The sequence below is a fragment of the Cervus canadensis genome, chromosome 7, assembly GCF_019320065.1.
Source record: "Cervus canadensis isolate Bull #8, Minnesota chromosome 7, ASM1932006v1, whole genome shotgun sequence".
NCBI classification, from domain to species: domain Eukaryota; kingdom Metazoa; phylum Chordata; class Mammalia; order Artiodactyla; family Cervidae; genus Cervus; species Cervus canadensis.
This window is the reverse complement of record NC_057392.1, coordinates 59,648,360-59,751,803: the sequence shown is the minus strand read 5'-3', so window position 1 is coordinate 59,751,803 and position 103,444 is coordinate 59,648,360. Positions and strand designations below refer to the sequence as shown.

At 39.9% G+C, this 103,444-nt stretch overlaps 2 protein-coding genes across 7 annotated transcripts; both read right to left on the bottom strand.

Moving 5' to 3' along the window:
* Positions 1 to 691: 691 nt before the first annotated feature.
* MCCC1 (methylcrotonyl-CoA carboxylase subunit 1) lies at positions 692 to 59,333 on the bottom strand. 5 transcript variants are annotated; one of them, XM_043473621.1, is made up of 19 exons: positions 59,125 to 59,333; positions 52,335 to 52,381; positions 51,565 to 51,701; positions 49,129 to 49,224; positions 36,680 to 36,801; positions 36,091 to 36,238; positions 35,884 to 36,005; positions 32,118 to 32,229; positions 29,247 to 29,328; positions 27,413 to 27,540; positions 24,456 to 24,639; positions 21,227 to 21,336; positions 19,566 to 19,782; positions 17,161 to 17,247; positions 10,514 to 10,563; positions 7,402 to 7,539; positions 3,623 to 3,730; positions 1,552 to 1,623; positions 692 to 1,058 (listed from the first exon to the last, which is right to left on the bottom strand). In XM_043473621.1, the coding sequence occupies exons 1-19, from the start codon at positions 59,211 to 59,213 to the stop codon at positions 930 to 932; spliced, it is 2,178 nt and encodes a 725-aa protein (XP_043329556.1). In that variant the 5' UTR covers positions 59,214 to 59,333; the 3' UTR covers positions 692 to 929. The 5 variants fall into 5 exon arrangements, with proteins under 5 accessions (XP_043329556.1, XP_043329558.1, XP_043329559.1 ...); XM_043473623.1 differs by lacking the exon at positions 51,565 to 51,701 and having other exon boundaries at positions 59,125 to 59,265; XM_043473624.1 differs by lacking the exons at positions 51,565 to 51,701; positions 52,335 to 52,381 and having other exon boundaries at positions 59,125 to 59,256.
* Positions 59,334 to 71,076: 11,743 nt separating this feature from the next.
* On the bottom strand, positions 71,077 to 103,063 carry LAMP3 (lysosomal associated membrane protein 3). 2 transcript variants are annotated; one of them, XM_043473620.1, is made up of 6 exons: positions 102,873 to 103,042; positions 95,612 to 96,354; positions 94,305 to 94,433; positions 84,607 to 84,664; positions 83,039 to 83,209; positions 71,077 to 72,885 (listed from the first exon to the last, which is right to left on the bottom strand). In XM_043473620.1, exons 1-6 carry the CDS (start codon positions 102,919 to 102,921, stop codon positions 72,752 to 72,754), a joined length of 1,284 nt encoding a protein of 427 aa, XP_043329555.1. In that variant the 5' UTR covers positions 102,922 to 103,042; the 3' UTR covers positions 71,077 to 72,751. The 2 variants fall into 2 exon arrangements, with proteins under 2 accessions (XP_043329555.1, XP_043329554.1); XM_043473619.1 differs by lacking the exon at positions 71,077 to 72,885 and adding an exon at positions 80,332 to 81,157 and having other exon boundaries at positions 102,873 to 103,063.
* Positions 103,064 to 103,444: the final 381 nt, after the last annotated feature.

Sequence of the window (103,444 nt, the reverse complement as noted above, 5' to 3'; positions counted from 1 at the left end):
TTTCCAAATTTAGTATCTAGTACCTTTCTCACCATTCTCTTGACAATGGAATTACTTAATTTTGGATCTGATTGTTTTCCACATGACGTTTCACATGATTATCTTATTTTCCCAATTAGGTCATCAGCATTTTAAAGTACAAAGACCATATTTTAAAATTTCATTGTAGTCTCTACAACATTTAATGCAGTCTCATCTGTGCAGCAAGAACTCAATTCAACAAATATTTAACACTTCAGAAGATACCTGAAAATGCAGAGGCTTGAAAGTGTGTTTCTAGAAAAATTATATTCTAGCATACAATTTAAATATTATATATACGTGCATAAAATACATATACACAAAAGCTTAAGTGTGTCTATATACATTTGTACAAGCTTAGCAAGTACAATAAAGGCAAAGTGGTCTGGATAGAAACTTTCCAATCACAAAAACAAGAAACAAATAACAACCAAGCCTTTAAACTGCCTAAGAAGTTACTCTTTGGCAAAAAACTCTTAGGTTGAGTTTAGTGCTATGGCATCTGTCTCTGAAATATGTTAATATTCATTTTTCTCATGACTGTGATCGGGAGATAACTCATTCAGTTATGTGACCTTTTCTCTCTCAGTTCTCTTTTCATCAAGTTGCTGCACACCTGCCTAAAAACAATACATGGTAAAATATTTGAGGCAGAAACAAACCATACTGTCTCCCAATTTTAAAAGTATACTTTAATTTTATTAGTATGAAATATTTTGAGAGAATTTATTGTATTTGTGACCCAAGTACATGATTTTTAAACATGAAAGGGTTTTAAGTAGAATCATACAATCATTTAGTAAAAGTGCTAGTCGTCAGATCCCGAGAAAAGCAGGAAGGCACTTTCTCTTTTTGGTGTGGATACTGTACTGAGCATGTTGCTTAACTGGCTGTTTATTTGATGGAGTTTAATCTGCTTCCCTTTTGTCAGAGTCTTCCTCCTCGAACTCGACTAACTGAGCGTGTCTGTTCGCCTGAGAACCTTCTCCGTAGAATACCTTCTTGATCGTGCCATCCTTTGGTGCCTTTATGGTATGCTGTAGAGACACAAGGCATGACGGACAATGGCTGTGATACTAACGAGGGTTGAGCACACACCAAGTCAAGACACAGGAAGAGTGAAAAATGAAGTCAGCTGCTTTGATGTTTCGTCATGTATCAATGCTTCCTGACCTTTCTCACATCACAGCACACTGAGAAAATAAAAACATGTTTATGGTGCACTTGGGGGTTGAGAGGAGTCATTACCTTGATACACCTGTAAACCGTTCAAGGTCAGTAATTGGGAAGCTCTGGATTAGCTAGTAATTCTCAGCCCAAGCTTCACAGTAGACTCTCAGCTGGGAAGCTTTTAAAAACTACTGATCCTTGGGCTCCCCTACAGGAAACCCCAAATCAACTGGGCTGGGGAAGGACTTTTTTCCCCCTGATATTTAAAATGGTCTTAACTTACAAAATAAAACAAAAGAAAAATTGGGACTGATAGCTCCCAAAGTTTACTTGGCAAGTGAACCCATGAATTTCACTTACTTCCATCTTCATGGCAATCATAACCATCAGAGAGTCTCCAGCTTTTACTCTGTCTCCAGCTTTCACAAACACCTAGAGATTCAGAGTGACAGGTTAATATTTAAAAACACAGAGGTCCTTTGTGATGGTCCACATGTGGTCTGAAAACCAGGTAAATTATACACCTGATTTGTGGTGCACAGAGTTGGTATATAAACGTACAGAGAAGTATGTGTCTATGTGCTTGTCTTGTCCGCCTTTTTTTTTTTCCCTTTTTAAGAGATTGAAGGTTTGTGGCAACTTCATCAAGCCAAGACTATGGGTGCCATTTTCCCAATAGCATTTGCTCACTTTGTGCCTCAGTGTCACATTTTGGTAATTCTTGCAATATTTCAATATTCCTCCACCAGTAAAAAGATTATAACTTACTGAGATCAGTGATGATGGTTAGCATTTCTCAGCAATAAAGATTTTTAAAAAATTTTTATTTTATATTGGCGTATAGTTGATTTACAATGTTGTGTTAGTTTCAGGTGTGTAGCAAAGTGATTCAGTTACACATATATCTAAGTATTTTTTAATTACGGTATGTACATTGTTTTTTTTTCTAGACATGATGCTATCGCACACTTGACACACTACAGTGTAATCATAACTTTTATATGCACCGGGAAACCAAGAAATTCATGTGACTTGCTGTACTGTACTTGGTGGTAGCTGCTGCTGCTGCTAAGTCGCTTCAGTCGTGTCCAACTCTGTGCAACCCCACAGATGGCAGTTCATCAGGCTCCCCTATCTCTGGGATTCTCCAGGCAAGAACACTGGAGTGGGTTGCCATTTCCTTCTCCAATGCATGAAAGTGAAAAGTGAAAGTGAAGTTGCTCAGTCGTGTCCGACTCTTAGCGACCCCATGGACTGAAGCCCACCGGGCTCCTCCGTCCATGGGATTTTCCAGGCAAGAGTACTGGAGTCGGGTGCCATCGCCTTCTCCGGTACTTGGTGGTAGGGAGCCTCACAAGTAGAGATACTGCAGTATCTCTACAGTGTGCCTGTACTGCACTTAAATGTCTGCATGATAGGCAGAGTGCAGGGTCTTGCCTGGCTTTCTAGTTTTTAGGTTGTTAAAAGAATTAAACTGAAAAAAAAAAAAAAGAATTAAACTGGTTGGCAACCCAGAAAAAAAATCTCTATTTTCCTTTTTTCAAGTATAAATGAAATCATATATACCATATGGTTTTACTATCTTCTTGGTTAACATGGTTTTAAGTAGTTTTTAGAAACATCATACAGTAGAATTAGGTTCTGAAGTCAATGTGTTCAGGCAAAATTGTGAAAAATGAGAAACACGTCTCAAAGCCCCAAGATCACCCAATGTTGAATGATAGTTTAGTAGCATTCAATGAAATCAACAATCTGGGTTTAGGCCAGTTATGGGGGAAAAACTTTTTTAATCGTAAAACCTGTGTAGGGATGCCCACATTACGAGAGGCCTGTCGGGAACTGAGACTGAATGAGTGAAAGGCAAGTGCAAGTTCCCCAGTCCACTGCCCTTCTGGGGTGAACATTTCCAGACAGGAGTAGTAGGTGATATTATTCACACTACTTAAGTAGTTGTTTTCTTCTTCTATTTGTTGGTCCCAAGGATTTTTATGACTTAAATGCAGTTGAGGGGACTCTATTGTATGCAAGTATATAAAAGGAGACTACTGATCTACCACCACTGGAAGTCATTATTAGTATGGATCTTATATCTGAATATATACCAAACATTCTTCACCAATACCTTTCAAATTTGGGATAATGCTTGGTGAATGTTCCATTTTAGTCAACTGAAGACAACCTGGGTTATTTGTACTTTGGTGGAAATTCCCACTTCAAAGAAAAGTGCTTATCATAAATTAGGTAAATTTATGATTCACTGATGACTGTAATATAGAACTTGAATCTTTGATAGATCTTCTTGTTTTCTTGAAATGGATGCTTTCCAATGAGCAAGATTTAGAGAGGGGGAAAAGGATATATACAACAAAGCTCAACAAAGACATTTATTGGGACTTACTGGACATCATTCTACATACATTCACGTCAATACCTTTTCAATAGTTCCAGTCATAGGAGCTATAGCACCCCCTTGGGTTTCTCCCGAGCTTGCTGAAGACAAGTATCGGGGGACTGGAATGCCAATCTGAATACTTCCATCCTATAAACAGAAATTATATTTACAGGATATATATAGGATATATATTTATAACATAAATTAGAAATGAAGTTAAGATCTTATCACTGTAGTTTGATGAATAGACCTGAGGTGATGATTATTTTCAAGCTATTTGTTAAATATTAGTCATATTTAATACCAGGGTTCCAACTAGCTTTGTGAAAGTGAAAGTCGCTCAGTCATGTCCAAATCTTTGCAACCCTCCATGGAATTATCCAGGCCAGAATACTGGAGTGGGTACCCTTTCCCTTCTCCAGAGGATCTTCCCAAGACAGGGATCAAACCCAGGTCTCCCACATTGTAGGCAGATTCTTTACCAGCTGAGCCACAAGGGAAGCCCAAGAATACTGGAGCAGGTAGCCTATCCCTTCTCTAGCAGATCTTCCTGACCCAGGAATTAAACGGGGATCTCCTGCATTGCAGGCAGATTCTTTACCAACTGAGCTCTTAAGCAAATTACTAAACCCCTTTCAGTCTTGATTTCCACTATAAAGAAGTAATGGCATATATACCACAGAGGGGATTAAAAGAATTAAGTACATAACTGTTGGTAAAAGACAGCCACTGATTACAAGCCAGCTTTAGTAGCATCTCCACTCTCAGGTCCTTAGTCTAAGCCAGGAATTATTCGTAAGAATTATATATAAAATGTCCTTGATGGTCTCAATAACGTTATGAGGTGGGTATTGTTACTTATTCCTGTTTATAAATGGGAGAACTGAAACCTAGAGAGTTTAACTTGCTCAAGGTCAAGCAGATGCTGGTAGGGCCAGAATGTGAAACCAAACAGATTCACACTTCAAAACTCATCAGTTCAATTCAGTTCAGTCACTCAGTCATGTCCGACTCTTTGAGACCCCATGGACAGCAGCATGCCAGGCCTCCCTGCCCATCACCAACTCCTGGAGTTTACTCAAGCTGATGTCCATTGAGTCGGTGATGCCATCCAAACATCTCATCCTCTGTCGTCCCCTTCTCCTCCTGCCTTCAATCTTTCCCAGCATCAAGGTCTTTTCCAATGAGTCACCTCTTTGCATCAGGTGGCCAAAGTATTGGAGCTTCAGCTTCAGAATCAGTCCTTCCAATGAATATTCAGGACTGACTCCCTTTAGGATGGACTGGTTGGATCTCCTTGCAGTCCAGGGGACTCTCAAGAGTCTTCTCCAACACCACAGTTCAAAAGCATCAATTCTTCGGCGCTCAGCTTTCTTTACCGTCCAACTCTCACATCCATACATAACTACTGGAAAAACCATACCCTTGACTAGATGGACCTTTGTTGGCAAAGTAATGTCTCTGCTTCTTATATGCTGTCTAGGTTGGTCATAACTTTTCTTCCAAGGAGCAAGCATCTTTTAATTTCATGGCTGCAATCACCATCTGCAGTGATTTTGGAGCCCAAAAAATAAGTCTGCCACTGTTTCCATTGTTTCACCATCTATCTGCCTTGAAGTGATGGGACTAGATGCCATGATCCTAGTTTTCTGAATGTTGAACTTTAAGCCAACGTTTTCACTCTCCTCTTTCACTTTCATCGAGAGGCTCTTTAAAAAAAAAACAACAACAAACAGACCAAAAAAAGAGGCTCTTTAGTTCTGCTTCACTTTCTGCCATAAGGATGGTGTCATCTGCCTGTCTGAGGTTATTGATATTTGTCCCGGCAATCTTGATTCCAGCTTGTGCTTCATCCAGCCCAGCATTTCTCATAATGTACTCTGCATATAAGTTAAATAAGCAGGATGACAATATACAGCCTTGACGTACTCTTTTTCCTATTAGGAACCAGTCTGTTGTTACATGTCCAGTTCTAACTATTGCTTCCTGACCTGCATACAGATTTCTCAGGAGGCAGGTCAGGTGGTCTGGTACTCCCATCTCTTTAAGAATTTCCACAGTTTATTGTGATCCACACAGTCAAAGGCTTTGGCGTAGTCAATAAAGCAGAAGTAGGTGTTTATTTTGAACTCTCTTGCTTTTTTGATGATCCAATGGGTGTTGGCAATTTGATCTCTGGTTCCTCTGACTTTTCTAAATCCAGCTTGAACATCTGGAAGTTCACAGATCACGTTCTGTTGAAGCCTGACTTGGAGAATTTTGAGCATCACTTTGCTAGCGTGTGAGATGAGTGCAATTGTGTGGTAGTTTGAGCATTCTTTGGCATTGCCTCTGTTTGGTACTGGAATGAAAACTGACCTTTTCCAGTCCTGTGGCCACTGCTGAGTTTTCCAAATTTGCTGGCATATTGAGTGCGACACTTTCACAGCATCATCTTTTAGGATTTGAAATAGCTCAGCTGGAATTCCATCACCTCCACTAGCTTTGTTCGTAGTGATGCTTCCTAAGGCCCACCTGACTTCACACTCCAGGATGTCTGGCTCTAGATGAGTGATCACACCATCACGGTTATCTGGGTCATGAAGATCTTTTTTGTATAATTCTTCTGTGTATTCTTGCCACCTCTTCTTAATATTTTCTGCTTCTGTGAGGTCCATACCATATCTGTCCTTTATCATGCCCATCTTTGCATGAAATATTCCCTTGGTATCTCTAATTTTCTTGAAGAGATCTCTAGTCTTCCCATTCCGTTGTTTTCCTCTATTTCTTTGCATTGATTGCTGAGGAAGGCTTTCTTATCTCTCCTTGCTATTCTTTGGAACTCTGCATTCAAATAGGTATATCTTTCCTTTTCTCCTTTGCTTTTTGCTTCTCTTCTTTTCACAGCTATTTGTAAGGCTTCCTCAGACAACCATTTTGCCTTTTTGCATTTCTTTTTCTTGGGGATGTTCTTGATCACTGCCTCCTGTACAATGTCACTAACCAGAACTCATGCTCTTCACCAATCCACTCTACTGCCTCTGCCATTATACTGTTATAGCACATAGACTATGGAAAGCAATGCCTGGCAAAATGAGATCATCCTTGACTCCAAATATACAGTTTAATTACTGGAATACTGAAGGCATCTCATCACAAAGTACTCAGTCTGGAAGGTGGTTCTCAAGTGTGAGAACCTCTGAAGAGGTCACAGGAAATTTGATAATCCACTGCCTTTCTTCACCCATGCAGAACGCCAAGGTCTCCTAACAAGCTCCTAATCATATCCATGCCAAGCCTACCTCAACCATCCTTCAACTGCCAAGAGACCACCACTAACCCACATCCACCTCCCCTGTAAGGAACATCTGGTCCACAGACTCCTCCCACAATGGTCACCTCCTCCCAAGTCTCCATGATTCCCAGTGCCAGGAGGACAGTGGTTGGGGGAAGTGTTTAGGGTATTTGAGAATTAAAGCAAGAAATGGATATGTGTCTGTCAGTGAGAATCTGTGAGAACAAATGGGGTGAATGGAGAAATAGGGAGGTAGAAATGTGACAAAGATTCAGACTGAAAGGGAGATAGACAAAAAGTCACAGCAGTGAGAAAAGGACAGGATGTGTTGTTCGCCCTCATACCCCTGACTGCACTGTGTGGCATGTAGGATCTCTGACTAGAGATTAAAACCATGCCCCCTGCATTGGAAGCACAGAGTCTTAACCACTGGACTGCCAGGGAAGTTCCAAAACAGGATCTTTCTAATTTCTCAGTGGAATACTTCTGGTCAAGCAATTTTCTCCCAAACTCCAATAGTATTATTATAAAACAAAGACATTACCATGGAAAATAGGTAAATAGTGTTTTCCAGGATAATTAGCTTAGTTTTACTAGCAACTCCATTAACAGAAGATTTCAGATAAGTGCAGTCTCCCTCACTGCAAAGATCACCAAGGACATGGAAAGTTTTATCTTCAATCTGAAAAAACAGAAAATTAAGATCCTTAAAGTAAATGAACAACCTTAGAGAATTAAAATCAAAATCAATTCTTTACTGTTAATAGTTTCAAAAGGAAATAGGTAAAAACATTTTTTTAAATCATGCAGGAAATTTCCTAAGATTCATAAACAAAATAGTCTAGAAAGAAACAGCAGTAAGATAATTAAAAGAAAAAAAGTTATGTAACATATCTATAGTAGCACCATAATGCTACAGATAAAGGTTCCTTTAAGAATAGTAATAAGAAAGTGAAATAGAAATACGAATTAAAGTAAGAAAAATTATTAAAATTCAGTTGAGTATATTATATGTTAATACTCATTTCTGAGTATCCAAAGTCAAATTGAGTTTTACTGTGCAAAAGTTAGTGATGAATAAAGCCAGAATCTCATAATTAGATTGATTTCTTTTATCTCATCAACATGGAGATTGAATTTATGGGTTTTCAGTTATGATTTAAGAAGATAAGTTAGCTGGAGATTGAGCACAGTTTTCTTACTCTGAGAGACAGAGTACCAAAGAACAGATTTCACACTTAATCTTTTCAAGGTAGCTGACAAAAGGACATGAAATCATGCTGTTCTAAAGGATGTTTTCTCATTTATATACACAAGAAAAAATTTCCCTTATACACATAAAATTCATTTAAATCTTCTTTATTTTTCAATTCCCCTGTTAGAATCAGTCCTGTGGCTATTCTTTTCAAATATATTATACAGGTTAAAGTGAAATAGGTCACACTGCAGTATTTATACATGGTTCTCATCTATCCTAAGTTAAATATGACATTTCACTCTGCTTTGCAACCTACTAAGACAGCCATTTGAATGTCTGTGGAATACTCAGGATATAAAGGTTAGATTGGGAACAGTTTTGTTTAAAGACTTATAGAAGTGCATTCTAAATTTGTTAAGGTAGTTCCACGAGCAGATCAGAACAAATCTGCAATTTACTTTACCATTTACCAAGGGATAAGAAGGGGTCCCTAAACCAGAGGTACCAATACGAATTTCAACTCATATACTTAAGTAGATTTCCCATCATTTGTCTGAATCACAGAGAAGAGAAATCAATGTGTCTCAAAGTGTTGGGGAATCTAAAGAGCATCATCGATAAATTCATTTTGCTGGATTTGAAATCTTTTAGCTCATAGGAACAATGATTTATTCTATTCTCTGAATTTTATACTTACTATAGGAATTTGGTTGAGTTCTCACACTGGTTTTCAATCCTTTTGGCATTTTATTTTGCCAATGTAATGGATTTTTAAAAATCAAGGTCTATCACAAAAATTTTTACTAAAGAGCCTCAAAGTATGACCTGTGGATCCCCTGGGGTCCTCCAAGCCCTTTAAGGAGTTCCACAAAGTCAAACAATTTCTTAATAACATAATATTGTCTTTTTTATACCCTCATTCTCTTACAAGTATATAGTGGAATTTTCTAGAGATTGTAGGACACATGATAATGATATTACTCTGATGGCTAATGGAATGTGTGCTTGGTGATAATCTTTTCTCAGTTTATCCTGCAACTCAACAACAAAAACCCAGCCAGATTTTTTTAGAAAGGCAAATAACTTGAATAGATATTTCTCTAAAGAAGATAAACAAATAGGCAATTAGCACATGAAAAGATGCTTAACATCATTAGTCATTATGGAAATACAAATCAAAACTAAAGTAAGATACTACTTCTATACCTTAGGGTTTTTTGTTTTTAATAAAAACAACAACAAAACAAAGTAGCTAGAATATAAGTGTTGGCAAGGAAGGATGTGGAGAAATTGGATTTTTTGTGCACTGCTGATGGGAATGTAAAATGGTATGGACACTATGGAAGAGTATGGTAGTTCCCCCCAAAATTAAAAAGAGAATTACCATATGATACAGGAATTCTACTTCTTTGGGTACATGCCTAAAAGAATTGAAAACAGGGTCTCAAAGAGATATATGTATACAGATGTTCACAGAAGCATTATTTAGAATAGGCAAAACCTGGAGGCAACCCAAGTGTCCACTATTCATCTATGTAATTAGATTGGATAAACAGTGTGATACATATATACAATGGAATATTATTCAGGCTTAAAAAGAAAGGGAATTTGGATGGATACTACAACAATGGAAGGGCCTCAAAGACATTATGCTAAGTGAAATTAGCTAGTTACAAAAGGAGTAAATGCTGAATGATTCCACTTATATGAGGTACCTAGAGCAGTTCAATCTGCAGAGACAAAGTAGAATGGTGATTGCCAGGGCCCAGGAGGGGTGGGTGGAGAAGGGGGAGTGGACTCTTTTACTGTTTAATTGGTCCATAATTTCAGTTCTGCAGGAGAACAGTTCTGCAGATGGATGGTGGTGATGATTGCACAACAATGTGAATGTATTTAATGCCATTAAATTGTATGCATAAAAATGGTTAAAATAACAAATACATATTATGTACATTTTAAAAACATTCATTAAAACAATAACAAATTTTTTTCTCAGTGTAATTTTCTAAATAGTAAATATTACTAGGTGTAACTAATACAAACAAAAACTCTTTGGGGAATCTCAATAACTTTTAAGAGTGTACAGAGGTCTTGAGACCAAACATTTGAGAACTGTTGCTTTAGATATAAATACATTCCCATAATTTAGGGGCTTTTTAGGTGTCTTATTCAAATATTATTATCATTATTTTATTTTTATTTTTATTTTTTTTATCATTATTTTTTTAACCAAGTATTTATTCTTAAGGAAATTACAGCCAAACTGAGTAAATAATCAGAAACTGTATAGGGGATAATTTTTCCAAATTGGTCTGAAATAAAAGCTCATGACATTCTCCTAACTATAGTTATAATAATCAATGGCTTCAAAGAAAGTAGAGAGTGGAAACATACTCTACTCAGTATGAGAGAAATCAGATTCAGCTCTGAGCTGTAGAATAAAACCAAGGAGGCTTACCTGCATGCTATATGATCCATCACGGTTATATGTTACAGCTATGGCTACATCTTTATGGAAAAAGTGGGGAAATTGAAGAAAAGTTAGAAGACATTCATTTATTCAGTAACTGAGGTTCTGAAAACCTCACTTTCAAACTAAGGAAAACTAGTTTTTAGGGATATCAACATCTTTTAACGCCCTGACAATAAAGTTAAAAAAAATTAAAAAATCAGACAGGTTTCAATAAAGGTGAATTGCAAACTTTTCTTGTTTAAAACTGAAGTTTTAACTCTTTTACAGTTACAGGATATTTCAGATATTTCCCCCTCAACAAGAAAGGCTGTAGTGTCATAGTAGAAAACGTAATTAATTGGGAAAGAGAAGTTCTGGCTTAAGGCCCAAATCTGCCATCCATGGTATCATCATCTCTGTGATCCTAAGACATTTTAAAATCCTGCTTTTCTTAAAAGTTATATATGACAAACTCACAGCAAACATTATCCTCAATGGTGAAAAATTGAAAGCATTTCCCCTAAAGTCAGGAACAAGACAAGGGTGCCCACTCTCACCACTACTATTCAACATAGTTTTGGAAGTTTTGGCCACAGCAATCAGAGCAGAAAAGGAAATAAAAGGAATCCAGACTGGAAAAGAAGAAGTAAAGCTCTCCCTGTTTGCAGATGACACGATCCTCTACATAGAAAACCCTAAAGACTCTACCAGAAAATTACTAGAGCTAATCAATGAATATAGTAAAGTTGCAGGATATAAAATTAACACACAGAAATCCCTTGCATTCCTATACACTAACAATGAGAAAACAGAAAGAGAAATTAAGGAAACAATTCCATTCACCATTGCAATGAAAAGAATAAAATACTTAGGAATATATCTACCTAAAGAAACAAAAGACCTATATATAAAAAAACTATAAAACACTGGTGAAAGAAATCAAAGAGGACACAAATAGATGGAGAAATATATCATGTTCATGGATTGGAAGAATCAATATAGTGAAAATGAGTATACTACCCAAAGCCATCTATAGATTCAATGCAATCCCTATCAAGCTACCAACAGTATTTTTCACAGAACTAGAACAAATAATTTCACAATTTGTACCTCAAATAGCCAAAGTAATCTTGAGAAAGAAAAATGGAACTGGAGGAAATCAATCTGCCTGACTTTAGGCTATACTACAAAGCTACAGTCATCAAGACAGTATGATACTGGCACAAAGACAGAAATATAGATCAATGGAACAAAATAGAAAGCCCAGAGATAAATCCATGCACCTATGGACACCTTATCTTTGACAAAGGAGGCAAGAATATACAATGGAGAAAAGACAATCTCTTTAACAAGTGGTGCTGGGAAAACTGGTCAACCACTTGTAAAAGAACGAAACTAGAACACTATAAACAAAAATAAACTCAAAATGGATTAAAGATCTAAACGTAAGACCAGAAACTATAAAACTCCTAGAGGAAAACATAGGCAAAACACTCTCTGACATAAATCACAGCAGGATCCTCTATGACCCACCTCCGACAGTAATGGAAATAAAAGCAAAAATAAACAAATGGGACCTAATTAAACTTGAAAGCTTTTGCACAACGAAGGAAACTATAAGCAAAGTGAAAAGACAGCCTTCAGAATGGGAGAAAACAGCAAACAAAGCAACTGACAATGAATTAATCTCAAAAATATACAAGCAACCCCTGCAGCTCAATTCCAGAAAAAAAAAATGACCCAATCAAAAAATAGGCCAAAGAACTAAACAGACATTTCTCCAAAGAAGACATACAGATGGCTAACAAACACATGAAAAGATGCTCAACATCACTCATTATCAGAGAAATGCAAATCAAAACCACAATGAGGTACCATCTCACGCCGGTCAGAATGGCTGCTATCCAAAAATCTACAAACAATAAATGCTGGAGAGGGTGTGGTGAAAGGGGAACCCTCTTACACTGTTGGTGGGAATGCAAACTAGTACAGCCACTATGGAGAACAGTATGGAGATTCCTTAAAACACTGGAAACAGAACTGCCATATGACCCAGCAATCCCACTCCTGGGCATACACACCAAGGAAACCAGAATTGAAAGAGACACGTATACCCCAATGTTCATCGCAGTACTGTTTATAATAGCCAGGACATGGAAGCAACCTAGATGTCCATCAGCAGACAAATGAATAAGAAAGCTGTGGTACATATACATAATGGAGTATTACTCAGCCATTAAAAAGAATACATTTGAATCAGTTCTAATGAGGTGGATGAAACTGGAGTCTATTATACAGAGTGAAGTAAGCCAGAAAGAAAAACACCAATACAGTATACTAATGCATATATATGGAATTTAGAAAGATGGTAGTGATAACCCTATATTCGAGACAGCAAAAGAGACATAGATGTACAGAACAGTCTTTTGGACTGTGGGAGAAGGTGAGGGTGGGATGATCTGAGAGAATAGCATTGAAACATGTATATTATCATATATGAAACAGATCGCCAGTCCAGGTTTGATTCATGAGACAGGGTGCTCAGGGCTGGTGCACTGGGATGATCAAGAGGGATGGGATGGGGAGGGAAGTGGGAGGGGGGTTCAGGATGGGGAATACATGTGAACCCATGGCTGATTCAAGTCAATGTATGGCAAAAGTCACTACAATACTGTAAAGTAATTAGCCTCCAATTAAAATAAATAAAATAAAATAAAATCCTGCTTTTCTGGTCCATTCTGATCCATTAACTGGGTATGAGAATGTAAATGATTGAATGAATGTGAAAGCACTTTATGAACTGTAACAGACTATAGAAATATAACGCAAAATGTACTTATATCATTATGTGACTAGAGAATAGGTTAAAGACTACCCTAGGACATGGAAACTTTGTGGGGTAGAGCATGCAGACCAAAGTCATTTCACCTACACCTGACACATTAACCAGCATTCTGAGGCTCCCAGCTCAAATCTGTTTCCAGCCTTGACCTTCCTACTCCAGAACTCTGGTTAGTCATTCCCAGCAGGATCCTCCACTGGCATCTTAAAGTAAACCTAGTGGGGCCAACAAGTCATCTCCCCCTTCCTCCTGCCTTCCCTCCTGACCTGTGAACTCCATGACTGACACCATTTTTCTCATCATCCAGGTTTATAACCTGTCATTCTTGCCTTATCCTCCTCCTTCGCTTTTCACCTCCAATAGTCACCAAAAAGCTGCCAAGTTCATCCCCCTGAAGACTTGTCCTTTACATTTCTTCCTGTCCATTCCCATCACTCTACTCTAATTCAGGCCCATGGCTTCTGGCCTGGCTGACTTAGAAGGGCCTCCCTCCCTAAATTTCCTGCTTCCTGTCTCAACCGTTCCAGCTGATGTGGCCCAGCATGGCCCCCCAACACTCAAAGTACTTGGCCTGTTATGGAAGGCACCAAACTCCCAGCCTTATTACCCACCATTCTTCTATATAGCCCTGTGTTACAAACAAATGGGAAAATGGGCCAATTCATATTCTCCACATGTGCCTCTGGCCTTCTCCACAATTGTGCATCTTTGCTAATGTGCCTCCTTCCCACTTTGCTGGTCCCCAGCCACACCACCTGAGGCTCCATCTGTCATTCACATCATACTCACAGTCCTTGGGAAAAGTCTGTTTAGGTGGAACAAATCCTCTCTCCTGTGAGTATTTAGACTTCTGCATATAAAGTGCCATTATGATTCTCCCCTCATCCAATTTTACATGACAGTGATTTTTCTCTTTATCAGTTGTTTTTTAAAATTGCAAAAAATATTCACAAAAGTTAAATACTGAGGTATATAAAAAGTGAAAGTCCCCTTTACTGCCCAGATGTACTATTAAACACTTTATTGTGTGAATCCTTGTAGACCTTTTTGAATGCATAAACTTATATTTTTCTTTTATAAAAATAAGATATTGCTATACATATTGTTCAGCAACCAGTTTTTAAAAATTAACATGTGACATACATATCTACTTTGCTCTTTCCATAGTAATGAAGAGATAATTTAATAGTAATGATTTTGATGGTGATAGCTACTGTTGACTGCTTGCTCTAGGTCATTCAACGAGCTAAAATGCTTTTATATGTGTTGTCTCATTTAATATACACAACAACCCAAGGAAGCAACTGCCATGAGTATCTCCACTTACAGCTGTGGACACTAGATGCTTAGAGATTGTGACTTTCCAAGGGTCACAGACAAGAGGGGAGCAGAATTCAACCCATAGAATCTGATTCCTGGGCCTGCCGGAATCATCCTGCAGCACTACACCATCCATATTGTCAACATATATAACTTCTCCTTTGCCAAATGGTAAATGTCTTAACATCTTTTTTTACTTCTTTACATTACTCAGAATATTTTGTGTTTTCAAAAACTTTGTACTGAGTGTATGAATGAATGAAAGTTTACCTCCCTATATCTTATCAATATCTTTAAACTTTCTTAAGAGAAAATATATCCAATTACACCAGATCAGTTTTCTTTTAATTTATAAGATATGAAAAGTGTTTAACTGACAGGAATGCCAAAAGAATCATAGTCAAGACATTGCTAGGAAAACTATTTTATACATTATAGAGTAACCAAATTTGTTCCTCTCTCCTCTTGATACTTCTTAACCCCACAAGAGAACCTTAAATATCCTCTTGTAAATTTAATATGTGTTTAATATCCTCTTATATAATTATATAAGGTATATAAATTTAGCATGGTGCAGTGTTAGGTAAGCACATGCACCCTAGAGTGTGGGTTCAAATTCTGGCTCCACCAATTAATTTTAGTGTGACTTCCAGAAAACTATTAATCTCTCTAAGCTTTGGTTCCCAATTTATAAAGTTGACACTAATAATAACATTGACCTCACTGGCCTATTCTGAAAGTGCAAATGAAATAATCCATGGAAAGTGCTTAACAAAGGGCCTGATCTATATCAAACACTCAATAAATCTTAGCTACTATTATTGAGGGTAGGGCAGGGTTCTGTGAAACACGGCCATAATAACAAAGGAAGATTATTTTTCAAACTTTAAATATTTAAAATGCTGGGTTGTTCTTACTGAGAAGCTGGTTCTCCTTTAGATTCACAAATGCTTTTGGGCCCTTAGACTTCCTGTTTGGAACATTCTCTTACTCAACCATGGTCACTACTGATTAGCATATATAAGAGACTCAGCATAACAGTTCTGAAAGCTGTTATATTCAGACCTGGATTATCATTGAAAAATACTACAAAAAGGATGTAGTGAACATAGCTCATAATGATTTCTCAATTATATATTTATTTTAAAATTGAAATGCAATGTAATTCAAAATACTGCTTAGTAAAAATTCACACCAAGTAATACCATTGGCTCATATGAGTTATAATCACACATGTGATTTTTCTGTTTAATTCAGGTTGAAGAGGCCACTGAAACTTTGCTGCTGATGCCTATGTCCAGCACAGGGGAGTCTAGGGTAAGATACTTCCAGATTTTGCTGTTTTTTAGGATGAAATGAATAACTACAACAGCATAAAATGGATAGGTTAACCACTCACAGAAGGCTACTTTATAAGGGATCTTTGCAAATGTTCTTTCCATGTAGTCAGTGCAAATAGGGCAATGACCATCTAGGTTCAGAATGAAAAAATGCCTAAAGAGCTACTTATTAATGAGTGACTGGTATCTACCCAGAGTTGAGGGAAACAAAACCCTATTCTGTCCAGGGAGGAGGGTGCTGTGATGATCTGTTCTACTTGGTAGGCACATTCTGACAGTGGAGCTCCTGCAGTTCAATGAACCTCACACTCAAGCCCTCCCAGCTCTGGCTCTGCACCCCTCTGACTTCCCAGGTGAACTGTCCTGAAACAAAAGAGATATAGCCAGTTGTTGTCACAGGATTCTGGTTCCTCTGGAATACTGTTCCAGCCATAAGTTTACAAACCACCTTCTAGCTTAAGTGTCATCTCTTCCAGACTACAGTTACAATAAATCAGACCCCATCCTGGGCCCATCAATTAGTTGGCAATCAAAAATCAATTTTCTACTGGAAAAGTGGTGGAAACAGCACAGGGGTGAAGGCCAAAAAGACTGGGTGTCAGTCTTGGCTCTGCTACTTAATAGCCTTGAGTAACTGCACCTCCCCTGTCTCGGTTTCATCAGCAATAAGTGGGTCTAACAGTGACTCCCCCTCGTTAATGCTGCCTGGTGAGCGGTGGGGTGGGCAATCCTCCTTCCCTAGAGGAGTTTTGGTTATTTTCTTCTTTAAAAGTCATACACACTCACAGAAGAAAAATGGCAGAGCCATGAAAGTACAAAGAAGAGGAGGGAAAGAAGTGCCTCAAATCCCAGCATCCAATGGTAATCTCACTAATGCTTTGTATATTTCATTTCATTTTCCTATGTATGTTTTATGACCTATTTTTAAAATATTTACCAAGTATAGAACACGTGTGAAAAAGAAAACAAATATCATTAACTCTACCACCCAGAGCCAATCAATTGTATTATTTTGGCATGCTTTCTTCTAATGTTTAGGCTAGGGATCTTTAAAAATGTAATTGATCATGGCCAGGCTGAATTCTTTTTTTTCCAGTAAATGTGATGTATTTCTATGAAGCACATTTCTTTTTTAATAAAACATTACTTACTGTTTTTACCATCCCTAAGAGTCATGTTTCTAGAGTAACAGATATTCAGTCTTCTTCCACTGCTGGATGCAAAAGGAGAGTATTGATCTAGAAAAAATTTAAAATTCAACAACAAATTTATGAACATCAAGCCTACTAACAAAAGAAAACATAAAACAGAGGTCCGATACTGACAGCTCAAATATGCTTTCTTTATTCTATGCAATGCTTTAAATTTAGACACTTTTATTCACATCTCAGGAAATTTTACATGAAAAAAATCCCAGTTTCTCTTGAAAAATCAGAATATTTACAACCTCAACTTTCCACCTGTGGCAGCATAAACTGCACAGTGGTCACAAGTTTGACAGGGCAAATGCATTCCAGGTCACCCTAATCCTCACTACTCACTAGTTTTCTTTCACCTGGCCTCTTCTGCTCTTCTCTGTTACTGGTCTTCCCCTAGAGACTTGTGTGTTCACACTCTGTTAGACAGTCTCCAGGAGCTACGGAGTAGCTAAATTGAAGCAATTTATTCTGCAACTCCTCTCTGGGCTGCTTATAAATTTTAATTTAAAAAGGAAAGTGAGGGTAAGAGGACACTCCATTCTAAAAAAGCTAAGTCCAGGCTTAGGAATACCAGATGGGGTACAGGTAGATGAATTTATTTAATGTAAAAGGACAAAATGAGGACAGAGAACAAATCTCCAAATATAGCTGTATATTTTAACCTTTCAATATAACTTAAAATTTTACTTATTAATTTATTTATGGCTGTGCTGGGTCTTTATTGCTGTGTGGGCTTTTCTCGTAGTGGAGAGCAGGGGCTACTCTCTAGTTGCGGTGGGCGGGCTTCTCATTGTAGTGGCTTCTCTTGTAGAACACAGGGCTCTAGGGTGCAGAGGCTTCAGTAGTTGCAACATATGGGCTTAGGAGCTGCGGCTGCCAGGCTCTAGAGCACAGGCTCAATAGCGGTGGTGCACAGGTTTAGTTGTTTCACAGCCTGTGGGATCTTCTTGGACCAAGGATTGAAACTGCATCTCCTGAATTGGCAGGCAGGTTCTTTACCACTCAGCCACCAGGGGAGCCCTCAATATCACTTTCTTGAATGAATCTAGAAATTAAAGATCCCAATAATAGGATCCTATAATAATATAACAATCCTAATAATAATGAAGGGATAAATGGATTCAGGTGTTTTTTTTCTTTTTCCTGTTTGCTTCAAAGATTAGAGGTAGCCTGAGGAAATATTATGAAGCAAATGTGGGAGAGCTCAGATTTTGCTTAACCAAGTGGGAAGAACTTCTTAATGGAGAAGTGACTTAAACTGTAATTAACTAATGAATTTTCATCATGAATTTCCAGCTTCCTGAGGTGTTAGGAAGATGCTGGGCAACAATTCAGTGGGAACGCTGATGCAGGGATGCACACATATGGCAGCTAGGATGAATTTCTGTCATAGTCCCAGATCCTATGATATGCTCAGATTCTATGATATGATGAAACACCTAGGTCTCTAGCTAGTCAGAAATCTCATCTCAGAATAGAAAAAGAGAGGAATGGGACTTCCCTGGTGGTCTAGTGGTTCAGAATCTGCCTTGCAATGCAAGATACTCAAGTTTGATCCCTGGTCAGGGAACAAAGATCCCACACACCGCAGAGCAACTAGGTCCAATTGTGGCAACTATTGAGCCCACACACTCTGGAGCCTGTGTGCCACAACTAGAGAGTCCGTGTACCACAATGAAAGAGCCCATGTGCCACAACTAAAACCTGACTCAGCCAAATAAATAAATAATTAAATATTTTTTAAAAAGAGAGAGCAGAACTAACTTAATCAATTATGGGTAACTTAAGGGACTCTGAGCATCTCCAGCGCTCTCTTGTCTCTAGGACCAAGAAAGCTGCTGCAGGTATGGAGGATACAACAGAGCAGGGAGTGGTCAATAAAAGAAGTTGGAAGGAAATAAAAAGTGAATTAGAAAAAACAAAACAAAAAGAAGTTGTAAGGGATATCAGCATGAGATGTGGGGAGAACTAGTGTTTTCTTGAAAATAAGTCCATGTCTACGTTGTTTAGGTGACAGGTTAAGTTACACTGAATGGGTTAAAGCATGCTGTTGGGTGCATCCATATTATGTAAAGAGCTCTACTTGATACTAAAAAACACTTTAGCAGAGGATGGTGTCAATCACTGAAGGAAGAAAAGGGAGGCAGGAGTGGCAACAAAAGAAAGAAAACCGGGAGTTTCTGGTTGCCTAGTGGTTAGGATTCTGGACTTTCACTGCTGTGGCCTGGGTTCAATCCCTGGCTGGAGAATTGAGATCCCATTAGCCATGAGGCATGGCCAAAAAAAAAAAAAAATGCATGTTCAATGATTGTTCATAAAATTTTGCTAAGCAGAAGAAATAGAAAAATATTCCATACCTTGTGTCTGAATTTTGAAAACATCAGACACAGCCTTCTCCTTGAGGATGAGGCCCAGAGCTGCCTGGCATAAAAACTCCTTGGCTGTGTTCTTCCGGTCAGGCAACAGTTCTTTGCGGTGTTGAGGGATGAAATCAGTGTGCACGTTCCCAGCTTCAAATTCCGGGTGGCCAGACAGGCTAATGAGGAAGTCAATGTTGGTATGCAGTCCAACAATCTAGGGAGGGAAAAAATGTGATGTCCCCAGTGAGTGGAGAAAACAACACACTCAGGAAAACATTTCTATGGCATCAGCTCCTTCTACTAAGTATTTTCGACCATGACTAACTCTCAGGAAAAATAAAACAAATTCATTTCACCATCATTAAGCATTTGCACTTCACATTACATTAATTTACTATGACAAACAGGATGTAGGAAATGGTGTTGGGGAGGTAGTGTGGAGATGTTTAATTGACTTAGGTTAGGAGAGCAAGTAAACATTAAGAAACTTAAATGAGATTTACATGCAAGATACTGAAGACTTGCTTCTCAGAACACTCCCATGAACGAGGAAGACTGCAGACAGAACAGGATTGCTACACACGGGAGGGGTAGGATTATATGACCCAAAAAGAGCTTCTTCTGAACACTAAAATTCAACTTGTACACACTGATATAAAAATAAGAAAAGGTATAGAATTAACCCAAATCCACCCAATAAATGGGATCTGAGACAAAACCAGCTGTCTGAGCTCTTAGGTTCATTCATTCATTTTCTCATTCATCCATTTATTTAATAGCCATTTACTGAGAGCCTTTTAGGTGCCAGGCTCTGACCCCAGTACTGGGGACACAGTGAGGAACAGAACAAAGTCCTTGCCATCACAAAGCTTACATCAAGGGACAAATAACAATATCTATAAATAAATATCTAATATAATGTCAGATGATATGAAGAAAAATAAGGCTGGCTAAAGGAACAGAGAGCAGCAAAGGGTCCTGTGGGGAGGTCTGGGAAGGACTCTAAGGATCACAGTGAGCAGGGCTGAGGGCGGTGAGGAGGGAATCACGGGGGGCAAGAAAATTCTGGAGGGAGAAAGGGAACATGTGGCTCCATGCTGGGTGTGTCAAAGGAGTCACAAGGAGGCCAGTGTGGGTGGAGCCACAGAAACTGAAGGTTTGATCAAATTCACAAAATATAGTAACTTGAATATCATGGGTTAATAAGAAATCCTTCTATGACACTAAATCAGTATGGTATAGGACTTAATTGCACCAAGGCAATGCATAGCTACAGAAAAGCAACAAACACTTTCAAATGGATAAAACTGAACATAATTATTTTCCTTGGCGGAAAATAACATCAGAGGATTGGCACACTTGTGTTGCTGGCCTTATCTACAGGTTGAATAGAAATTTCACATCGAATCCCATGAGGTTAACACTGATGCTAATAGTTTTAGTCCTGCAATCTTTCCTTTCTAGTTGAAATCAAGAAGTCTTTAAACTTTATTCTGACCCATGGGAAATCCTCCCATGTGAAATAATTTTGTTGTGACATATGGGTAATTGGTGGAAATAAGTTGACAAGGACAAAGGTCGACCAGTCGTAACGGACACGCTTGGCTGTAGAGATCCAGAGATCATCAGGGTCACTAACACAGCCCCAGCACACTCACATTGTACTGCCGAAGGCTGTACTTCAGTTTCGTCAAGGCTGCCTGGCGATCAGCAGCCCACACAACCAGCTTTGCAATCATGGGGTCGTAATGCACTGAAACTTCATCTCCTGAAGTTGAAAAACCACAGAAACTAAAGTTAAAACTTAAAAGAGAGAAAATATGATAAGCAAGACATTCTCCTGGGGCTTTCTGTACATTTCACACTTAATCCTCATGACAGATAGCATTACCACCACTTTATTCACGAGGAGCTGAGGCTCAAAGGGATTTAAAAACAGAAGTTGAAGGAGGGTATGGCTATCCAAGAGCACCATGCCCCAAAAGAGTTATCCCATGACACACAGGCTGGTTTCCCCATCCTAACTTCTTCTGAATCTTCTTTTCCCTTCTTATTTTGGAAGTCAGTGAAAACCCTCATATCACAATCACTTCTGTCCTTGGCGTTTCCTTGCCTCCAGCCCCTCAGTTTCCTCATCAGAAAAATAAAGAAAATAATTCCTCTATTCTATATGCTTGCTGGGAGGATTGACAATCAAGTGCCAAATGCCATACCTGGCAGAGCTGATAAACAGCAGCTATCATTACTGTGTCAGAGTCTCAGAGAACAAGAAACTGAACTATGCACATCTCACTGGTTAGAAATGGTCCAAGTCAAAAGGATGAGGTATATTACAAAGAATACTATTCAGAGACGTTTTTGTGATTTTGGCAGATCACTTGACCCCTCTGAATCCTAGAGTCTTCATCTATACAATCAAGAGGTTAGATTACACTCCCTTATCCACCCATCCATCCATCCACCAACACATACGAAACACCTTCTAGGCCTCAGTTTGAGCAAAGCCCTGCAAATATAACATAAAAGACCTAGTTCCTCTTGTAAGACTCCTAGTCTAATGGAGAAATTAGACAAGGAGCAAGAGATCGTCACGAGATGATATAAAGGGGGAATGCCAAGGAATACACAAGGGGACACAAAAGAGGGTTGGGGAAAGCTTCCTGCACTCGATTATCCTTCCCAGTGTCAGGATGAATCAGGGAGTCTGTCTGAGAATTATATCTGTTATCCTTTGAGCACTTTTATTAAATTATACGGCAAGCTTTGCTTGCCTTAAATTCCTTTTCTTTCCTATTACAAGTTCCCTCTTCTCTCTGAAGTTTCACTGATATGCTAAAAAATTTACTGACTACCAAACTTGCTGTAGGTTATCTAGAGCTCTCAAAATGCTGCCAGTTTATTGTTGTAGTTATTGTTCAGTCACTAAGTCATATCTGACTCTGCAACCCCATTGATTGCAGCATGCCAGGCTTCCCTGTCCTTCACTATCTCCTGGAGGTTGCTCAGACCCATGTCCATTGAGTTGGTGATGCCATCCAACAATCTCATCCTCTGACACCCCTTTCTCCTCCTGCCCTCAATCTTTCCCAGTATCACAGTCTTTTCCAATGAGTTGGCTCCTTGCATTAGGTGCCCAAAGTATTGCAGCTTCAGCATCAGTCCTTCCAATGAATATTAAGGGTTGATTTCCTTTAGGATTGATTGGTTTGATCTCCTCACTGTCCAAAGGACTCTCAAGGGTCTTCACCACCATAATTTGAATGCATCAATTCTTTGGCACTCAGCCTTCTTTACGATCCAACTCTGACATCCATACATGAATACTGGAAAGACCACAGCTTTGACTAATATGGACTTTTGTCAGCAAAGTGATGTCTCTGCTTTTTAAAATGCTGTCTAGATTTGTCATAGCTTTCCTTCCAAAGAGCAAGTGTCTTTTAATTTCATGGCTACAGTCACCATCTGCAGTGATTTTGGAGCCCCCCAAAATAAAATCTGTCACTGTTTCCACTTTTTTCCCCAACTATTTGCCATAAAGTGATGGGACCAGTTGCCATGATCTTTGTTTTTTGAATGCTGAGTTTTAAGCCATTTTTTAATTCTCTGCTTTCACCCTCATCAAGAGGCTCTCTAGTTCCTCTCCACTTTCTGCCATTAGAGGGGTAGCACCTGCAATTTATTGTTAAGAAGTCCTAATTCCTCGTTTTGGCTTTCTAGACCCTATACGATTTGCTCTTATTCTATATCTCCAGCCACATCTCCAATTACTCACCACCCTGAATCCTCTTCTCCAGCCACATATTCTCTCAGTTCTTCAAACACACCTTTTGTTAAATCCTGTTTTCTTCACTTTTCTGTATGCTTTTAAATATGCCTCTTCAAATTCACTCTACACTTCCTCTTAGAAACATGTCCCGATTACACCAGCCTAACATAACTGCTATTCCTGAGAATTTCTATATTTTATCACGCACCATCTGTATAACTTCTCTGGCAACTAAAGTTAAGGTGGCAATAGATGGTAGTGGCTCAGATCATAGACCCTGGAGCCAGAATGCCTGAGTCTAAATCTTGGCTCCAATGGTGACCTTGGAGAAGTCACTTCTCTGTGCCCTGGTTTCCCCATCTGGAAAATGGAGGTGATCATAGGGTAGTAAAGGAGCCCATGTAGAAAAAACACCTACAACAGTACCTGTACATAGTAAGTGCTAAATAACTGTTATGACCATGGTTATTAATCATATGCGAACTGTACTAGCTCTTGCATTGTTATTTTTTAACTTTTTAAAATTACTGCTTAGCTTGCACTAGGTTTATTAATTTTTCAGTTTGACTTTTAGTACCTTGAAGGCAGAGTGCCTTGGGCGGAGCAGATATCAGTCACCTTAAATTATATTTGGAACTAGGCAAAATAAAAATATAAAACAATACCAGAAAAATATTTGTTGCTTAGGTTTGACTAAGTGCTGCTGCATTTCAAAAAAGACTGCAGTACTGCTTAAAAATACTAGTTCTTCTTTTTTAAAAAAAATAAATATGTTTAGCCATCTGTTTTATTTTTATTTTTTATTTTATTCTTCATAATCAGCTGCAATGGGTCTTAGTTGCAGTATGCAGGATCTAGTTCTCCAACCAGGGATCAAACCCCAGTCCCCTGCATTGGGAACTTAAAGTCTTAGCCACTGGACCACCAGGGAAGCCCCAATACTAGTTATTCTTTAAAAATGACTATTCCAAAAGGAAAAGATTACTGAGAAATCAAAGAAATCCTTCATTTTGAAAACATACTAGATACATCCATAAGACACAGGAAAAGACTCTACCCAAAACCAATAATGTACCAAAAAATTTTAACCACTGAGACTTTGTCCTTTAATTTCACTTTACCTTGCCGTACTCCAGTTTCGATCCTAGTGGTAAGGTCTGCTCGAGGGGTGGAGAGATGCACTAGTGGTCCGGCCCCCGGCATGAAGTTATTGTTAGGATCTTCTGCATATATTCTAGCTTCAAAGGCATGGCCCCGCAGAGTTATTTCTTCCTGGCTCAAAGGAATCTTCTCTCCTGCTGCAATCTGGTAAAAGAAGAGTATGTGCTTCTCATGAAAATCCACCTGATAGCAGCTATGAGACTGCATAAATGGTCTTGCCTTTTTCTACGTAAAGTGGACATTTGGACTTTATAATGAAACCAATTAAAAACTCTTATTTTGTCCACCCACTTGGGTATTAAGCAAAAGCAAAAATAGATTAAAAAACAGATGCAGCCTGGAAATATTGCATTAATTACAATGGGTCTCTACAATTTTTAAATAGAGAAAACAGGCAAACTGATGACTAAGTTATAAATATCAGTATCAGTGCTTTATCAATATAATGAAAACTAAAATTTCTTACTGGCAAGATAGTCTTAGTTTTCACTTAAAATATTAGCACTCAGTTACCCTGTCAATATTTTCTTATAGTAAACTGTTAGTTGGTGTTTAGGACTATATTCACAGCTATGGCTAAAGTATGGCATTCATCATCTTTGTTATCTTCACCACCAAGTGATCAAGCAAAACAGGCAGGGGAACACGATGCTTTTAAATTTTGTTTTTTTACACATATTGCAGGACATCAGATTATAAACAGGATAATCGGCATTGTTAATCACTACTCTAATTATTATTATTTTGGCTCTTATATACCGATACAACAAAACTCTCTCTTCAACTAGAATAATTTGGAAAAGGCTATTGGAGGGCACACTGTCACTCTTCACTCTCCCCTTGAGTTTTCCTCCAAGATAAGGAAATGACAAATTGAAACGGCAAAAGATACAGGGAAAAACTCTAGTAACTTAGCAGCACACTGCACTCAATAGGTTAGCATAAAACAAGCAAAGCTTTCATCTCTCAAAATCTGTAAGTAAGAAAAATCAGGAATTACAACAGTGAAAATGAAAGGAAAATGGACTAAACTGCATGCCTTTATGGCATAGTGTTTGAAATCAGAGACTTTGCAGCCCTACTGCCTGGGTTCAGATTCTGTCTCTATACTTTTCCTGTTTCAGGCATACTCAATTCTGGGTAAGTTTCTGTAACCTCTTAATGCTTCAGAGAAAAATGCCTGGCATACAGTAGATACTTGGTGTTAGCTTTTATTTTTTCATTCCTACCCTTTATAATAAAATCCTCTGTAATGTTTTGGTAAGGAATTCTATTTGTTTTAGTATAAAAAAGAAAAAGAACGGCTATATGTTCATATTCGAAGATGTGATTTTATTTCTGACTATATAGTTCAATTTCAACCTGACTTATCTTTATCTGTTTTCCTCTGAAGTTGGCTTCTATCTGGACCCAGAAGAGACTGGCCTAACCATGTTTCTGAGTACTTGGAAATCTGTACCATCTGAGTTCACTCAGGCTTAGACATTGACTCTTTGGAATCCCTTGGACATTTGGACCTTCAGCCCCTTGGACCTTGGACATTTCACCAGGCTCTCCTAACACTGGTAACCATCTGAGCCTGCAGCCAGGGTGCTCACATCACTGCACACTCACTCCAGGAAGCTGGTGACTCGAGAGATAGGCCCTGGAGCTTGAACTCTTGATTCACCACATGGTGAGACCCATTGTTTTACCTCTGCTTGGAAGCCAGATTCCAAAGTGTCTTGAACATCATAAATAAGGTCCAGTGGCATCCCTAAGCTCGAGAAACCTTCCCCAGATAATAAAAGCCTATTTCTCTTTCTAAAGCTCTTACAGTTTCTCAACTTGCAGAAATAAATGCCTGCTGGTTCCCCCTAATGTCCAAAAGCTTTCTTTTTCTTCATTCTTAGAAACACTTACTCCCCATGATTTAAAAATCCTGAACTCTCCTGGTTACTACTCAAGAAAAATTATTTTCCTTGAATTCTGGAAACATAAGCACTCTTTCCAAAATTTCTAAACCCAATACAGTTTTCCTGACACTTACTAACACTTACTAGCCTGATGTGTAGCTCCTAAGGCTACAAAGGCCAGAAGAATCTTATGGCTCAAATAAAACCACCAATCATCCCCAAGGAACCAGCAAAAGGAATGTTATATTATTGTCCACAGAAATTTTGCAAAGATAAAATTATCAAAGTAATCAAGACTTTAGCATCACAACACTGAAAAAGTAATCTAGATTCAGGATATATAGAGAACAAAGAACCCTACAGAGATTAAGAACATTCATACTACTTAAAGACATTATTATATTAAAAAATAGACTGTAAAAATCTGTTTTTAATAAAGAGCACAAAACAGTCTAAGTTATTATCATTAATATTTGAAGCAATATGCTTTGTAAAACTTTGATTTAAGCCTATGAGGAGAAGCTGTAGATATAAAAGTTCAGTAGAATACAATAGATGTGTCATAGCAATGTCAAAGTGCTTTGACATTTTTTAGACATTTACTCCAAATGGCCACACTCATCCCTTTATGGGCCATCAACAGTGTGTCAGAACTTGCACAGAGACCACTCTGCAAATCTGAACTGTTCCTTTAGCTCTTCATTCTCAACTCTTCCTTAGCTTATTTCACCTTGGCAAGCATCTGTCCTGCCTCTAAAATCTAATGATGGCCTGGTCCTGAATGATGTGGCCTCAGGTAGAATGACAAGGCTTTGTGAGACAATGTGGTCACAAGTAAGTGACAGACTAGAAATCTGAGTCCATAAAGTACATCAAATGTAACGTCACCATTAACCTCCCATTTTCCTATACTTATGGCAACCACAAAGAATTGAACCCTTATCCAAAGTGACTCCTTCTGTTAAGAGGCCAGAAGGGAACATATTCTCAACACTGATCTTTTACAGAAAAAATACTCCCACCCTAAGCTGCCATTCCACCAAGTCAGTTCCTGTGATCATTTCAGTGACAGGATGTTCCACTTGCAGCCTTGTATTCATCTCCATAAAGTAGAAATTGTGCTTTGAGTCCATGATAAACTCCACGGTTCCTAAAATATAAAATACAGTGGTCACATTTCAATAGCATTCAGTCAGTAAGAATCAAAATCTTTCACAAAAGATCATATCAAGTTTTATGGCTACCTTCATTCAATGGTAGACAATTTGCTTTTCATGAAGAAAACATCTCACATTTTGCAGCAGCAAATGATTCTCAAAAATAGGGAGCCACATGAAATTTAACAATAGAAAAGTACACTCGAGGTTTTGAGCAAATGGCCAGCCCAAATTATGAATCAGTCTCAGCTTTCATAGCAGTGAGAATATGACTGGACCATGTGTTACTGCTCCTGTGCACCAATTCCCTAGAAACCTCACACTCTGACATCCCACCTCACTCTAACTTCGTGGAGAAAAATACATTTTTTTCTCTTGACTGTGGGCTTTGGAAGTGTCTTTTAAAAAGTCCTTCTTCTAGTGACCCACTGGGAGATTACTCAGTAACTAAACATTATGTTAATGTCTTTTTTTTTTTAATAGAAATTTTCCTTTATTATTTTAAACTTTAAAAAAAATTATTGAGAAGAACTAAATAAATGGAGAAAAGTTCATGGATAGGAAGACTCAACATTATCAAAATGTCAGTTCTTCCCAACTTGTCACATAACGTTATCAGGGAAATGCACATTAAAACACTGAGATACACACCTATTGGAATGGCCATAACCTGGAACATTGACAACACCAAACGCAGGTAAGGATGTAGAGCAACAGAAGCTCTCACACACTGCTGGTGTCAATGCAACATGGTACAACCACTTTTGAACAGTCTGGTAGTTTCTTCCAAAATCAAACATACTCTTACCATGTGATCTAGCAATCATACTTCTTAGTATTTACCCAGATGAACTGAAACTGTGTCCACACAAAACCCTGTACATAGCTGTGTATAGCAGCTTTATTTATAATTCAGAAATGAGCTATCAAGCTATGAAAACATATGGAGGAAACTTAAATACGTATTACTAAGTGAAAGAAGCCAACCTGAACCATGTGAAAAGGCTATGTACTGTAAGATTCATTCAGGAAAAGACAAAACTATGGAGGCAATAAAACAATCAGTGATTGTCAGGGACTGGAGACAGGGAAGAGTATATTCAGGGCACTGAAACTCTTCTGTAAGATGCTACAATGGTGGATAAATGTTGGATGCATGTCATTATCTATTTCTCCAAACTCACAGAATGTACATCAAGAGTGAACCCAAATTGTAAACTATGGGCCCCGGCTGATAAAGATATGTACAAGCAGGTTCATCAGTTGTAACAAAAGAGCTGTTCTGGTACAGGATATTGCTAGAAGAGGAGGCTCTGTGTGTAGGGGGCATGGGAACTCTCTCAACTTGCTGCTCAATTTTTCTTTGAACCTAAAACTGCTCTAAAAAACTAAAGTTTACTAATTTTAAAAATTGCAAAAATATCATTTTAATGATTTTATTTTAAAATAGGGTAGAAAACATCAAATAGCATTAAATATAATTAGGCTAAGTACTGTTTAAATGATTTTTCCCCCAAATATACATGCATATAAACCAACACTTACGTTCACATACCGGATCTCAATGTAAAATGTATTTCTTAATCTGGATATAGTCAAAAGTTTGAAAGTCAATGATTTAAAAGCTATATATTTCACTTGCCTTTCAAAACACAAATAATTTTTCCTCCCCCTCTATTAGAAGCAAATCTTAACATACCTGCACCAACATAATTTACAGCTTTAGCAGCTCTGACTGCAGCTTCTCCGAGCTTTTTTCTTACTTCAGGTTTAATACCAGGCTATGAAAAAATATTTGAAATAAATTTCCATTAGTACTTTGTTCTACTAGAGGTTTCCATTAAGATTCAATGTTACATTTCTATGTCTCAAATACTACATTAAAGAGATAATAAGGATAAATATTTCATCATGAAATACTGTCTTATACCACAGTTCAACTGTCTGTATACCAAACTATAATGATTCTGTTAGTAATTTCTATGAACTGCAGATATTACTTAGAACCTACTAAATAACCATCTTTTCTTTCTTTTGAGCTGCGCTTTTTGGCTTGTGCGATCTTAGTTCTCTGACCAGAGACAGAACCTGGGCCCATGGAAGTGAAAGTGCAAAGTCCTAACTACTAGACCACGAGGGAATTCCCCAAAATAACCTTCATGACCATGTGTTCACTTAAAATTACTTGTATCAATATTAAAAATTGAACAATTTCTTTTTGTTTCAAGATGAATAAAGCAATATGGGTCATATGCCCCCATATTACTTTGGAATAAAGGTAAACCTTGAGATTGCAAGTTAATAAGAAATGTTCAAGGACTTCCCTGGCAGTCAGTGGTTAAGACTCTGCACTTCCACTTCAGGAGGTATGGGTTCAATCCCTGGTTGGGGAACTGAGATGCCGCATGGCACAGCCAAAAAAAAAAAAAGGTTCATAAAGAGAAATATGTATCAAAAGTAGGCAAAACGTATTAACATTGTTCAGTGGTGCTCAACAGATTTCTATTTAAGCAATCACTGCTTGAAAATAAGGATTTATTGAAATTGTTGACAATTACTTCAGACAGTTGTGCTCATTTCACATGCTAATAAGGTTATGCTCAAAATCCTTCAGCTAGGCTTCAGCAGTATGTGAACTGAGAACTTCCAGATGTACAAGCTAGATTTAGAAAAGGTAGAAGAACCAGAGATCAAATTGCCAACATTCATTGGGTCATAGAAAAAGCAAGAGAATTCCAGAAAAACATCTACTTCTGCTTCATTGGTTATGCTAAAGCCTTTGACTGTATGGATCACAACAAACTGTGGAAAATTCTTCAACAGATGGGAATATCAGACCACCTTACCTGCCTCCTCAGAAATCTGTATGAAGATCAAGAAGCAACAGTTAGAACCAGACATGGAACAGACTGGTTCCAAATTGGGAAAGGAGTACGTCAAGGCTGTACATTGTCACCCTGCTTACTTAATTTATATGCAGACTACATCATGTGAAATGCCAGGCTGGATGAATTACAAGCTGGAATCAAGATTACCAGGAGAAATATTAACAACCTCAGATACACAGATGATACCACTCTAACAGCAGAAAATGAAGAGAAACTAAAGAACCTTTTGATGAGGGTGAAAGAGGATAGTGAAAAAGCTGACTTAAAACTCAACATTGAAAAACTAAGATCATGGCATCAAGTCCCATCACTTCAGGGCAAATAAAAGGGGAAAAAGTGGAAGCCGTGACAGATCTTATTTTGGGGCGCTCTAAAATCACTGTGGATGGTGACTGCAGCCATGAAATTAAAAGATGCTTGCTCCTTGGAAGGAAAGGACAAACTTAGCATATTAAAAAGCAGACATGTTACTTTGCTGACAAAGGTTTGTATAGCCAAAACTATGGTTTTTCTAGTAGTCATGTAAGGATGTGAAATTTGGACCATAAAGAAGGCCAAGTGCCAAAAAAATTGACGCTTTCAAATTGTGATGCTGGAGAAGACTCTTGAGAGTCCCTTGGACTGCAAGATCAAACCAGTCAATCCTAAAGGAAACCAACCCTGAATATTCATTGGAAGGACTGATGCTGAAGCTGAAGCTCCAATACTTCAGCCACCTGATGCAAAGAGCGGACTCACTGGAAAAGACCCTGATGATGGGAAAGATTGAAGGCTAGAGGAGAAGGAGACGATAGAAGATGAGGTGGTTGGATGGCATCACCGACTAAAAGGACATGAGTTTGAGCAAACTCTGGAAGATAGTAAAGGACAGGGAAGCCTGTTGTGCAGCAATTCATAGGGTCTCAAAGAGTCAGACATGACTTAGTGACTGAACAACAACTTGAAACAGTACAACATATTCTGCAACAGAAATTAAAGTTTGAATATAGTATGAGAATAACAAACTGATTAACCAGAAACTTTAGATCCCTGATCTTTTAGAAATACATATTTAAAAAATTCATATATAACTTTGGACACAAAAGAGGTCTATAGCAGTAGCAGGTTGCAGAGAAATGTAAATCCCAAAATAGGTAATTCTAGGAGTAGGCCATGACCCAGAAAACAAGCTGAGCTAATTAAGAGGTAGTTTCAAAGAGATGTAAACAAAAAATTTGAAGGGGGCAAAGTTGCCAAATAAGAGCAAATAGCTCTCTTATACAATATAACGTTTAAGTTGGGAATACCATTAGTGTATTTTAGGAACATCTGAAGTAGCAGTTAAGGAGTCTTCTTCATAAAGAATACATCCAATTAACAAGACCCTTCCATTCCTCAAACATGCTAGTTAATTACAATTTAAAATCTGCATGGAAACAGTAGTTGTTCACTGTTAAGTCAGGTACCAAGTGGATCAGAGCAGCTTTTTCTAGACACTATCCAGAAGGATCCAAGCCCTAGTGTGCTCTCTGAACACCAACCTGCTCCTCATTCCCAGCACCACAGTGAAATCGGATTACTATAACTGAAGAGTGGCTACTCAGCAGCACTTTGGGGGAGACAGGAGCTTCACAGACTTCTCACGTGAAAGTCTGGGGTTTACAATATAGAAAAGTTGACAAATTTCTTTACAAGAGCCTTACCCCTGGGGCCTCTTCAATGATCTTCTGATGTCTCCTCTGCACACTACAGTCTCTTTCAAACAAGTACACGGCATTGCCATGGTGGTCACCAAACACCTGCACTTCTACATGCCTATTTAAAAACCCAATGAAAAGTTTCTATTTGTAGGCTGAACATTCAAGAAAAAAAAAATGAGTGAGAAATAAGAAAACTCAGAAAACACTGGAGACCATATCTATGACTTCACAGTAGGAGCAAGTAGCAAATACAAACTGACAAAGAAAAAACTGACAAAGAAAAAATCTGACTATGTCAAAATTACAAATTATAGCCGCATGTCATGTATCCTCAAAAAGTCAGTGACAACATTTTTTTAATGATTGGAGGATTTTTAAAAAGCAACTCTTACAGTCAGATTTTAAACTACGGCAGACTGAAAATTACAAGGGCTTATCCATTGAAAGGTTAGGAAATAAATTTACATAGATCATTAGTTTTTTAGAACATATTAACATTAAATCAAAAAATGAAAAAAGGCACTTTAATGTTGAGTGTAACATAGTATAATTATCAGGAATCATATTAAGAGTAAATGCATATAACACTTAAAAAAAGAAGGGTAACCCAGATCATTTGGTGAACATGAAAGCATTCTTCCCAGGAGATTCATTTTGATATGTTCACACTGTAGTTCATCTCACACATTCACCACTATAATACAGAAATGTTTTTTTCAGTTGAATTTTCGTTATTTAGTTGCTAAATTGTGTCTCACTCTCTTCCAGCCTGCCAGGCTCTTCTGTCCATGAGATTTCCCAGGCAAGAATACTGGAGTGGGTAGGCATTTCCTACTTCAGGGGATCTTCCTTACTCAAGGATCAAACTGGCGTCTCCTGTACTAGCAACTGAATTCTTTCCCTGAGCCATCAGGGAAGCCCTCGGTTGAGTTTTTAGAATAAAAAGTATCAAACATACAGGAAATTTTTTAAAAATCCAGGAAGTCTTATGATGTGCTATTTCAGCACAATGGCTCATTTCCGTTCCTTTTTGTTCACCTCATGGAACACTTCATTAAACCACTTGGAAGATATTTTTTTCCTTGATATATCACTTCTACTGAATGTTCTATTTAAAAATGTCCCAATTTGTCCAACATATTCTCTTGACAAAATAATAGGAGCTGATTTCTTCCTTTTGGATTTGCCTCCTTGATCTTCCGTTTTTATTTACTCGTAAGCTACCAACACCAAACTCATTCTTGCTATCATTATTTTGAATAAACTTATCTGTGAGATCAATTAAGAATCAAAAGCCCAAGAGATTCTATTTTTCCCCTAGCATTCTTCCTTTCATTATAGAGATCCAAGTTCCTGACTTTACCACATCCACTGACTCCCCCTTATCCTTTAACTGTTCCAGGAAAGGAAACACTAGAGCAGGAAATCCAGGTTCTGAAAGGAACACTTGAGGCCACACCAAGAACACAGAACAGCTCTTTTCTGACTTCTCAGAAATTGGAAACATTTTCCCTTGGCTCTTTACAAAGGATGCCCACTGAGGATCTGTGTTCTGTGAGGATTCCTACAGTTGTCAAATCACTCTTGCTATTTCCCTTTTTCTGATGATCCTTTTCTGTGTTGTTTTATCTAACGGAGAGATTCTGGAGCACCATGTCTGAGAACCAGGAAGTGCATCAAATCCCAGTCACTCCAATTCAGTCATTGCCGGGAGGGGGGCGGGTCAGGCTAGATACACAGGTGCAGCTGGTTTCTAGTAGGAATGCCTTGATATTTTCTAAGAGTTCTAAAGTTTTTATTTTCCTATTTACACTTTTAATCCATCTAGAAGGTATACTGAATATAAAGTGAGGAAGGAGTTCTGATTCTTTTTTTAGATAAAATAATACACTTTGAAGATTGTTACCTATCCCAACCTTTCAAATAAGCTCAATAGTTCTAATCAGATATATAATACATTTTGATTTCTACTTTTCTCAGTTATTGGCACCACATTCTGCTGCTGCTGCTGCTGCTAAGTCGCTTCGGTCGTGTCCGACTCTGTGCGACCCCACAGATGGCAGCCCACCAGGCTCCGCCGTCCCTGGGATTCTCCAGGCAAGAACACTGGAGTGGGCTGCCATTTCCTTCTCCATGGCCCTCCATTAATTCAACAGATAATTATTTAGCAGAATACAAAATAGTGTGATTACCATGATATTGAAATGTTATTACTAGAATACACAGAAGACAAATATGTAGAAATGCTAATACTTATAATGATTTCGTTTTCCATCTCTTGTATTTTTCAAGTCTGTAATGTATTCATATTACTTTTCCTGATGCCTATCATGAAGATAATATTTTAAGACTGACTTTTTTTAAACTGTCACATTCTAAATGAATTTAATTTACTGTGCCATGCTCAGGGACAATTCTAAGTTTTGTAAGGCTTGAAACAAAAACAGTTTGGGAGCCCACTTTAAGAAAAGTACAAAAATAGGTATAGAATCTTCAAAGATGCCCATACAAGAGAAGGGACTAAAGCTTTAGCTCATCACCTTCAAGGTAAATCTCTTTCTGGTTATTGTTGCAAAATGAATTATTCTTGATAAAGTCACTTTTGACTTACAGACTTACAGGTTTGTATATGTGCGTGTCTGTATATTTAACACAAAAACTATGAAACAAGAAGCTTTTATCATCAGTATCTTATTTTAAGCAATACACATGAAAATAAAATTTCTAATAAAATAAATTATAAATGCACATGGTATTTGCTATAGTGGTACCCAGAGAAGCAGTTTAGTGTGGTCACTGGGAGTGTGAATTCCGGAGTCAAATTGCCTGGGTTCAAACCTCACCAATTCCTAACTGGGAGACCTCAGGCAATTCAGATGACCACTCTGCTGCTCAGTATATTCACCTGAAAAAAGAGAACAGGGCCTACCTAATGGGACCATTGCAGGAATTAGATTAGAAATGGAAGGACAGCAAGATTACTACTTGTTTCCCTGGTGGCTCAGTGGTAAAGGATCTGCCTGTAATGCAGGAGACCTGGGTTTGAACCCTGGGTTGGGAAGATCCTGTGGAGAAGGGAATGGCAAGCCACTCCAGTATTCTTGCCTGGAGAATCCCCATGGACAGAGGAGCCTGGCAAGCTATAGTCCACGGAGTTGCAAAGAGTCTTAGTAAAATACTAAGATTACTACTTAGTACATGTAAAATACTTAAACCCTGGCACATGGTTAAGTGCAAAATAAGGGTGAACTATTAGTATTATTTGTTAACATATCACTTACAATTACAATTCAAGTTGGGTAACTATTTTCATTTTCTGAACATCTCAGATGATGCTTACAGAGTTCTGTAATATAAAGCTTAACTTCTTACAAGAATTTTACTTTGAAAAGACTAAATTCCATCAATAAGAAATGCAATGAATGAATTAATGATACATCTTTATCATGAAACCAATAAACAGCCAATAAAAGAATGAGGTATATCTATATTTACTGACAGAGAAAGATGTCTACCATATAATATTAGCATATATTATTAAGGTTCTATTTACTGTTCTTCTCTATGTATCTTGTATTCTGTGTGTCTATGTATAAATGTTTCTATTCATGTAGAAAATGCCTGGAGGAACACATACCTTAATATAGGTGGAGTGGAACTGAGGAACTTAATGTACTCATGCACTCTTAGAACTTTATATTTTACACAACGTGCTTGCATTTCTAACTTAATTTTAAAATTTGAGTCAGAAAAAAAGAGCTGAACCTACCTTGGTGTGTCCACAAACTTCTCAATCAGCATGGCATCATCATTGAAAGACTTCTTAGCTTCTCTCCGTGCTGATTCTAACTGCTCTTGAAATTCTTTTTCAGATCTAATGATCCTCATACCCTAAGATGGAAAGATAGTTATGACTATAGCATAAGTGAAACAACTTAGACTAGTCCAAAACGGAATACAACACGCACAACCTTACTTTTCCTCCTCCACCACGGACGGCCTTAATCATGACGGGGTAACCAATTGTCCTAGCGTGCTCCTTCAGGCATTGGTCTGACTGGTCCTCCCCGTGATAACCCTCCACAACAGGCACTCCAGCAGCAGCCATGATGGATTTGGATGTGCTTTAGAATAAAAAAATCGATATGCCCCAAAGCTATGAATTATTTCATACAAGAAAAACACAAATACTGCCAAGTCTATAAAATACAAAGGAACTTTAAAAAGAAAACACTCCATAGGAAAGGAAGGACTATAGTCTGACACAACTAATATTAATACAATTGTTAAAATATCTACTAGCTTTTTCAATCCAGTTTTCACATGGTAGTTCATTCCATCCTGTTTTTTAATCCCCGAAAAACTGATCAACATATTGATTACCAACACAAATTATTATACTTGATACTTGAATGTTTTCTGTAATGCATTGTAGTGGCATATAAATAAGTTATGCCTATGATGACATAAAGATATATTAACCTATTAACTAGGTCTATTGTAGGTAAAATAAACCATTCCAATTAACCTTCTTATGGCTGTATTTAAAAGATATAAACTCATACCTCTTTATACCCATGTCTCTAATTGCTGATGAAGGAGGACCTACAAAAATAATTCCTTCTTGCTTACACAGTTCGGCAAATTCCATGTTTTCTGAGAGAAAGCCATATCCTGGATGGATAGCCTAGAAGGGAGAAATGAATTGATAAGCTTTCTAGTGTTCCACTGGCAGACTGTGATACAGGTGATGGCATCTTCCTCTGAGGAGGCCTCTCCCTATGCTGCTGATAGGTACATATGGTCTCTAACAGAATATGTTTCCAAAGAGACGTCTGAACTTTATTTTTCTAATATATTTTTTAATGGAAGCATATTTGATTTACAATTGAATTTTCATACTAAAGTTCTGAAGCCTTACCTGAAACAGAAAAACCAATATTTCTTTTTATTGTGGTAATATCATATCAAATTTACATTTTAACCACTTTCAGTGTATAGTTCAGTGGCATTAAGTATGCTCACAATGTTGTGCAACCATCACCATCATCCATCAACCCCCAAATTCTATACCTATTAAATAATAATTTCCCATTCCCTGATAACCTCTATTTTATTTTCCATCTTCTCTGTACCCAATAAAAGGGAATCAAACAATATTTGTCCATTTGTCTCTGGCTTATTTAGCATGCTATTTTCAAGTATCAGAACTTCATTCCTTTTTATGGCTGCATAATGGTCCACTGCAGTTATAGTCTACATTTTGTTCATCCCTGCATCTGTTGATGGACATGCGGACTGCTTTCACCTTTTGGTTCTGTGAATACTGCTGCTATGAACATTAGTATACAAGTATCCTGCTTTAAATTCTTTCAGGTGTATATGAAATGTCAAGGAATATTTGCAGTTAGGAGTAAAGAACTTCAGGGTGGTGAGGCGGGTGGGTGGTGGTTTGCTCGGTCTCTCTCCAAAGCTGGCCTAGAACTGAAACCATGTGCCCAAAAGTTGCAAAGAGCACCTTTCCACAATACTAACTCATTTAGCTTCAGGTCACTATCTGCTGATGCTGCCCTTCCAGAAAAAAAGCTAAGAATCAAAAAGTCGTATAATCAAATAGCATTAAAGTCTGTATATACTTCAGTGAAAAAGGACCCTCTCAGATTTTAACCTAATCACTTGCAACTTACTCAGAGTTTTAAGAAATTTACTTGGCTGTCTATCCCACAGAAGAGGAAAATCAGTAACTGAATGACAGCAAGATTTCTAAGAGAAACATGCTGACAGTGAAAAGGGACGAAAGAGGAGAGTAAGAAGTGAAACAGGCTTATGTGGTTTAGCAAGGAGTAAGGCAACTCTCCAACTTCAACAGTTCTGAGGGCATTTCTGTCCTTTTAAAATAATAATTAAGTATGTTTAATTATAACCAAGAGAATGTGAAAAGAAAAAAGCTTATCCAACCCTATTTCTAAAGAGTTATGTCCAAAGAACCTTTCAAAATAAAAGGGGTAAGCTTTAGACGTCTGGGAAACTCCTGTGACTAAAAAAACCCACATCTCAGTAACAGCAAATAGCAATATGCTAGATACTGAACACAAATAATCACATTTTGATGTCAGTTCAGAGTTTTGTTCCTTTTAAACCAAAGTTCGATTTGAGTCATTTTATGTGAAATGTCAAATATTATTTATGTCAGGCAAAATAAAACAGGTCTACATGCCAGTCCTACCTGATTTTTTAACAGCTTTTTTAAAGGTACAATTTATAATATGAAACATTCACCCATTTAATTTGATGAATCAAGCACATTTACATAACTGTGCTGTAACTGGACTGTGACTATACCCCAGCTTTAGGACACTTCTACCAGAATTCCTACATGCCCATGTGCATAAATGATGAATCCTTGCTCATAGAACCAGGCAACTACTGACTTGCTTTCTTTCCACATAATTTTACCTCTTTTAGAAGTCTCACATAATGGAACCATATAGTCCACAATTTTATATGTCTGGCTTAAACTTACTGTAATTTTCTGTGGTTCACCAGCAAAAAGAAAAAAAAGAAAGAGTACTGTTGCATGCCACAACATGGATATATATACCACTTTGGTTTATAGACTATATGGCTATATCACATTTTTTAAAATAATTTTATTTTTATTTAACTTTTGGCTGTACTGGGTCTTCGGGCCGCCTGGGCTTTTCTCTAGTTGTGGTGAGCAGGGGCTAATCTCTAGCTGTGGTGCACACACTTCTCACCGCAGTGGCTTCTCCTGTTGTGGAGCACAGGCTTCAGTAGTCGTGGCCACGTGCTCAGTAGTTTTGGCTGCCAGGCTCTGGAACACAGGCATAGCTGCTTCCCAGCATGTGGGATCTTCTTGACCAGGGATTGAACCTGTGTCTCCTACATTGGCAGGTAGATTCTTTACCACTGAGCTACCAGGGAAGCCCACACATTTTGTTTTTTATTAATTTGGGTTTTTCCCAGTTTTTGCCCGTTATGACTAACGTTATTATAAACATGCATGTACAGGTCTTTAATTTTTCTCAGAAATGTTTCATAGTTTTCAGTAGATAGGTCTTGAACTAACTTTTTACTAAGTATTTGACTTTCATTGATGTTATTGCAAATACAACTGATTCCTTAATTTCATTTTCAAAGTGTTTGTTGCTAGCCTCCCTTTTTGGGGAACAGATACTTAATTCAACAGAACACTGATTAACTAGATAAATACTCTCTCTTTGTAATTAAGAAAAGCAGCTGTCTCTTTGCAAACAATAATGTTCAAACACAGTATGGGAATGGCCTCAAGGAATTTAGCCAATTTCTTTTAGGGTGAACACTAATATATACAAACCACAGTATCCTCGAGCATTTGAATGGATTGAAAAGGAAACCTAACAATGCTACTACCACCAGTGGGCTAATTTTCCAGCCGTCAGGCAGGTGTTTAGCTGCTGACGCACCCTGGTGCCACACAGGCTACTGCTGCTAAGTCACTTCAGTCGTGTCTGACTCTGCGCGACCCCATAGACGGCAGCCCACCAGGATCCCCCGTCCATGGGATTTTCCAGACAAGAGTACTGGAGTGGGGTGCCATTGCCTTCTCCAGTGTGACACAGGATTGCAAGCCTTTTTAGACTGTTCATCCTTTGGTAGTAATACACGAATAATACACGAAATAATACACGCAAGACAGAAAACTGGTATCATCTCCTACCCTTAAATCTCTGCCAAAATAATTTCTTCTATGTTTATAGTTTGTGTCTATTCTGCTCTGTGCTTGTTCAAGCATATGCATGGATACAAGGTTGTTGTTGTTATTACTGGCTCTGTCTTCAGCAAAATTGAGATGTATAAGCTTTCCATGGTGGAGCAGACAATTCATACTCCTCAAATTCTTTTTTGTGTGTGTATGATTTTGAAATGTCTCTAATAAAGTTATTTATTCCTTGTGGCACATTAAAAGAAATTGGAGCACCTTCACAGAACATTCGTGTTTAGGAGCTAATCCAGGTAACCAAGGGGATGGGTGAGGCCTGGCAAAAGCTTTTCACTAAATAATAATATACTTACAAAAAAGTAAGTAAGTTGCTCAGTCGTGTCTGACTCTTTGCAACCCTATGGACTGTACAGTCCATGGAATTCTCCAGGCCAGAATACTGGAGTGGGTAGCTGGTCCCTTCTCCAGGGGATCTTCCCAACCCAGGGATCAAACCCAGGTCTCCTGCATTGCAGGCAGATTCTTTACCAGCTGAATCACAAAGGAAGCCCCTTTACAAAAAAGTACACATTGTAAGTATACAGCTTTTTTAAACATAGTTTTCATAAACACTCATTTCAAGAAACAAATAATCACTGACATTTCATCAGACAGCAGAAAGCTCCCTTCCAGGTAATTTTAAGTCCTGCCCAAGGTACTACATCAACATTTCCTTTAAAAGGCTCCTCAGTGATTCTAATCTTCAGCCAGAGCTTACTACTCCTACCTCTTTCCCAGCCAGAGCAGCCCTGAGACAATTGACAATCAAGAGGACCAGTCGAACGAGCATGCTTACCACTGTATCTTCTAGATTCTCACAATACAGCCATGTCACTGAACAAATTACCAGAAATTTAGCTCATGAGTAAATTTTACTCTAGTATCTATAAAAATGCCTATGTCAAAATGGCCACATTTAGAATTCTACATGGAAACACAAAAGACTTCAAATAGCCAAACAATTTTAAGAAAGAAGAACAGAGCTGGAGGAACCACACTCTCTGGCTTCAGACTATACTACAAAGCTATAGTAGTCAAACAGTATGGTACTGGTATAAAAACAGACATACGTCAGTGGGACAGGATAGAGCCCCGAGGAAAAAAATCTACATACTTATGTCCAACCTACAACAAAGGAGGCAAACATTTACAATGGAGAAAAGGCAGTCTCTTCAATAAGTGGTACATATATAGCCCCATGTAAAAGAATAAAATTAGAACACTTTCTAACATCATACACAAAGATAAACTCAAAACGGATTAAAGACCTAAATGTAAGACCAGATACTATAAAACTCCTGGAGGAAAACACAGGCAGAACAAGCTTTGACATAAATTGCAGCAATATATTTTTTTTTGATCAGTCTCCTAAAGAAAAGGAAATAAAAGCAAAAATAAACAAAAGGAGCCAAATTAAACTTCAAAACTTTTGGTCGGAAAAGGAAACCATTGCCAAAACTAAAAGACAATCTACTGAATGGGAGAAAATGTTTGCAAATGATATGAACTGATAAGGGATTAACACGCAACATATAAACAACTCATACAATTCAACATCAAAAAAACAAACAACCTGATTAAAAAATGGGCAGAAGAACCCAAAGGACATTTTTCCAAAAAGGAAATGCAGATGACCAACAGGCACATGAAAAGATGCTCAACATCACTAATTATCAGGGAAATGCAAATCAAAACCACAATGAGATATCACCTCACAACTGTCAGAGTGGCTACCATCAAAAAGAACAGAAATAACAAATGCTGGAAAGGACATGGACAAAAGGGGACACTTCTGCACTGTTGGTGGGAATGTAAATTGGTGCAGCCACTGTGGAGGCTTCTCAAAAATCTGAAAAGAGAACTACCATATAACCCAGCAATTCTACTCCTGGGTATATATATGGAAAAAAAAAAAAAAATGAAAACACTAGTTCGAAAAGATACATGCAGCCCAATGTTCATAGAAGCATTATTTACAATTGCTAGGATCTGGAAGCAACCTAAATGCCCATCAATAGATGAATGGACAAAGAAGATCTGGTATATGTACATAATGGAATACTACTCAGCCATAAAAAAGAATGAAATGTTGCCATTTGCAGCAACATGAACAGACTTGGAAGGCATTATGTTAAGTAAAATAAGTCAGACAGAGGAAGACAAATATGATGTCACTTATATGAAGAATCTAAAAAATACAACAAACTAGTGAATACAACAAAAAAGAAACAGGGAATTCCCTGGCAGTCCAGTAGTTAGGACTCAGTACTCTCACTGCCAGGGTCGCAAGTTCAATCTCTGGCCAGGAAACTAAGATGCCACAAGCTACGCTGCATGACCAGGAAAAAAAAAAGCAGACTCACAGATACATAGAACTACCAGTGCGGAGAGGGAAAAAGGGAGGGGCAAAATAGGGGTAGGAGACTAAGCAGTATAAACTATTATGTTTAAAACAAGCTACAAGAATGTATTCTACAACATGGGGAATATAGCCAATATTTTGTAATAACTGCAAGTGAAATGTATCCTTTAAAAATTATATAAAAATTTTAAAAAAGAATTCTACATCTTTTGCAAACTTCTTTTAATATCACTATGCACACATTATTCAGTGTCCTTTATTAAAATGATCAATACGATTCTTGTCAAAATGAGGGCAAGGTTTGCTCCCCTAATTGGCAAATAGCCTTTCAGTGAAGAACCATGTGGGCTTCCCAGGTGGCGCTAGGGGTAAAATACCTGCCTGCCAATGCAGGAGATGTAAGAGACACGGGTTTGATCCCTGGGTTGGGAACATCCCCTGGAGGAGGACATGGCAACACACTCCAGTATTCTTGCCTGGAAAAACCCATGGACAGAGGAGCCTGGCAAGCTATAGTCCATAGGGTCACAAAGAGTTAGATGTGACTTAGCATGCATGCAAGCAAGCAAAGAGCCCTATAAATTGTAACCTACCAAACTTCCTTTTTGATCAGGCAGCTTTCACTGGCCTAAGTTTTCTGACTTAATTCCAATCACTATGCCCCAATAATAGTCCCATATTACTTATTTCTTGCTTTTACTCTTAACCACTATCTGTAATGCTTGCAATTCACCTCAAATCTTAAATATCCAGGCAAAATGTGTGAAAATTATTTGTGTTACTGTAACACTATTTGTGTTCTTACAGGATCTAACGTAATACTAATCCAGATAGACATGGCATTGACAAACTCCCCAGAATTAACATATGATACATTTGCTATAGAGTCATTACTTACACTGAAAAATGGTCTCAGTGAACTGCCATTAAAAAGGAAAAGGATTTTCACCTCTTTGATTAGCAAGCAAAGATAAAATAAGGAAGCTGACTGGCTTACAAGAAGTTATTTCTGAAATTTCTGATTCAATAATACCTTCCTCTTTTCCAAAATGCCAGGCAAGGCTCAACCTGGTCTATTAAACAGAAGCTGAGAGTCAGGAAACTTTTGTTTAAATCTTTCTCTTTCAGTGATAAGACAAGTTTTGCTTTCAAAGTACCTGGGGACCTTGGGGGGGAAATGCAAATTATGCATAAAAATGTAAATTATAGCTGGCTAGGAGTGAGACCTAACAGCCTACATTTCAACCAAATGAAGCCATGGACCACACTTTGAATAGTGAGACTGGATGATTTTGGGTATCATGTATCCTGTGCATTAGATTTTACATTTGTAAAATGGTGGTAATAATACTGTATCATGTAAGCTCAAACACGCAATAGATACAAAGTGACAATTATGTTAAAGTGCCTGGATTCCTAACGGCCTTTTACTCCAATTGATAATTAAAAAGTTTTAGAAACAAGCAAAATTGCAGAAGAGCTGTGCCTTTCTTGGACCATTCCATTTTCAATTCTCAATAAAACAAGTAAGAAATATTTGAGATTGATCTAATGTGGTACCTTACAAGAATGTGTTTTTCTACTTCTATTTTTTGTATTAATAAAACATTTTGAATCAAAAAAAAAAAGAAACAAGCAAATTTTAAATATCTGTGTTTACAAATTAATGTCTACATTGTTCAGTCTAGAAACTCTGATTCTAAAGAAGAGAACACTGATGCAGAAACACATAAACACAAAACAACTGCATATATTCATTAATTCAAATTAATGACTCCCTGTGCCAGGTAACAGGAATGTTGGGAGGTAGAGAATATAAGTCTCAGATGTGGGTTCTTGTTTTAAGCAGAGCACAGTGGAGTCAAGGAGTCGTGACGTGCATTAAAATTATTAAACAAGAAAATAGCTAATTAAATCTAAAGATGACTGGAACTGGAAAGCAAATGCTAAAGGAAAAGGCAGACATCAATGTGACTAGAGGAGTCATGAAAGTAATTGTTAGAGGCAGGAATTCGGGTGCTAGTGAAGAGCAAGCCTATAGCAATGGACTCCTAATTATCCTGACTGCTGCCTTTGTTCTCACCCCACCTTTGCCCCCTTCCACTGGCTGATTCCCCACCAGCAGCCACAAAGATCTTATTAAAATATAAATCAAATCACCTCCCTCCTCTGCTTAAAATCCTCCAATAGCTATTTAGAATGAAATGCAAACTCCTTACTAATGCTCTGAATAAGTCCTATAGTAGTCTAAAAGATGCTGCCTCTACCCTTCTCAGCTTCATCATCTACCACTTTCCTCCTGAGTCTTGCTGGTTTTCCAGCTCCAAACCCGACCTTCCACTGAGTTTGGCGACCAGCCTCTGCCAATTACCATTCTGGACAGCTGGTTCTCTATCAGGTTCTACCAGCAGGGGTCACTGTAGGGAAACTGGCAGCCAGGGAAGCTCTCTGTTCTTCCATAGCCCTCACCAGCAGTTCCGGTGATGAGCCTCTCCTGGAATTTTAGAAACCAGACTCAAGCTCCTATGTAGGGCCCCTCCATAGAGAAACTGAGGAAGAGCTGTAGAAGGTCCTTCCTCCAACCTCTTCCCTGGTCAAAGAGGTAAGTTTTTATCACTAGGTAATTTCAACATACTTTTTTTCTCTTCTAGTCCTTCTAGACAACTGGTGGAACTAAACCTTAACTTAATTCCCCTCTGTTGGAATATCTAGTGAAATTTGTTTTACTAACTGGATCCTGAATGACACAGCTCTTCACTGCCTTCCCTCCATCCACACCGAGTATTTCTGTCTCTTGAACACCAACCTTATACTCATCTCAGTGTCCTGGCAGTCCCATTTGACTGAACTTCTATGGCTGGCTCCTTCTCTTCTGGCAGGTCTCTGTTCAACTGGCACCTCTTCAGAGAGGCCTCTGCTGATCGCACTTTTAAATAAATATTTAAAAGCATTTCCTAACCAGTCTTGAACCCCTTATCCGGCTTTATTTTCTTCCTACCACTTACAACATTCCTAGTTATAGTAGTACTTTACTTGTTTCATTCACTGGAAAGGGTGAATTTAACTCAGATGACCCTTATATCTACTACTGTGGACAAGAATCCCTTAGAAGAAATGGAGTAGCCACCATAGTCAACAAAAGAGTCCGAAATGCAGTACTTGGGTGCAATCTCAAAAACGACAGAATGATTTCTGTTCATTTTCAAGGCAAACCATTCAATATCACAGTAATCCTAGTCTATACCCTGACCAGAAATGCTGAAGAAGCTGAAGTTGAATGGTTCTATGAAGACCTACAAGACCTTCGAGAACTAACACCCAAAAAAGAAGTCCTTTTCATTAGAGAGGACTGGAATGCAAAAGTAGGAAGTCAAGAAATACCTGGAGTAACAGGCAAATTTGGCTTTGAAGTACAGAATGAAACAGAGCAAAGGCTAATAGAGTTTTGCCAAGAGAATGCACTGGTCATAGCAAACATTCACTTCCAACAATACAAGAGAAGACTCTACACATGGACATCACCAGATGGTCAACACTGAATTCAGATTGATTATATTCTTTGCAGTCAAAGATGAAGAAGCTCTATACAGCCAGCAAAAACAAGACTGGGAGCTGACTGTGGCTCAGATCTAAATGCCTTAATGCCAAATTCAGACTTAAATTGAAGAAAGTAGAGAAAACCATTCAGGTATGACCACAGACCATTCAGGTTATGACCTAAATCAAATCCCTTACAATTATATAGTGTGGAAGTGAGAAATAGATCCAAGGGATTAGATCTGATAGACAGAGTGCCTGAAACTATGGATGGAGGTTCATGACATTGTAAAGGAGGCAGGGATCAAGACCATCCCCAAGAAAAAGAAACGCAAAAAGGCTAAATGGTTGTCTGAGAAGGCCTTACAAATAGCTGTGAAAAGAAAAGAAGCAAAAAGCAATGGAGAAAAGGAAAGATATACCCATTTGAATTCAAAGTTCCAAAGAACAGCAAGGAGAGACAAGAAAGCCTTGCTCAGTGATCAGTGCAAAGAAATAGAGGAAAACAATAAAATGGGAAAGACTAGAGATCTCGTCAAGAAAATTAGAGATAACAAGGGAACATTTCATGCAAAGATGGGCACAATAAAGGACAGAAATGGTATGGAACTAACAGTAGCAGAAGATATTAAGAAGAGGTGGCAAGAATGCACAGAAGAACTGTACAAAAAGATCTTCACGACCCAGGTAATCACAATGGTGTGATCGCTTACCTAGAGCCAGGCATCCTGGAATGCGAAGTCAAGTGGGCCTTAGGAAGGGTCACTACGAACAAAGCTAGTGGAGGTGATGGAATTCCAGCTGAGCTATTTCAAATCCTAAAAGATGATGCTGTGAAAGTGCTGCACTCAATATGCCAACAAATTTGGAAAACTCAGCAGTGGCCACAGGATTGGAAAAGGTCAGTTTTCATTCCAATCCCAAAGAAAGGCAATGCCAAAGATTGCTCAAACAACCACACAATTGCATTCATCTCACAAACTAGTAAAGTAATGCTCAAAATTCACCAAGCCAGGTTTCAACAGTATGTGAACTGTGAATTTCCAGATGTTCATATTGGATTTAGAAAAGGCAGAGGAACCAGAGATCAAATTGCCAACATCTGCTGGATCATTGAAAAAGCAAGAGAGTTCCAGAAACACATCTACTTCTGCTTTATTGACATTGCTAAAGCCTTTGACTGTGTGGATCACAACAAACTGTGGAAAATTCTGAAAGAGATGGGAATACCAGACCACCTGACCTGCCTCCTGAGAAACCTGTATGCAGGTCAGGAAGCAACAGTTAGAACTGGACATGGAACAACAGACTGGTTCCAAATAGGAAAAGGAGTACGTCAAGGCTGTATATTGTCACCCTGCTTATTTAACTTATATGCAGAGTACATCATGAGAAACGCTGGGCTGGATGAAGCACAAGCTGGAATCAAGACTTCCGGGAGAAATGTCAATAACCTCAGATATGCAGATGACACCACACTTATGGCAGAAAGCGAAGAAGAACTAAAGAGCCTCTTGATGAAGCTGAAAGAGGAGAGTGAAAAAGTTGACTTAAAACTCAACATTAAGAAAACTAAGATCAAGGAATCTGGTCCCATCACTTCATGGCAAATAGATGGGAAAACCATGGAAACAGTGACAGACTTTATTTTCTTGGGCTCCAAAATCACTGCAGATGGTGACTGCAGCCAAGAAGTTAAAAGATGCCTGCTTCTTAGAAGAAAAGTTATAACCAACTTAGACAGCATATTAAAAAGCAGAGACATTACTTTGCCAACAAAGGTCCATCTAATCAAAGCTATGGTTTTTCCAATAGTCATGTATGGATGTGAGAGTTGGACTATAAAGAAAGCTGAGCGCCGAAGAATTGATGCTTTGGACTGCGGTGTTGGAGAAGACTGTTGAGAGTCCCTTGGACTGCAAGGAGATCCAACCAGTCCTCCTAAAGGAGATCAGTCCTGGGTGTTCATTGGAAAGACTGATGCTGAAACTGAAATTCCAATACTTTGGCCACCTGATGCAAAGAGCTGACTCATTGGAAAAGACCCTGATGCTGGGAAAGATTGAAAGCGGGAGGAGAAGGGGACGACAGAGGATGAGATGGTTGGATGCCATCACCGACTCGAGGAACATGAGCTTGAGTAAACTCTGGGAGTTGGTGATGGACAGGGAGGCCTGGCATGCTACAGTCCATGGGGTAGCAAAGAGTCAGACGTGACTGAACGACTGAACTGAACTGAACTGTTTCATTATTTTCTGCCTCACCTACCAGAGTGTAGCTTTAGACACAGGGTATAAACTCTGTCAGTCATTGCTGCACTCATACTTAGAAGCTGGCACAAAGCAGGAGACCAAATAGTGCTTGCTGAGCGAATAAATGCATGAATGAGATGTCAAGGGGGAAAGAGTACTTTAGGCACATAGAACAATATAAGCAAATGCTCAGAGAAATAAGCATGATGTGTAAAGATGGAGAAAAGTTCACTGTAGCCATAATAAAGAACTGGTGATGAGAGGTTAAGTTTTGACAAATACTGGAGAAACTCTCAAATGCTAGGCTGAAGAGTTTGAACTTTATCGTGTAACCACTGGGAAATAGGATGAGACAGGGGGTAAGTTATTGAGAAAAAAATAAAGAGTAGGTGGTATTGATGAAACAAGTGTTTAAGAAACATCTGTCTATAGTAAAAGCAACTGCTAGCAGTGATCTGCCTAGCACAACTCATTGGATGGGCAGGGGATTTAGAAGTAGGGAAATCAGATGAGAATCAGAAAATCCAGATAAGAGATTGTAAGGACTGGCTGTGTCATTTAAAAGAACAACTTCTGGAGACAATTCAAAGAAAGATTCAAGAAAAGTTGGCTCCTGTTTTATTTTGAAGGATGAGCGACGTAATAACAGTGAAGTTTTGAGCCTGAGATATTGAAAAACCAGGGAGCAGGGCCCTGGAACAAGACTGGGAAGTCAAGATGGAAAAAGAATCCTTTTTTGATTCTACTTTTCCTTACAATTTAAAGCACCATCTATTTCTCCCAAAGAATCTGATGTTCCTAGGACCTGTCTTGGAAGATAGAGGATTTCTTGGAAGACAGGATCTCCCTCTTAAATATGTAATTAAAACCTCCCTCTACCTGTTTCCCCAAAGATCTAAAGTGCACAGGATTCAGTAAGAAGGTAGAGTGGCTGATGAGTGAGAAGGGACACGTTTTATTTACAATAACCCCATAATCAAATGTAAAAACATTAGGAATAGTTAAAAAGAGAGAATGAGTTCTATAAATAATAAGTAACTTTGTGTAAACTGTACAAAACTTATTCCTCTTGCAATGCAGATTTCTTCATGACTCTATTACCTGTGCGGCAGAGAGCTTGGCCACTTGAATGATTTTTTCCATAGAAAGGTAGCTCTGCTGAGAGGGAGCGGGGCCAATGAGATAGGCTTCATCTGCCTGTGGAAGGAATATTACAGGCTTAACAGACCACACAGCTAGGAAACATGAGTACACTGCACGGAACTGCCGGCTGCCTAAGAACAACGCAAGAACTGAGAAAGCAGCAGCAGCTCGTGTCTATGTTACAAAAATTAGCCAGTTTGGAATTTTTTCCATGAGATACCAAAACTTGGCTTTTTATGAATAAAACACACAGAGTGAAATTAAAAGTGCCCTGGATTAGGAAACAAGAGGCATTAGTCACAGCATTATTATTAGCAACAACAGTAACCTTAAATGTAGTTAATGCCAAAAATGCAGTTTGAAAACAGACAAAATATACAACAGATGTATACAGCAAGAAATAAAATTACAAAGTTTTCTGAAGTTTATATAATTATTACAGTATGATAATACTCCTTCTATACATTTGTGAACTATTTTATACTGTCCCTTAAAACTGTCACATAATCATAGCATCTCTTGAAGCAGACCAGAAGTAACCCCTGTGGACATAACTTTCCATTTCCACATTCCTATTTATTTGAACATATTTATATAACCATACAACAGTTTTAGTTTTTGTTTTTACACAAATAGGGTTAAACTCTAGAGTCATTGTCTGCAATTCTTTTTTTCATTAACAGAACATCTTTCCTTGCTAGTACACACATCTACCTCATTTTCTGAAACAACTGCATAAAGTTCCACAGTAGGGAGGTACCTTAGTTCATTTAATCAGGTACCTCTTAACAGACATTTAAGCCATAATGGCAAATGGATGCCAGCAACATCTTGTACTTGACTCTGGGGGCACATGTATGAGTGTATCTCTGGACGGAGATCTAGAGGAGTGTTTGCAGGGTTGGGTGAAAGACGTGACATTTTAATCACTCCTGGTTAATCACCCTTTGAAATGGTGTCATTAATATACATTTATATCAGCAAATTAATTTCTAACCACATTAACCAACACTGAATAGTATCCATCTTGCATACAAGTAACATGAAAATCTGCTTTTCAAGCTATCAATCTGGCTGAAGTGTAGAAAATACTGTGGGAGGGGGTCAAGAGTAGAAGTAGGCAAACCATGTACAAGGCAACAGCATCTGACCAGGTGAAGACGACAGTGGTTCTGACTTAAGGTGCAGGTGGTAGAGGGCAGAGAGGAGTGGAAAGAAATGTTTGAGAAGCAGAATTAACAACAACTGGGGATTGTCTGGATGGGGCAGGGGGAATGATGTAGACTGGGAGTGAGGATGGGAGGTATTCAAACAACCCCCGAATCTCTGGCATTATTAGTTTTATAAGCAATGGTATTGTGATCTACTGGGTTAAGGAAGTCGGTTAAGAAAAGCAGCTTCAGTAGAGATGAAAGGTGATGAGTTCAATTTCGGACATACTGATTTGGTGCCCATCCAGGGGGAGCTGGACAGACACGTGTCACATTCATAAGGAAGGCTGGGCTAGAAACTCACTTTTGGAAGTTTTTACCAACAGAGCTGATGATACGATCTAGAGTGAGAGTGCAGTGAGAAAAGGAGAAAGTGGAAGATTCCTGGTAGGAGACAGAAGGATTCCACAGCACAGGGAGACAACTGGCCGTGGATGGGGAGAGGACAGGTGCAGACGCAGTGGAAGCTCTTCCTGCATTCTCTGGGAACGGGGATCAGGTGATAACAGGTGGCAGAGGGAGACTCTGAGGCCAGAAGGGAGCAAGATGGGTTCCAGATAGGATCTGAGGGGAAAGTAGCCAGAGAGCTGCATGGGCCTGCTGCGCAGCGTGGACAGCCCAGGTGAAGCTGGTCACCAGGAATTTCTGTCAGTCTTTGGAGTCTTGCTGCAGCCAGAAAGAAGGCCAGTAGCTAAACTCATCCATGGTTGGGTTCTGTCTGGTGTTAACAGCTAATAACAATCAATAACAATCACAAACCTCAGGGGAGTAAGGTCCTTTAATTTATAGTTAAGTCAAGGCTCAGAAACATTAAGTGAATTGTCCAATATCCCTTGGCCAGTAAGTGGCAGTTGTGGAGTCTGACCTCAGTCCTTCCCCTGGTAAATCAAGGATCTGGATGTGCGCCACTGACAGTGGGGTCTGTGGGTCAGCCGCATTCTCTGAATCAACCCTTGATGAAACAGGACCTTGCCTATAAGTCAACGGCACTGCTGAGCACACAGTTTAGTTCCACTGGTGCATGTTTGGTTCCCAAGATAAATTATTACTGAGCAGGTTGAACTTACCTACTTAGACACTGTTAACACTAGCAAATATAAACTGTCAACCAAGAAGTAAAATACTGACACAATAAACAAATAAGTCACTTACAAAATTTGACTTCTGGTTTTTAAAAACGTACCATGTCAACATGCATGGAATTCCTGTCGGCCTCACTATAAACAGCCACAGACTGTACACCCATTTTTTTGGCTGTCCGTATCACCCTGCAGGCAATTTCTCCTCTGTTTGCAATGAGGACCTTGGAAATGTTTTGTCCTGTTTAAAATACCATGAAAACCATATACAAATATTACTAGGGAATTAAGGAATGAGAATGCAAAGTATAGTTGTCCCTCAGTATCTGTGCGGGACTAGTTAATTTCTTGGTGACCATGAGTACATAACCCCAGGCCTCCTAGAGCCTCAGGGCTGATAATGTGACATCACCCTGTGGCATCACCCTGTTTCCTCACCATCAGCCAGAGACTTGAGCACAAGCTCATCACATATCCTAAGACCCATCTCCCTCATCTGACTTCTGGGTGAAAGATGCTGTGCTGAAACTCTTCTGGGGAGCTTGGGGCTTTTTGAGGCATAAGCCCTGCAATAAACCTTTCTCTGCTCCAAACTTCAATGTTTTGGTTTATTTGGCCTCACTGTGGGGCACACAAACTTGGGCTAACGATTCAGCTAACAGAAATGCTAGCTCCAGGATTTGATCCAGGTTAGCTTCACTCCACAATGAGAGAAGCGCTTCGTCACTCTGCTCCATTGCTTCTATCCCTCTGTACACAGGGGTGTGGGTTAAGTATATAAAAATATTCTATTATGCACACATTAAATAATTAAACCTTTCCTTTTCTTACTTCACAATCTGAAACAAAGTCAAACAGAAGACACTGTCAGTACCTGTGGTTGTTGCATACTTCCTTGTTCTTTGCTTCCAAGCCCATCCCCTATAAAATGAATCCAAATGGAATTATAATTAAACAGGATATATAAGATCTGTCATTGCTTTTCCAGAAGAATCTCAATTTTTAAGAACCTGAAATCAAGTCCAGATAAGACCTTAGTTAAATCTAAAGCCTACAACATGATTTAATAAGATATTCTTTGTAGGAAGAAAACAAATCTAGAAATCAAAAATTACAGTTCTGACTGATTCCCCTGACACTCCATGTCCTTGACCAGACCACCTAACCTGCTCTGCTCACTCCTGAGTCTGGCAAAAGAACCTGGAGTCAGAGACAATTAGAAAGCTAAGGTACTTCAAGATCATCCAGTTGAGCTTTTTTTCCAAATTCTTCACTAGAACCCAAAGTAAAAACTATGTTCAACTTTACAATCCAATACACACAAAGAAGTTTCAAGAAAAATTTCCCTATGTTTCAGTAGTTCCTGTTCTATTCCATTTTATTAAATAAAACATTGATCAAAGTACAGTTGAAAAAATACTGATCTAATTCACTCCTCTGGTAAGACAGGTTTGCACAACTAAGCCCAGAGAAATAAAGGGAACGAGCTGAGCAAAGGCAGTAGAAAGAGTGCTGGTGACGCCAAGCAAGTCACTTACATCAGCGTTTCTCAATCTTTTTTTCATTACTCCCCCCTAAAAAAAAATATAAATCCTAAGGAAAAAGATTTTGTAGGAGGGGTTGAGCTTTGCAGAGCCACTAACAATAGTAATTAACATTGAAGATTTTTTCACTCTCTCAAGAAACAATTTTTATATAAATAAGAAATGGAAAAGCAGGGAGCCTAATGATTTGTGTTAACCAGGGAGAAGTTCATTAATGTCTAAAACAACTTTAAGTTCTAGGATACCTATTGATACAGTAACTTAACATTGAAACTAACCAAGAACTGATAGAAAGCAGGCCAGATTGATACAATGCCTATTAGGTGTCAGTTAAAAAGAATACACTGAGAAACCAACAAACCGCAGAAGTAATTCTACTTTCGTCCTTTCTGTCCATATCTGGAAGATCTGGCAAAACTATGGTTATAAAGAACTACCCATTTTATTTATTTACTCTTTTGGCCACACCACAAAGCACAGGGGATCTTCCCCAATCAGGAACAGAGCTCATGCTCCCTGAAGCAGAAGCAGTCTTGTGACCACTGGACCACAAGGGAATATTTATTTATGTGTTTGGCTGTGCTGGGTCCTTTTTGCAGCATGAAGGATCTAGTTTCCCAACCAGGGATCCAAACTAGGACCCCTGCATTGGGAGTACAGATTCTTAACCACTGGGCCACCAAGGAAGTCCCAAAAACTAAACATTTTAGATCCTTTACAAAGCAGGCCATAAAAAAGCACAACATATATCAGATACCAAAGAATGTTCAAACTACTGCACAATTGCACTCATCTCACACGATACCAAAGTAATGCTCAAAATTCACCAAGCCAGGCTTCAACAGTATGTGAACTGAGAACTTCCAAATGTTCAAGCTGGATTTAGAAAAGGCAGGGAAACCAGAGATCAAATTGCCAACTCTGCTGGATCACTGAAAAAGCAAGAGAGTTCCAGAAAAACATCTACTTTTGCTTTACTGACATTGCCAATGCCTTTGAACGTGTTCAGTTCAGTCACTCAGTCGTGTCCAGCTCTTTGCGACCCCACGGACTGAAGCACGCCAGGCCTCCCTGTCCATCACCAACTCCCAGAGTTTACTCAGACTCATGTCCAGTGAGTTGGTGATGCCATCCAAACATCTCATCCTCTGTCGTCCCCTGATCCTCCTGCCTTTAATCTTTCCTAGCATCAGGGTCTTTTCAAATGAGTCAGCTCTTTGCATCAGGTATTGGAGTTTCAGCTTCAACATCAGTCCTTCCAATGAACATACAGGACTGATTTCTTTAGGATGGACTGGTTGGATCTCCTTGCAGTCCAAGGGACTCTCAAGAGTCTTCTCCAACACCACATTTCAAAAGAATCAATTCTTCGGTGCTCAGCTTTCTTTATAGTACAACTCTCACATCCATACATGACTATTGGAAAAACCATAGCCTTGACTAGACAGACCTTTGTTGGTAGAGTAATGTCTTTGCTTTTTAATATGCTGTCTAGGTTGGTCATAACTTTCCTTCCAAGGAGTAAGCGTCTTTTAATTTCATGGCTGCAATCACCATCTGCAGTGATTTTGGAGCCCCCAAAAATAAAGTCTGCCACTGTTTCCACTGTTTCTCCATCTATTTGCCATGAAGTGATAGGACCGGATGCCATGATCTTAGTTTTCGGAATGTTGAGCTTTAAGCCAACTTTTTCACTCTCCTCTTTCACTTTCATCAAGAGGCTCTTTAGTTTTTCTTCGCTTTCTGCCATAAGGGTAGTGTCATCTACATATCTGAGATTACTGATATTTCTCCCAGCAATCTTGTTCCAGCTTGTGCTTCATCCAGCCCAGCGTTTCTCATGATGTACTCTGCATATAAGTTAAATAAGTAGGGTGACAATATACAGCCTTGACGTACTCCTTTTCCTATTTGGAACCAGTCTGTTGTTCCATGTCCAGTTCTAACTGTTGCTTCCTGACCTGCATACAGATTTCTCAGGAGGCAGGTCAGGTGGTCTGGTATTCCCATCTCTTTCAGAATTTTCCACAGTTTGTTGTGATCCACACAGTCAAAGGCTTTGATGTAGTCAATAAAGCAGATGTTTTTCTGGAACTCTCTTGCTTTTTTGATGATCCAGTGAATATTGGCAATTTGATCTCTGGTTCCTCTGCCTTTTCTAAAACCAGCTTGAACATCTGGAAGTTCACAGTTCACGTACTGTTGAAGCCTGTCTTGGTGAATTTCGAGCATTACTTTGCTAGCCTGTGAGATGAGTGCCAATTGTGCAGTAGTTTGAGCATTCTTTGGCATTGCCTTTCTTTGGGATTAGAATGAAAACTGACCTTTTCCAGTCCTGTGGCCACTGCTGAGTTTTCCAAATTTGCTGGCATATTGAGGGCAGCCCTTTCACAGCATCATCTTTCAGGATTTGAAATAGCTCAACTGGAATTCCATCACCTCCACTAGCTTTGTTCATAGTGATGCTTCCTAAGGCCCACCTGACTTCGCATTCCAGGATGTCTGGCTCTAGGTGAGTGATCACACCATCATGATTATCTGGGTCATGAAGATCTTTTTTGTACGGTTCTTCTGTGTATTCTTGCCACCTCTTCTTAATATTTTCTGCTTCTGTTAGGTCCATACCATTTCTGTCCTTTATTGAGCCCATCTTTGCATGCAATGTTTTCTTGGTAGCTCTAACTTTCTTGAAGAGATCTGTAGTCTTTCCCATTCTATTTTTTCCCTCTATTTCTTTGCACTGATCACTGAGCAAGGCTTTCTTATCTCTCCTTGCTATTCTTTGGAACTTTGAATTCAAATGGGTATATCTTTCCTTTTCTCCTTTGCTTTTCACTTCTCTTCTTTTCACATATGTTTGTTAGGCCTCCTCAGACAGCCATTTGGCCTTTTTGCGTTTCTTTTCCTTGGGCATGGTCTTGCTTCCTGTCTCCTATACAATGTCACAAACCTCCGTTCATAGTTCATCAGGCACTCTGTCTATCAGATCTAGTCCTTAAATCTAGAGAGTTGGACTATAAAGAAGGCTGAGCACTGAAGAATTGATGCTTTTGAACTGTGGTGTTGGAGAAGACTCTCAAGAGTCCCTTGGACTGCAAGGAGATCAAACTAGTCAATCCTAAAGGAAATCAGTCCTGAATATTCATTAGAAGGACTGATGCTGATGATGAAACTCCAATACTTAGGCCACCTGATGCAAAGCACCAACTCGTTGGAAAGATCCTGATGCTGGGAAAGATTGAAGGCAGGAGAAGGGGATGACAGAGGATGAGATGGTTGGATGACATCACCAACTCAATGGACATGAGTTTGAGTAGGTTCTAGAAGTTGGTGATGGACAACGAAGCCTGGCGTGCTATACAGTCCATGGGGTCACAGACAGGACTGAGTGACTGAACTGAACTGATATTAGATACTGTGTAACTCATATGTGTAGCATATACGTATATCAATAGTATGTATAGAAATGTAATTGAATAGGACTAGCCTTTCACTGGGGCAGAGATGCAGGAGGCTAGATTGTTAGAGTGGACAACCAGAATTCATTGCCCTCTGATGAGCACTCGGTCAGAAGCTGACATCCACGAAGGGAAGGGTTCCTGGGAAGACCCATAGCTTTGGCACTTGAGTTCCACAAGACAGTTTTCTCAGGATGTTACTGCTTTCCCACATCTTCCCAATCACCTGACAGCTTTCTTCAGCTTCAATGGTGAGGCCAGGATCAAAGCCTCTTCCTATCGCAGTCTTCAGATAGGTTTACTGATAAGATTCAAGGCCTGTTCTGAACAAGTGTCTATAAAATTGCAATTTTTTAGTAAATCCAGCTAAAACTCTGAATCTGTTTTAAGGACATTGCTGAACTAAAGTTTTATTCTGCCATTTTCCAGGATAGACATTTTCCAGTATAGACCCCACACACATCACTTAACTATAATCTTCTATCCCAACAATATTCTGACTGGTCTACTCCACCATTTTTCACCATTTACAATTTAAAATGGCTTAAAAAAGTTAAGAAGTTGCTTCATGTGATTATTGTACCCTGATTCAAGAATTTCTACACTAGTTTATCCTCATTTAAAAAATATTACCACTAGACTAGATTTCTCTTCTGAGTTACTACAAAATCATGACATAAAAAGATATGTAAATGCAAACTCATGACTGATTCATGTGAATGTATGGCAAAAACCACCGCAATATTGTAAAGTAATTAGCCTCCAGTTAAAAAAAAAAAGATATGTAAAGAAGGACTTCCTTGGTGGTCCAGTGGCTAAGACTTGGTGCTCTCAATACAGGCCTGGGTTCGATCCCTGGTCAGGGAACTAGATTCTGCATGCTCCAACTAAAAGATTCTGCATGTTGCAACTAAGACCTGGCACAGCCAAGTAAATATTTTTTAAAAACGGAAATAAAATCTTTAAAAAAATAACAAATAAATAAATCAGATCATGGCACTCCCTGCTCAACTCCTCCTCCAATTGTTTCCCAGTGTCACCTAGAAGGAAATTCCAATTCTTAAAAAAGAAAGAAAGAAAGAAAAGACATGTAAACACCCTATATACTGCTAAGATTTTAGTTCTGCATGCCATTAACAACTCTAACATTTTCCAGGGTGACAACTATTTGAGAATAGTTCTATACCTAATAGGTAAGGAATTCTGTTTGCTAAATTTGAGAGGGAGAGGGAAGTGAGAGAAAATGAGTCTGTGTAATATCCTGAAGAGTCCCGGAAACTTAAGAAAAAATCAGGAGAAAGAGAAGAGCACTAACACTGCTTTCACCATCATATTTTACTTTGGGGCTAGTCCTACACAATTAAATAACTGAAAATCTACATATATACAATAACTTTGGGACAATAAGAGAAAACAAAAAACTTGGGACTTAAATCATTGAGTCTGCAAAGGCTACATCTATGGATGGATTTATATGCATCAGATTCTATTTAAGAATAAACAAACAGTTCTTATTCTATTTAAGCCTCTTTACATTAATGTTAATTCATTTAATAAGCATAGTCCAAGATACTAGTATTGTTTCTTCTAGGGATAGTATCATCAGCTCCTCCTAGATAAAGAAATTGATGCACTGAAGTAGGTAACTTGCCCAAGATTACACACACCCAGTGGAGAGCAAAGCTCAGTCCTCTGCACTCTGACTGCATAGAGTCTGTCCCCTTAAGCAATACTATCTTTCCAGAATGATAAACGAGGAGAAAGCGGAGGAGGTGGGAAGAGAAGGCAAAGGAAGTTAAAGTCTGCTACCTGGAAACCTGGGGGTATCTTCACTGCCAAAGTTATTGTCGTGTGTGCGTGCTAAGTCGCTTCAGTCGCATCCGACTCTGTGAGACCCTATGGCCTGTAGCCTGCCAGCCTCCTCTGTCCATGGGATTCTCCAGGCAGGAATACTGGAGTGGGTTTCCAGTGCCCTCCTCCAGGGGATTCCGCCCCCCCACCCTCCACGCCCCACAAGGATCATGCACTGGCAGGCGGGTTCTTTACCATAAGCGCCAAAGCTTAAACTTTGAAACTCATCAGCAGTCTGGTTTGCTAGAGTGAGTCGTATCTGATATGTACAAAGCTGTTGACAAAATCTCTCAGCCCCCGGACGATAAATTTGCTGTTTTTAACTTGATTTATCTCAGCGAAGGGCAAGAACTCCAAGAGCCCTTAGCATCTTGGCGCCATTTCTTATTAAGAGTCGGACACGACTGACCAACTAACATACACAGCTGCAGCGCAATCTAGGGCAAGTCGTTGGCTCCTTCGGTCTTCACCAGAAGCGGGATTATAACAAAGCTCGCCGCAGACTGAAAGCAGTGAAAGCACAGTGTGAATGGTTAGCAGCCGTACAAGCGTTCTTCTCGCCCCTGTGGCGAGGGGAGCATGGAGATGGCAAGCCCAGCTCCACCCCCTACAAAATGGACAGAAGGCTGAAGGGTGGATGTGTGGAAGAGACACAGAAGGGAATCCCCCTGGGATGGGCTAGAATTTTTCTTCCTTCCTTCCTCCCCCTCGACCCCTTGGTTCCTCTGCGCCTCTCACAGCGCGCACGAGTCCATTCACTTCCGGCCGCGACAATGATCCACAGCCCCTCCGCCCCTCCGGCCGCCGTTACCTCGGCGGCAGCAGCAAGCGCGGGACTCGCTGCCACCGGTGCCTCTCCGCCGCCACGAGCAGCACCGACACCGCAGAGGCCGCTGCCATGTCCGGGCAGCGGCGTCGCTCTCTGACGCCTTAAGCTACGAGCTGCGGCCCCTTCACTACAAAAACTTGTCTCGGCTGCGCAGCTCTGTTGTCCTCCGCCGGCCACCGTACAAGTCAACGCCAAGCAATAGGCCGACCGAAGTGTGGTGGGGGCGTCTCCACCAAAACCAATCAAACAACAGAGCAGGGCTTGGGGGCGGTGATTGGCCAGTCGGGTCTCCCGCCGCGGGGGTGTGGGAGGGTGGTTCTCCGCCCTTTGCACCAGTTCGTGGAGGGATCGCTGCGTCCTCAGTTTGTCTGGAATCAGGGTTGCTGTCCCTTCCCTTGGCCCTCGGCGTTCCTTGGTTCTGGAAGCCTCCTCCAGACCTTTATTATTAAAACCGCGAGGAAGCTGGTGAGGCAGAGTCATGGGAAAAAAATCAAATGGAGTGGAGAGCAAGATAAAATTCTCTAGTAGTCTCGAGAACGGTTAAAATAAATAAGATAATTAGCTAAAATTTAAAACAACCCGAGCTTTTTCAAAAGTGTTTTAATTATTGAAAAGAGGAAGTCAGAATAGAAATGAAGAATAGCTAGAAAATAAAAGTACTGAAAAGACTACATATAGATGCTTATTTGAGACAGCTAAAATCCGCGATTACAGGAAGATTATAGTGAAAGCAAGCCATCCTATTCAAGGGTTAGGGAAAAAATACATCAGCAGGGCAGAATAAAGTCATTAGTAAAGATTAAAAGAGAAATAAATGAATTTAAAAACTACTATCCAGGCCTCTATGCAGGTCAGGAAGTAACAATTAGAAATGGACATGGAACAAGACTGGTTCCAAATAGGAAAAGGAGTACATCAAGGCTGTATATTGTCACCCTGCTTATTTAACTTATATGCAGAGTACATGGTGAGAAACACTGGGCTGGAGGAGGCACAAGCTGGAATCAAGATTGCCAGGAGAAATAGCAATCGCCTCAGATATGCAGATGACACCACCCTTATGGCAGAAAGTGAAGAAGAACTAAAGAGTCTCTTGATGAAAGTGAAAGAGGAGAGTGAAAAGGTTGGCTTATGCTCAACATTCCAAAAACTAAGATCATGGCATCGGGTACCATCACTTCATGGAAAATAGAAGGGGAAACAGTGGAAACAATGGCTGACTATTTTTTGGGCTCCAAAATCACTGCAGATGGTGTTTGCAGCCATGAAATTAAAAGACGCTTACTCCTTGGAAGAAAAGTTATGGCCAACCTAGACAGCGTATTAAAAAGCAGAGATGTTACTTTGTCAACAAAGATCTGTCTAGTCAAGGCTATGGTTTTTCCAGTAGTCAAGTATGGATGTGAGAGTTGGACTATAAAGAAAGCTGAGCGCAAAAGAATTGATGCTTTTGAACTGTGGTGTTGGAGAAGACTCTTGAGAGTCCCTTGGACTGCAAGGAGGTCCAACCAGTCCATCCTAAAGGAGATCAGTCCTGGGTGTTCACTGGAAGGACAGATATTGAAGCTGATTGGTCACCTGATGTGAAGAGCTGACTCACTTGAAAAGACCCTGATGCTGAGAACCATTGAGGACAGGGGGAGAAGGGGATGACAGAGGATGAGATGGTTGTATGGCATCACCAACTCAGTGGACATGGGTTTGGGTAGACTCTGGGAGTTGGTGATGGACAGGGAGGCCTGGCGTGCTGTGGTTCATGGGGTCGCAAAGGGTCGGACACGACTGAGCAATTGAACTGAACTGAACTATCGAGGTACTAAGTCCAGAAGTTCAAATAAATCAATAAAAATTGTTAACCAATTAGAAGTAAAGGGGGAAACTGCACATGTGCTATGATTTTTTTTTTAAGTGAGGGAAAGGTGCATGTATAGAAAAAAAATTGTGAGACTATTTTGCTCAATTTTTATCAAAGTTTGAAAACCTGGATGAACTGGATGATATTTAAGACAAGAAAATAAAATGTACCCAAACAGGTTCGGAGATCAAAAATCTATGTACAAGCAATACCAGAGAAGAACAAGAGAATATTATCAAAGGCTTAATGTTCCTACTACCTTCATTTCCACTTCCAAAGCATGAGACTCACCTTATCTTACAAGGAAAGGCCACCAAAATAGTGAATATTAGTTGACCTCAATGCTATTGAGTCTGACTCATCAGTTCAGTTCAGTTCAGTTGCTCAGTTGTGTCTGACTCTTTGCGACCCCATGGCCTGAAGCACCGCAGGCCTCCGTATCCATCACCAACTCCCAGAGTTAGCTCAAGCTCATGTCCATCGAGTCAGTGATGCCATCCAACCATCTCATCCTCTGTTGTCCCCTTCTCATCGCCCCCCCGCCCCCTTTCCCAGCATCAGGGTCTTTTCAAATGAGTCAGCTCTTTGCATCAGTTGGCCAAAGTATTGGAGTTTCAGCTTCAGCATCAGTCTTTCCAGTGAACACCTAAGGACTGATCTCCTTTAGATTGGATTGGTTGGATCTCCTTGCAGTCCAAGGGACTCTCAAGAGTCTTCTCCATCACCACACTTCAAAAGCATCAATTTTTCAGTGCTCAGCTTTCCTCACAGTCCAATTCTCACATCCATACATGACTATTGGAAAAACCATAGCCTTGACCAGATGGACCTTTGTTGGCAAAGTAATGTCTCTGCTTTTTTGAACATCTGGAAGTTCACGGTTCACGTACTGTTGAAGCCTGGCTTGGATAATTTTGAGCATTACTTTACCAGTATGTGAGATGAATGCAATTGAGCAGTAGTTTGAGCATTCTTTGACCTTGCCTTTCTGTGGGATTGGAATGAAAACTGACCTTTTCCAGTCCTGTGGCCACTGCTGAGTTTTCCAAATTTGCTGGCATTTTGAGGGCAGCCCTTTCACGGCATCATCTTTTAGGATTTGAAATAGTTCAGCTGGAATTCCATCGCCTCTGCTAGCTCTGTTTGTAGTGATGCTTCCTAAGGCCCACTTGACTTCGCATTCCAGGATATCTGGCTCTAGGTGAGTGATCACACCACCGTGATTATCTGGATCATGAGGAATTTTTTGGATAGGTCTTCTGTGTATTCTTGCCACCTCTTGTTAACATCTTCTGCTTCTGTTAGGTCCATACCATTTCTGTCCTTTATTTTGCCCATCTTTGCATGAAATATTCCCTTGGTATCTCTAATTTTTTGACGAGATCTTGTGTTTCCCATTCTGTTGTTTCCCTCTATTTCTTTGCACTGATCACTGAGGAAGGCTCTCTTATCTCTCCTTGCTATTCTTTGGAACTCTGCTTTCAGATGGATAAATCTTTCCTTTCTCCTTTGCTTTTCACCTCTCTTCTTTTCACAGCTATTTGTAAGGCCTCCTCAAACAGCCATTTTGCTTTTTTGCATTTCTTTTTCTTGGGGATGGTCTTGATCCCTGTCTCCTGTACAATGTCATGAACCTCCATCCATAGTTCTTCAGGCACTCTGTCTATCAGATCTAATCCCTTGACTCTACTTGTCACTTCCACTGTATAATTGTAAGGGATTTGATTTAGGTCATATCTGAATGATCTCATGGTTTTCCTTACTTTCTTCAATTTAAGTCTTAATTTGGCAATAAGGAGTTCATGATCTGAGCCACATCAGCTCCTGGTCTTGTTTTTGCTGAGTGTATAGGGCTTCTCCATCTTTGGATGCAAAGAATATAATCAGTCTGATTTCGATATTGACCATCTAGTGATGTTCACATGTAGAGTCTTCTCTTGTGTTGTTGGAAAAGGGTGTTTGCTGTGACCAGTGCATTCTCTTGGCAAAACTCTATTAGCCTTTGCCCTGCCTCATTCTGTACTCCAAGGCCAAATTTGCCTGTTACTCCAGGTATTTCTTGACTTCCTACTTTTGCATTCCAGTTGCCTATAATGAAAAGGACTTCTTTTTTGGGTGTTAGTTCTAGAAGGTCTTGTCGGTGTTCATAGGACCGTTCAACTTCAGCTTCTTCAGCATTACTGCTCGGGACATACACTTGGATTACCATGATATTGAGTGGTTTGCCTTGGAAACAAGCAGAGATCATTCTGTCATTTTTGAGATTGCATCCAAGTACTTACCCATAACAAAGAAAAAATTGGAAGTCTTCCAAACTCTAGTTGTTATGTAGGAAGCTTAGACATGAGCAACTGTGGGGAGGCCTGGCTGAAAGTGATTTAAGCTGATCTCTAAACTCTATCCCAGACACACTCAGGAGAGCTCATAGATATGCTACAAAATACCAGAGAACAGAAACTTCTCAACTCCACACAAGCACCCTGGGCACACAATGGATACAAAATAACCACAGGGGCTTTACCAAGTAACCTTAGGCAGTTAGACAGTTAGGAGTCCATTAAGGGCTCATGAATATTGCACATCTAATTATAACAGGCTGAATTAAGTGAAGACATAAACAGCACAGCATGCTGTTATATCACTTGTAATTGTCAATCGGCCTTAAAAAAAAAAAAAATTGTCAATCGGCCTTGAGCACGTGCTGTTTGCAGTCCCTTTCATTGATTGGTGGTGGATATAAGCCCTACTTTGCACTGGCGTAATCAAAAGGAGAAGACTGAAAGTATTAAAGGGGGACACCAAGCAGCTTGATCATCAAGAAGGACAAGGAGTGCCCCCTTGGGCAGATAGTATAATATCTGTTTGGTTGAACTGAACTGAATTGTAGCTTGTCTGTTGTTTTAAACTGTTTAGTCCATCACTCTAAATATTTGTTGTGATAAGACAAGAACCAAGGGAGAGGAATAAATCAACCTGATATTTTTATGAAGTGAGCATAACATTGTTACCAAAAACTAACAAAGATAGCACATACAACTATAGTTCAATTTCCTCACTTATGAATATTAATAGAAAAATCCCAAGTATATTATCAACTGAAGTATCTGGTAAGTATCTAGCAAGGTAATGCTCACAATCCTTCAAGCTAAGCTTCAAGAGTATATGAGAACTTCCAGGTGTACAAGCTGAATTTAGAAAAGGCAAAAAAACCAGAGATCAAATTGCCAACATCCACTGGATCATAGAAAAAGCAAGGGAATTCCAGAAAAATATCTACTTCTGCTTCATTGACTACGCTAAAGCCTTTGTGCCTATGTGCGTGCTAAACTACTTCAGTCATGTCCGACTCTTTGAGTCCCTATGGACTGTAGCTTACCACACTCCTCTGTCCATGGGATTCTCCAGGCAAGAATATTGGAGTGGGTTGTCAAGCCCTCCTCAAGGGGATCTTCCCAACCCAGGGATCAAACCCACATCTCTTATGTCTCCTGCATTGGCAGGCAGATTCTTTACCACTCACAACAAACTGTGGAAATTCTTAAAGAGATGGGAACACCAGACCACTTTACCTGCCTCCTGAGAAGTCTGTATGCAGGTGAAGAAGCAACAGTTAGAACCGGACATGGACCAACGGACTGACTCAAAATTGGAAAAGAAATGCGACAAGGCTGCATATTGTCACCCTACTTACTTAACTTCTATGCAGAGTACATCATGAGAAACGCTGGGCTGGATGAAGCTCAAGCTGGAATCAAGATTAATGTGAGAAATTTCAATAACCTCAGATAAGCAGATGACACCACCCTAATGGCAGAAAGCGAAGAGGAACTAAAGAACGTCTTGATGAAAGTGAAAGAGGATAGTGAAAAAGCTGAGTTAAAACTCAACATTCCGAAAACTAAGATCATGGCATCTGGTCCCACCATTTCATGGCAAATAGCTGGGGAAACAGTGGAAATGGTGACAGACTTTATTTTCTTGGACTCCAAAATTACTGTGGATGGTGACTGCAGCCATAAAATTGAAAGACACTTGCTCCTTGGAAGAAAAGCTGTGACAAACCTAGACAGCATATTAAAAAGCAGAGACATTACTTTGCCAACAAAGATCCATATAGTCAAAGCTATGGTTTTTCTAGTAGTCATGTATGGATGTGACAGTTGGACCATAAAGAAGGCTAAGCACCAAAAAATTGATGTTTTTGAGCTGTGGTGCTGGAGAAGACTCCTGAGAGTCCCCTGGACAGCAGGGAGATCAAACAAGTCAATCCTAAAAGAAATCAACCCTGAATATTCATTGGAAGGACAATACTAAAGCTGAAGTTCAAATACTTTGACCACCTGATACAAAGAGCCAACTCATTGGAAAAGATCTTGATACTGAGAAATATTGAGGGCAGGAGAAGAAGGGGGAGACAGAGGATGAGATGGTTGGATGGCATCATCAACTCAATGGACATGAGTTTGAGCAAATAGTGAAGGACAGTGAAGCCTGACCTGCCACAGTCCATGGGGTTGCAAAGAGTCGGACATGACTGAGCAACTGAACAGCACCAAAAAAGTATCTGGTAGCATATGGAAAGAGTAATATGCCATGATTAGTAAGGTTTATTTCAGAAATGTAGAAAGATTCAGTATTAATATAAGTAATTAATCTTAATAGCTTAAAAGAGAAACAATCATATCATGTTCATAGTTGCTTAATAGGTCTTTGATAAAATGCAATGTTCATTCTAGATTTTAAGACTCAATAATTCAAGAGTGGTATTAGGACAAGTGGCAAACCCTCTAGGAGGAAAAAAAAGTTGAATCTCTACTCACTCCTCACATCTAACATCAAAATAAGTTACAAATGGATAAAAGATTTAACACAAAAGATGAAAGGATAAAAGTGTTAGAAGATATCAAGGGATATCTTAAAGAAGGAAAGGTTTTTCTAAGTGTAACACAATACTCAGAAACTATAACAGAGAAAGAATTGATAAATTCAACTATTTAATACATAATTTTTTTGAAAATCTGCACAGCAAAGCATACATACCAAAAAAAATAAACGGGAAACAATTATATAACTTATCACAGATGGAGGTGTACTTTCCTTAATATGCAAATAACTCCTACAAATCAATAAGGAAAAAAGATCTATAATGCAAGAGAAAAACTTCAAAGAATATGAAGAGACCAAGGGGACAGAATAGAGAGCCCATAGTATATGATCAACTAAGCTTTGACAAGGGCACCAATTACATCCAGTGGGGAAAAGACAGTCCCTTCAATAAACACTATTGGGAAACCTGGATGTCTATATACAAAAGAATGAAACTGGACCTGCCTTACACTTCTAGAAGAAAACATAGGGAGAATGCTTCTTGACATTGGTCTTGGCAATGATTTTTTAGATATGAAACCAAAATCAATGGCAACAAAGGCAAAAATGAAGTTGGGAAAACATCAAGCTAAAAGCTTCATCAGCAAAAGAAACAATCAACAAATAAAAAGGCATCCTGCTGAACAGGAAAAAGTATTTGCAAACCATATGTCTGACAGGGGTTAATATCTAAAATATATAATGAACTTATACAGTTCAATAGCAAAAAACAAATAATCCATTTAAAAATTGTGAAAAGACCCAAACAGATATTTTCCCCAAAGAAGACATACAAATACCTAACACCTACATGAAATGCTGCTCAGCATCACGAATCATGAGTGAAATGCAAGTTAGAACCACAATGAGTTATCACCTATTAGGATGGCTATTACAAAAGAGACAAAAGATAACAAGTGTTAGTGAAAATGTGGAGAAAATGGAACATTTGTACACTGTTGATGGGAAAGTAAATTGGACAGTCATTGTGGAAACTGTACTCAGATTCCCCAGAAATTTAAAAATAGAACCACCATATTATTCGGCAATCTCACTTCTGGAAATATATATAAAGGAAACAAAATCACTACCACCATTATTGCAGCTTCATTCACCATAGTCAAGATATGGAACCTAAGTATTTTATCAACTGGATGAATGAATAAAGATTATACACTCACACACATAACTCACACATGGCAATGAAATATAATGCAACCACGAGAAAGAAATTCTGCCATTTGCAACAGCATGGATGAACCGGGAGGACATTATGTTAAGTGATATGAGCCAGATAAAGATAAATACTGCATAATCTCACTTACATTAGGAATTTGAAAAAAAAAGTCAAACATAGAAACAGAGAGTAGAATGGTGGTTACCAGAAGCTGAGGAACTGGGAAAAAAGGAGAGATGCTGGTCAAAGGACTTTCAGTTAAAAGATGAACAGTGAAACAAAAAAAGATGAATAAACTCTGTGGATCTAATGTACAGCCTGCTGACTATAATCATGATATATTGTATATTTGAAATTTATTAGAGAGTATTAAGTATTAAGTATTCTCTTCACCTGAATGTGGTGATAATTTCACAAGGTATACATATACCAAATCATCACATTGTACATGTTAAATATACACAATTTTATTTGTCAGTTATACTTCAGTAAAGCTAAGGGGGGGACCTACAAGTATAAAAGGAGAAAGAGAAGAATGTGAGGAGTTCATAGAATGTGCATGTGTTAGTCGCTCAGTCGTTTCCTACTCTTTATGACTGCATGGACTGTAGCCCGCCAGGCTCCTCTGTCCTTAGGATTCTCCAGGCAAGAATACTGGAGTGGGTTGCCATTCCCTTCTCCATGGGGATCTTCTCAACCCAGGGATAGAAACTGGGTCTCCTGCATTGCAGGCAGATTCTTTACCATCTGAGTCACTGGGGAAATCCATACACAGAATAGGAAATATAAGTATGAAATCAATATAAAAGACATTTGACTTTATTCCAAATCAAAGAAATACAAATTAAAACTATAATGATATACATATCACATCAGCAAATATAAAAAAGTTTAATTATACATTCTAATTAGTGAGGGGCATGAGAATATTATCATTGAGTGAAAATTGGCACAACCATTATACAGAGTATTTTGGTAGTAGTTATCAAAACTGCAAATTCACAAACCTAGCAAAGCTATTTCTTAGAAATCACCTGAGATATAGACATTTGAAATAATGTCTGATTAAGGAAACTTACTGTTACTTTGTTGGAAATAATGAACTGCTTAAAAGAGACTGGTTAAATAAATGTACAGGTGTACATTTAATGGATTATTATGCAATCACTAAAAAAAGAATGAGACAGCCATATATACTCATATATTAAGATTGATTGATGAGTGAAAAAAGCAATGTGCAGAATCGTGGCTATTATTCTATCACTTGTGTAAAAATAGGAGAAAATATACATGCTATGTATGCAGCAATTTGTTGTTTTTGTTGTTGTTTTAGTTGCTATGTCATGTCTGACTCTTGTGACCCTGTGGACTGAAGCCCACCAGGCTCCTCTATCCATGGGACTCCCCAGGCAAGAACACTGGAGTGGGTTGCCATTTTCTTCTCTAGGGGATCTTCCTGAGCCAGAGATCAAACCTGCATCTCCTGCATTGGCAGGTGAATTCTTTACCACTGAGCCACCTGGGAAGCCAGTATGTAGCAATAGCCTCTGGGAAGGAAAAGTTATTCACTCCAGGACAGCAGTAGGATAGTGACACCTTTTTACTATGTACCCTTTTGCATATTCTGAATTTGGTACCTAAGCACATAATGTTTTAAACATTTTTTTTTCATTTATTTTTATTAGTTGGATGGGGAATACCTGTAAACATTTTGTTTTGATGTAACTTCAAACTTACAGAAAAGTTGCAAGAATAGCACCCTTCTCCTCTATATCCCAAGTGTTCATGTTTTACAACTTGCTTGCTGTATCTTTTTCTCTCCATGTACCTAAACACACACACACACACTCATATACTCACATTTAAAAAACCCATCTGCAAGTAAGTTGCAGACATGATGCTCTTTTTTACTCCTAATTACTTTAATATGTATTCTGTAAAACACACACTCATATACTCACATTTTAAAAACCCATCTGCAAGTAAGTTGCAGACATGATGCTCTTTTTTACTCCTAATTACTTTAATATGTATTCTGTAAAACAAAGAGATTCTCTTACCTAACTATGCTCTCTAAACCGACTTGGGCTTGATCCTGGATGTCCATTTCTATCCCGCAGTTGATTACTACTAGGCCCATCCAGCTTATTGCTCGGTGAATTTGCCAGAATCCAGCTAAAAAATGATCACTTGTGGATATATGTTTGCTTCGTGTCCCAAGGTCAAGCGTTCCAGGACCCAGTAACATGCCAAGAGCTGCTTTTCAAAGCGGATATATTTTTCTGCTGCAAATGGCATGGTCTTGGCCTTGCTTCAGTTGCCCAGGGACTGTGTCATGATTCTCCCACTAGGGTTTGCCAAAAATTTTGTACTGTACCCTTGCCCACTACAGAAACCTCCACAGCACCATGAGGTCTTTCTAATTGTAAGGCTCAAGCAGCAGAGCTGATTGCACTGTGGCCTGGAGTTGTTGTGCTTGTTCCTGCCCTGGCCCCAAGCAAAACCAATCACTTTCTGTGTCACTTGGTAAATGGACCAGAGGAGTTTTCCTAGCTGTGGAATGTTGCCACCAGAGCCGAAAGAGGCCTAGCTGGCTCTGTGCTTCCTTCTTTGTGGAAAAGGTGCAAGATGAAAAATACCTGTATTTTATCTTGGAGGGGATATTCTGGTACGTCCTTGATCCTCTGGGTCTTTAAATTCTTCAGTGAGGTAGTCAGTCCCTGAATCTTCATACTTCCTGGAACACATGTGTTTAACCAAGGCCTCCAGCATAATAATTGCTTCGAGCTTGTCCTGTCTAATTAGCATGACATCATCAATGTAGGGTTCAGTGTGATATTCCGTGGCATATCTGTGTGGTCCAGATCATTTTGGATTATATTATAACAGAGCATAGGGGAGTTGACAAATTCCTGAAGCAAAGCTACAAATGAATTTTATAGAGCATGGACCAACAGCCTACCTTTGTAGAAAGGCAAATCAACCTGAGCAGCGGCTGGTTCAGACTACCAGCGCCAGGGCTTGACAGGTTGTTCTCCTGGGGGTGTGCTCCATCTGGGGCAGAGCTGGAAGCAGACTGGAAACAGCCCTACTACTGCTACCCTTTGTATAGGTTACTATTAAACAACTTTTCTTGGTATATGTACTGAAATTTCTATACCTGAGTTTCCCCCCCCAAATGTAAATCAGTAATTCTGCCTTGACAGTGGGCATGGGGTAGATAGCATCCAAGAAAAGCTCCCTTGATTTCTGCCTCTCCTGGTCTTCACTCCTACATTGTATTAATATCAGGGATAGAGTTGGTGTGACAACAGAATATAGCAGAAGCGATGGCATGTCACTTCTGTGACTAGGTGGTCAGTCTCTCTCTCTTGTATCATTGCTCTGGGGAAAGCCAGCTGCTATGTTGTCAGCATGCCTATGGCTGTGCTACACGGTGTGAACTTTGAAGTGATCCTTCAGCCCCATTTGAACTTTCAGGTGACTGCAGCTCTGGCCAACAGGTGAACTGCCACCTGGAGAGAGACAGTGAGCCAGAACCAGCCACCTAAGCCACTCCAAGACTTCTGACCCTCAGAGACTGTGTGAGATAGTAAAAATTTGCTGATTTAATCTGCTAAGTTTCAGGGCAATTTGTTACATAGCTGTCGATAACTAATACAAGACCTCTTCTTACTTATCTCAGCCTCTGCCAGACTGTCTGTCATTTTGGAAGTCCTTAATCAATGTTGGTTGGACGAATGAATGAATGGTAAATTGTGGCAGCACTTAAATAAACCAGTAAATCAGTCAGGTAGTCTGGACAGAGAGTTGAGAAATTTAATTTGTATCTTCAATGTAGTTTATCTTCTCAGAAATTCAGTTTCTCTCAAATGGGTCTTCATGTCTAGTAATAATGTGGCAATGGAGAATAGAACAAAATAAATTATTGCTAGGAAGATGATTTAGCTTATTGATTGAAGCAACAACCTCCACTAAGGTTGTAAACAAAATTTTTAATAGCACAAAAACCGAATTATAAGAAATGAATGACATGTTAATCTCAAAAATAAGTTTTTATTACCAAAACTTTTAATACAATTCAATATTCTATTAAGACTAAAGTTAGGACTTTGCCAACAGTATTGAGACATAAGAGAGCAAATCAGGAAAGTGACTGTGTCCTCCAGGGTGACTTGAATTATTCATTTACTAATGAATGCTAGGGGTGTGTGGTCTTTTCTGTTAGTATTCTGACTTAGTTCCTTTCTTTGGTAGTAAGAACAAAGAGGAATAAAATTCTTGGTTGCTCTACAGAATAAAATGAACTAGAGTAGAAAATGTGGCCATAAAACTGCAGAAGAAGCAAGTTACCACAAGAGGGGGATCTATGTTCAAGAAAGAAAAGATGGTTAGCTGTTAGATTTCTCATTCAAAGAAATAAAAATACCTTGAAAAGCTTACTCCATTTCTTCATCTTTAGACTCACAGCTTAACAATCCCATAAAAATGGGAAACAAACATTTTACAGAGCCTCTCAATTTTCTTTGAGGGAGTAGAGAACTTCATCGAAGATACTCATTTCATTTTCTATTAAGTCCTCCTTTCATGTATTCTAATTGCTTGTCATTCTGGATAAAATCATTTCCTCTGTAAAAAGGAGCATATACCTGCATGAGTCTTCAGACAGCACTTAGTGTCATCATTCTTGTATGCAATTTGGGGTAGTGGAAAAACTGAGACCTTGGTACCAGACCAGAAGGAAGTCAAATCAAGCTTTCCTACTTGTTAGCTACGTGACACTTACATGGCTCTGCCACCTGTTAGCTGGGAAATTCCTCAAGTCTGAGTTTACTCATATTTAAGTTGTGAAATCAAATAAGATGTATATAAACTGCTTAACCTAGCGTCTGGCATATATGTGTTCAATAGCAAAGGGCCATTACTAATGTTTCTTGCTTCTTATTTAATTCTTTTGTCTGTAGCCACCTAATTCTTAGTCTTCAGTGATTCTGAAGCAGGAGTCAAGACAAAAATATAAGCTGATCTATTCCTCTTGGTGTCACATCAAAAGTCTAGACCACTATGATATGTTGCTCTTTTTGAGGATTTTTAGGAAACATTTAAAGTGGAAAAGGAAGTAAGTCAATTGCCAGGCAGATGTACATCACACAAAACATAGTAAAAGTACTGAAAGTATATTTTTTATGCAAAGCAGAAGCAGCTTTAAAAGTGGAAAAGATCAAGGGTAAAGTAAATTTCCCATGTGAACACAGGTAAGATTAATTACAATTGATTCTTTGGTTTATAATATGGAGTATTTACCACCTTACATACATTATTAATTTAATGTATCTCAAGTGTTCAGTTTCTCTCAAGTAGGTTTTCTTACCTAGTAATAATGTGGCAATAGAGAATAGAACAAAATAAATTATTTCTAGCAAGATGATTTAACTTATTGATTCAATCAACAATAATAATTGACTTTGGTTAAAATATTTTCAATGAAACTAGAAATATTCTTAACTCCTCAGATCTTTCGTAAAACAAACAAAAATACTTTTAAATTGACATGCTGCTTGAACTTACATCAGAAATGATTTTTTGTTTTTTGTGAAAGATGATGGTTTACATGGTTGGGAGGATCCACACTCCAAGGGAAGTCCACAACATCCTGGAAACAATGAAAGAGTTCTCTAAACTCCATGCTTTTCTTTTCTCCTGGGCACCAATTAGATTCTCTGGTATCCAGAATATTCATGCTTTAAACGGATTGCATAGACAATACAACCCACAGCGAGGAGACCAACCACGATGGCCGCAATCACAGGAAGCACAACTGTGTAGTCAGATGAACATTCATCCACTAAGAGGAAAAACAAACACAATACAGCCAGTAAGGTTTAGTGAGGATAGACCAGAAAGCAGGCTATAGAGTGAGGAGAATATGAGCTTTAGAGTCAGACCTACGTTTGACTTTTACTTCCTGGGCAGGTTATTTAAACTTGCAATTTACTCATTTATAAAGGAAGCAAATAATATATAAAGTTGTTAAGAGATGAAATAAGATAACCTTCTATTCTCAGCAATTAATGAATGTTTAATAATTGTTAGTCCTGTTTTCCGGAGAAGGCAATGGCAACCCACTCCAGTACTCTTGCCTGGAGAATCCCATGGACGGAGGAGCCTGGTGGGCTGCAGTCCATGGGGTCGCAAAGAGTCGGACACGACTGAGTGACTTTACTTCCACTTTTCACTTTCATGCATTGGAGAAGGAAATGGCAACCCACTCCAATATTCTTGCCTGGAGAATCCCAGGGACGGGGAGCCTGGTGGGCTGCCATCTATGGGGTCACACAGAGTCGGACACGACTGAAGCGACTTAGCAGCAGCAGCAATCCTATTTCTTTCAGGAATTGTTCTCTGCAAAGTGGGTGTGCTTAGTTAAATAGACTGTCACCATAAGCATGATCTGTGGAAAATATGTGTTGTTTCTCCACTTTATTAAACATGTTTGTCACACTTACAGTTCTCTTTCATTGCTTTTAGTGAGAAAAAGCATTAGAAAATAGACCTATTTATGAGAGCTTAAAAGTGAAAGTTTGCAAATTTGTCAAAACTCTTTTCTTTCTTTATTACATCAGAGGGCACTTATTCAGTTCATTTAAAATGTTATCGGTCTTGACTGGAGAAGGATGGAAGGTCCTGGGAATAAAAGGGAACTGAATTGAATACAAAAAAGTGAAAAAGTCTATCTATATCTTATTCAAGGATAGATGAGAGGATATACCCTTGAGACCTTCCATGAGCCAGTACTGAAATTGTGTTCTGCACGAATAATCACCATTAACCCAGTTCTCACCTGAGGTCCAAGAAAAAAGAATCAGGAGGACAGGGAAGAGGGAATAGTAATTAGAGACTCTGGGAAAAAAAACAAAATCCATACAAGATGGGAAATGTGCTTGTAGTATGCTATTTGATTTGACGGTGAAAAATATTTATACTATAATGATGCATACCTTATTGATTTAACAAAAAACAGTAATATAATCATAAAAAGGATGGCTTAAGAGTATGAAATCCTTATCTTCCATAGCAAGAGGTTTAAAGTTGATAAATTAAGAAATAGGATAAGCTTTTAATTATTTTTTTAGAGAATTAAGGCAATAGTTACCCTAAGACTGTTAAAGCTAGTTAAAGTACTTTATCTCTTAGAGGAGGGACAAGAAAATGTTGCTTTTCATGAATCCTTTTGGGTATATGATAAGTTTGTTAGTTACATACTTGTTAAAATTATATATAATTTTGTCATATATAATATTGTACACATAAATATCTATAGATTTCTTATATAAGAAAGAACATAATGTAAGAAGTTAAAATAATTTGGAAAAAAAATACAAAATTGTCAGATGTTGAGCTTCAAGTCAGCTTTTTTACTCTCCTCTTTCACCCTTATCAAGAGGCTCTTCAGTTCCTCTTCACTTTCTGTCATTAGAGTGGTATCATCTCATATCTACTTTCCATATAGTTTTATACTATTTAATAGGACACTGTTTAAACATCTTCAAAATACAGAAAAGTTAACAAAATAGTTTTCTAATCACCTTGTTTCTTCCTCTTGAATTAATCACTATAAATCTTTGAGGCATTTGTTTTCTCTGCACATATGTGTGTATGCATGTGTGTGCTCATGTGTATGCTTAAAGAAAAAGTACCATATTTTTAAAAAATGATATATGCTCATTAAAAATAATTAAAATGATTTAGAAAGCAGAGAAAAAGAACAATCTCCCCAAAACCACCTACCCAGAAATTATCATTGCTAAAACACGGACAACATTATTGCAGGCATCTTTCTTTACAACTATAAGAATAAATGGGTAGAAAAATAAATAGAAATAAATAAAATAAATTTAAAAATAAATAAAAATAAAATGGGATCATATGAAATCTATTTTAACCAAAATTGTTCATTGTAATGTTACTTGCATTTCAGAGAAGAAAAAAAATAAAACTAGAGGAATTACTGTGCCTGAAATAAATTTTTCTTTGTCATGGGAAATATTGTTACATAAAAGATGTCTTTAAAGTTCAAAAAAGATATAAAAATACACAATTAAATAAATAAAATATTATGAAAGGCATTAGGAGGTTATAAAATAGAGATGTGTTTTCTAAGTTCTGTGTTTCCAATGTAGATATTATCTATTGATTCTGTTTTGAAAGATTAACACTAACAGATTCTGTTCCATCTCTGTTCTTCCCAACTCAAATTCTGAAGAGCCAGCTATAAACATTTTTAAAAACATTGTTCAGATTTACAACATTTCAATTTTATTTGATGACTATGATTTCTTTGGTTCCTAAAAATTTGTTTCAAATATAGAACATATTCATTTTTTAAAGTCAAAACAATACAAAATGCTGTACCTTGAGAAGTATCACTTCTACCCTTCTGCCATCTTACTGGTTCCCCCGTCAATATTAGATAACTACTTAGTTTCTTATGTATTTCTAATGTTTCAGATAGAAGCAAAAGTGGAAATATACTTTATTTCCCACTTTTCTCACTATTATGCATCATACATTTTTTATTTAATGATATATATTGGATAATTTTCCTTATACATACATACATACATATGTATGTCATCTTTCTTTTTTTTTTTTTTTTAGTAACTGTATAGTATTCTGTCGTGGGATGCATCTGTCCCAGATTGATGGACCTTTGGTTGTTTTTAATCTTTTGATATTATAAGTAATGCTGTGATGAAGACCATGTACATATATGATTTCATATATGAGAAGGAATGATAAAATCTCAGATCCATAACTGTTTAATGCTTTTTAAACTTAACTCTTCAAATAGATAAAACACATTAAAAAAACAAAACAAAACTGTGCTTTCTCTGTTCCCGAGAGATGTTTGCTGATATCCTTGTTTGTAATGTGGCTTCTCTCTGACCAAATTTCATTGTCAAGCTATATCTTTAAAGTGAGCTCGTTGGTGCTGTTTCCTTTGAATTACTTCATGTTTGAGGAACTCTGCCTATTAACTTTTTACTCAAATAATATCTTGGGGCCACACTTTCCCTTAGGATTTTTTACACATTGGTCTGTTGTTTGCTGGCTTTAAATGTTATTGCAAAGAAATCTAAAGCCAGTTTCAAATTTCCCCCTTTATAGATTATTTGCTTTTTTCAGAGGAAGGGGGAGTTTGTATGTCTAAAGAATTCTTTAGCTTTAAAGTTCTATGGCTTACTTTGGATATAATATTAATCATTCTGTATCAGACATTTTTTTTCCCCCCTGGGATACATTGTGCACTTTCAATCTCCAACTTCAATTATTTCTTTTAAGGAAACCTATTACATCTTAAAAGATATCATCTTTTTATTTTTGAACTCTGTACCTCAGAGGCAGCAGTTATCCCTACTTTAGATGATCTAAATACCTAGCAGCTTTCCTATAATGTAAGCTTAATTTTTATCTGCATTAACTGATTATCTCAGTCTTTTTCTCTATGAAGATAATTCAATTTTCAGCTCTACCTATTCTGCCTTTTACCTGTTTCCATTTAGTATGTAAGTGTGTTAATTTGATGCTCAATTTGTTTTCTTAGGCATGTAATGTCCTAGTCACCTCACTCTTTCATTACAACTTCTCCTTTACAAGTCCTAGGGCTTCCCAGTTGTCACTAGTGGTAAAGAATCCACCAGCCAATGCAGGAGACACAAGAGGCACCAAAATTCAGGGACACCTTGATACACATTTGTTAATCAATGTTTCGTATGTAATTCATACGTTATTCTTTATTCACATTATCATTGTGAAAACCTAGAAACAGTAAAAATTCCCAGTAATAACAGAATAGTTATGTAAATTATCATATAACGTTGATAGCATATTCAGGATAGCAGCCACAGTAATGACATGTTGTACCTTTAGCAGCACAGAGAAATGCTTATGGAACCAGGTAAAAGGGATACCAAACCATGTCCTCTGTGTGTTTCCAGTTTGTAAAGCAGTGTTCTTGAGAAGGAAATACAGTTGACCCTTGAAGGATACCAATTTGAACTGCACAGGTCTACTTATAGACAGATTATTTTCAATATTAAATATTCCAAATAGGAAAAGGAATACATCAAGGCTGTATATTGTCACCCTGCTTGTTTAACTTATATACAGAGTACGTCATGAGAAACGCTGGGATGGAGGAAGCACAAGCTGGAATCAAGATTGCCAGGAGAAAAAATCAATAACCTCAGATATGCAGATGACACCCTTATGGCAGAAAGTGAAGAAGAGCTAAAGAGCCTCTTGATGAAAGTGAAAGAAGAGAGTGGAAAAGTTGGCTTAAAGCTCAACATTCAGAAAACTAATATCATGGCATCTGGTCACATCACTTCATGGTATATAGAAGGGGAAACAGTGGAAACAGTGGCTGACTTTATTTTGGGGGGCTAAAATCACTACAGATGGTGATTGCAGTCATGAAATTAAAAGACGCTTACTCCTTGGAAGGAAAGTTATGACCATCCTAGACAGCATATTAAAAAGCAGAGACATTACTTTGCCAACAAAGGTCCATCTAGTCAAAGGTATGGTTTTTTCAGTAGTCATGTATGGATGTGAGAGTTGGACTATAAAGAAAGCTGAGTGCTGAAGAATTGATGCCCTTGAACTGTGGTGTTGGAGAAGACTCTTGAGAGTCCCTTGGACTGCAAGGAGATCCAACCAGTCCATCCTAAAGGAGATCAGTCCTGGGTGTTCATTGGAAGGACTGATGTTGAAGCTGAAACTCCAATACTTTGGTCACCTGATGCGAAGAGCTGACTCATTTGAAAAGACCCTGATACTGGGAAAGATTGAGGGCAGGAGGAGAAGGGGACAACAGAGAATGGACCAACACGATGGACATCACCATCGATGGACATGGGTTTGGGTGGACTCCGGGAGTTGGTGATGGACAGGGAGGCCTGGCATGCTGCAGTTCATGCGGTCGCAAAGAGTCGGACACGACTGAGCAACTGAACTGAACTGAACTGAACCCTGCTGTTCTACTGGGGATTGTTGGAGAATACAGGTACAGAGGAAACCACCTAAAAGGTGGGCCGACTCTGTTTTACACAGAGATTTTCAGTTGTGGGAAGTAGGACTTCTCTAACCCCTGGCATCCTTCAAGGGTCAAGCGTACATCAAAATTAACAACGGATGGATTGTCTCCAGGTGCATGTTAGTGAAGGTTTCTGCTATCTCTAGGTAGGTTGCAGAGAAAGAGGGTAATTTCAGTTCTCCATCAGCTGAAGGGAGAAACCGAGTTGGAACCAGCTGGATGAGCAGGAAGCAGGAGAGCCTAAGGCAAGGGACCAGCGCAGCAAGGGAGGATCAGAGGCCCCCTGTGAGGCTTCCTGGAGCCGGTCACAGCAGCCTACTGTGCTCAGAAGAGGATGAGCAGCCTCTGCAGTAACATGTCAGCTCTAAGAGACTGTGGAGGCAGCAAGAAGTGGAGGCGGGGCAGCCCCAGGGGATGGAGGAGGAGGCCACTTCCAGATGCCCTGTTTACCGCAGTCTCAATCCCAGTACCTTCCCCTGGAAGACCCTCTTGGGACATCACTGCAATAGTGGGCAGAACTGTCAGGCCATCATGCAGCCGGGCATTTATTTGCTAATTATTCAAATAAAACCTGTGTACTTTGTTACTAGAATGTTAATTCAAAGCAGTTTTAAAGATCATAGGTGTGGGGTGGGGGAAGGGATAGATCACAGGAGTCTAAGCAGCAGCCATCACTCTGAGTAACTCATTGAAGGTGGTAGAAAGGGAAATTAAACTCAAGTGAATTGCTTTACCTCTCTCTTTTTTATTTTAATTCAACTTTGTCTTCTATCTGCTGTGGAAGAAATTTCTATGCTAGAACCTTCCTTTAGTCGTTCTACGGGGCGGTTAGCGGCATGTTGAATAAACAACCCGTGCCCTGCAGTACAGAACCTAACAAGTACACTTGAGGTTGAACTGGAAATGGGAGTCTGGCGCAGGTATGCGCTGCTGCCTGCTGGAAGGAGGAGATTGAGACAGATGGCATCTCTCCAAGGCCAAGCCCTTGCTGTTCAGCCCAAGTCACTTTGGGGAACACTGGGTCCTCAAGTCCTAGGTTTGCATCAACACCTCCTATTGTAAGGAGGAGACAGGAACTCCTGACCCTCTCTTGGAGAGCTCTTGAAGCTGCGGTATACCCTCCTTATCCCTGTCATTTCTGAGAAAGTGGAGAGAGCTAAAACACCTCAAAGGAAAGCTGTACATGTCCCAGATAAGTGGTGCTATAAAGTGGTTGCCAACTTTCATAAACTTTCTGTTAAAACTCATGAATGACACCTCTGGAAAATGTAGAAACATGACAACCATTTCTGTTAGTAAAAGTAGTTAAAAATATCCAGAAGTCCATTAATCTCCCCTCTCTCTGAAATAACAACCCAGTTCTGCTATTTAAATAGTCAATGTAATAGAAAACTATGAATAACTTTCCAAGCCACATTTTGATATAACTTTTCCTCTAGACACCAATCACTCCCAATCAGGAATTTTCCGATTTACAGTTTTTCGTTTTTTTGGTAAATGTTTGCTAAAAAAGGAAAGTGGGTAATAATCTTTTTAGGGGAAACACTGATTGGAACTGCCACCTGGCACCATAACAACCATTTGCTTGAGTTACTTTACAACAGGAGGATGTGGTAAGGACACGGAGGAACTAACAATCTACTACCAACTGGCAGAACTCAGTAAAGGTCAAAAGGAGACACCACATGTCCTACCAACCTCCCAGAATCCTTCTCACTGGAATCCATCTTGGCTGAACAATGCGTGTACCACCAGGAAGGACCCTGAGTCAGAACGATTAGCCAGAGAAAACCTGGAAACTAATCCTATCATGATAAAATCCCAACTGCGAGCCACGTGGCAGACTAGTTCTCCTAGGTTCCTTTACCCTCCTGCCCTCCACTAGGTGCCCCTTCTCAGCAAAGTCTCTTGCTTTGTCAGCACATGTGTCTCCTTGAACAATTCATTTCTGAATGTTAGACAAGAGCCCGTTCTCGGGCCCTGAAAGGGGTCCCCTTCCTGCAAAAATGGGTAGATCTCTCTCTTCTAGCCATCTCTGGTTGTTTAGATGCTTTGCTTACTTCCTCCTCCTACAATGGCCCAAGGTAACTAGTAAATCTACAAGGAGAGACTAAAATCAAAGAAAAACAGAGACAAAGCAGAAAGAAGATGTTATGCAGGTAGACAACAAATTAAGGTGAAGGAATTGGAGAACTAACCTTTATTAAGACCCTTGTTTGCCAAGATCTTTGGTATATCCTTTACATTAAAAAAATGAAATGTTGGGATGTTTCTAGTTTTTTTTTTTCTTTTTACTAATAATACATTTTAACAGTGTAGAATATGTCCTTTTAAAAGTGATGGTCTATTAAGACCATTGGTAATTTAAGTAAATCAGGAGGTGGGCAAAATTCAGGAGTTTATTTTTATTTTTTATTTTTTTTAATTCAGGAGTTTAAAATCACTTTAGAATTTACTTAGAACTGGATTGGTTTTTTAAAAGTAAAACAAAACAAAAGCCTAGCATTTGAGACTCTTTGAAGCCTACAAGAAAAATCAGCACAGTTTGAAAATGTCTTTCCCACAATTTTTCCTTTGGTGTTTTGCTTTCTCCGTCTCACAAGACCCTGCTCACATCCGTGCCTCTTGTCCCTAATTCTCCCAGCCAGGTCCGTATTATCAGGTGTGGATAATGGAACTCAAGCCCATATGGCCTGGGAATAAGTGGGGTGGGGGCTACCCGTAGCTAGCTTTGACAGCCTTTGTTGGAAAGCTGGTTTCCCAGTTGGATTGGGAGGGTGGGGCTGGCAACTAGAAAATGTGATCCCATCACTTCAGGCTAAACATGCAGCCAGCATTTCCAAGGCCTTAACCTTGCACATTTTGAAGAAGGTAGGGCTTTACATGCGTTCATATCCTCTACTGGACCTCTTTCTGGTCACCAGGCATGCTGTTAGCAAAACGGCAAGCAGTACTGCGATACTCAAGCCCACGGCCACAGGGATTTCTCTCCTGTTTCTGTCACTGAAGCATTCATCCGCTGCAATTGAAGTCAGAGTAACAGATGTTACAGGCTGGCCACGACGCTGGGAAGTGATACTGCCCCCACCTGCCTCGGCTTCACAGAGAAGAGAGAGAGATGGAGGGACTGGGCTTGTCCCTGATGCCTTAGAGGCACAGGCAGGTGAAGATGAGAAGCGGAGGGGTCACTGCAACCCTCTGGAACTTGCAGGCCTCTGACCACCTAGATCCCTGGGCCTCACACCCAAGTAATTTTGATTCAGTGGGTCAGTCTTGGGACCCAGGTGATTCTGACATGACTGGGAGGCAGATTCAACTTTGAGAAATATTGGTTAGGGCTAGAGGTCAGGATCAGAACTGTGTCTCAGGCCAAGGTAAGCCCAGGAGCCTTGTTTCCCAACGTCAAAATCTGCACCAAATCATGTGCCCAGAGTACTCTACTTAAACTCTGTGGCTCTTAAAAGGGGCTGCCAGACGGCCCGGGCTCCTGACACCAGAGAGAGCTCTTGCAGGCTCCCAGAGTTTAAAGAGAAGGGTTTGAGAAGGGGGGGCAGGAGCCCACTGTTTGAGATGACCATTCTCTTTGACAAGGCTGAGCGTTCACACTTGCGGGATTCCTCTCCAGTTCTCTGAGCCCCTGGTGAAGGGCCAGCCATCGGTCAGGGCTTCTCTGACCTCCTCCCCACAATGCTGTGTCACACTGTCCTCTGCGCTCCCACAGCTCTTTGTACTTATGTCTTTTATAACACCATACTGTATGGTAACTTTCATTTTTTAACTGATTCCTTTCCCCATCTTCTCTTAGTCTTTGGTAGAAAATATTATTTGCAGGATGACATACGACTTCACACTTGAGCATCTTTAGTGAAATCTGAGGCACAAGGCCTGGGAATAAGGAGCTGAGCTGAAGTAGGGATGGTGGAACCAGAGAAATATTCTGGCGGTAGAACTGACAGGGTTTTGTGACAATTTATATGAGAGGGCAAGGGAGGGAGAGGAAAAAATGATGATAGCTTTCTACATCTCCTCGTGAGCACTAATAGCAGGCCAGGTGTGCTGCTGAAAGGTTTTCATTTCTCACCTCTGCCACTAAGCGGTTTCCCAGACCTGCTCACTTCCTTCTATACACAGGTTCTGAGGGGGAGGAAGAGCAAATGTGTGCACTATTTTTAGGACCACATGATTAAACACAGAGGTGTTTCAAGACTTCATAATGAATTTTTGAAAGAACTTTTCAAACTGGGTATTTTGAGGCAAGATGACAATGTAGGGGCAATACCTACTAGCAAATTTTAATATTTAATCTTAGATTTTAATCTGGACTGTGGTAAAGGTCTGGAATGAAGATAGAAATTGTAGGACTCAGATGAAACCTACAGAAATCAGGGGATCCACAGTAAATAACACTTTACTACTTCCTTTGCTAAATACTTTCACCAAGTGTTAATATATCAGGAGTTTTCTGCCCTCACATCTTCAACTTTACAGAAAATTCAGACTCACATTACAGAAATTTAATTTACAGCTAAATATCTAGCCAAATCAATTTTTGATAGTTGAGAGGTGCTCATATGTCATTGACATATTATGAGAGAGATGTTTTAGAAGCTAAAGTTCAATTCCTGCCCATATATAGAAATCCTTGTAACACTGTTTTCCCAGTGGGGAGAAAAGGACTTTTCTGGAAAGTTACCCTGGGCTGTCCCTGGTCTTCTTGCTACGACCTGCTTCCCTCTGTCGTGGTAAAAACCCAAAACAGAAGTTGCATGAAAACTAAGACTAACTTTGAGGAAGCACTAGTTTGGTGGCACAGCTTGGATTTGAGAAGAGGAGATCCAGTTGAGTGTATTTCTGTCTAGAATTATCACTTTCTCAGAAGTGTGTTTGTGACATAACTCACCATTTCCAAAGTGGTCATCTTCAAAATCAAAGGCTTGAAGTTGGACGTTCATTGTTTTCAGCTGAAGGTGGGTTGAGAGCTGGAGGCTCTGTTCACTCACACATTTGAAGGAATGCCCGACCACAGTCTCAAATATCATCATCGCACGTTTCATTCCTTGGTAAACTTTCTCTGAAAACACAACGGTGAAATAGAGACATGCAAGAATCCTGGCAAATAGCTGTTGAGCCCCAGCTGTTGCTTGGCGGCCCATGAAGCGTTACATGGCCTTTCTTACATGTGGTTTTCTGGAGTTCTGCCACCTTCGCATCATGAAACCTCACCCAGGTGCTCTCTGGGGACTTTTTCCTGGTGCTCTGTTTGCAGTATTTGAGCGTCATCCCACTTACACTTGAATATGATAACGCTGAAATCAAAACTTTTGGGAATCTTTTCTTCAGCTATTTTAAATCATTGGGGGCAGAGCTGATGCGGACAATTGTCAATGCTTGGGTGCACACACACACAAAAAAGTGCCCACAAAAATTTCAGAAATAAAAGAAGTAAGATTGTTCTCTGAGTCAAAATCACATGAACTCTTTACTAATAATTAATGAGAGTGGAGACATGCAAAGTTACTGAGTTGAATATTTGCATATCATCACACTGAATGCATTAATAGAGCAAAAGGAAGGACTAGGTCCATCATTGGGAGGGGTTGTTGCATCATTCAGGGACGCATGAAAAGGGAGAGGCTCATCTCCAGCCATCTGAGTGCTGATGGAGAGAGGGACCTACTCAAAGACTGGTGCTGTCTCATGCGGGTTACACCCTTTTCAAGGAGGTGAATGCTTAAGGCACATGGGGTTAAACATTTAAATCATATAATAACTCCACATGTTCTAATTCCACCTCCACAAGGTACCTTTCTGAATATACTTGGTTTCCCAAATGGGAGAAAGTTCATTGACCAAGAGGACCTAACTCTCTGGTCCCCTTGCAGTTACAATAAGAAACAATAGCATGATAAATGAACAGATTAGCATTCTGATTTTATACATCAGTTTATAACCTTGGTTTAACACCAGGTTCCTTGAAGAGACAGCTGCTAAGGGTGTGCTAAGGGCTTCTGGGACTGAGGACCAGACTATGAACCTCAGTGAATTCACCCACAGGCTGTTAGTGAAGCAGCCTGGAAGTTCCCTCCTGTCCTGCCACTGCAGGTGCATTCACCTGTGTCTGAGATCACATCACCCAGTGAGGGTCAGTCAGCTCACTGGGTCTGGCACTGTGCAAGTACCTGATGTGCATTTTCCTGTTTAATTCCCATACTAATTTCCCAAGATAGGTACTACTGTCACCATTTACAGATGAGGAAATAGAGGTGAAAACATTTGACCAAAACCAAAGAGCTAATAAATGGTGTTTGGACTCAAGCTGTCCAATTCTAGAGTTTGTTATCTTAACTACTGTGTTATTGTATCTCTGCCTGTTTCTCAAATGCAGCATCACAGATTAGTGAGATGAAAAATGAACTAACCAAAAACATAGCATCATCGCTGGTGGAACAGGCCTCTCCAACTACTTACCTGGATTTGAGACAGTCAAATAGGCTTCCACCTCACTGATATAGTATGAATTTTCATCCTGTAAAACAGTAACGTGTCAATCTTTGGGTAATCTCTGTTTTTATGTTTAATCCTAGTTTACAGACTGGTTAGGCAGGATTCCAGGTATTAAATCATTGATATGAGAGTTTGGGGGTATGTTGTAATGGAACCATAATTGTGCTTGAAAACTTCCAAAAAAGTAAATGCATCACACAGTAAATAAATAATAAGTAATGGCTTGCCCCAGCTGAAAATTTCTCTACATCATGCTTGTTGCTAGAGCCTGAAATTCAAATTCCACTGGTAAAATCTGAGTCCCTTCAGCTGGGCCAGGTTTTTCCCAGGTAAAATGCAAATATATACGGAAGGTGAGTGGGTTGTGGGGTGAGGAGCAAACATTAAGCTGTTATTAGTAATTAGTATCTTGGGGTAGGGATTTAGACTGAGACCACTCATCCTTAAGGCTACTGTGGGTGGATTTGATGGGGTCCATAAATCCCCTGGCAAAAATAGTGTATGCAAAATAGTGTATGTGTGTGGATTTTCCTGGATAGGTTACCAGTTACTTTAAACAGATTAATGGGTTCATATCTCCAAGTGGTTAGATGGAAACATGAAGGATTCTGGAAAGAAATGGCTAACCTTGAGATTACTGACTACTCCCTAGAAGAGGACCTCAGGCTGTTGTGTTCAGAATTAGAAAGCATTTTATCCAGAGATTGTCTTTTAAGAAAAACAAAACAAACCAAAAAAACCCCTACAGAACAGCCCTATAACTTCCCGAGAGATTCAGAGTATGAAATGTCAAAAGGAATTGAATTGAGATATGAAAAGTTTCATTGGAAAAGGAGTTTTTATTTTTTTAAAGTAGGCTATTTATGCTGTTACCACTTTTAAACATTCATTAGAAAACCATCCACAAGAGTTGCCAAAAATGGTAAAGCAACCAAAATGAGAATCTGAAACAGAATTACTTTTAGTAGCCATCAAAGGAATTTGACAATAATAATCTTGACCACAACTAGTTTATTTGCATATTATTTGTGGATGAAAATGATGATTCCATACACACCAAGGGCTCCAGAGTATAAATTGTCCCAGTAAGGTCACTGCTATTAATGCACTGAACTCTGGTTCACTGAAGCACCTCCACATGCTGGCTTCTCACCTCGTGCCCGGCACTTCGACCTCGTGTGGGAGTCACCTCTGCCTTACACCTTATTTAACCCTCACAACAACTAGGAGAAGAGATGAAGGCTCAGTGACTTGCCCAAGGTCACAACTCTAAAAATAGGTGGCAGGGAAGATATGACCCCAAGCTGCCTGACTAGCCTTTAACTTTTCTTATATCCACCCCAGACCAGGCAGTGCTCTAGGTCCTAGGAGAAGAATAAGACCTAGATGATTCATTCAAGATGCTCAGTCTTGGGTCTCAAAGGGAAGTTGGACCATGTGCTTGGATCATCCATTTGTTTTAGAGAAAAACAACTGTGATCCAGGCCCTTCTTGAGTTGCTTTCAGATATAGTTTATTCAGGTTATCAATTTTTTTTTCTCCCTCTTGGCCACACTGTGTGGCTTCTGGGATCTTAGTTCCCTGACCAGAGATTGAATCCAGGCCTTCAGCAGTGAAAGAGCAGAGTCCTAACCACTGGATCACTAGGGAAGCCCCAGATTATTCTTTTATTTGGGGTCTCTTCTAGCCAAAGAGAGTCTAGTACTACATCAGGGCCATGGTCACTGTTATAAGATCTCTGCCCCAACCTAAGGACAGAAATAATTCATTGAAGGGTTTTAAGCAGGGCAGTGATGTTTTTGGAAATTGGGCTGTAGCAAGAGACTGATCTAAGGAGTAGCAGAACAGTGGTGGTGTCAGTCTGAGCTCCCTGGGAGACCTCCTGGAGTCTCTCCTGTGGCAGCTCCTAGATCTATCCTTGTTGTAAAGAAAGGGGGCTTTGCATTTCTTTAAAGGTTTTACAGTTTCCTAAGTGCATTTTTTGCTTTCTTGGATCCTTATAACAACCCCTCGAGGCAGCATAAGTGTTCTTATCCCATTTTACAACTGAGAACAAAGAGGCTTAGAAGAGGCAGGAATCTACCTCTGATTCACAGTGTAGGTGAGTCAAAGGAAGATCTTGTCTATGGGATCTTGCTCAACATTTTCCCTTACAGGATATGGGGTTACAGAGAAAAAAAAATGTTGTGTAAGAATTTCCTTTCACATTCCCTGTAATGTAGTTGCCTGTACATAATCATCTATAGGAAGCAAGACTGGCTATATAATTTATGCATGCACACTCAGTTGCTCAGTGTCTGACTCTTTTTGACCCCATGGATTAAAGTCTACCAGGCTCCTCTGCTCATGGGATTTTCCAGGCAATACTGGGGCAGGTTCCCATTTCCTCTTCCAGAGGATCTTCATGACCCAGAGATCGTACTTGCATCTCCGGCGTCTCCTGCATTGTCAGGCAGATTCTTTACCACTGAGCCATTTGGAAAGCCCATATAATTTGTGGGTCTAGTTCAAAATAAAAATGCAAGATTAAAAATCATTAAAGGACTCTCCTGGTGGTCCAGTGGTTAAGAATCCACCTTGCAATGCAGGGGACGTGGGTTCAATCCCTGGTCCAGGATGATCCCACATACTGCAGGGCAACTAAGCCCATGCAACACAGCTACTAAGCCCACATGCTGGAGACTTCGAGCCACAGCTACTGAGCTCATGAGTCGCAATTACTGAGCCCAGGCATCACAGCTACTGAGGCCCGAGCACTCTAAAGCCTGTGCTCCACAACAAGCAAGGTCACCGCAACGAGAAGCCCGAGCACCACAACTAGAGGGTAAACCCTGCTTGCCAAAACTAGAGAAAGCCCTGGTACAGCAATGAAAACCTAGCACAGCTAGTAAATGAATAAATAAAATTTTAAAAAATCATTAAGAATTCCAAGAAGGGAGGTGAAGCATTAAAGCAAGCATGGGCCCTCCCCACTGCATGCCCTGATGGGAACGGTTGTTCCTGCTCCAGAAGAACTGGGGCTTTATGGGGCTAGCGCCCATGGTGAGGCCCTCCAGAGCAGATGGCAGTGCCCACACTCACTGCAAGTTCATCCCATGATGTAACAGGACAGAGCCCCAAGCCTATATCCTTCTGTTTTGACTGAGTCAAAATTAGACAAATGTTAACAAAGCTGCTGTCTATCTTCATGGTGAAGGAACAGCATGTGTACGGCAAATTTATATAAACAAAAGATCAGAGGAATGTTTCGTTTCCTTGAGATTTCAAGTTTTATATAATGTATGCTGCCGATATTGAATAAGTCTTATTTAGATCATGGTGCCCACTTTTTCTGTGGAGTGGTGTTAAAGAAAATAGAATTGTCTTTCATTTAAACTGGAGCAAAGCATTTCTTTTGAAAATTCAGCATTTGGCCTAATTTGAATAGCAACAGGACTGAAGCTTATTCTGTAAGAGGGGTTGAAAAGTTGTCTTTTTTCTGCTGTAAAGAGCCATATGGTAAATATTTTAGGCTTTGTGGTTCTCTGTAGCAGCCACTCAACTCTACCATTCTAGCACAAAGGCAGCTGTAGATGACATATACTCAAATAAGTGTGGCCATATTCCAAAAATAAACTTCATTTATGGACACTGAAAATTTGAATCTTATATGATTTCCATGTGTCATAGAATTTTCATTTTTCCCCCCAACCATAAAAAATGTAAAAGCCATTCTTAGCTTGTGGACTGTACATTTTTTCAGTTGTGGGCTGGATTTGGTTGGAGGGAGGGGCATAGTTTGTTGACTCCTGAGTTACACCATCAGTAAAATACAAGGTTGCTGAATACATTAGTTGGTTATGAAATGTTTGAGCGATGAATCTCCTATTTGGGAGAATAAAGTGTTGCTAAGAATTTTTAAATATTATTTTAAAATATGTCTTTGTTCTCATGTAACCTAGTTTGAGTTGTTGAATCTTTGTGAACATTCCAAATATTTAATTTTTTACTTACTCAGTAGAAGAAAGGGGACAATAGTAATGGGCAATAGTAATCATCACATCTTAGGTTGATGTGAAGATTAAATGAAGGAATCATGTAAAAAACTGATCATAAAGTCTCCATTCAAATTTTAACTAGCATTGTTAACAAAAAGATTTTCCCTTCCCAGTAAACCTCTCTTGCTGAGGTCAAAGGATAATTTTTATCTATATCCTAGAGCTCAGATCCACCACCAACAGAAAGAGAGAACAAGCCAGTGAGCTAAGCTTAGTTAGCCCTATGGATTAAAGAACCTGGGTGAAACTTCAGCTCTCAGTGATGGGAACGGGGTGGATACAGAGAAGAGCAGTGGGGGTGCAGGGTAGGTTGAGAGCTTCAAGCAGGTGCTAACCCAAAGCCCAAGGGAAATTACATGCCACACATTATTCAATTTATAACGTCTGCTTTCTCCTTTGTCACCCATCAGGTTAGTCTCTGCCAGATGGTTTCTCATTTGGGGTTGAGGCTGAAGAATGACAAATATCTACCATGACAGATTCTTGAAGACAAAGTAAAAAGCCTGTGTGTACCTATCAGCATTGATAAAAGGGGGTCAAGGACTCCTAAGATCCAAATATGGTACTTTAGCACTTACAGCATGTCCATTTGAATGAACCATTTTCTAAAGAACCATCTCACTACTCAACCAATGGCTGCTGACAATGTGGCTCCTCACTGTCAGTGTCTCTGCAATATCTCATCAAAAAGAGAACTCTGCAATATCTCATCAGAAAGATTTTAGCTCAAGGAACTTAAACATCCTCCTTAGCAAAGGACAGGGTCCAGAGAAAGCCAGTCTGTCAAGCCTGCCCAGGAAGGCAGCATGCCAATGTCTGTGATGCCCAGGGTCCTCTCCTCAACTTCTGCAAATTGTATCATGGGAGTTTCACGGTCACAGATGTTCAGGATGTGGACATCAATTAGGCCCCTTTTGCTCAAGGTATGGTTACCATGGGGATAGATGGGGGGATAGTTAGGGAGTTTGGGATTGACGTGTACTCACTACTATATTTAAAACAGATAACCAACAAGGATCTACAGTGTAGCAGAGGGAATTCTGCTCATTATGTAATAACTTAAATGGGAAAAGAATTTGAAAAAGAATAGATATATGTATGTGTACTGAGTTTTTGCTGTACACTTGAAACTAACACAACATTGTTAATCAACTATACTCCAATATAAAATAAAAAGTTAAAAGAAAAAAAAAGAAAGAAATCTCTACTCTGAATGTCACAAAAACTAAAGAAGCTGTTTACACAGAGGTGCTAATTTACTTTTTGACCCCTTGGTTCAAAGTTCTCTGTGAAGTTTAGATTTACTCCATATTGACTCCTTCTTTCATCAAACATTTGGTAAAGATATACTGTGTATAAGGACCTCCTTGATGGCTCAGAGGGTAAAGAATCTGCTCGCAACGCAGGAGACACAGGTTTGATCCCTGGGTTGGGAAGATCCCCAGGAGGAGGAAATGGCAATCCACTCCAGTATTCTAGCCTGAAAAATCCCATGGACAGAGGAGCCTGGTGGGCTACAGTCCAAAGGGTTGCAAAGAGTTGGACAGGACTGAGTGACTAAGAATAAGCACACACCATATGTAAAGTCAGGGCTGAGTACTAAAGAGTGTGAATAAGTAAAAATCTTGCCTTCAAGATGGCAAAATGTGTGGCAAGTGCATTAGTGGAGGTCAGGGGATATATGGAGGGTCCAGAAACCAAGAGAGGGAAGTGTCCCAGTTTACCTGGGATGGAGGTGGCAATTGAGGTGGGGAGACTTCCTAGAGTGAAGATGAATTGATATTTCATCTCAAAGGATGAATTAGGGATGGGAGGGGCATTCCAGGCAGAGGGAACCCCACAAAGGAAAGCATGACAGGAATGGTGGGCCACCAACTTGGGAAGCTCTGAACAGTGCCCCCTGAGGGTGTTAGCATATAAATGCTGATAACAGTTCTCAGGAGGCTGTAAGCTAAGACAGCTCCTAATGCCCCGAAAGGCTTTGGGGAAACACCAGGTGGTTGGGCACTCTGCTTTGTCCACACCTCAATGGCTAACACTGTGTCACCCTGGGGCTCCTCCCTCTGGGTGCCTGGTTTCTTCTGGGTCCCAGAGTCAGGGCTGAAGGCTCACAATGCCCTTCCAACCAGGTGGATGAGAAAGGGATAGTACCGAGAACAGAAACATAAAACTCTACACAGAGTTACTGAAAGATGTGTTGTTTTTAAAACAAACAATCCTGAGCAGGAAGGAAATTGTGGGTAGTAGAGGGTGAGAGGAAAAACATTTATCTTGCAGCTGAAGAGTTTGAACAACTCTCAGCATGTCACCTTAATCAAATGAGACATTGACATGGAACGGTTTTCAGTTCTTTAAAAACGAAACAGAAATGAGAAAGGAAAACCACCTGTCCTGACCCTACATGGGCCAGATGCCCCGCTCAGCTCTTTCACATACACCAGCCCAATTCATCCTCATAGCAGCCCCATCTTGAGAAAACAGGCTCAGAGAGACAGCTGTTGACTTGTCCATGGTCACACAGAAATGATACAGAAAGTAAAGTCTTGACTGAACAACATCAACAACTTCCCTCATAGGAGGGACATTTTTCTTTATGTTTTTGTAGCTGGCAATGTTCAATTTTAAAAGTTATGAGTTGTTGTATACAATTTGAAACCTCAAACTATTACCTATATTTCCTTTATTTCTCCCATTATGTCTATCTCAGTGTTGGGGACAAAGTAGGTGCTCAGTAAATTCTTATTATTGATAAACTGGCTGAAAAATCAGTCTTGCTAATCAGCATCTATTTATCATTCTACAACTTGGTTCTCCTTTATAACATCTATTTATGGATGTGAGAGTTGAACCGTAAAGAAGGCTGAGCACCAAAGCATTGATGCTTGTAAATGTGGTGTTGGAGGAGACTCTTGAGAGTCCCTTGGATTGTAAGGAGTTCCAACCAGTCCATCCTAAAGGAAATCAACCCTGAATATTTAGTGGAAGGACTGATGCTGAAGCTGAAGCTCAAGACTCTGGCCACCTGATGCGAAGAACTGACTCACTGGGAAAGACCCTGATGCTGGGAAAGATTGATGGCAGGAAGAGAAGGGGATGACAGAGGAAAAGATGGTTAGATGGCATCACAGACTCAACGGGCATGAGCGTGAGCAAACTCCAGGATATGCTGAAGGACAGGGAGGGGAGCCTGGCATGCTACAGTCCATGGGGTCGCAAAGAGTTGGACACGACTGAGCAACTGAACAACAAAAATGATATAACTAACACGTATCCCTATTTTTTTAAGGCTCTTTTTTTCTCTGGCACACTTGTTCTCAATCTGGGGTGATTTTGCCCCTTGGGGGACATTTATTGGTGTCTGGAGACATTTTGGATCATTGCAGCTGGGGTTGGGTGTCACTAATGGCGTTTAGTAGGTGTCGGCCAGGGATGTTACTCAACAACCCACAAAGCACAGGGCAGCCCCCACCACAAAGACTCATCTGTATTAACCCAAGTGTTAATATTGCTGCTGCTGAGGAGCACTGGCGTAGAGGGTAGCAACAAGTGAAAAGTGACTCAACTGTTGAGCGCATTTCTCTTGCAGAAGAATCTAGACTTTCCTGCCTAAAGGCGTTTCACATAGTTCTCCTGTTAGGGCAGAAGGCACAGTGTCAGGGTCCTGAGGCCAAAACACGGGCCTACAACTGTGTTTCATTGGGTCAACAGTGTTCAGTTTTTACAAAATGTGTTGCTACCTTTAAAAGTCATGTGCTTTTATTAAAAGATGTGGATTTCTGCCTTCTCTTGAACACTGGCAACACTGGATAGAGGTGGTATGTAAAATATTTAACTGGCACAGTAGAGTGGTGGCCGTTCAAGACACCTCACCATCCAGAATGAACGCTCACCATAAAAGACAGTGACAGTCCCCAGGGCTAGATGCCAGCCCTGCCACCAGCCTCCTCAGCTCTGGCTGTCCCCTCTGGGGAGGACTGGAGCTCCTGACCCATCCTTCCCGTCCCCTCACTACTGAGGCTGCTGCTTGTCCCTTCACATGTACTCTAACATTTTTCTTATACAGATTTAATGGAAAAATGAAGTCTTCACCAAAAGTGGGAAAATAAAAAATGATTGCCTATTTCAAGGCAAAAGATATTTTTCCTTTCTCGCTACTTTAGCTACTTCGCAACGAAGACTAAACATACATCAAGCTCTATGCTTAGCCCCTGTAATCTTGGGATATGTGGCCGCCACTTTGGCTGAAACAACTTCTCTTTTAAAATGCAGAAACTGGGACTTCCCTGGTGGTCCAGTGGTAAAGACTTTGCACTCCCAATGCGTGGGGACCTGGTTCCATCCCTGGTGGGGGAACTAGGTCCCACATGCCACAGCTAGAAGTTTGCAGGTTGAAACCAAAGATCCCGCATACGATAACTAAGACCCAACACAGCCAAATAACTTTTTTTCAAAATGCAGAAATTCCCCAGAAGGCTAAGACTGGTGGGAACTTTTACTTTCTTTGGGACTTTTTGCCTTCTCCAGGGGCATAGCTAAGGCTGGTTTACAAACGCCATTTCTAATTCTCCCAAGGGTCCCACTAAGTAGCTATAACTAGTTCCATTTTATGGACAAGGAAATATGCCCCAAATTAGTCCAAGGTCATGCAGCTAGTAAGTTTTATGACTGGAAGTCAATCTTGATTTGTCCAATCCCAAAGTCTGTGCTCATTGCCCTCTAAGATCTGCTAACCAAGACCCTCTAACTTCAAGGGTCGGTTAGACAGGTAAGAAAGAGGCCTGCACCAAGTCCCAGCTGCTAAGATCCTCTCGGCCTGTAAGACACTTGGGGGCAATCAGAAAGAGTCTCTCCTTTGAGAGGGGGACTGACCATCACTGTGTCCCCGAGACATTTGCCCATTTCAGTCACTGTAACCGTAGCTACTAGCTAGTGCACACCCACTTTCTATGTATTGGATCAAGCTCTTTACAGGAGTGATCTTTAATTCCTTTCTCCCATTTTTCAAATGATAAAAAAATGAAACAAAAAACTCAAACATATTAGGTTGCCTGCCTGATGTCAAAAGCAGAACAGTAACAGAGTCAAACTGGTAGGCAAGACTCTGACCTCATGACAATGCTCTTCCACTATACTCTGTTGTCTATTCCCTTCCAGGATATGGCCTAGAAAACCCAGCTCCTGGTTAGTCCCTGAATTTTGCCTTCTATGACATTTGACTTTGGTGTTAGATTAATACTGCTTTTTGTGCCCACTGGAAATTTCTGTGGGTCTGTTCGTTTGTACAACTTCCTCCTTTGGGTGGTTTGCATAGAGCAATGTGGTCAGGTTCCCTGAGGCCAAGTTCCCCCCGAGGCCAAGTGCCCGCCAAGAGGCATCAAAGCCCTTCTTGGGCTGCACAGACGAGGCTGAAGGGGGAAGAGAGCAAACAGAAGATGTCGACACTTGCCTCCTCTCCATCTCCATGACCCTCATTCTTATCAGAGAACAACATCTCCAAAGGCTTTGATGTCTATTTCCTCTGGAATTTAAAGTGAAGTGTGGGATTGCACCACTGGCCCTGGTGGGGCTGGGGGTGGGCAGGGAAAGCAATGTTAGAGCCTGTTCGTGTAAGGAGCTCAGCCTCACCTTGGTAAATGTGAGATTCACAAAGCCACCTTGGAAATTCAAAAGGAGGTTGGATTTTCGGGAGCCACAGTTTCCAGAGGCTTGAGTTGCATTGGGGTCGATGTTGAAGTATTTCTGAGGTGAAAAGACCTAAACCAAATAAAATAGATGGCCTCAATGAAGAGAACACTTTAGTTGGGAGACCAGAAACACAGGCTAGAAAGGAGTCTGAGACTCGAGACTAGTCGGTGTTCACTGGGTAATTTCAAAGTCTGTGGAAGACACCTCTCATTTACAATCTGTTAAGATTTTTCCCCCCAATTATTTTTATTAGTTGGAGGCTAATTACTTTACAATATTGTGGTGGTTTTTGCCATACATTGACATGAATCAGCCATGGATTTACATGTGTTCCCCATCCTGAACCCCCCTCCCACCTCCCTCCCCATCCCATCCCTCTGGGTCATCCCAGTTCACCAGCCCCAAGCCCTTGTCTCATGCATCCAACCTGGACTGGTGATCTGTTTCACACTTGATAATATACATGTTTTGATACTGTTCTCTCAGATCATCCCACCCTCCCCTTCTCCCATAGAGTCCAAAATTCCGTTCTATGTTAAAATTTTTTTAAATGAACGAGTGCTCTCACAGTGAGGAGTTCCTTGAGAGATAATTCGTGGCAGCTATATTCTTGATAAACTGTGTGAAATTTAGTTTTTGTTCAATCAAACATGCTGGGCACTACAGGAAAGGTTTTGCTGTCTAATTAACTTCTGTTTCAAATAAAAACCCGAATGTGGAGGTTTTACTTGCAATCACAAAAATGAAGCAAAATAGGAAGGATTTTTATAGTGATTCTTTCAGTAAATCAAATAATCTTAGCCCCCCACCCCCAACCCCTCCAACCAATCTTCTCATTAATCTGCATTTTTCATATTAATGTCACAGGTGGTTGGAACAACCATTGAATGCAAACCTATCATTTCACAGGAAAGTTGTTGAGGCTTGGAAGTCATCCAGAGGGACAGGGCCCGGCTGTGGTCAATGCTGGACATACCCCACACTCTGCCCATGATGGCTAAAAGTGAGGAATGTGCATATTTAAAATTTTGGTGTGTGCTTTCCTTTGTTCATACAGTCATTATCAGTGTCTATTTTTATAGGTATTCTAAAACGGGTTCTCTTAATAGAGGACCTTGGAGAAAGAGGAACTCGCAAGTATCTGTTTCATTACAAGATACAGGATGCAGGGGAATGTTCATTTTTAGCAAGGCACTCTCACTCAAACTTTTTGAAGCTGTTGTTATGGTCCTATGGCCCCGACTTACCGACACGGAGTCTTGAACCGTCAGCTGTATCCCCATCTCTGCTTTGATACACAGCTTGCTTCCATTGAGAACTTGATAAATTCCCGTCTTGGGTGACAATGGCTGTGGTGCAAGGGTGGGCCTGGGAGCGATGGTGGCAGGCGAGGCCGTTTGGGTGGTGTTGTGTGCGGCTGTGGTTGGCCCTGGGGTGTGGGTGGGTTGAGTAGGTTTCTGACTGGTTGTGATGTTGTGTGGCAAGGTGGACAAAGTCGCTGGAAGGGTGGTCTGGTTACTGAGTTGGGTGGTTTTCCCTGTTGTGTGGCTGGCAGTCGATGGCCTGTTTCTAGTGGTGTGAGCTGTTGAGTTGACAGTGGCTGGTGGTGAACTGGGACCTACACTGAGGCCAACTTTAGCCTCGGTGACTGGAAAAGTCACGTGTGACTTATTGGATGTGGCCAGGGTTGTGACTAGGGTGTGGGTTGTTGGACTGGTTGGTAGGATACTCTTTGTAGTTACTGGGGAAGTTGTTGCTAGAACTTCTATGGTTGTGTTTGTGGTTAGGGTCTCAGAGTTGGATGTTTTGGCAACTGTCTGAGAGGTGACATGACCATCTGTCAATCTTGCTGCTGCAGTTTTGTGAGGCACGTGGTTAGTTGGTTGGAGGAGAGAAGGTTTTACTGTGGCCTGTTCTGTTGTAGGTAAAGAGTAACCTGTGATTTCTGGAAACACTTTTGCTTTCCTATGACTGTCATAATACCAAATCGCTGCAAATTAGAAAAAAAATGTTAATATACCAACTAATAGCTCACATTTGCTAGTCCCTCCCCACTCCCACTTTAATGTTTCATTAAAATTAACATGCACTTTTTAGATATGGGGAAAATTTATGAGGATAGAATGGTGAAGTGAAGATCACTCAAAATTCTTCTATGAGGTCACAATTTTAACATTTTGGTTGCACCCATGTTTTCACAGGGTTGTGATCATACTGGGGTCTTTGAAGCAAGGATATTGAAGTGGTTTGCCATTCCCTTCTCCAATGGATCACGTTTTGTCAGAACTTTCCACCATGACCCTTCCATCTTGGGTGGCTCTGTATGGCATGGCTCATAGCTTCATTGGGTTACACAAGACTGTCATCCATGATCATACTGGAGATATTCTTTCCTTTTGTGTGTACAGGGTGTGGTACTAACAGCCCAGAGAGCATGCTCAGCTAGATATCTAAGTGTCAATGTTGCTTCATCTTCCATCTTCAGACATGAATCCGGACAGTTCCTGGGCAGAGTGTGTTCCTGGGTAGGATATTGCTGGGATGATCTGACAGAGCTGGGGCAGCTTGAATAACAGGAATAAAGATTTGCACAGACTTGTACAGTTTTCATAGAATCATATAATCCCAGGCTTGAAAGGGACCTTAAAGATTATCTAATACAAACCCTAATCTAATGTGTGAATTTTACTGTTGGATATTTTGTCATGTGTTCAGCCGATCTATGCATAATTGCCTCCAATGACAAGAGATTCAGTTCCCTTCCATTTTTTATTTTGCCATCAGTTTTCTAATTGTAGCCCAATTTCTATCATTCCCTTACTTAACCTTTAGAGTGGCCCAGTCTTTTCCAGCTAAGAAATTAAATTAACCCATAAAGGCGCTGATATATCTGGTGTGTGTGTCCTTCACAGTTTGGCTTAAATGTCGGCTCCTTAAAGAGTTTTCCCTGCCCTCCCCACAGAGAACAGCTCCCTGTTCCCATAATTCTCCATCATAGTGTTATTTTCACTGCCCTCACTGCACTAATCACAACTTGTAATGATATAAGGGGATGGCATTCAAATATTTAACAATAAGCCTGACCAGACAGTGTGTACCAGCCCTGATGATATGTTTATAGATTGTGCATCTCTCCCACTAGATTAAAGGCAACCTCAAGGTGGGAGCTGTGGGGTTTTTTTTTCCCACCACCAGGGCTTGTACATTGAAGGTATTCAGTGGTTACAGAATGAATGAATAAATAACTGAATGTGTAAGTGGTGGTTATAACACTGTAGACCTCCAACGATTATTCATATATTTATTTGGCTGCTTCTGGCCTTGGTTGTGGCACCCCATCTTGGTTTCCCAACCAGGGATCAAAATCACATCCCCTGCATTGCAAAGTGGACTCTTAACCACTGGATCACCCTCCTCCTATGATTATTAGAAGGCTCAAACAAGGTGGTTTGAGTAAAAGCCTTTCTGAACTATTAAGCAGACCTAGAATGTGTTTTATTGTCATAGGTTCTCTCCCAGGTCACCCTTCAGGGCCAAAGGCCTCTGGCTCTTTTTCAACCAGAAAAGTTCTATCCTTGTCTCCTTCAGGCACAGAGCAAACCTGAAAGTGGACAAGTGCGATGATATCTCAGGATAGCTTATGATCAGGTGCGCTGAGAGATGGTGCTGTTCAGTGCTATGGTTTCATGGTGTTTACCATTGTATTTTCACTCATTGGAGCGGGAGCTGCCCAGTGTCAGGCAGTGACTTGGAAAAACACGGGGAAAATGGAAAGAATGTTCTATGCTGGTGTTTATAGAGTCCTGAATTTCATATCTAATCAAAATAATCCACAGACTCCTTTACTCTTTCTCTTTTTCATCCAATATATTTCTAACTGGGTACTTTCCCCATAATAACAGCAATAAAATTTCAAGTTACTGAACACTTACTACATGGCAGACCTCAGATCAAGGGTTATCTTTCATCAACTCTTCTCAAAAACCCTTTCACAGGTACTAATCTTTCTCTGTTTTTCAGATAAGGAAATTCAGTTTTAGAAAATTCTATTAACTTGACCATAATTGTTCAACTAGTAAATTTTGGAGCTTTAGACCCAAGCCCCTGTCTGAAGCAAAGCCTGCCCTTGGATCTGTGGTTGGGTGGAGGTAGTGTGTATCCCTGGGAAGAACAGTGAGAGAAGAGACAAAATCAGAGGAGAGAAAAAGAGTAGGGTGCCCCTTCAGTGACCCCAGTTCACCGAACTTTCATCATGGTGGTCCTCAGTGAGGCTTTCAAAGGCCCACATGCTAAAACAGTGATCATTTTCCAGAAGAAAAGGCTAACTGTAAGTCCAGTACTAACACTTATCAATTATTTCTGCACAGCTGGTTTGTATAAGACATTATTAATGACATTAAATTACTTGAGACTATTACTAAAGAGTCTTTTCTGTTTCTAAAATGTTTACTTGGACAACTGAAATGTATAATATTTGAGAGTTATATCAATTGATTTTCTGGGTTGTAGGTTTACTTTGCAAATCTTTGTAAAATCACTCCATGTGGAGCCTTTATGCCCATATTGTAGAAGCTGGGGAAGGTTTCTCCATTCAAGATTGTTATGAAGGTTAACAGTTGTTGAAGATTTATCTTCACAATTCACTTGGGCTAAACCTGAGTTGCTGTTTCCTGGGTCAAGAACCCAATAGGAATCCCATTAGGATCATAGTATTATGATGGAGAAATAGAATTCATTCCCAGACATGGTGTCTAGGAATATCTGTAGTAAAAAGCAAAGATTGCTCCAGAGAACTCTGGGAGACTGAGAACCACCTGACTTTTGCTCTCCTGGATGATTAGGTCCTTGATAAAACCCCGCTGTGTTTACCTTATGCTTATAAGCGAAAGTAAATCTTTTCAACTGAGTAGAATTTCCTCAACTGAGTAGCACATGCTTTCAAAGGGGGAACCTTCCTGATAATGCAATTAGAACTCCTCTCTCAGTAGTGAATGAACTCAAATAAAGGGAAAAAACACACTGGCTATTCATGAATGCAGAGCACCCCAAACAGGATAAGAACACTCACGGGACCCTGTCAACTGTACTTGGTGTACAGGAAATCTTTGTGAGGTGCCCGGAAGTGATGGCGTCTCAGTATGATACATGACTTTGTGGTGAACAGATGCCTGGGGCTGGTAGGTGACAGGACCAAAAGTGACAGAGTGTGTTACAGTTAAACAACTCTGGGAAATATTGTTCTTATATTCTCCTTCTCCAATCTAGCCCCTCTCCTCCTCTCCTCGTAGGAGTGTGAGGTATAAAAGATGGGCTGATGATTAGACGGAAATTTGACAGGGGTAGCTCTGCTGTGCATTGAAATATGTCCAAGAAACTTCATAAGTTTGTTAGGTACTCAAGGAAATAATACTCTGAAAAATACTCTGTCTTATAAAATCTATGTTTATGACCACACATATATGCCCAATCTTTGTCAAAATTGGGTCATAGTTTTTAAATGGGATCTTTGACCCCTAGAGGTTTAGTTAAGTTCACTGAGACCCACAAAGAGGGAAGTAGGCAGAAGCAAGGGCAGGGCATAACTCAGAATCTCTCAGCCCTCCTCCTGCTCAAAAGAACACAACCAGAAATCTGCACATTGATTTGTCAGACTCTCACTCCCAGAACCTGAGCATCTCCTCTCCAGGATTCAAGAGACTCAGAAAATGAATACCCTAGAGTCTTCACCCCTCTAGATGGTGAGCTGCAATGCAGCAAGCGGTGTGAGAAGGTTTGGATTTCCCTATAGCTCACATGAGGATCTGAGAGATAATCCATCAACGAGGCCCTGGGACAGCCAGTGACCACACAAGTACTACTTCTCTAGGTATTTCCCAGACAGTTGGGGCTTCCTAGAGAGCCTTAGTTTGGTTTTCCTGCCACACCCAATTCAGTGGATACACGGGAGACGTCACTGAGCCAAGCTCCTGGCCAGGCACTGGAGGCAGGTCTGTATTTTTAGGGGCTCAAAACCTTGTGAGGCAGATCCAAAAATGGACTACACACCTCAGTGTGACAGGGGTTATTATCGAAGCAGGCCCTCCGAGTGCTATGGGGTGGGGTGGGGAATCTAACAGAAGAAATTCCTCAGGCAGACAAGAGAGCAGATGGCGTCCTACAGGCAAGAGGAAGAGTTTGTGCAGACACAGGGGCCTCAGAGCCTGGCATGTCTGCAGAGCAGCAAGGGAGTCAACATGAAGGAAACGTGGGAAGGTTTGGGGAGGAGGGAGAGGTGGAAGGCCAGCAGGGAGTGGGCCTGGTGGGTTTTGGAGGCTACACTTTGCACAGCTGTAAGGAACACAGCTGGAGAGTAAATGGAGCCCCAGGGGCCATATCCAGGGACAGGGAACTGGGTATAACGCCCGAGCACTTTCTCTGGCACCTCCCTGGGCAGCAGAAGCAGTCCCAGCTGCATGAGGCAGGAAGACTGTTTCTGGATGTGTAGGGCAGCAGGGTCAGCCCTTGGCAAGAGTCTGCTCACAGTTTCACAGTTTAATCTTAGAGTATTTAGCAAAAGGATGCAAATCCTGTCTCTTGGGGGGACTTTCTGGGGGACTTGAGACTCAAAGAGAACCTTTGAACAGAAGGGGTTCCAGCCCTGTGTTGGAGACGGCTGGCTGACTCCCCCAAATTCAGTCTCTCCTTTTTCCTTCGTAAATAGAACCATGAGTTGAAGCTGAGTGCTTACTGCTTGGAATTCATCTCCAAGCCTCTTTCCAGATGGGAAGGATAGGAATGTGACTGAGTTCAGAGCAAAGCAGTAGAAGAGGTAGGGTCATATGGACCTTCTGGGAAGGCTGCTCGAAGGGAGCTCAGTCCCCCATGGGGCCTCTCTGTTGCCTTCCTCTTTCCTCCTTCAATCAGCCTGCAGGTTGTATGGGATGGCTAGAGCTCTGCAGACAACAAGAGCTGTTAGGAAGCCTCGCAGGTGGAGGTCATACATAGGGTGGTGGGTCCATGAGAATGAGTCCCCACACATCTGCTCTGACTTCCTCTTGACTCATTTTCACTTAAGAGGGAAACAAACATTTATCTTGTTTAATTCACTATTTGGAGCTGGTCTCTTGTGTGCAACTGAATCTAAATTTGATTGATACCAACTTAAATCCCCTTGTTTATTCAGGGGAAGAATTTGAGATCAGGGAAGCAAAGTGACTGGAAAAAGATTACCCAGTAAACTTACTTAAAAGCTATGCCTCTCCAAGCAAAATGTCTAATGCTTTTTGCTCATACCCAATTTAGCGAGTATTTCTTGAATATACGCATGTAGGAGTATAGTGCATAAGTGTAGAACATGGATCCCGATTTGTTAGCTGAGTGCCTGTGTTCACCTCTAAGAATGTGCAGCTCAGAGAGGAAAGGGCAATGTGGGCATTTCCCCTCCACCTGCCTGGGCATTTATCACACACTCATTGCATTCTTGAATCCCCCAGTCACCTGCCAGTCATTGAAATTTTGCCCACACATAGCTCACTGAGGGCTCCTACTACACTGAGAACTTATGGTTTTTTATTAGTTTGCTCTGTTAATCATAATAATGACTTTCCATTTTTGCCTCCCAAAGAATGTGAAACTCTAATTCTGAAAGTGCAGCATGAAGGAAAACAGCCTGGATTAGGGCAGCTGGCCTGACTCTTCACCCAACTTTCATGATGAATTGTGTTACACTCCAGGGCAGGTGTGTCCCTCATTTGAGCACGTTAAATGGGGCCGTGTGGACAAAGCTAGTTCCCTTACACATTCAAGTCAGTGGTAGTATAAGGGATTGTGAATCAACAAGCAAGCTTTACAAAGTACATAAGAGGACCCTGTGTCCTAGGGAGAAAACGCTCCTGGTGAAAGCAGGGGATAGGGACATAAAAGGATCATTAAAAGCTTAGCTTCCTAGACAGTCTCTCTGACCTGAAATCCTTACAATTGAAAAATAAATCTTTGATGCCCTGGCTTACATCCTTCTGAGATGGTGCAGTTTGTCAGCCACATCTCATTCATCTTCACAACTTAGTGTTACATAATATAAATGTAGCACTTCATTTGAGAAAAGCAGAAAAACAAAGTTTTACATACTTTCCCCAGAGTGTGTGGCAAAAGCCCCATTTTTAAGTCCTGGCTCAGTTCTTTACCTCTTAAATGGGAGTGATTTCTACAAACTCTCCCTAATCAGGTGCCTAGAATCTATTTGGGAACCACAGGCAGTGTCTCTGCTTCCCGGGTTGATACCTACTCTGCCTGACTCATGGAAAACAATCCAAACAGTGGAAGCCTGTCCCCTTTGGGAAACAATGAAGTGTGCTCCCCATGTAGAGCAATAAAAAGACAGTCCCAAATCAAATACCCACAATAACTGAAGTCACTACAGCTATTTCCAGTCTGCCCTGTCCCATGTTGGTCACCGGCACTAGAATGAATTTACATTTAATAGGACCAGATACGGTGGGGTCACCACGGAAGGTCAGGTGTGTCACTCACCAGCCAGAGACACGAAGAGCACCACCACTGCAGGGATCTGCCAGGACATGACTGGGGAGCACTAGAGCCTTGCCAACAGAGGCTAGGCTCAGCACGGCTGGGTCTTCTGAATGGTGGGAGGCTGATGCCAGGGCAGGCTCCTTCTGCCCTTCACTCAGTTGTGGCAGAGAAACCAAAGTCACTTGTGTTATGAGAAGCAACTGAAAGGCCCTCCCAAGAGATGCACTGAGTGGGCGGGAAACCACAAGTGGCCCTCCGGTGAAAGCAGGCACTTTCGGTTCTGCCTTAAGTGTTTGCAAGGAATGGGGTGGGGGATGGGGCCTGTTCCCCAGCCCAGTTAAGAGCATCTAAGATTATTTTCCACAAGAGGTGGTGGATCTGTGTCAGTACCTGCTTCCTTCTCTCATAAGCTGGGTCTCCATTTTTCTCTAAGATCTTGAATCTACTTCTGTATAAACCCAGAGACTCTTCCCAGCTGAGAGAAAACCAATCCCTCACTCATGAGGAATGAGTAGGAGTCAAAACTCAGTGGTAGACCACTGTCTGTCTCTGTGTGTATTCACAAGAAGTCG

What these genes read in the sequence shown, in the direction of transcription:
- MCCC1 (XM_043473621.1), bottom strand. Translation starts at nt 59,213, where the DNA reads ATGGCAGCGGCCTCTGCGGTGTCGGTGCTGCTCGTGGCGGCGGAGAGG. An exon ending in AAGTTTGTGGACACACCAAG is followed by an intron (nt 32,230 to 35,883) that starts GTAGGTTCAGCT and finishes GTTTTTAAATAG; the next exon opens with GCATGTAGAAGTGCAGGTGT. An exon ending in TGTAAATTATGTTGGTGCAG is followed by an intron (nt 27,541 to 29,246) that starts GTATGTTAAGAT and finishes TTTATATTTTAG; the next exon opens with GAACCGTGGAGTTTATCATG.
- LAMP3 (XM_043473619.1), bottom strand. Translation starts at nt 102,921, where the DNA reads ATGTCCTGGCAGATCCCTGCAGTGGTGGTGCTCTTCGTGTCTCTGGCT. An exon ending in CGGTTCAAGACTCCGTGTCG is followed by an intron (nt 94,434 to 95,611) that starts GTAAGTCGGGGC and finishes TATTTGGTTTAG; the next exon opens with GTCTTTTCACCTCAGAAATA. An exon ending in TTTGACTGTCTCAAATCCAG is followed by an intron (nt 83,210 to 84,606) that starts GTAAGTAGTTGG and finishes TTGTGTTTTCAG; the next exon opens with AGAAAGTTTACCAAGGAATG.